Genomic DNA, 144,179 nt, shown 5'->3' with positions numbered 1-144,179 from the left:
TCTCCACATAGGGCTGAGAAAGATTCCAGTCTAAAACCCTGCAGAGCTGCTGCCAATCAGTATAGAGAATATTGATCTAGAGCTCCATCACACCAGGGGTTACCACGTTCCCTACCGCCGCTTCTCCACCCGTGTTTTCCTTCCTCAAGTTACTTTCTCTTTCAAAAGAGGAAGTACAGAAAGAGTACGAGGCCCACTGAGTCCGCTGTTCTAATGGCGCTGCTTCTCCGGCACACAGCAGGAGAGAGCAGTGATTCCGAGTTTAAAAAATATCGGACTTAATGAGGTTTTTTGTTGTTGCACAAGGAAGGCCAGAAGGGGTGTGAGAGGCAGATGACGTCATGTGAGGGACCTGAGCAAACTCCGTGAGTGCCCAGTAACAAGCGTGCAATAAAGCGTTAATCAGATGGAGCTTCTAGACTGACTCGCTATAAGGCAACTTCCTCTCTTTTTAATATATAAATCTTCTAGACATATAAACTTACATGTGCACAGTTTATGCAGACTGGTATCCTCTTTTTTGATGATGCACTTCCTCCTTTTGGGTGATGCATGGGTGGCCACCCTACTCACAACCCATATGTATATTTTAATTAATTTGACCATCTTGTGTTTGTATACATGATCTTTTGGGGTATATGTTCTACAAACAAGAGAACAAATATGAATCAGCCAGTGGCTTTCGTAGTGACACCTGATCCCTAGACACAGACCAATAGGGGCTTCAGCTGCATTCATACATATTGCTTATATCCTTATACCCTTATATCCCTCTTTCATATTTATAGCCACATGATATAAATGCACCTATTATTTCATGTCACTCCTTTCTCCAGGTGGTAGGACATTCCAGGATCAGTTACCTTGTGAGGAGGGAGTGAGTGTTGGAGATTATATTGCCTTTTCTAATAAACTTTCTGTACATTATTTCTTCTGCCATGAAAATGCAGGAAAGCATCAGGCTATTCGCATATGGGAAGTCCTATGGGACTGACCTCAAGAATGCGTGAACCCTAAACCGAGATTGGCAGTAGACTGGAAGCCATTCTAGATCCTTTAGCACAGGCATAATATATGTGCAGGAAGACACCCCAGTCAATAAACTCGTTGCTGCATTGTCCACTATCTTCAATTTCCATACCAGCCCTAAGGGAAGCCCCACATTGAGGACATTGCCATAATCCAATCTCGAAGTAATCAATGTGTGGACCACAGTGACAAGGCTTAAAATAAAAAAGAAAGAAAGAAAACAAATAAAAACCGGTTTTCACAATGTCGACTACTTTGGAAGCCAAATGTGATGGCAGACAGAATTCTTGGGCTCTGCTTCCCTCTGCTACATGATCCTCCAGTGCCAAAAGTGTTATGAAGGAATAAAAGGTGAACACATTTTTATTTTATTTTTTTGGTATTTGCTCAGAGGAATGACCTTTTGATTGTTAGCGTTCAGATACTACAGCGATGAGAGCCACAGAAATGCCCATAAATAAATAAAAAAAGGGAGAAAGGCATAAATAAATGATAAGGTCTGTGGAAAAGCAGGCTTTAACCATCTTTTTTTCCACTTGAAAATGCATAAGTGTTTTCAGCCGGGAGATAAACTACACACCTCTGAAAAAACAAAAACATGGATTGACTCTCCTTCACCCCACTTCAAATTTCTTAGTGTTCCAAACAACATGAAGCTTTAAAATAAAATAAAAAATAAAAAGATGAACTTTCTTGCTGTTGTTATTGCTTTGAAAAATATTCACTTATTATTTTGCAATTTTTTTTATTTTGCTCACAATAGTGCACAAAACTAAAATATAATTAAAAGCAAAAACAGAATATGCCCAACAGAATGATAAACTAAAAACTAACCACCACTTGTCAAAATCTGCCAAATACAACCCCAAATGAAAAGTTTTTTTCCCAATTTTTCTAAATGAGAACAGAGAATAACACTGTTCACATAACCTCCCCACCCTAAACACATATACATGGGGGGAACATAAATCAGTCATTAGGACCATACATATCTGTTCCTCTCACCCCAATATCATGCATTTTGCCAGCCCAACCCTGATGTCCACATTGTCGCATTTTGCTTCTTAAAGATAAGTTTTCACACCCCACCTGCTAAGCAAACCAGGAGTTACTTGTATTAATCAGGTTGTGTGAGAATTACCCAAAGAACCTATACCTGCTCTGTAGATTGGGCATGAATTTGTAGGGACAATAAATATAAATCAGAGAGCTTGAGAGAAGGTCTGTATAAAACTTAGCTAACTAAGAATGATAACAAGAAATGGTATGAGAAGATATATCATATACAACAAAGAGTGTTAGAGTTAACACCCCCAATTCAAAATATTTATTTTAAATACCCAAGGATTCTAAGCTGCATGTCTTTCAGAAATAAAAGAATCTCTCTTTCCAAAATGATTATTCTGAGCTTTCCGAAAGGAGATAAAGATCATCTCAAGATGAGAAGCTTACCTGACCCACGAGCTAGGGAGGTTCTTGTGGAAGAAATAGCCTGCTGTCTAAATTCCCTCTGTTTTATATGTTTGTATTCAGATAAGCTTCCAAGTTCCATATAATAACAAACCTTTAAAGGTGTCTTTGAAAACAATAGCCTAACTATTGACTGTTTGAATTTCAAATGATTAGTTTAGATAATGTTTCATGTTCATTTCAGCATTTCTTAAACAATAGGTTTCCCATGAAGGTTCAAAACACCTGTGATTTTTGGTGGGGAACCTGTGACACAACAGATGTTATTGAACTACAGCTCCCATCATCACTGACCATCGACCATGCTGGCTGGTGCTGATGGGCACTCCAGGCACTCTTGAATGAAACGGATTATCTAGATCCATTTCAATCGGGCTTCAGGCCTGGCTTTGGAACGGAAACTGCCTTGGTCGCCCTGTGGGATGACCTCTGTCGGGAGAGAGACAGGGGGAGTGCGACCCTGTTGGTTCTCCTGGACCTCTCAGCGGCCTTCGATACCATCGACCATGGTATCCTTCTGGATAGGTTGTCTGAGCTGGGAGTTGGAGGTACTGCGTTGCAGTGGTTCCGCTCCTACTTGGATGGCCGATTCCAGAAGGTGGTGCTGGGGGATTATTGCTCTGTGCCGTGGCACCTAAGCCATGGGGTTCCACAGGGCTCTATCTTATCCCCTATGCTGTTTAACATATACATGAAGCCGCTGGGGGAGGTTATCCAGAGATGTGGACTGAGGTGTCATCAATATGCGGATGATACCCAGCTCTACCTTTCCTTTTCATCAAACCCAGGTGAGGCAGTGGCTGTTCTGAACCAGTGTCTGGGCACGGTAATGGACTGGATGAGGGCTAATAAACTGAAACTCAATCCAGACAAGAGGGAGGTACTGTTAGCGGGTGGTTCTTCTGTCCGGCGAGGTGATGTTTGCCCTGTCCTGGATGGGGTTGCACTCCCCCTAAAGGATCGGGTCCGTAGTTTGGGGGTGCTCTTCGATCCAGAACTGTCACTTGAGGCACAGGTGAACTCAGTGGCAAAGAGCACCTTTTATCAGCTCAGGCTGATATACCAGCTGCGCCCTTATCTGGACAGAGATAGCTTAGCTACAGTTATCCATGCTCTGATAACCTCTCGTTTGGATTACTGCAATGCGTTATACGTGGGGCTGCCTTTGAAAACGGTCCGGAAACTTCAACTGGTGCAAAACAGGGCAGCAAGGTTATTAACAGGGACTGGCCGGCGAGATCACATTACGCCAGTCCTTTTACAACTTCATTGGCTGCCAGTCCAGGTCCGGGCCCAATTCAAAGTGCAGGTATTAACATTTAAAGCCCTAAATGGTTTGGGGCCAGGTTATCTGAAGGAACGCCTCCTCCCATATGTACCTACCCGGACCTTAAGATCATCTACAGGGGGCCTTCTCCATGAGCCCCTGCCAAAGGAAGTGAGGCAGGTGGCTACTAGGAGGGCTTTCTCGACTGTGGCACCCCGGTTGTGGAACGAGCTCCCCAGAGAGGTCCGCTTGGCGCCTACACTGTACTGCTTTCGTCGCCAGCTGAAGACCTTTTTATTCACTCAGTATTTTAACACTTAATTTTAACTTAAATTTAAATTTTACTGTTTTAACTCTGTATTTTAATCCTATATCAACTTTGCTGTGTGGTTTTATCCTGGTTGCGCTTTTTATACTGTATTTCGTAATTGTATTTTAAACTGTTGGGTGTTTTACTGTGGTTTTAATTTTTGTGAACCGCCCAGAGAGCTTCGGCTATTGGGCGGTATAAAAATGTAATAAATAAATAAATAAATAAATAAATGGGAACTGGATTCCAACAACATCTGTAGGGGCACAGCTTCCGCACATCCATTCCAGGTCTGAGTTTCCTTCCTTTGACCCCAATGTCGTTGGGCTTGCTTAAATGAGCTTCATTTACTCCAAAGGCTATTCTTTCTCGTTTCCATTTATTTCAACATCATAAGCAAAATGAAACATGAACTATTCAAACTTTAGAAGATAACTAGTTAGCCTTCCAGTTGTTCCATCCTTACCAAAGATATTTTCTTGGCTTCCAAGAAACAGGGAATGCTGCAATGTGGGTGAAGTCTTAGCTGAGATAAACATTTGAGTCAACCACAAGATACCTAAGAACAGGGTAAAAAATAAAATGAAGAAGAGATAAATGGTAATCTGCATTGAATCAAACTAAACTTCAAGTGGACCATTCGAAAGAAAGGAAGAAAGAAAACAAAACATCAGAAAGAACGCATTTCACAAGATTCCTGAAGTTCATAAAATTCCTTCTCTGTCTCCACCCTCTTGATCATTTTTGGTTTCCCTTTTCTGAGGCTTTTCCAGCTCTACAACATCTTTTTCTGAGATGCAGTAACCAGAAATGTACACAATATTTCAGGTGAGGTTGCATCATAGATTTGTATTCAGGTGTTATGACATTGGCAGTTTTATTTTTTATTCCTTTCCTTATATCCAATGGTAATCCTACTTAGAATAGATGCAGGGCATGTCTACATGGGACTTTTATCCTGGGGTTGTCCTTAGGTCATCCCTGTGCATCCACATGATGCACAAGGGATCCTGGGGGCAACCAGGGACAACCCCTCCATTTTCACGGGATAACAGGTTGCCCAGTTATCCCAATTTTGCCTGAGGTCCCAAGATCATCCTGAGACCACAGGAGGTGTGGGTGCCCATCCTGCCTGGTGCCCACTTACTCACAAGTAAGCACGGCACCAGATACAGGCATGGAGCCATGTGGCATGGCTCCATACCCATCAGGGGAAGGGGTGGCAGCAATTTTGCCACCCCTGGGATGGCAGGGAAGGAATTTGGGGGCCAATTTCAGGGGAAAAAGTTTTTCCCCCTTACTTTCTCTTTGGAGTGGGGTCTCGCTCCTGTGCAACCAGCCCTACTGCTTCCCCAAAAAAAATGGTGGCCATGATGTCCTGCTTCCTCGTAGGATGTCACACGCTCAATGTGAATCCAGGGGGAGGTTCTCACGATCAGCATATCATGAGATCCTACCCCTTCCCTCACTGGTTGTAGACATGCCCAACCTAAAATGAATAGTTCTTCAGTTTGAGTAATATTGAATACAACCCCTAATAATTCCCATAGTGGGATTTGCCTTTTTCACAGTGGCCACTCCGTGTCTTCTTTGCTAGCTATGTTCCAACTCCAAAGTGATTGTCTCCAGCCCCCATCCAAGTGTGTGTGGCGTGCCATAGCTAGTAGCCAGCAACCAGCAACACTCATCAATGGAAAGCAGCCATCTTCAGCTAGCTGTAGAAACATCAGCTAGCCATTGGTGCGCATTAGCATTCTATAAAATACTGTTAAAAAGCTATCAACCATTTTAAAGAAAATAAAACCTTGGAACAATAAAAACAAGACTATTAAAAACACTAAAGACATGAAAAGCTGCACATCTTAAGTCTACATTGAAAAGATGGGGGCAAAGTTCTTGAGGGACTGCATTCCATAGTTTGAGGGCAATACAGGAAAAAGCTCTTCAAAGGTGGCCAATAAACAGGTAACGGTGCCCTCCAAAGGACCTCTCCACAGATCTTATTACTGGGCAGCTTCAGAGCAAGCCAGGCAGTCCCATAGGTAGCCTGGTCCTAAGTTGTTCAGGGTTTTAAAGGTTAAGAGCAATACCTGGAAAGCAATTGGCAACCAGTGTAGGTCATTCAGGACAGGTGTGATATGGTTCTAATACTGTGAACTGGTTAGCAGCCTAGCTCCTTCACTTTGCTCCAGTTGATGCTTCTGGCCACTCTTCATGGGTAGCCCCACCCAAGAGCACATTGCAGTAGTCAGACCTATTAAGGACCAAACTAAACATTCATGAACTCACACATACCAGAGCTATGTCTGATTGGATCATTTACTTTAATGTAAGCACATGTGGAACCAACTCGAATCAGGATCATGGTGCTCCAGGAAAAGGTGGGGGGATCTCAGCAGTCTCAGGGCAACATACATTTGAGGCTGACCTTATTTTCTGGCAGTCTGCCTGAAGTGAGCTCTTTCTGGGACCGATGGAAGGAGTATGTTGGTGTCCCCTTTGCCTTGATGTTATAAAATATTTTTGGACAGAAGGCCCATTCTGCCATGCCCAGCAAAGCCTGGGCATGGGGAGGGATTTGTGGGCGGAGCAAGGAGGAGACATGACTATCCTGCATTGGCAGGATTTTGAGCCACCAGGGCTGGGAGGGGTTATGATCCACCTCGGAGGAAATGACCTGGGGTTACTCAAGGGCAAGGCACTGATCTTGCAAGCTATTGCCGATTTCAGGATCATTCGGCAGCGTTGGCCTGAAGTGCGCATAATGTGGTCCTGCATGCTACCCAGGTTTGCTTGGTGATCCGGCGATATTAAGCCAATGGAGAGGGCTCGGCTGCGAGTCAATGGCGAAATCTTCTGCGAACTAAGTAAACATGGGGACCTCAGCATCATGCATCCCACCATAACACTGACCCGGAGGGAGCTTTATCGACAGGATGGCGTGCACCTGTCTGATATTGGAAATGACTTATTTTTAAATGATCTGCAAAGGGCCCTACGTGACTTTTTAGAGAGATGGGGGGGGGGAGCGACTAAGCGAGTGGCTTGCCGCCCCCTGTGGCAGGTAGGGAAGGGCATCCAGAGGGATATAATGGCGAGCTTCCAAGGCACTGTTACAGTGATAGGTGACTCCTGAGGGCTCTCAGTGGTGAGCCTTGTGGCCAGGCTGGGGGATAAGGACCACCTTTGAGGCCGACCCCTCTCACCCACCTTGAGCCCGGGGGGGGCATGGGTTGGGGGTGACAAGGGAAGGTCTCCCACCCCACGTAGGGGATGGCCAGCAGGGCGGCGATATTGTGCGCCACCCACTGGTCACGGAAAGCCCGCCCCGTCGCTTAGTAAGGCCTGGCTGGATGCCCGATGGGAACCCTTTGCAGATCTTGAATAAATGTGGCCCAGTTTAACTCCAGCACTTGTGTCGTCTCTTATTTCTTGCGTCCGTCCCACAAAACGGATTACAATTTGAGGGATGTGGTGAAAGGTGAGATACTTGTTGAGGGGTTCTTGCTCCCATGCCCCTTGTAGGGCCAGCTATATTTAAATGCATGCTACATTGCACCCACTGCCTCATTAGCCATTGCATGTTCAAATGCTAAGTAGAAAATTTACAGTACCATTCTGGACTGATGTTTGTTTCTAATTATTTAAGACTATTAGCAGTCTGTTTCCTCTAAGGTGTTCTTGAAGCCTATGAGCAATGATATCCATCCTCTGACAAATTATTCCATTCTGGCTGCACCGTTGGCCATTTCTTCCAGATGATTAGTTTCAAAATTTGACATTTTTGTTTGTTTTGAGGTCATTATTTTCCGTCATAGCAGCAGGTTTATAAAGCATTTTCCTGTCAATTAATGGCCGCATGGCATAGATGCTACTCAGCAATGAAACAGAATTCTTCAAGGTGAAAATGAAAGGGGGGGAATAGATGACAAAACGCTTTTGCCCTTTAGTGATGATTTATGATACATAAGGATAATCTCTTAGTCATTTTTTAATATATATATATATATATTTTCCTCAGTCCCAGAAGTCAAAATAGCCAGCTTTCTATTTGTTTTGATCTTTGGGGAACTCATTTAGCGATGTTCCATAGAATTTTAATGTTAGTTGTAGCTTTCCCTCCTGAACTGATTATTGATTTTAGATAATTGTGCTTGTGGGAAATCATTTTATTTTGCTCTTCTCTCCATCATCTGTCCACTCCAGATTCACTTACAAATTTATGAAGAAGCTTCCTCTGCCAAATTTAACAAATGTTCTGTCTAAATGTAGTAGCCAAGTATAGGAGTCAGGGACAGAGAGAGTGGCTGTATCACTCAACATCATCTCAAACATATCCCATATGTACCTGCCCGGACCCTAAGGTCATCCTCAGGGGTCCTTCTCCGTGAGGCCCTGCCAAAGGAAGTGAGGCAGGTGGCTACCAGGAGGAGGGCCTTCTCTGCTGTGGCACCCCGGCTGTGGAATGAGCTCCCTAAGGAGGTTCGCTTGGCACCAACACTATATGCTTTTAGACGCCAGGTGAAGACCTTTTTATTCTCCCAGCATTTTAACAGTCTATAAATAAATTTTAACTGGGTGTTTTAAATTTGTAATTTTGCATTGCTGCTGTTTTTATCTGGTTGAGCTTTTATATTGTATTTTATATTATGGTTTTATACTGTTGTTTTATACTTTGAATGGTTTTAATTTTTGTGAACCGCCCAGAGAGCTCCGGCTATTGGGTGGTATAGAATAAAATAAAATAAATAAACACAATGAACCTGTTCACACATTCAGCTGTGAGTCATCAAGCATAGAATTAAAGAAGTGAAGTACATGCATGTGTGAATCAGTGCCACACAATCTGATTTTGCTCCTCACTTTCTCACAATCTCTTTAATGCCACACAATCTGATTTTGCTCCTCACTAGCGACGACAAGGAAAAGTTCCAGCCAACTGCTTGAAACTATTTTTCTTTCGAAAAAGTACTGTAATCCATTTTGGCTGTTAGGAAATCCTGCTCCAATTTCATGCTACAATAGTGTCCATTACGAAAATAAATTCCTGTGAGTAGGGCAGATTTGTGTGCTGCTAATTGAATATTATGACACTTTGGGAGAGTTCAACAGATAGTTACTACCTATACTAAAAATTTGACTTCCTTAAATCCATGTGGATCTCACCCTTCTCTTATAAAAATGTCATATTTTTTAACAATGTATATTATGTTTTAATTCAGTTTTACGTATTTTATCATTTATTGTTGTTCCCCGCCTCGATCAGAATGGAGAGGCTGGTAAGAAATAATTTTATTATTATTATTATTATTATTATTATTATTATTATTATTATTATTTTGTTTTATTTTATTATTCATTCTGGAGGTCCAAGTTCTTTCCTTAATGCAAATCATTGACTAACATGGGCAGCATATCCTGTTTCCATATGGGTGCTTTCAAATAAAGCCTTTAGCTTACAATTGCTCTGCCTCAGTCATGAAATTTTATGGGAATTCTAGACAATCTTGTCTTTCACACATAATGCTGCTACGTTTCCCCACTACTTCTTTCATTCTTTTTCTTTCTACAAAAAGGGTAAAAATACATCCATAAAGGAAGAGAAGATGGAGCAGCTATGCAATATCTTTTGACTGGTAGTGATGTCCACCTAGAAGCACCCTAAGATGTTAGATGTTTTATTGTTGTTTTAAGAGTTCTATCTGCTTGCTCTTTAGCCATGGTAGCAAATTATGGAGATACTTGCTGACATGGCGGTACCTTCAAAGTGCGTCCTAGAGTAGACACATTGGTCAATGAAAAGGAAAAAACTTCAGTAAAGTGATCAAGAAAAAGAAAATTCTGAGGAATTTCACCCCAGTTCTAGTTTCTATAGCAGATTCCAGTAAACCCCTCTTAAGATCTCTAATAGTCGGCTTCCACTCCATCCACAAAGAACCTCAAAATCTGCCCTAAATACAGTGTTATAGCAGGGGGGACATAGCTCAGTGGTAGAGTGCCAGCTATGCTTGCAGAAGGCCCAAAGTTCAATCTCTTCCATCTCTAGGAAAGAATCCTACACGAAACCATAGAGAGCTGCTGCCAGTCAGTGCTGACAATACTGGACTACATGAATAAACAGTCTGACTTCATATAAGAGAGCTTTCTATGTTCTCATGTCCATCACACCAATCCTTGAATCCAATTAAGCTAGGGTGACCATATGAAAAGGAGGACAGGGCTCCTGTAACTTTAACAGTTGTATTGAAAAGGGAATTTCAGCAGGTGTCATTTGTATATATGGAGAACCTGGTGAAATTCCCTCTTCATCGCAACAGTGAAAGCTGCAGGTGCCTTGCCCTCTTTGAAATCTGGTCACTCTAGTATAGCTCCTGCAGCTTTAACTGTTGTGATAAAGAGGTAATTTCACCAGGTTCTCCATATATACAAATGGCACCTGCTGAAATTCCCTTTTCTATGCAACTGTTAAAGATACAGGAGCCCTGTCCTCCTTTTCATAGGGCCACCCTAGTTAAGCAATGACTTTTGCATATTAATAAATGATTAGCATCCCTCTAATTTTTCTCCAGCATGATCAAGATGAGTTAGCAAAAGGTGGATATTTCTTGCACACCCTGGCCCTCTAATAGAATTAAATTAAAACGATTCCCTTGCCAGGATCACTTTTCAATGATCCCATTAATGTGTTTCAAGATTTGTCCTAATGTGAATACAGATTAGTAATAAAAATCAAATAGTCTCATCTCCCCCACTGCCCTTTTTTATTATTTATTCAGAAATATCACTGGGATGAATTTTATTTGTGTAGTTTTGACTGAGTGCCAAGGTTAAATGGACTAAAAACCACAGGCAACACACTTTGTTATAGAGCAGCTAAGCTATGACTGTGAGCCACAGTTGTGGGATCGCCAAGTATCTGGCGCTGGTTCTTATGCTAACAGGGACATGATGACTGTTGATTCCTGACTGTATCCAGGATTATTCTGGCATCATGAAAAAAATCACATGCTGGCAATAGCATAGCCATTTCTTATACCACCATAACCTGCCCTCACCCAGTCTGAAAAGTAACAACCTCATTGGTCCCTCCTATTGAAAGATGGACGAATCTGTCCATTTAGATTCCCCCCAGTTTCTCATTTTTCTAATCCTCAGTTTGTTCTGACCTATTACAACATTTGTGAGGTTGGCTTTTTTTTAATGTTTTCACAAAAAATCATATGCATTTTCATGTGCAGTTCTCTCTATATGCACATTTTATTTATTTATTTATTATTTTAGCATTTTTATCCCGCCCTTTAGCCAAAATGGCTCTCAAATATGCATTTTTGCCTAATATACACATCTGTTAAAATAGAGTGACCATATGAAAAGGAGGACATGGCTCCTATATCTTTAACAGTTGCATAGAAAAGGGAATTTCAGCAGGTGTCATTTATATATATGGGGAACCTGGTGAAATTTCCTCTTCATCACAACAGTTAAAGGTGCAGGAGCTATACTAGAGTGACCAGATTTAAAAGAGGGCAGGGCACCTGCAGCTTTAACTGTTGTGATGAAGAGGAAATTTCACCAGGTTCTCCATATAGACAAATGACACCTGCTGAAATTCCCTTTTCAATACAACTGTTAAAGATACAGGAGCCCTGTCCTCCTTTTCATATGGTCACCCTAGTTAAAAGGCGTTTCCCTCTTACACTAGTGCAAAAAAAGTCCTAATGATAATTACAGGAGTTCCATAGATTTACCATGAATCCAAACTAGTCCTTTCCTAAATATCCAATAGAACTTACATTAACCAGTTCCATGTCTTGTGAAATAAAACGATGACTACCAATGCATAAACTGTATTCCAGTTTAGTAGGGTGACCATATGAAAAGGAGGACAGGGCTCCTGTATCTTTAACAGTTGTATTGAAAACGGAATTTCAGCAGGTGTCATTTGTATACATGGCAAACCTGGTGAAATTTCCTCTTCATCACCACAGTTAAAGCTGCAGGTGCCCTGCCCTCTTTTAAATCTGGTCACTCTAGTATAACTCCTGCAGCTTTAACTGTTGTGATGAAGAGGAAATTTCACCAGGTTCTCCATATATACAAATGACACCTGCTGAAATTCCCTTCTCTATGCAACTGTTAAAGATACAGAAGCCCTGTCCTCCTTTTCATAGGGTCACCCTATAGTTATTGATGCAGGAAGAGCATGTTGGGTAAGTTATTCTCAAAATGCAAACTATATAATACTCCCCTAACCCTGGTCCTTTGTTGATTTGCACTTTGTTATGTTATCAGCTTGGCACAGGCTGAAGAGCAATTGTACTCTAGAAGTGAGGAAGCCTAAGCCAAAGAAACTTGTCCTACCAGCTCCTGAAGAGACCATCCCAAAGGAAGGAGATGTGAGGAGGCTCAGATCCTGAAGAGACTTCTCATCACCTGAGAGAATTCTGTTCAATTCTTTGGTGTCATCTGTTCACTTTAGTGTTTTAAAATTGTGACCTGCTTTGGATGCCTTAGTAGAAAGGAGGCATTAACACTGAATTATTATTATCATCAAACAATATCATCACCACCATCATCATCTACAACAACAATTCTCCTGAAGCATAAGATGTTGTCCTCATTCTATAACAGCGAAATGGCCTTCAACGGAACTTCTAAAAACAATGCCATGTTATTTGAAGCCTTTGGCAAAAACAGTACTGGAAGGGCACAGGACATATTTTCAAAGGCCCACCTGTCAGTGAGATTTCAAATTCCCAGATGAGTGTCAAACTGTTGCCCTTTGTTTGTACTATTGGATCTTTCTTATTCTTTTTACTGCACACACACACAAAATGTAATAAAGCAAAGCCAAAAACCTTATCTGACATGAAATATTCTTATGGAAAGTGGGATAACAGAGCATTCAGCTGTAGGGTTGCACTTTTTATTCCTACTTGATAGGAATAGAAATCATTTAGGTTCTGCCTTTTCCTGCACTGTTGCCTGCTATTGTTGACATATTTTGAACAGACCAAACGAGGAACATTCGCTCAACCCCAGACTATTTATTCTCAAATGGCCCTGGAGTGTTGCCACATGTGCATTTGCTATATACAGTTTTAGGGAAGAATTTGACTCTCTTCCACCAGGGCTTGCCTAGGGTGACCATATAGAAAGGAGGACAGGGTTCCTTTAACAGTTGCCTAGAAAAGGGAATTTCAGCAGGTGTCATTTGTATGCATGCAGCACCTGGTGAAAGTCCCTCTTCATCACAACATTTAAAGCTGGAGTTGCCCTGCCCTCTTCTGTATCTTGTCACTCTAGTATACCAGGGTAGGGCCTTCATTGTGATGAAGAGGGAATTTCACCAGGTGCTGCATGCATACAAATGACACCTGCTGAAATTCCCACTTCTATACAACTATTAAAGATACAGGAGCCCTGTCCTCCTTTTCATAGGGTCACCCTAGGCTTGCCCATAGACAAACAACATTAAAAGTGAGATAGTGAGTGTCTGCTGTCTCTTTCTAATAAAGCACTTTGGTTGTGCTAAGCTAGTACTGAAAACTTGATGTGATGGCGACAGGACTCAACACTAGTCAAGCTGATTTCATATTAAGTGAACATTTGCAGGATGGTTTGGGCTATTTAAAGCATGGCATTGATGGATGGAGTGTGGGAGTTGCTCACATGTTTCTACTGGAAACCACTTCTTAACTGATTTTTCTTAGAGTGTGACTTCCAATCACAAAGCCTGAACAAGGTCTAAGGCTGTGCCCTAGTTTCATTTAGTACCATATTCAGCCACTTGAAATTAGTGTACAGTCAATGTTTGAGAGTACTTGGGAGTAAGTCTCAGTGAAGACAATGGAACTTCTGAGTACACATAAGATACTCAGCGCACTTACTTGGGAGTGAGCCCCATTGAAGACAACAGGACATGCTTCTGACTGAGTACACATTTATTTGTTTATTGCATTTTTATATTGTCCAATAGCTGAAGCCATACACGTATGACCCTCTTCATCACAACAGTTAAAGCTGCAGAAGTATAACTAGAGTGACCAGGTACAAAAGAGAGCAGAGCTCCTGCAGCTTTAACTGTCGTGATGAAGACAGAATTTCACCAGGTGCTGTATGCATACAAACAACACCTGCTGAAATTCCCTTTTCTATACAACTGTTAAAGATACTGGAGCCCTGTCCTCCTTTTCTGTGAACTGCAGATCCAAACATGAAGAAAAAGCATGTAGCATAAAATGAGCTATACTAATTAATATAGTAAATGGTAACTTATCCTAATAAATAAATATTTTTCCGTATCATCTTGTGTGCTTCCAGAATTAATCAAAGATTTTTAATTTCAGTAGAACAATTTTTCAAGTTGTCTCCAAATATAGACACAAAACATGAAATGCTTCTTTTTCACGAGGGAGTCATAAAAAGCTTTTATCTCTGGACACTGGCTATTGAAAAGTTCAAATGAGTATTATCAGAGCATAACTTCTGGGGCTTGTTTATTAATCTGAAAAGTGAGTTCAACACATAATACAAGCTTTGATTTTATATTGGGTGTCAATATGGTGTAACATCCTGGCTGATTCTGGCTTGGTTGTCAGCAGGTTATGATATGCAATATGTTTATTTTATATCAGATATATGGTGTTGGGGGACTAACATAGAGGATTTTCCTTACGTGTTCAGCAGTGTGAGATCAAAGGCAGAGCTGGCACCTAATAGTTTCATGCTTAAGGATTATTTTAATTATTTTTATTTTTATTATTTTAACTAGGCTGACAACTGTTACCCAGAAGACCTTTTCTTCTGTCACCCCTAGACTGTGGAATGGCCTGCTGGAGGAGATTCGTAAATGTAACTCTGTCTCTCTGAATTGAAGACAGCTTTAAAGACTAGACAGCCTCGTGTGGCGCAGAGCGGTAAAGCAGCAGTTTCTGCAGGGGAAACTCTCCTCACGGCCTGAGTTCGATCCCAGTGGAAGCTGGTTTCAGGCAGCTGGCTCGGGTTGACTCAACCTTCCATCCTCCCGAGATCGGTAAAATGAGTACCCAGTTAGCTGGGGGAAAGGTAATAATGGCCGGGGAAGGCAACGGCAAACCACCCCGCTATAAGGCCTGCCAAGAGGACGTCAGCGAAAGCTGACATCCCTCCAAGAGTCAGTAATGACTCAGTGCTTGCACAAGAGATTCCTTTCCTTTCCTTAAAGACTAGACTTTTCCAGCAGGCCTACCCAGATGAATGTGAAAACAAGAATTTTAAGATGTGTTGATTTGTTGTATGAATGTTGTTCCCCGCCTCAATCTAAAGGGAGAGGTGGGTGAGAAATAAAGTTATTATCTATATAAATAAAAATGTAAATGTTCGTTCAAAACAGACGTTATATCTCCGAAAGTTCTTCACCGATTGCTTTGAAATTTTGACACAACGTTGCATTCGAATACGCGAGCGTTGTTATGTAACTATGTTCTATATGGGGTCAAAAGTTTGTCTTAAAATTGAAGAAATAGGCCTCCTAAAAACCAGTCCTGCTGATCGTGACATCGCCAACCAGTAGGCCAATCCACTGCCTCTGCCTCCTCTCCTATTTGCATGTTCTCTCCTATTTGCTCTTATAGGTTATTGTGGCATCGCCAACCAGTAGGCCAATCCACTGCCTCTGTCTTCTCTCCTATTTGCATGTTCTCTCCTATTTGCTCTTATAGGTCATTGTGACATCGCCAACCAGTAGGCCAATCCACTGCCTCTGCCTCCTCTCCTATTTGCATGTTCTCTCACAATTGGCTGAGTGAATATAGATTTCACACCTGTGACAGTTGCACGTTCTGAAGAAAGGTAACTGCCAGGAGTTTCCACTAACCTCCTCACCGTAAAAACATCCTTTTTAAAAAACCAAACAGTAGGCCAATCCACTGCCTCTGCCTCCTCTCCTATTTGCATGTTCTCTCCTATTTGCTCTTATAGGTCATAGAAGCAACAATCTTGACAGGACCTTTCAAAGGTGAAGATGTCCTCATTCCTCACATTCCTATGATTCCAACAGATATGCCATTTCAATTTAAGAGATTGCAATTCCCAATTCGATTGGCGTTTGCAATCACCATCGACAAAGCTCAGGGCCAATCTTTAGAATTGTGCGGTTTAGGTCTAGACACAGATTGCTTCTCACATGGACAATTATATGTTGCGTGTTCTAGAGTCGGCAAACCAGACAATCTCTGTATCTACACAGACAATGGAACAACTAAAAATATTGTATATCCACAAGCACTGGGAAATTAAACATATTAGAAACATCCACTTTGTCTTTTCTTTCTTTTCAATTTAACCAGACTGAGCCACAGCAATGCGTGGCAGGGTACAGCTAGTTGTTAATGATAATAAAATAACAATGAAAACGATTTTTGTCTTCTTCATAACAAATAACATGGGAGGTACAGTGCAACACATCTGGAGAGCACCAGCCTGGAGAAGGTTGGTTTACACTTGAATCCTGTACATAGCTCCTCAGAAGGCAGTGCCAATGAGTTCACTAGGGTTTCCTTCCAACTGGTATAGGACTGCAAGCTAATGTCATCTGAAAGACAGCCAAACTAAACATTTTCTGTTCTTCTGTCACTCTGATGAGGTGATGTATTGTGGAGGGATTGTGGGGAGTGAACAGTATATTTTGTATAAATACATTGGTTCTTTGAAGGGCAGGATATTGACAAAAAATTGAAAGTGCATGACACATGCTCTGGTTCTAGATCTGTAATGAATAGTGCCCCTTTTGTTGTAAATTATGCTGCTATATGCGAGATGTGTGTGAGAGAAAAGTATTGGGCAGACCCTGTGTTTGGTAAGAATATAGAACAGTGTTCCCCATTCTGCTGTTCTCCAGATGTTTGAGATTACAAGACCCAGCATTCCTGACCATGGGACATACTGACTTGCAATGATGGGAGTTGTAGTGATAGGAGAGAGCTCCGGCTATTGGGCGGTATAGAAATGTAATAAATAAATAAATAAATAAAATAGTGCAACACCTTTGGAGGGCACCAGGTTGGGGAAGGGCTGCTCTAAACAAAAAAAGATAAGTAGGTGGCCCTAAGTTGTTCATCATCAGTTTTCCACAACCCCACAGTCACCTCTGCATATCCTATTCTCCATCCTGTCCTCATGGTTTATCTGCTTTGGGAGATTGAGAATTTCACTGGCACTTTCTGCCTCCTTAGGGAGGATGTGGTGTTAAAGGCTTGTGAGCCTTAACTCCCAATTTCCCTGCTTTCTGGTGCTTGGTTGAAAACTGTAGAGCCTTAACATGTTTTTTGGGGGGTGGGGGTAAACTGTAGTTTTTTTTCACTTTACCTTAAACTTCTCCATCTCTTCTCTTTCTCTATTGCATGCCTTCCTCAGAATTAAATGATTTCTACCAGTGGCTAACAATTTTTCTCCTCAGGTAGCTTACAAATGATGCAACTTCATCATATCCTCAAAAGCTACAGGCTCTTCTTTCAGTGCTGCGGAAATAGTTTGGGGAAATTACTTAACGAGATACAGCCCTCATTTAAATGAACATTCTATTTTTTGTAATCTCTGGGGGAGGGGGTTGGAATGTGAGATTTCTTGCCAACATACTGATTATTTTCCTCTTTTGGCTAAGTACTTGCAGTAAATACATACAAAACTTATTCATACTGTCTATGAATATATGTTCTATGACTTTTTTTTTATTTAATGAAGTTTAATGAATTTCCTCCCCCCCTCCCGTTTTTTCCCCCAAGGCTTTCAAGCTTTTTTGTCTCTTTTGGCGGCCTGAGTTTAATTAGTTGATACTCTTCTTTTTCTTTCTAATCCCATCTACAGTTCAGAGGCACGTAAAACCACAAAGCAAGATAATAAGCAATAAATGGAATAATTAATTCAATGTGCTGAAACTAATTTTAATTTATATTTCTCCAAGATTCTCACTAGGGAGTGGAGAACCTGGAGTTTTCTGGTTTGAAGTGCTCTATTTCTTGTTGGGAGTCTGTGCAGGAGGAGAAAAGAGAGCGCTCTTCTAGATTGGAACTTGTGAGAATTTAAATCAGAAGGGAAATTAAACCACTAAAGAGTATAATTTTGAACAGTGATTTGGAAGGGGGAAGTTTGAAAAGTATTTTCATTACACCTTACACTGTGCAAAACTAGATAGCGGAGGCCTGAGTATATAAGCTTCCCAGCAATCTATTCTACAATATTAAGAGAGGCTGTTCTTGTGCCAGTAATGATGCCTGCCAGTGCCAGACCAAGCTGTCTTCAGCAGCTTTCTGTGCCAATTCAGGAATCGGAGCAGTTGTTCTGCCATTACCTGAGCTAATCTCTCTGAGTTCTGCTTTCAGTGCCAAGCTATTTAAGAGCCAACAACATTGGGGTCTTGGAGTGTCAGGAAAACAGCACGAAGGAGCACAAACACAACTGTGAACCAGGTGATACTACAGCATGGAGCACTAGCAGCTTTCTCCCAGCCCCTGTATCCAAAATGGGACTTATTTCAAGTTGGTTTTCAACCTTGTGGTAGTTGAAAACCTACTGAAATGGCAGCCTTGATCAGAAGACTACATCAGATGATAGGTTTCTGATCTGACTTGATTATAAATAAATGAAAAATGAGAACTGTTTCCTCCTCTACAAAAGACAGAAAAAATAAATTTAAAAAAATCATTAATATAGTTCAGATCCTTAATGGGGTTAGGCACAAGTGTTCTTCACATATTAGATAGACAGATATGAATCCATCCTGGATATGACTTTACATCTATCCCAGATGGGTGGTTTAGGGTGCAGTCCTATGTCTGTTAAGACAGAAAAATAAGTCCTGCAACACACAGGAACCCTCCAGCTGGCCATAATGACTGGAGTGTGCTGGGAATTGTAGGACATTTTTAATTTATTTATTTATTGCATTTCTATACTGTCTAATAGCCGAAGCTCTCTGGGCAGTTTACAAATTTTCTATCTAAAGATGTATAGAATTGCAATTTAAATCACTAGGAATGATATCCACCTAAGGAGAGTTTCATTATAATTTGGAAAAAAGGGAAAAAAAGAAAAGACATTTTTATCATGCAGTAGGAAATCTTTGTAATTTTCCTGTGTTTACTTGTTTTTAGAAATATGTACCCAATTTGGTGAATGAGTGAGAACACTATTTTTTTGCCCAGTAGCAGAAACATTGACAAAACTTTGGATCTCATGGTGAAATTTCACTATATAAAATCCATCCTTATTGTGCTCAGCTGTTTCGCATAGCTAATCGAGAATGTGGAATGTTGGAATTTATAGTATAAACCTTTGAAGAGTTTATCCACTGTATACATTTGCATTGATACATTTAAAGAGTTTGTCCATTGCATGCATTTACATTTGTAGGTGTAATTATACATTTAAAACATTTAAAGAGTCCATTTACTTTGAGAAATAAAGCAGTAGAAAAATAAGTAGACCTGTGATTAGAAGGAAATGTTCAACAATGATTGTAAAATGCTGGTTAGAACAGGGATTTTGTTAATCTCCAACTCCCATTATCCCTCACTATAAGATATGCTGTCTTCGGGCTAATGGCAGTTGTAGTCCAGGAACATCACATGTTCCCCATCACTGGATTAGAATTTTAGGGTATCATCAGACGGGGGGAAATCGTGTTTCTTGCTTCCTGCTGCTCTTCCGCTATAGAAACGAGAAGAATCACACAGAAGAGAAAGGGGAAACAAGCTGCAACCACGCGGCCCCTTCAGTGTAGTGGGACAGCGCCCTCTAGTGGGCATTTTATAGTGAAACTTCTCTGCAGTTAGCAGGAACTGGTGACCGATTTCATTTTCACTCAGAAGAGTTGCATTTTGTTTGGACTATTTTACTACGGAAAAAATGGCAGAAGGGTTAGGTGTAGCATGCATATATACTGTTTTAGGGCACAATCCACCTTGGGTACTCGTAAGCCCCTGAATGAAGGGACTTACGAGTATCTTATGCCAGGTGTCTGCAGCATGGAGGGGATCCTCTCCTTTGTGCTCCAATCTCCCTGCTTTTACAACTACTCAGACAATTTTGGCTGTCTAGCTGAGGGCTTTGAAGGGGAGGGGAGTCTGTATGGCACTTAAGAAGCTGTCTAAACCAGCTTCTGCAGACTCCTCCCCTTCCTGAATCTGGGACCACCCCCCTTTTCACCCTCTCTGTACTCAGCTGTCTATGAGCTCAGAGCCAGAAAACTGAAAAATCCTATGTCCCAGATGACGCCTAGGGGACATAGGACTGCTCCGTCCATTGTTCAGATAATTTAATAAATTAACATGCACTTTTCTAGCTTACAATTACTTCTTCTGATGCTACCAGTAGAATGGAATATTTTACAATTAGGATTTTTTTTTTTAGCAATTAGTGACACAGTTATGGCCTGATTCTGTGCCTGTTTACCTGGAAGTAAGCCTAATTGAATTCAATGGAATTTAAGTCTGCATAAAATTGAAGCCTTAGAGATGCATGCCATAATGTTAACTACAATCTTGGCTTGCAATTATTTCCTGAAACAGAGCACATCCATTTTTCTCTGTATCTTTTCCTCCATAATAGAGGATCAAAACATGTAAACAGTGAAACTGTTCAGTTTTATTACTGTATTAATTCATAAGGTACTTTTTTTTTAGTGCTAAGGTCATTTCATGCATTATACAGAGACAAATCTGGCATTGCCACTGAATGTACAGGGAGCTACATCAAATCATAGTTCTTTGATGACTGTGCAGACATGTATTTGTCCCATATACACCTACAAAATGTAATGTGTGAAGTTGCCTCCAGAAATGAGATGATCCTGAAAGAAAGTAGAATACTATTTGTATCATCAGCTTCTAACTAAACAATGGTCACATAAAAAATGTGGATACCAAGTGTGGCATGAACATAAGAAGAGCCATGGTGAATCAGACCAAGGGTCCATCTAGTCCAGTATTCTGTTCACAAAGTGGCCAGCCAGCTGCCCTTAGAAAACTCACAAGCAAGAAGTGAGTGCAACAGCAACCTTCTGCCAACGTTGCCTAGCAACTTGTGCATATAGGCTTACTGTCTCTCATACTGGAGGTAGCATAGAGGTATCACGACTGGTAGCCATTGATACCCTTCTCCTCCAGGAATTTGTCTAACCCCCTTTTAAATGCATCCAAACTGGTGTCTTTAAGTACTTCTAACATAAGATCACTACATCTTCTGTTAGAAGTACTTCCTATTATCCGCCCTGAATCTCCTGCAAATCAGCTTGATGGGATGACTCCAGATTCTAATACTATGAGAAAGGGAGCAACATGTCTCCCTATCTACATTCTTCATACCATGCATATTTTTTTCCACCTCCGCCATGTCTCCTGTTACTTGCCTTTTTCCCAAGTTAAACAATCCCAGTTGTGGACTCTGGACTCTATAAGGAAGTACATTTGCATCTCTGTCTGCTTCTGAGTATCCCACACAGTTCTGAACATGTGAACTGTCTGTGTCAATGGAAGAAAGTGATGTGACTGCCATAGGCACCGATAATATTGATACATTCCCCCATTCTAGGCAATGGTGAACACGATGTTAGGGAGGCAGATTTGCCCTCCATCTCAGTTTCACCTATGCAGTTTCTATGTGAAACAACATTTAAATGCACAGGGGCAAGAAAAAAAATGAGTTTGACAACCCTCCCTTGCCCCAACCTTTCAATCAAGTACAAAAGAGTTACTTGTCCTTGGTTGCAGCCTTTGTTGCAAGCCCTAAGACTTGAGCCAGAAACCTCATGGATTGCTAAATATGGCCATTGTGAAGGTCTCAGAGCTGTCTGGAGGTACAGAAGAAAACAGAGGTGTACAACTTTGGCCCCTGTGATTAGGACATGGGGCCAAATGTATAGTTTGGGGGGAAGTGAGAACGCAGCATAGATGCAATGGAAGTTTCCTGGATCATTGCCTGAGTGAGGGACTCCTGGAGATCAGTGAAAACCACTCTGAGCCTGATAAGTACAATAAACAGAAATGCACTCAATTAAACAAACAACAACACCTTAGTTGAGTAATCATGTGAGTTTTAATTGATGTCAATTAAATCTTCACAAATTTGCATAAGGATGAAACAACTATTTCAAAGGGAAACAGCACTCTTTGTTTTTAATCGACGCAAGTATTTGTCAGTAGGGCTATATTAGAAGAAGCATTCCCTCCTATGGGTGTGTGGAGATGGAGCCTACCACCCACAGCTTTTATTAAAGTAATGGTTATACATATTATAAATACCTTTTACTTGATCAAAGGGTGTTTAATAATAATAATAATAATAATAATAATAATAATAATAATAATAATAAACAAGGTTGCAATCCTATGTCCACTTATCTGGGAATACACTCTACTGAAACTCAATGGAACTTAATGGGACTTTGTAAAATTAAAGTTTAAAGGTATTAGAAATACCTTTTAATTAATCAAAGAGTGTTTTTTAATTAAACCAGTTAATTAACTAAGACTGCAATCCTATAGCCACTTACCTGGGAGTATGTTCCATTAAACTCAGTAGAACTTAATGGGACATATGTCTAAGTAGGGGTAGGAAACAAATTTGCATTGTGATGAAAACCTTTGTAATTTGAGCATGTCTAAACCAGTATATGAACCAGATCACAGTTATCCTTTGCACTTCTCTGAATATTGAGATACAGTCCTCTGATCATACAAATGTGTATATTAGGGGAAAGTGACCACAAATGCACATATTAGTGGAAATATCATATAAAAATGCATTGTATTAGGGGAAATTGCTTGGAAAACCCATTTTTATTAGGAGAAATGTACATAAATGCATATAAAGTTTCATGCAACGTGTTTCAAAAATAAATAAATCCACAAACTGAAGTGGAAATGAAATGGAACAAGTTTAAGACTGTAACAATTCAAAACTGACAGAAACCAAGCTTGATGGATTTGTCCATTCTTATTTCTGAGTAAGAAGGTATAGGATTGCGTTATAAGAGAAAGACCCATTGAAAACAGTGGAACTTCCTTCTCAGAGCCTTGCTAGACCTACCTGTTAATCCGGACAGAAGGAGCAAGACCGCGCTGCAGCTAGCGTGGGCCGTCGCCCTTTTCTACACATAAGACGCGACGGGGTAAGGGAAAGCCCCGTCTTGTCCTCCATTTTTAAAAAAAACTTATAGGGGCCATGTGCCCAGGAGCGTACCAACGATAAGGTAAGTCTTTTTTTTAAAGGGTTCCCCGCTAACCCCTGCCCCGATTTCCCCCCCACAATGTATGATGCCCCCCCGCTCGCCCCCTCTCTCACCTGTCCATCCACTCGCCCCCCTCGCCCCCTCGCTCGCTCGCCCACTCACCCCCCTCACTCGCCCATCCATCTGCTCTCCCCCACTCACCCCCTCGCTCACTCGCCCGTCTGTCTGCCTGCCCCCTTGCTAGCTCGCCCGTCCACCACCCCCACTCGCCATGTCCACACATATACCGCTTGCCATGTCCACCCCCCGCTTGCCATGTCCACCCCCCCACTCACCTGTCCACCCCCTGCTTGCTCGCCCACTCACAATGTCCGATGCCCCCTCTGCCCCCCCATCCATGATCTCCCCCCCAGCCCGATGGGCACAGTGTGGAGCGCTGTGCCCAATGCGTGGCTTCTCCGGCTACTCACGAGTAAGCGAGCAGCCGGAAAAAGCCACGGAAGTAGCTAGACCTTCTGCAGCCCCGGGCTCAGCCCGGGGCTGTGGAAAAGCTGAGCCACAAGCAAATCCCAGGTCAAGGGGGGGTTTAGCCCGGCCTGACCCCAGGATCCCCTGTGCGTTGTCTGCACACACAGCAGGGAGCCTGGGCCTCATACTGAGCTAAACCCTCATCTAGGAAGGCCCTCAGTAAACATGCATACAGCTGCACTGTAAATATTGCAGTGCTCTTTTCTAGGCTTCCTGTGGCTTTACAGGCACCCAAATATGACACCATTGATTTGCTGGTTAAGTATTACTGGGTTGGGGCCTGTTCTTTTTCAACTGATCTCAGTAGAACTTGCTGATGTTCTGTGGCAGGCACTGATAATAAAATTTACAGTCCTTTGCCTTTGCTGAAAACAGATATTGCTAATTATATATATATTCCCCTAGAATAGTTGGTGCTGCTGTAAAAGATAGCAGCAAGAAGATAGTAGACAGAAACCATCCCCCCCCACCACCTTGATTTGGGGGAAGGAAGCAGTTACTTGGCAATTGTAGAACATTGACTATAGGGAGCTCATTACACCTTCACTCTGCAGTCTGCATTGGCTTTTGGCTTCATCCCATGAGCATTCCCAGGTATTGAATTAAATCTATAAAGCCCTACATAGTTTGGGAGGTGGTTGCCTTTGGATTCCCTCTTTCTGTCTGCACTTTTGCAACATTTAAGATCAGCCTGAGAGTTCTTGAGTAAATAAATACAGTGTGGAGGAGTATAGGAAGCAGTGCTGTTCCATCCAGAGAGCTTCGGCTGTTGGGCGGTATAAAAATGCAATAAATAAATAAATAAATCCAGGCTTCTGGGAAAGCTTGTAAAAAAATCTCCTGACCAGGCTACATTCTGACTTACTGTATTTAGTTGTAATAATTCTAATTTTGGTACAGTGAAAGGGGCTTTTGTTTCCATAGAAAACTCTCATTCTGTATAACACCTTTTTGCTCTTGTTTATCCATATAAGCAAAACTGGGATGCAATATAAACAGAAGCAATGGCAATATTTCTGGGATAAATGTATTTTTTCATTCCCCCCCCCTCCAAAAAAAATGTTAAGGCAGTGGACATGAAGGGGTTGTCTACCCATTTCAAAACTTTTGGATCCCCCCAAAAATAAAAATAAAATGTTCAATTACTAGAGAATCTTTCCCAGAGCTTCTTTAACTCCCCACAGCTTCTCTGATGCTCCCTCTAAATATGACACCGTTCTTATTAATTGATTTGATTATTAAAAAATGTAATAAATAAATAATAAATAAATAAATAAATTTGCTTCATAATATTTATGGATACTTGGCTCTCCCCATCCCCCTGGATGTAATCTCTTTTGCCTCAGATCTTTTGAGTCAATTATAATGTGAAGTGTTTGGAAAGAATAATTTAATTTTGGCGTTGCTACCATTTTTATAGCACTAATCCTACCTATAATTGTTAAATGTACATGAGACCATCTTTTAATATTCTTTTTATTTGCCAGATCACTGGAAGTAGATTTAACTGCCGTAGTTTATTTAATTTGTGTGGGATGGGTGGGGGATAGTCTTCTGGCAAAGCTTGTAAAAATCTGCTGATCAGGATACATTCTAACTTAAAGTGTTTAGCTGTTTATATAATTATTTGTAAGCTACATGGAGTAGGGCACAAATAAATAGAAAAGACCTATGAGTTGGTAAAGTGGGCTTTCTCCATGGTGGCCTCCATACTTTAATCCACGGTTGTACTTGGGTTATAACTCTGAATTCCTTCTCCCTCAACAACTGACTGTTCCAGGTTTGGATACCATAGAAAACAACCCATGGACAGGGTATCCCTGGTTTGTTTAGCACTCCAGAAGTAGACAAATGTTTAGGAACCAGCATTCTTGCTTGCTCCTGCAAATTCCAGAACAACCCAGAATTGAAAAATTGTGTGTAAACCAGGTTCATTGTGTGCAAACCAGGTTCATTGTGTGCAAACCAGGTAATTAGGTCTTAAGGTATGAGACACATAGGCCAAAGGAAACTTAAGAAGTTTTGGTTATGACAATGATGGATACAAGAAATACTGTGTAATTAAAAGAAACAAGACATACTGACAAACAAAGATACAATCCTGAGTCAGGCTGTTTGATGAATACAACTTCTGGTGTTGGGCTAGGCAGCCTTCCCCAACCTCATGCAATTCCTATGTTTTGGACTTCCACCTTTCATCAGCCCCAATCCAATGTAGCTAAAGGACTGCTGGGAGCTGTAGTCCAAAATATCTGTGGGGCACCAGGTTGGAGAAAGCTAGAGTAAGAGGATGAGGCACAGTAGAAGCAGTGAAACTCTTTTAGAGTTATGCACATGCCTAATTCTGAAACAAATCTTAGGGCACAAGTTCAGGCAGAAAAAGAAGTCCTACAACTCCCAGCAATCTCCAGACTTGGACAATAATACCACAGTCTGGAGATGCCACCTATGCAGTAAATTTAGATGGATCTAACAATCATTTCCTCATCCTGGGTACTGAAGTTCTGCAAGAGGAGCTAGGGATCTGTAACAGAGAATTCTGAGCAGCCCCACTGAGCTTCAATCCCCATGATGCTTTGGAGGAAGCAATGGCAAATTAATACAAAGTTAATATGTGTTGTAGTGTAGTGCAAAACTGCCCTAAGTGTTCAGATCAATTGTTAATTGCCCAAATCAATTAACAATCTATTAGTTCCAGTTGACTTATAGATTATTTATACTTAAGGGATCAATAACCATATGTTCGAAAGCTGAGATTTTTGTTTGTTTGTGGAAATCGCTTGCAGTGGTGATGTATTCTTGTGTAATATCTCCATAGTTCATGTTTAATTGTTTTTCAAGGGATTAGGCAGACCACTTGATGTTAACCGCTCTCCTACCTTCTGTTCATTGGACCATCATGCACTGGGTCATCATGTTTCGCGCAAACTAAGAGCAGGCCAATAGCTCATACATCATGAAGTTTTTTTCTTTTCATTTCATTTTTTCACTTCAGACACGGAGGCGTAGTGCAACTAAAGGCTTGGAGAGCCAACCTAGAAAATACAGCCTATTACTGCAAGAGCCAAAGGGAAATTGACAAGTTAGCTGAAAGAAAGGCACAGTGGTGATGCATGCCTAAAGTTATATAAAAATGGCCAAAGATCAATTGTAAGTTCTTTGGGATAGAGAACTATTGTTGTCTTCTTCTGCATGCTGCCTAGTAGGAAGAGTCTCTTTCATGGACAAAATTCTTAAGAAGTACAACCAAAATATGTCACCATCTAAGGGTGCCAGAAAGACGTCCTACTGCGCCCAGTGTCCCTCAGCTGGTATAGCAGTCTGGGGAATGCTTGGAGTTGTAGGACCTTTTTTCTGCCTGAACATGCATAGGATTGTGCCCTAAGATTTGTTTTTAGATATATGTGCATAACTCTAGAAGAGTTTCACCTCTTCTACTGTTCCTCATTGGAATGTCATGTGAGGAGGTTGTTTAATGCCATTGGCTCTAACTTTGTTCTCCGTTTAGAATAGGATTGCCAGTTTGACCAGGATTTATTATTCTGACCAACAGTTTTGCATTCTGGTAACATTGGCTTCAAGAAAAGCCAAGAAATGTCAGAGCTAGCCCAATAATTTTTTCCCACCCCTATGGTCCCTATCATAGAACCTCGTGTGGCGCAGAGTGGTAAGCGGCAGTTACTGCAGCCAAAACTCTCCCCACGGCCTGAGTTCGATCCCAGCGGAAGCTGGTTCTCAGGCAGCCGGCTCAGGTCGACTCAGCCTTCCGAGGTCGGTAAAATGAGTACCCAGCTAGCTGCGGAAAGGTAACTGCGACTGGGGAAGACAACGGCAAACCACCCCACTACAAAGTCTGCCAAGAAAATGTTAGCGAAAGCAGGCATCCCTCTAGGAGTCAGCAATGACTCAAGTGCTTGCACGAGAGGTTCCTTTCCTTATGGTCCCTATCTGCACTCCAGAATCTCTCAGGCTCCACCCATTACCTACCAGGTTCTGCCAGGCTACACCTTCTCATGTCAGATGCTGCCCCAGGTTGTGTGTGCATGCGTGTGTGTACTTTAAGATGAAAAGTTGTGAATGGGCTTACTTTTGTTAGTAAAAATCAGTTTATCATTCTTATGACAAAAATAATCACCCTTATTTTGCCGACAGGAATTTGACAGGAACCCTGATGAGTGACCAGGGAAAGTTATTCTCTCGAGATTGCCATTTTACAAAGTGCACACATTAACAAAGCAAAGACCAATCATACATTTTACACTTCTGTGAGCTATGAATTAGCTAGCATTTTCCATTTATCACTGATGCAAACAAGCAATTGATGTAAGTCATGTGCTTAGATCCAACCATTAAGCAAATAGGAACGTGAGCAAGATGGATGAAAAACAATGCGGGTTACTCCGTCATCGGTCTGACTGGGACTGCTTTGGAGGCTGATGGGAATTATTGGCTCCAAAATGAGATTCTGTGATTTTTAATAAGGGATCAGGAAGATCAGGCTTTAAAAAAATAGCCAAGGAGGTTTTATGTGATGTTTGTTTAATCAGGTTATTGACCACTTGACTATATCTAAAAACTCATCACAAAGTCGTTTACAACATATAATGTAAGAACTCAAAAGGTCCATAGTTGAAACATTTAAAAACAGAAAATATAAAACATGTGTTAAAAAACATTTATAACCAAGAGATAAAATCCTCAATTAAAACATACATCCAGAGAACTAGCAGTCCACAAACTGTGTAACAAAAAGAGTCTGGCTCTTCTTACATTCTTATTAGCTTGAAAAAAAAGGAGGCTAAAGGGAGACATGATAGAGGGTAAAATTATGCATGATGAGGAGAATGTGGACAGGGAGACATTTTTCTCCCTCTCCCATAATACTAGAACCCGGGGTCATCCCATGAAGCTGATTGATGGGAGATCCAGGACAGATAAAAGGACGTCCTTCTTCACACAGAATAGTTAAACTACGGAATTCACTACCACAAGATGCAGTGATGTCCACCAATTTGGATGCCTTTAGAAGGGGGTTGGACAAATTCTTGGAGAAGAAGGCTGTCTATAAGTGGCTATTAGTTCTGATAGCTATGTGCTACCTCCTGTATCAGAGGCATGAAGCCTATATACACTAGATGTTGGGGAACATGGGTGGGTGGGTGCTGTAACGCTTATACCTACTTGTAGGTTCCTGGTCAACAGCCGGTTGGCCACTGTGTGAACAGAGTGTTGGACTAGATGGACCCTTGGTCTGATCCAGCAGGGCTTTTCTTAGTCAAGCAAGGCCTGGGTAAATAGTCAGGTCTGTAGCTGGCACCTAAAGCATGCCACAGTTGATGACTCCTGCATATCAAAGGGGAGGGCATTCCACAAAATGGGTGCCACCACAGAGAAAGCCCACAACTGGTTTAATATCAGATGGCAATCTGTAGGGTGCGTTACCTGGCTCAGCAGCTAATAAGCAGCCAGTGCAGTTGCTTCCACAGCAGTGTAAAATGTGCATGGCCTGGCCTCCCAATCAGCAAACTGGCTGCTGCAGCTTCTGGACTACACCCAAGAGTAGCCCCACACAAAACTCATTATAGTAAACTAAATGTGAGGTTACCAATGGATAGACTACAGGACCATCCCTGTCTGAGAAAGGGAACAATGAGCACATCAAGCAAAACTGATCCTCACCATTAAAAGTCGCAGGGACTTCTAATGGCATTGATTAATCCAGGAGCACCCCCAAACGAAGTATCTCTTCTTTCTGAAGGAGTGCAATGTCATCTTGAACAAGCAAACTCCCCTAATCCCATGCCCAGGAACCACCCATTGATAGAGTCTTCATTTTGTTAGGATTCATCCTCAGCTTGTGGATCCTCATCCAGCCCATCACTGCATCCAGGTACTGGTTCAGAACATGCATGACGTCTCCTGATTTAGATGCCACAGAAAAGTAGCACTGGGTGTCATCGGTTTGCTTGTCCTAAATCTCCTAATGATTTCCCCAGAAACTTCAGATGGATGATAAAGACGACACCGTAAACCATGGGTAAGGATTCCATAAACCATTTTGTGGTTAGGCAGCATGGTTTAGCACGTCGTCTGAACGGGGTCTTTTGGGGCAAGATGGCTGCCAGGATGCTGAGGTGCAGTCAGCCAATGCTACTTTCTAGAACCATGGCTGAAGGAAGGAGTGGAACCACTGTTAAACCATGCCTCCAGCTCCCAACATGTGGAGATGATCCAGAAGGATACGATGGCCAATGATATCAAGAGAAGCGACTGAGAGATCAAGCGTGATTAACAGAGTTGCACTCCCTCTGTCTCTCTCTTGCAGAAGGTCATCCATAAGGACAATCAAAGCTGATTCTGAGCATCATCACACAAGGGGAAATTGTGTTTGCTTACTGTCGCTTCTCCGCCCGAGCATTTCTCCCTCTTTACTTTCTCTTTTGCAAGAGGAAGTAAACAACGTGCACATGGCCCATCCAGTGGGCCGTTTTGATCCCACTGCTTCTCCTACACACAGTAGGAGACAGCGGGAACTTCCAACTTTAAAAATAAGTCGGACTTTACTGGGTGGTTGTTGTTTTTTGGTTATGTGAAGAAGGCTAGAAGGGGCGGGAGGTGCACAGGAGGGGGACCCGCAAAAATCTGTGAGTGCCCAGTAATGAGCATGCAATAAATACTCATTTAATGGAGCTCTCTGTCCCAAAACTAGGCTGGAATACAGACACATGTGAGTCTATATTCTCCAAGAATATAGGGAAGTGACTGCTTCGGCATAGCCACCATCCATTCATACACATTGCTCCCAAAGATAGTATTAGTGACCAGGCAGATCCAGAGAGAGTTTTTTTCAGGAATGGATACACAAAGATGCATTCACCACTTCCTGGATCCACCTGGCCAATGCCTCCCAATTGAATAAGCCAGGACAGGCAAAGGACAAGTGCACATGTTGTAGGCTGAACAGGTAGAGTGCCTTAAGTGTTTGCGGATCATGTGGGACAAAGAGAGATGGGATCTTTACAGCTACGCAGAAGTCTTTGTTAAGCAGAATGGAAACTCAGATAAGTTCTCAGCTACACAGACTTCTTGCTTTCTGCTTACCCTAGCAAAAATCTGATCTGATAAAGAGCACATCAGACAACATTCCATATCACTGAATTAACCAGCAGGGAGAATCTTCTAATTATTTTGGCTTCTTGGGTCATTATAAGCATTTGCACCCCCCTGCTGGTTAATGCATTGTTTGATGTGCTAATGTATTTGTGATCAGGACAGAATCTATCTAAACTGACTTGCAGTGCAATGCCATGCAAGTCTACTCAGGAGTAAGCCCCACTGCGTTCAGTCAGGATTACTTCTTAGAAAGTGGATAATAGGATTGCAGCCTTGAAGTATCTGCTCTCTGTGTAGCAGAAGATTCCTTATTTTAAAATGCACATATGGCTAGATGAAAATTAAACAAATTACAAGTTGACAATTTTCATTGGTAAAAGATGCTTTCTCAAATGCCAGATTGAGGCAAGACATACAAGGAACCAGCAATAATTTAGTACCAGTAGTAATTTAGTACCAGCAGTAATTTTCCCTGTGTCTTAGCAAGTTATATTGTGGCTTGTGGTTCTTATATGTGTCGCCAACACGCACAGAGATGCTATCAGCCCTCCACTTGATGATGATTTGGCTAGCCAGCTGAGTTTTTATTACTTGCTTGGCAAAAAAATATAGTTGCAAAGAGATGATATTGATTTAATTAAGGCTAATTGAAACATTGTTAAATCTGATGCATCTTTCAAGTTGTACTGAATTCCCATTTGTTGGTACCATATGGTGGAGTCTGGTTTGGGTGCTAACACATCTCATTAGGAAAAAGAAGGGATGAAAAAGAAATAGCAGATTTCAGAACTTGATTTTTCTAAGGCATTCCTATATTTTTATGATCAGCTTTTTATGTTCCAAAAGAGGATCTCTAGCTCAAACTATGCTCCTCTTTGCCAGTTTCAAAAGGCTTTGTACAACCTAATCTGTTTAAGGTGTTATAAGTATTAATATGCAGATTTTTAAAATTATTGTTTACTACTACTATTACTAATAATAATTCTGAATTTTTCCAGCCCTGTAGCAAAATGTTGCTACAGTATTTTAACACTTAATTTTAACTGAAATTTAAATTTTACTGTTTTAACTCTGTATTTTAATCCTATATCAACTTTGCTGTGTGGTTTTATCCTGGTTGCGCTTTTTATACTGTATTTCGTAATTGTGTTTTAAACTGTTGGGTGTTTTACTGTGGTTTTAATTTTTGTGAACCGCCCAGAGTAGGGTGACCATATGAAAAGGAGGACAGGGCTCCTGTATCTTTAACTGTAATGTAGAAAAGGGATTTTCAGCAGGTGTCAATTGAAGAGGGTGAAATTCTCTCTTCATCAACACAGTTAAAGCTGCAGAAGCCCTGCCCTCTTTTGTATCTGGCCACTCTACTATAGCTAGTGTAGCTTTAAATGTTGTGATGAAGAGGGAATTTCATCCTCTTCAATTGACACCTGCTGCAATTCCCTTTTCTACATTACTGTTAAAGATACAGGAGCCCTGTCCTCCTTTTCATATGGTCACCCTAGCCCAGAGAGCTTCGGCTATTGGGCGGTATAAAAATGTAATAAATAAATAAATAAATAAAATCAAACATGCAGATTTGCATAATGCACAATATGGGTCACATGATTCAGCTTTCCTGGTCATGCTGTTCAGGATACAGGTAGGGGGATTGGGACCTGCCTATTGGGAATTGTTTGATATGATGGTTGTAGAAGGCTTAATTGCTTGTTGAATAATGTGCTTTTTTATTGTTCATTTATTTATTCATCAATTATTTATTTTTTGTTAATACATCATTGCATTAACCTGTTTGATTTGTTATTTCATTAAGAACCTGAAATACATTCAAGTAGTATTCCATAAGCAGCAGGCAGGTGAATTTCTTATGGATCAGCATGATCTATGAACCACATCCCCTCCACAAGAGTGAGGATAGCAGGATCTACACTACTGCTTTAAAACAGTTTATAACAGTAGTGACAACTGTTGAGGCCCAGGACACACGCTTCCTATTCAGTCTTCAAAGCGTTTTCAAAGTGTTATATCCTGCTTAGTGTAGATCTGGCCATTTCTGGAAAGCCTGCAAGGGGAAAGGTGCCAGGGATGTACTGTTTTCACAGATGCTTTCTTAATTTGTGTTAAACCAGTTCTTAGGGCACGGGCAGAGGCAGAGATGATCACATGCGATTCCACTGGGAGTCTGGAATCTGCACATCAACATCAGTTTCCAATTGGATCTTGCACCACCCAGTAAACTTGGATTATTGGATAGTTTAAAAGTACAATCAATCAATCAATTTGACTACAGGTCAATCTGAAGAAATAAACACCCCAGAAAGATGTTATGTAGTGCTCTAGTTACATGTTGTACAAAGAGCCTTTATGGCACCTTAACTCCAAGGGAATCCCCCCTGCCATGCACCTCTCATCTGCATTGCCATGTAGCAATGTCACCCAATGGCTTACCAGAAACGGTTGCAAATTCCAGGCCTAAACGTTTGATATTATTTTCATTCGCTTTAGAGGCAAAGGCCATACCTCAGATTCCTATGCATCCTCAAGTTGGTGACGATATTCTAAAGTACAAGCCTGATTTGATTGCAGAATACACTACAGCAACATAGTGCATCAAAGGATCTCTGCTTTGTAGTCTCTTCCCATTGCTTTCATATACTTAAGTATATCTCTTTCCTTAGAAGTGGTAAACTTCTAATAACAGTGCTGCAACTTTTATCTGAATATCATGGGGGAACAGGAGATAATTTGGATAATTGAAGCTGAGCCGTACACTGAATTGCTTTCCGTTGTAAAATGAGGGCAGCTTCAAATCCAGAGTACTTTATAGATATTAAATTTAATGCTATTCTCCTGTGGTAGCAATCTGTCGAACTGAGGGCAACTACAGATATTCGCTTTCCTCTTTGCACAAGTTATTTCTCTAATATAATAAACAAGAATACCGTATTTCTTCTAGTTCATTAACTTGTGTAATTTTATAGTTCTCTGTATTTTCCCCTTCTTTGTATATCCCTATTTGATGTACATGGAAAATGTTGAGTTTGGGGGACATTTTTTGACCTTTTAAGGGTCATTACAGCTGTAATTGGGAGAGCTGTAATCTCTTGGGAGGAGAGCAATGACAAATCTTGATAAAATAGTTAAGAGCAGAGACACCACACTGACAACAAAGGTCCGCATAGTTAAAGCAATGGTATTCCCCGTAGTAACCTATGGCTGCGAGAGCTGGACCATAAGGAAGGCTGAGCGAAGGAAGATAGATGCTTTTGAACTGTGGTGTTGGAGGAAAATTCTGAGAGTGCCTTGGACTGCAAGAAGATCAAACCAGTCCATACTCCAGGAAATAAAGCTAGACTGCTCACTTGAGAGAATGATATTAAAGGCAATACTGAAGTACTTTGGCCACATAATGAGAAGACAGGATCCTCTGGAGAAGATGCTGATGCTAGGGAAAGTGGAAGGCAAAAGGAAGAGGGGCCGACCAAGGGCAAGATGGATGGATGATATTCTGGAGGTGATGGACTCGACCTTGGGGGAGCTAGGGGTGGCGACGGCCGACAGAAAGCTCTGGCGTGGGCTGGTCCATGAAGTCACGAAGAGTCGGAAGTGACTGAACGAATAAACAACAAACAGCTGTAATTACAGGGTAACTGATGGATTGCTCTCCCCACATGTAACTACTTAAACCTTTTTTGAGGCCCTTCTCCAGTTCCTCATTTAATAACGAAAACAGCACTTTGCTAATGTCATTCCAAATATAGAATGGCCTCCTCAGAGAGGCTTACGTGAACCTAATCTATTGTTTATTCAGTGCTAAGGACTTTTTTTAAAAATCCACACATTTAAGATCTGTTGTAACCTTTCCTATCTGTTTTCGCTTTTATTGTTTGTTCTTTGCTCTTTGACTTTGAGTTTTATGTTGCATTGTATTTATTGTCATGTTTCATCTTATTGTCATTGTTTCTTAACTTGTTTATTTTAAGTTGTTAGCCACCCTGAGAACTCTTTGTTATAGGGTGGCTTAGAAGAATTGAAAATAAATACTTGAAATAAGCAAACACCTATGCCAAGGGCACCCAAACCTTTGAGGACAGTGAGCACATTTGGATTACTGAGAGAGTGTTCCAGGCACTTTCATAAAATGGCTGCCATGGTGGGTGTGGCTAGTCACAAAATACCCATTTATTAAAGGCAAACCGGTGGGACTAAAAGAAAAGTGCCAAGGACTTTTAAAACTGTCATTTTAAATGTTTAAATGTTTTAGTATTGGAACATATTTAATATATTTTTAACTTTTTATATTTCTATTTATAGTTTTAAAGGTATATGTTTAAAATTTTGTAATGCCGCCTTGAGGCCCAGCATTGGACAAAAGGCAGGATATAAATAAATATAAAAGTAATAATTAATAATAATAAAAGTAACTTACCCAAAAAACCAAGTCCAATGCAGTGGTGGGGTTTGAGCTCCAAAACACAAAAGCTTTCCTTTCAACCCACAGTTTCCTTTCCAACTCTCATTTCACAGAAGGCAAACTTGGAATCCCAGAGGCATTCTTGGAAAAAGAGAAAATGCTGGGGGCTGACATTTTGCTTTCAAGCATGCCAGCCTCCCGTATGGTTTTTAATTTAAAAAAAAATCTTTTAAAATAAAACGCTGACCAGGAGGGGCAGCCTGATGGTTTCAAAAAAGTGGTATCTCTTTGCACATAGGACACCCCAGAACTGTGCCAATAAGAACTGAAATGAATTTGCAGCTATAAAGATCCCTTCTTTGCAAATTTGAATGTTGAGTACAAGTCTGGCATTTATTATCCAATATTTAACATTGGTATATTTGATGATATTTGGCATTTTACAGCCAGTGCTAGATTTCAGGCTTCCCAAGGTATGTAATAGTTGGCTCTCAATATTTAACAGGCTCTATGGGCCTTGCTAGATGATGGGTTAGCCTGGTGCGAGGCCCGGTATCATCCCTGTGCATCCAGATGACGCACAGGGGATCCCGGGCTCAGGCAGGGGTCAAACCTCCCTGGCCCCGGGGAAACCGGCATCACTTGTGGCCCGGTATTTTCCCGCGGTCTCGGGCTGAGCCCCAGACCGCGGGCGTGTAGCCCGTTCCGCTGCTTTCCCCAGCTACCGCATTTACTTGCGAGTAGCCTAGAAAAGTGGTAGACGGCGCTGTGGCTATCAGGGCGGGGGGGGGGGGAGATGGGGGGGAATCGGAGCCAGGAGGGGATGGAGGGAATTGGAGCCAGGAGGGATGGGGGGGAATCGAAGATTGTGGTTGGAGGGGAATCGGAGATCGCAGTTGAGGGGGAATCAGAGATCGTGGTTGTGGGGGTGAAATCAGAGATCACGGGCATGGGGGGTGGAATTGGAGATCGCGGGCATGGAGGGTGGAATCGGAGATCGCGGTGCTGGGAGTTGTAGTCCTTTTTTATGTCAAAACATGCATAGGATTGTACCTTTAAACACTGATCCAGTCGCCTCAGATCAGCAACCTCCAGGTCCTGAGAATCAACTGGGGACAAGGCTCTACCTGTTTTTAAAGGTGATTCGGAGCAGATGATGATGATGATGATCATGATGATTAATTACATTTATATACCGCCCCATAGCCAAAGCTCTCTGGGCAGAGAGCCAGCTGTATCCATTGTCAGAGAATGGATACAGTTTTCAGGGCTGGCGTCAGACTATATTGCGCCCAAGGCAGGTGCGTTCTGAAGCCTCCGCCCCACTCCCGGCTTTGAAGTCAGGACGCTGGGGTTGGGGGGTGGGGCGGAGGCTTCGAAGCGGCATGCCTGGAAGTGGCTTCTGGGCGCGGTGTTCTGAAGCCGCCACCCCCCAACCCCAGCGTCCTGGCTTCGAAGCCAGGAGTGGCTTCCGGCCGGGCACTGGCTTCGAGGCCAGGACGCTGGCGTTGGGGGGCAGCAGGGTTGGGGGGCGGCTTTGGAACAGCGCGCCCAAAAGCCGCTCTAGGAAATAGTTTGCTTTGCGCTCTAGGCCGCCGCCTGAGTTGCCTCTATGGCAGCACCGGCCCTGGCAGTTTTCCATAAATGCAATGACAATGTGCAGCGTGTCATGTTAGCAATCCGCTGCGACCCATGAAAGCAAGCACACTCTAAATTTATTTTTCATTCTGTCCAAGTCTATTAGATGGTGAGCTTGTAGGCAGGGATTGTCTTATCTGTCAATATAAGTACCATGCTTAGAAACCTGCATGTGTTTTATCAATATTAATCAATAAGTGACCGATATGGAATGACCCATTAAATCAGAGATTCACCAGCTATGACCCAGCAGAGGCCCAACTGTGTCCTGACACACCCACAAACATCAAATCCCACCCTGCCCCAATTTCCCCACTGCTTGTTCACTCCATTCCCATATAGAGGTCCTCCAACAAGTCATTCTTTTCTCACCACTGCTAGCAGTAAGGAAGTGATCTGTATTTTTGTGCGTGCATGTTTGTGTGTGCACGCGCACACACACACACACACACACACAGAGCCCTAATGCCCAGACAGCATGTCCCTGTGGCCCTTTTGTCCGTTGTATATCTCTGCCTGAAATTGTTGCCAATAAGCTTCTAGTCAAAAACAAAACAAAACAAAAAAACAAAAAAACTCCACTACCTTCACAAAGACCTATAAACTTCTGAGAAAAAAATAATAATATCCAAAATGTCCAGTAAAATCATAGCAAAAACAGCTAAAAATTAGTAGCAGATTAGAGGTGGGTTTTCTCTTATAAATGGCGTGGAGAAAATGGATAGGGAAACAGAGGGTGCTGACTTGGACCCTTATTTCTTAAGGCCTAGGAGTGTCCCGTAAGGGCCAAGAGCCACCTGGTTCAGGCTGTGGTGGACTTACGGGATGGTGGCAGCCTGCTTTGGTAATTCTTTGTCTCTGCTGACATTGTGGGGAGTTAGGGCGACCCCCTCCCTCTCTTCACACACCAGTTGCTGTTGCACTTCACTTATATCCTAATTGTGGGTTTCCCAGAGGCAGCTGGCTGGCCAATGTGAACAGAATGCTGGATGAGATGGACCCTTTCTCTGATCCAGCATGGTCCTTCTCATGCTTTTATGTTCTGTACGTTTGTTGGGTTTTCTCTGACATTGTTAACTTTAGATACTATCGTGATCCTTCTAGGTTATTTAAAATTTAGATTACTAATCTGTAATTGTGTTTTAAATTGCCTCTCAGGAGCAAACATATTGGTAGCAGAATACTGGCAGAATGTCAACAATCTTTGTCATCTCAAGAGGAGGATCTATTATTTTTGCAACCAGCACAAAGGACTGCTATGTAAAATATATAAAATACTCTCAGGTATCAATTCTGATAGGACCTTGGCTTTTCAGAATAAATAGGAAAATAATTTAGGGCGACCACTACCAGAAGACACCGGGCAGTGGTTAGGAGAGTATGTAGGGGAAAATACTGATTGCAATTAATTTAAAAGAGAGCTTTTTAAAGACATTGGATCAATGGTACCTAACTCCCTATAAATTAAAATTGATTTGTACTTTGTTACATGACACTTGTTGGTGCTGTGGTCAATCACAAGCCAATTGTGGAGACAATCTAATTCCCTGCCCTTTCTTTTGAATATGTAATTGGTGGAATTCCATGTTGGTTAACTGGGATATGCATGCACAGCCTTAACTGCTGGTTGGAAAACCACCACCTTTTTTTCATGGGATTCCCTGTCTATATGGGCAGATGTGCACAGTGATATGTGTGTGGAAGCCTTCCTTACCAAACAGTTGATTGGTGAGAATCCCAGCATCTTTTATTGGAATGCACGTGCATAATTCTGGCTGCAATGCAGAGTCAACTGGATCAGGGGGCAATTACAAGTGAGAATATATCCCAGCAAAGAAACATTAGCCTACTACAGTTGTTGATTAGAGAAAGAGAGTACAATCTCTTTCCAAAATATCACCAAGGGGTCCACATGCAGACCTACCCAGTGGTTTTTGCCACCTCCATGAGGTCCCACCACCAATGCCACCAGTGCCACACTACCAGAATCCCAGTGGTTCAGCTGGGAAGCAAGGTACATGGAAAGTGCATGCTCAGTAGAACCAGCTCTTCAAAAAGCAACACAGTTCTGTTCTGAAGCAAGGTGTGTGCTTCCTGTATGCCCTATTTCCTAGGAGAATATTTCTCACCAGGACTGTGCTTCCCCTGGCCACACAACACAGCCCACCAAATGGGAGAGCATAATTCTGCTGGGAAACAAATTGTGTGCTACACACATGCCTTGTTTTCTAGCAAGATTGCTGAGGTTCCACTGCTAGAGTGACTTCCTGTGCTGGGGGAGAGGTATTTCCCCTGGAGGAATCCAGGGGAGCAAAAATGGCCCCTGAATAAGTCAGGTGTGCCTCATCACACTCTTTCTGTCACTTGAGGCACAGGTGACCTCAGTGGCAAAGAGCACCTTTTATCAGCTTAGGCTGATATACCAACTGCACCTTTATCTAGATGGAGATAGCCTAGCTACAGTTATCCATGATCCAATAACCTCTCGTTTGGATTACTGCAATGCATTATACATGGGGCTGCCTTTGAAAACGGTCCAGAAACTTCAGCTGGTACAAAACAGGGCAGCCCGCCTACTAACAGGGACTGGCCGGCGAGATCACATTATGCCAGTCCTTTTACAACTTCATTGGCTGTCAGTCCAGGTCCGGGCCCGATTCAAAGTGCTGGTATTGACATTCAAAGCCCTAAACGGTTTGGGGCCAGGTTATCTGAAGGAACGCCTCCTCCCATATGTACCTGCCCGGATCTTAAGATCATCTACAGGGGCCCTTCTCTGTGAGCTCCTGCCAAAGGAAGTGAGGCAGGTGGCTACTAGGAGGAGGGCTTTCTCCACTGTGGCACCCTGGTTGTGGAATGAGCTCCCCAGAGAGGTCTGCCTGGTGCCTACACTGTACTCCTTTCGTTGCCAGCTGAAGACCTTTTTATTTTCTTAGTATTTTAACACTTAATTTTAACTTAAATTTAAATTTTACTGTTCTAACTCTGTATTTTAATCTTATTTAAATTTTTGCTGCATAGTTTTATCCTGGTTGTATTTTGTATTTGTGTTTTTAACCTGTTGGTTGTTTTATTATGGTTTTAATTTTTGTGAACTGCCCAGAGAGCTTTGGCTATTGGATGGTATAAAAATGTAATAAAATAAATAAATAAATAAATAAATAAATAAATAAATAAATAAATAAGATTGGGGCAGTCATTTTTGTTTGGAAGAATGAAATGTGTTCTTCCTATTGCAGTAGTTTTCAAACTGTGCTCTGGGGAAACGCTGGGTTCATGGCAAATATTATCAGAGCCTGCCTCTAAGAGAAAATCCGTAATGTCAGACCATCTTCCTTGAAGCTTATGCCCCTTAATCATCCACTGCCACGTGAAGCAACATATAGTAATAGATGTGTTTTAGGTTCACTCTTAATTTATGTGGAGTGATAATGAGCCCATCATCTCACACAAATAGAGTGTGCATCATAGAATATTCCTCAGAATCCTCTAAAATACTCAGTGGAGGTAATGGGGGGCATTGTCAGCAAATTGGTGTGAAAAGGGTTTCCTGAAGTTAGGAAGTTTGATATACATTAGGTTCTAAAGTATATCATTTGCTGATAAAAACATAACTTCTTTGGCGACAACCCACCCACTATAAGGGATATACAAGAAGGAGTCTTGTGGCAAATTAAAGACTAACAGATGTATTAGCCTTGAGATCCCAATTACATATGTTGGGATACTGTCATGCAGGGGCCTGCCTTGCATGTAGAATCAATATAATTGAACTAAGAATGTATTCTCTTATTAAGAGTTTGAGTTGCATAGTCTTAGGATTTTCTCCTTATCATTCCTTTTAATGAACCTTTCTCTACTCAGTCTGCTGTTTCTTCACTGTTAGTAATGATTGCTTCACTTCTTGACCCTCTGCTTTTCCTTGATATAGACAGGACATAGAGCATCATCAGGCAGGGGGGAAATCACGTTTCCTTGCCATTGCTTCCTCCCCCACTGCTTCTATACCATGATTCTTCCTCTTTCTTCACACAGGGGAAGAAAGAGGAAGTAAAAATGACCATGTGGCCCATTCTGTGGCCATTTTTATCTTGTGACACAGAGCCTCGTGTGGCGCAGAGTGGTAAGTGGCAGTTACCGCAGCCAAAACTCTCCCCACGGCCTGAGTTCGATCCCAGCGGAAGCTGGTTCTCAGGCAGCCGGCTCAGGTTGACTCAGCCTTCCATCCTACCAAGGTCGGTAAAATGAGTACTCAGCTAGCTGGAGGAAAGGTAACTGCGACTGGGGAAGGCAATGGCAAACCACCCCGCTACAAAGTCTGCCAAGAAAACGTCAGCGAAAGCAGGCGTCCCTCTAGGAGTCAGCAATGACTCAAGTGCTTGCACGAGAGGTTCCTCTCCTTTCTTTCCTGCACACAGCAGGAAATGGCGTCATGTTCCTTTTTTTAAAAAAAGGATTTGAAGGGGTCTGTTTTGTGATGGAAATAAGGCAAGAAGGAGCAGGAGATGCACGGGAGGCAGATATTGTCGTCAAAAGGAGTCGTGGACATCTGTAACTGTGGAGTAACAAGCGTGCGATAAAACGTTCATCTGATGACGCTCATAGTGAACTTTAAACCTTCTATTGAGATGTAACTAATGTAATAGGAAACAAGAAAAGATGTATGTAAACACAACCCTGAATTGTAAATATCCTGGATGTACTGATGTTTTAAAAAATGGAAATGTCAATGGATAACATCACTAGAAAGAGGGGGAAGGAAGCAAAGGCAGCAACCTAACGTAAAATGCCCTGGCTTCAGTGGGAGACAGGTGCGAAAGAAAGTTAATGGCTTTGAGATTCTAGGAAGGGAAGATGGAGGGAGGGTATTAAAGCATGAGCCAGGAACTCCAAGTTCTCTGACACAGCAAGATGGAGATGGGTCTGCAAAAGGGGTGACAGCACCAGATGTTTCAATAACAAAGAACAACTACTTTATGGCCATGGAAACAGCCTTGAGGAGTGCTGGGGAGTCAGGAGAAGCAATTTATGCTGGAACTAGAAATGATATATTATCAACAAAGAGCACTTCAAACACCCCCGTTGATGCCATAGAGCCCAACGAGACACAAAGTGTATAAAACTTCTTGGGCTGCCAGCATTCAGGAGGGGCATGGTGTTCAGATGGTCATATGCACATGACAGTACCCTCCATCCAACGGGACATGCAGTCTGGTTTTCCGGCCAAATACTGGGTGCATGAATGTATGTTTTGGGTGGATCTCGTGGGTGGGATTCATCGTCCAAGGCATTGATAGGGAGCACTGCCTTTGCTTTGTCATACCTCATGTGTTGGTTTTCAGTTTATACAGACAACTGAAGAGCAAGGGAAGGTGTCTCATTGGCATGACTGCACTTGCCACTGGGCAAGTGCAATCCAAGGAGCTCTGTTTCCCAAGACTCGGTTGGTAGGAATTGATCCAACAGAGGCTAACTGTATATTTTAGTCAGTTAAAACACCACAGTTGGGTAATTTAAGCTTGCAACTAGGAGGCAAGCACCCTCCTAAGAGAAGTAAGAAATATTGTTTTCAGAGAGCATGCAACTCTTCGAGAATATTTGTAACACTGGGAATATTTGTAATGTTGGGAATTCTACTTTAATTTTTGTGAACCACTCAGAGAGCTTCAGCTATTGGGCGGTATAAAAATGTAATAAATAAAGTAAGTAAGTAAGTAAGTAAGAAAGAAAGAAAGAAAGAAAGAAAGAAAGAAAGAAAGAAAGTCTGTAGCCCAGATAGTGTGTGCAGCTCTTCAAGGATATTTGTAAATGTCTTCTCTGTTTTATTATATTCATTACTATTTCCATTCACATATTCCCTAAATAAATCCTTTGCTTACTTTACAGCCTGGTTGAGTTTCCAAGCCATCCCAGACTGGGAGTCTTAGGGGTTATTTAAATCCTCTTTTCACAATACAAACGTTTTAATAAATAAATAAATATAATAAATAAATAAATTATAGCATAAGCTTTCAGGGACTACTGCCGACTTCATCAGATGCACAACAAATGTCCTTACAGAGCCCTTTTACACAATACTTATATTGCACAATCAAGTTTGTGCTAAAGTTGATTGGATCATGCCCTATTATAGTAACTGTTACAATTTTGAAGTGCGCGGCGGGGTGGACCAATGCAAAACAGGACAAGACAAAACAATGTGCTACAGACATTTTTTGACCTTTAGAATCAATTAATTTACAAGCATACATTACAAAATAACATTTGCTAGAAAAGAATTTTCTCCACTTCAACAGTTTTCCCCAACCATTATTCTTTTATTTAATTATTTCCTTTAAAATTGCTTTACATTTATCCAAATAAAATCAGCAGCTGCTTAGTGCTAAACATAGACACCAGACTTGGGGATAATCCCAGAGCATGAAGCATATTCAGACTTTCTGGTTCCTTTAGTAAAATGGAAGATAACGGAGTTTAAATTGTAAATTTTATCTTAATTCAACTAATTTGGATCTTCTTAATCCAATCTAGTTTAGAATACCTTAACCCAGTCCATTTTAATTAAAGCTTATGTTAATCCTATTCTTCTGGTATCTTTCTTATATATATGGATATGAACAGTCTCATTTTTCACAAAATCTTGTACATTTCTGAGCTACTAGAACCATTCTCTTTGAACTGGCATTTGGTAGCCAAGAAAGTGTTTGTCTTTTATTAGGTCATGATCCATTCTTACTCATGTTTATTTATTTATTTATTTATTTATTTATTTATTACATTTTTATACCGCCCAATAGCCGAAGCTCTCTGGGCGGTTCACAAAAATTATGTTTAGAAGGATCACCATGATTATATTATTTATTTATTATTGTGTTTTAGAAAATACAACATTCTACAGTATAATACTTAGAACGTAAGTATTACATTCCTCCCTCTCTCTCTACCCACCCCTAGATCGAGTTGCAAAGTAAGAGAATACAAAATCCCTTTGGAGACATATTCAACTTTTGAAAATCAACAATATCAGAACATTTACAACAACTGTCATGATTTATAACATTCAGTTACTGTCCAACCATGTTCTGCCATATTAGTATATTCAATTAATGATAACCATACATCTGCAAAGGAATCAGAACGATCACCATGATAGTGCCCCTTTTCACCCTCTTCTCAGTGTAGGAATGTACAAATTTAGTTAAATTCATGTTGATCCATCTGCAGATTGTCAAGTGTATTTTGTCCCCTTGTCCTCTCAAAGTTGAAATGATTTGCAAACAGGAATGGAATTCTGGTACATCCCTGGGCTTATGTAGTCATAGGCAAAAAGGCAGGGTTTGCAGATGGATCAACATACAGAAGATATAGTTAAGAAGCAAAGAAATAAGATGGCTAAAACTTCTAGCAATGTTAACTCTAACCCTGGGGTCATTTAGAGGGTAGTACAACTCTGTGTTTGTGTGTGTGTGTGTGTGTGTGTGTGTGTGTGTGTGACAGACAAGGATAGACTTAGATCAAATCCACCACCTTGTCTCTCTGAGGTTAACTGCAACTTCCCAATGGAGAGGTCCCAACTCTCAGTGAGGTGTGCTCACTCCCCTTCCCTTCTATGATACTACCATGCAGAAGACAGACATTCCTCAGACCCAGATTCAAACATGCCCATAAAAATCCAAACTGTCACCAAAACATTGTAGTTCTCAGCTGCTACCATAGCAGCTCTTCTAGTACCTGGGGATATTTTAATAAATCAGTGGTAGGCTAGGCAACCTAGTGCCCTCCAGATGTTTTGGACTAGAATTCTCTTCATTCCTGATTAGATCTCTGGGTGGGGTTTATGGGAGTTGTGCTCCAAAACATCTGGAAGGCACAAGGTTTCCTAACCCTGGTTCATTTTCTCTTATAAAAACCCTAAATGTATCTGTTTGCCAGTGGCAATGAGCACAACAAAGCATTTCAGCATGTTGGTTTAAAATTCATAGGCACAGAGAATCATAGAATAGTGGAGCTGGAAGGGGTGTATAAGACCATCGAAACCAACCCCAAATAGAAAAATAGATATTGTTAGGAAATGGAAGCCAGCATACTATTCATACATTGAAGGGGGGGCGGGGAAGTGTATTAAAATTCTAGCTTAAAAGTAGACTTCCTATGTTTAAGAATGTTGTTGTTGTTGTTGTTGTTATTTCTTACATGCCTTCCTAAATAAAATGAAAATTAAGACATGCAAAATTTTAAACAGATAATAACAGATAGCCACTAAAATATCGTCATCCCATAAAATAACTAAAACATCAGTGACAACCAAAATAATTCAACTGATACATTAAAGAGACCATCATATGCCATCAAATGTCTAGGAAGTGAAGAAAGTATTCATTTGGCAGCAAAAAGATGACAATATAGATGTTAGATGTTAATTGCTGGGGAAAGGATTCCACAATCAGTGTGCCACCACTGAAAAGGACCTCTTCCTTGTTGCCATCCTCCAAACTTCTGCCATCCTCCAAACACTCAGTCAAGTACTGCATTTATGAAATGCTTAAGAAACAAAGCTCATACTTGTATGGTTATATAAGATACTCAGAGTAATTTTCTGGTTCCTAGAAGAGTAGCCACTCTCTTCCATTAGACTCAAGCACGTGCTTTCCCAGAGACAAGGAGCTTATGATGTGACAAGGAGATTCCAGCTGATGTTAAATTGAAAATCTCTCTCTGAATTCCCCAGGTCCTTCCCATTAGTAAGGAAAAGTTTTCAGATTAGCCAGAAATGTTGACATGGTCCAGTGTACAAAGATGGCTGGAAGCCAGAATTGTGAGAAGCCAATTAGGACTGGCCTGAATCTGAGTGGGGAACCTGTGCAGGAAGAGAGCAGGTAGTAACATTTCAAATGGGGGTGGTGGTGGTGGATTTCATGATATAAGGTATAAGGTAGAAAAGCAGATGGCCATAGTAAACATCTTATTTATCAGTTTGCAAAAATTAAAAACAGTAAACATTAAAAAGTATACAAAATTTAAAAATCATCAGAAACATAAAAAACAACAGTATAAAAACAACAGTATCCATTTTAAAAGAACAGTTCCGGGGGTCCGTTAAAAAACAAACTTAACGTTGTTAAATGCTGTTAAATGCCTGAGAGAAGAGAAAAGTCTTGACCTGGGGCCTGAAAGATAACAGTGTTGGCGCTAAGCGAGCCTCATCCCTGAGAAGAGTTGGTCAGGGAAACAGGTTTTCAGACAAAGAAATGGGAACGTGCACTCATATGTGATGTGGAACTACTAGACTCCAAAATAGTGTTTGAGTCTTGTTGTATTTCTAAGCTAGCTACACATTAGAAATACAATATAGGTCCAATTCATGACAGAGAATATAGGGTAAGAACTCTGTCCCTTCTGCAGACATGCTCAGCTAATCCCTGACTGCTAATGGAAGACATAAAACAGTGGTCTTGAAGAATAGATTGAACCTCATACTAGCTCCCTGGTGCATTGTTATTTCACTTCTATTTTCCTAAAATGAGAAGCACAGTAGGGTGTAATGCATCTGGAGGTCATTAAAATGAAACTTTGTAATTTCTGAGCACAGAGATGGTAACAAGATTGACTTTGTTATGTGCAGAGTGTGCCATGTAATTGCCCAGTTACTATAGATGGATTTCCAGGAAGTCAAAAGTGTTTTAGCCTTTGTGCAGCAACGGAAGATGGAAGATGCGTGCTGAACAATCTAACATCCATAAATGGTGATTGCAAAGCGTGGTATCGCTGTCTCTCCTGAAACTCAGAGTACTCACATGATATGTAGCATTGTTAGCAAATCTTTGTGTTCGCTCCTTGCCTGAGACACTGGTGCCCAATGGATAGCGTTGGGCCACTACCTGGGAAAGTTGCATTCACTTCTCTGCTCAGCTATAAAGTTCAGTTTATTAACTGTTAGAGATGATTCACAGGTAATTCCACATATTATACAAGGAAACCCCAAGTTTACCCACAAGTCTCTACTCAATGGGAAGCTGCAGCTGGTCATAGCTTTCTGACTCCTGTGCCTGTGTGATCTCTGTTTTGGAATATGTGTTCATTTATCCTTGCATTCACACCTCAAATTTTAAGGAGTCTATTCTTGCATTCACACTTTAGATGTTAGGAGTATATTAAAAACGTAATGTGTGAGGAAAGCCATGATCCATGAAACAAGTGTGCCTGTCATGTGTACACCAGCATCTCCATGATGTAGAAATTCGCTAGTGTGCTGTTGACAAATGGTTTAGGATTCGGACACGGAGCACTGTTTTCATTCTGATAATACCAGCATTCTTCTTTGTGAAGAATGTCTTAGCTCTTCTCCCAAACCATAATGATCTCGGTAAACTGGGAGATTGGGAAGATAGCAACAACATTTAATTCAACAATTAAACGTAAGAAGAGACAGTGTAAAAATATTACACACTGGAAAGAAGAACCAAATGCATTGAGATGAAAATTGTTTGGGCTTTTGAGGGCTGTGGCACAGTGGTAGAGCCACAGATCCCAGTCTCAGCACCTGACATCCTCAGATAGGGCTGGAAAGATTCCTGTCTGAAATTCTGGGAAGTGCAGCTGGATGGACCAATGGTTTAATTTGATATAAGGTAGCTTTCAATCTTCCATATTTATTTGAACATAACATGGCTGTATGTATACTGCCAGCATCAAACTTTATCTTGTACACATGGTAGAAGGCACATGCATGTCCCACTATTGCACAACATGTACACAATCACTTTATTGGTTGATGAGATGATGAATGGGCTCTAAGACCAAAAGAACATGTCATGCCTGCTATGGGTATTCCACCCCAAAAGGCATTGCTATGCTGAGTTCTTCCCCGGCTTACCCTAATGCAGAAGTATTCACTGTGTGTTGCCCTGTTAACACATTATGAGTTTACCACCAGCATCAGCCAACTTAGAAGTGCTGATGACATGGTCCTGGATCAGCAAATCATGCCATGGTGTTTCTTTGCTCTCATCACACACCGGTTGCCACTGATGAAAAGAAAAAATCTGGAAGATAGCCTGGTCTCACTGGTAACCTCAAGTTTGGTCTTTTGTAATGCTCTTTCTATTGGGCTGCCCTTGTGATTGGTTTGGAAGTTGCAGTTAGTGAAGAATGCCGTAGCTTCTTAGTGGAACTTCCTACTATACACATTCTCGGGATGTCTACACTGGGGAGAGAAGTGGGGAGGATCTCGCAATATGCTGATTGTGAGATCCTCCCCTTTGTCCACATGCAGCATGCGACGTGCAGGGAGGAAGGAGGACGTCGCGGCCACAATTTTTTTTTTAAACTGAAGGTGAGTGCACAAGTGCCCCAATGGAAAGGTCAGTTAAAAAAAACGCTCCTTGGAGAGGTTGTGGGGAAAAAGGAACGTATTTACATATGTGGTGGCAATGCAAATATGTACAAAGATTATGGAAGATGGTGTTTTCAGAAATTGAAGAAATAGTGGGAATGAAAATAGAACAAACACCAAAGATTGCATTGCTGTCACTATTTGAAGATATAAAGTGTGGAAAAGGAACTATAGAGCTGATATCGAGTTTGTTGGTTGCAGCGCGATTGATGGTAGCTAGGAACTGGAAGATTCAAGGGGAATATTTTATTGAAGAATGGTACAAAGAAGTATGGGATATAGCCATTAATGATAAATTGACATGTAATATTAAGTGGAGAAAAGGCGTAACTAAAATAAATGAGTTTGAAGGAATCTGGAAACAGTTCCTAATATTTGTGTTTACTAAGGGAAGTGGGAAACCGCCAGCAGAGGAAACGATTAGATTTTGGACTCAGGAATGATCCCGAGGTGGGGGGTGCACTTTTATGTTAAGAATGATTATGTTGTAGTATGATAATGTATAGGTAATAGTTATTCAACATATATGTACTCAACATTTATTCAATATGTATGTAGCAGTTGTTTAATGTTTTTCTTTTGTTATTATTATTACTATTGTAATGTTTTATGTATGTTTATATAGTGTAGAAAACAAATAAAAACTATATATATATAAAAAAAAAACGCTCCTGCTCTCCCCACCCCCAGTGGGCATAGAGCGCCTGAAGAGTTCCATGCCCCATGCCCGGCTCCTCACATTTACTTACGAGGAGCCGGGATGAAGCCAGGACAGCCACCCACAACTCCCACGTTCTTGGGGTGATCCTGAGACTGTGGGAAAAATTGGGCTAAAAGCCATCCTGGTTATCCCAGGGAAATGGAGGGATCTTCCCTCCCTGCCCCCGGGATCCCCTGTGCGTCAAGGCATGGTGTAGACATGCCCCATGACGACTGTGCAGAAAGCTCTGCACTTGCTGCCAGTTAGCTAATAAACCACGTTCACGGTGTTACCGCTGCTTTATAAGGCCCAAACAGCCCAAGAGATCATTAACTGAGAGACTGCCTTTTCCCATGTAAGTCGCCCCGATCTCTATATTCTGAAGGGAAGACCTTTCCCACTGACCACAATCTATGGATGTTCAATTGGCCATCATGTAGAGGACAGCCTTCTCCACTGTGATGCCCACCATGTGGAATGGTCACCCCACTGAGATCAGTTGTTCCACTGACAACTTAAGACACTTTTCTTTTTTTTTTGCCCAGGGATTTCCTGACTGCTGGCATTGCCAGCTCCTCCTGGTTATTTCAATGAGATGTTATTGTTTTATCAATGTTTTATTGTTGGTTTTTATGTTATTTTATCAGTTGTTTTTATCTTGTGAACCGCTTTGGGATTTAAAAAATAAAAGGAGTATAGAAATTATCTGAAATAAAAATAAATAAAAATAAATGATCCCTTGTCACATGGTTAGTACCTCCAGATGGTATAGCTGGAAAGAAAATAGCTCCACAGCAAGATTACATACCCCTCCAATGGAACCTAATCCTTTCCTGTATGGAACTACTGTCCTATAAATATATGTTTCGGAACAAAAGTACTATCAAAATCAACATATTAAGGGTGCAATCATATGCATAGCCATATGGGGGAAGTCCAAAATGAGACTTCTAAATAGGATTGTGCTGTAAATGAATTTATTTTAATTTGTTTAGGGCCTTGCTAGACCTACCAGGTGTTCCGTCGTTGAGGAGCGGTGAAAGCGGATTTTCCCGTTCATCCGTGACACCTCATGATCCACACCTGCCTTCGATTTGTGGCGGAAGTTTGCGCCGGTTGTGCTGCTGCCGCCGCGAGCACGGTTGCGCAGCCACACCGGCCTGATTGCCGCGGCTTTTTTTTCGCTCGCTGCACGGTTTGCGCACGTCCGAAAGACAGCAAACTTGCGCAGCCGTCAGCGATGCCGCCGCCGGCCCTGGCGGCGGCAGCGGCGGCAGTGCCAGTGCCAGCTGAAGTGCTGCTGGTGCTGTTGAGGGTCAACATTGATGCGCTCACTTCCTGATGGGGGTCGTGGCGGGTGTCATATGACCCGAGGTCAATCGTCTGCATGGCCACTCTGTGCCTACATCTCCCATCATGCCTCTGAGGTGTCGGCGGCGATGACCGCCTCTGTGCCCTGTGCCCCATCCCAAGGAGCCAACCCACATCTGGCCGTAGCCATGGCAGCAGCCCACAAACAGCTCTGCCCTCTGCCAGCCTGGTACCCACACTAACAGGCAGCGTACAGCACCGCCATTATGCGGCCACGGTAGCTGCCCACCGCAAGGAGTCACCAGCCACTTTTCCGGTCCTCCGGTCCTGCGCAAACTGTCACTGGGGAAATAAAAAACCCCCCACTAGAACAGGCGCACATCCCCCACCCATCCCCTACACACCCCAGCAGCACACTAGCCACTTTTCCGTTCCTCCGTTACTGCGCAAACTGTCACTGGGGGAGTAAAAAAAAAAAAGCCGCTCCGCCGCGCTGCCCCAGCTGGCGGACTGCGCGCAAATGGCGGAGGCAGCTTGACCGAAGCCGCTGACCACTCCCCCTTAGCACGCCTTTTCCTGCCCAGTGCGGACCGCAGTGACCTCACATCCTCCCACACGTACTCCGAATTACCGCGGGACGGCAGGAAAAGGCGCCCTAAAACTCACTTTTTTAAAGTCGGGAGAAAGAGGCTTCACCGCAGGATAACGGCGGATCCTCGTGAACGTCATCTGGAAGCCTCGACGTGACTTCGGAAGGTAACGCGCGCTAGAGCCTCGTCTAGTAACGCCCTTAGTCTACACAATATAGCTCTTTCACAGAGTCTGAGCTTTATTGTATGAAATTCTATATATTTTATGTTTCTGTGAATAAAAAAATAGTCACAATTCCATTGTACTTGAGTGAACTTAAATGAATTAAATGTATATATGAAACATAATGTAGTTTGCTGATGGTGAACTTTCCACATAGAACTGTCCTTGTCATGAAATTATTTTCTCTGATTTGAGAGAAAACATTATCCCTGAAGAAATGAAAGTCTCAGTGAAACTGTGTCCATCGATTTAAGTAACTGCAGGGCACGATCTTAAAGGCAATTTATTGGAAGTATATCCACGTTCTCCTTTGTCTTTGAGGTGTGAAAGCTAAGCTGACAACTTCTGGCTTAAACAAGAGTCTGGCAGAAAGGAATTTCTTTCCTTTTGGCAGTTTTTATTCTCTAGCAAGATATGAAAATATGTTTACACATAGAGCAAAGAAGGGATGTCAAAGGGAAAATCAAAACTGTGGTCACTAAGCCCATTGTACTATTATGCGATTTTTTTTTGCTTTTTTATATGCATCCAAGGATTTGGAGGGATTAATTTCATGCACCTCTGAAGTTCCAAATCATTGTTTCTTCAGGGAAAAAGAAATCCCAGTGTTGCATAGTATCTTTATGGCTGTGTACATTTCTGAAAAACCAAAGAAACAGAAGGAGCAAATTGTCCATGAGTCGCAATAGTGGTAAAAATTCCTGGAAGTTCTGAAATCCGTGGAATTTTTACCACTACTGTGAATCATGGACAATTTGCAGACACTCCCCTGCTATATGAGACCTTGGACTACATGGAAACACCTGGAAAAGCCCAGAAAAAATGGGCTAAGAATATAAGAATGAATTTGAGGAGTACTCTTTCAGGCCTTAGCTAGATAGTCCACGACAGAGGAGGGAACCTCTCGCATTGTGATTAATGCGAGATCCCTCCTCCGTTTACACGTGAGGCGTGATGACCTCAGGAGGAGAGGCGTTGCGCCTGCCATTTTTTTATTTTTTAAAGACACAGGAGCGCATGAACACTCATGCGCTAAAGGTAAAGTTTTTTTGTTAATTTTAAGTACTTTTCCGGCTTCCCCCACCATACCCCTGATGGACGCAGTGCTCCTGAGGAGCGCTGTGACCTGTGCGCGGCTCCCGGCTCTGCGCAAGGAATCGTGTGGAGCAGGGTCAAACCACGGCAATGGGCTACACGTTCCACGATGTCAGGCTGAGCCTGAGACCATGGAAAAAGCTGGCCCAAAGGGGAGGGCGAGATCCTGGAGGAAGGGAGGGATGATCCTTCCCTGATCCTGGGATCCCCTGTGCATCATGTGGACACATAGGGACAATTCCGGGATTCGCCCCAGAATTTCACCCTGTCTACCTAAGGTCCCAGTCACCACAGCTTGCTACAGGAGACAATCTTTTTGCTAGAGGAAATTCTGCAGATACTTCCTTCTAATATGTAGACTTGTATATTATACTTTTTTAATAGGCCAGATTTATTTTATATGGTAATGTATATACATAGGCCTTGGTGGCACTCTGTCATGTTTAAAAGTGTTTTGTTTTTTTAAAAAATGCCAACATATATGTATAGGCCCCTGTGGCAATGTGCTTAATAAACTTATTAGCAAACATGTGTTTTAATATTACATATTGTCTCATTGTACTTTATTTTATTATTATTGTTATAGCCCCCTGAGGAAGGCCTTAGAATAAAGGGCAGGCCGAAACATGCCAGACTTCCTGAAAATAAACATTTCACATCCTGAGAACGTGTTTCTCTTCTTTCTGACCTGTGTACATTTCTGGCCAAGAAAAAAGATGCAACTGGGCTAAGAATTAAGCAGCAAGAGAAGACCATTTTCAGGCCCGATAGGTTTTTTGAAAGCATTCTGTGGCGTTACCTCACAATTGATTATCGTATATGTGTCTGTATTAGTATTTCTGGTAAGTAGGGAATATTAGAACTGAATGGGTGTGGTTTATGATTCAATAAACAAAAAACCTATGGTTTACAAAACAACGTTAAGGACGTACACTTTTCCACCAAGCACCAAAAAGCGGGGAAATTGGGAGTTAAGGCTCACAAGCCTTAACGCCACATCCTCCCTAAGGAGGCAGAAAGTACCAGTGAAATTCTCATTCTCCCAAAGCAGATAAACCATGAGGACAGGGTGGAGAATAGGATATGCAGAGGTGACTGTGGGGTTGTGGAAAACTGATGACGAACAACTTAGAGCCACCTACTTCTCTTTTTTTGTTTAGAGCAGCCCTTCCCCAACCTCGTGCCCTCCAAAGGTGTTGGACTACAACTCCCATCATTGCAAGTCAGTATGTCCCATGGTCAGGAATGCTGCAACTCAGACTCTCAAACATCTGGAGGGAAGCAGGCTATCATATGCAGAGCTGACTGTGGGGTTGTGGAAAAGTTATTGGGGAATGCTGTTCTAGAGCAAGGACAGGCAGAATGTAGATCACAAGATGTTTTGAAATTCAAATCATAAAAGTCCCTGTAAGCATGGACAGTGATCAGGAATGCTGCAAATGCTGTGACCACAGAGGATTTTTCTTACATGTTCAGCATTGTGAGATCAAAGACAGAGCTAACACCTAATAGATTCATGTGTAAGGATTACTTTAAAACTATTGAAGAAAATGTTTTTTGTCCTCACCATTACATTACTCTCTCACATCTGGAGAGCACCAGGCTGGAGAAGGTTGGTGTACACTTTGATCCTATACATACCTTCTCAGAACTCAGTGCTGCTGAGTTTACTAGAGTTTCCTCCCAAGTGGTATAGGATTGCAAACTATTTTCATTTGAAAGGAGTTCAAGACAACCAAATTAACCCTTTCCGTTCCTCTGTCACTCAGATGAGATGATGTATTGTGAAGGGATTGTGGGGAGTGAACAGTATATTTTGTATGAACACATTTTAACAGTGGGGGAAAAAACATTGGTTCTTTGAAAGGCAGGGTATTGACCAAAAGTTGAAAATGCCAGCCCTTGCTCTGGTTCTACATCTCCAACAAATAGTGCCTCTTCAGTTATCAATCGTGCTGCTCTATGCAAGATGTGTGTGAGAGAAAAAATATTGTGCAGCACTATATTTGGAAAGGAAATAGAACAGCATTCCCTATCCTACTGTCCCAGCTTTCCTGACCATGGGACATACTGACTTGCAATGATGGGAGTTGTAGTCCAACACCTTTGGAGGGCACGAGGTTGGGGAAGGGCTGCTCTAAACAAAAAAAGAGAAGTAGGTGGCTCTAAGTTGTTCATCATCAGTTTTCCACAATCCCACAGTCACCTCTGCATATCCTATTCTCCATCCTGTCCTCATGGTTTATCTGCTTTAGGAGAATGAGAATTTCACTGGTACTTTCTGCCTCCTTAGGGAGGATGTGGCGTTAAGGCTTGTGAGCCTTAACTCCCAATTTCCTCGCTTTTTGTTGCTTGGTGGAAAAGCGTACGTCCTTAACGTTGTTTTGTAAACCATAGGTTTTTTGTTTATTGAATTTCATGGCTTTGTGTAACGGATGACCACACAGGAAAGAAGCCATATAAATGTATTGAATGTAGGAAAAGCTTCAGCCATAGTGGGACCTTGAGTAGACATCAAAGTACCCACACAGGGGAGAAACTATACAAATATGTAGAGTGTGGAAAAGCTTTAAAAGTATGTTCACCCTTACTTTACATCAAAGAATTCACCAACGTGAAAAAACATTTCTATGTACTGAGTGTGGCAAAAGCTACAATCCCCTACACACTTTCCAGGGAATAAGACCATTACATTCAATGGGACGTACTTCTGAGAAGACACTGACAGTATTTGCTAGAGGAGGCAGCCATTTTCTCTCAATGTTCCAATAAAGCTGAGGGAGGGGGAGGAGGCACTACTGAGCATGCTTACAAATCAAGATGGCCACCCTATATATTATATTCAATAAACAAAAAACCTATGGTTTACAAAACAACGTTGAGGCTCTAGGGCAATTTTTTTTTTTTAAAAAAAAAGAAAAGTAATTCCACCAACTACAATGAAGGAGGAAGAAGACACCACCACTGGATTAACAAGTAAGAGGCTCATTCTGTCAATTTTCATGGTTCACATGACACTCTAAGCCATAATGTTTAGCTCAAAATGCTTAACCACTGTGGTTTAGCATGCCATCTGAACAGGGTCAGTATGTTATAAAGGACACACAGAAATAAAAGCCACACAAAACTACTCCTTTGGACCTGCATTCTCCCATTCCACAAAGAATAAAATGAGTTTGAGATGATGAGTGGGAGCAAAGGATCCACATAGCCAAAATAATGATAATAATTAAAATAAGTTGTAATAGTCTGAAAGCCACAACAAAAAGCAGGCTTTGGAATATAGGAACAAGTTCCCACCCCTGTCTATAGAAATAAAATAAAATTTACATCTGCTGCCCTGATGCTGAACATGTTTACTTCCAGATTAGCATTTTCATTATATAGATGGGTATATAAATTCACATCTGTGCCTTGTGGAAAATCAAGTTGAGGTTTTTTGGGGTGGGTGGGTTGTTTATTAAAATTACTTTCTTCATATAGTAACTACACCCGAACGTGAAAGTCCGTGACAAAAAATGCAACAAACTCAGCTTTTACGCTAGCTAATACATTTGTTTTCTAACTAACTTACCACTAATACACTCATGAATCTAACACTAAAATTTATTATTTTTACTATATTGACATTAAAGAATCCACTTAAACCAAGGGCAGATCAGAGTATCTAGCATTTTTCATACAACTGCTTGATAAGCCACATATCACATAACTTCCAGATGAAAGGCATCACCAAATGTTGCTTCCTTGGTCGTATTTTCTTGCTATGTCAATAACTGGAGATCATTCTTAACAACACATTTAGGTAGGAATCCAGCTTCTAAAGAGATTCAATTAAATGGTCTGTGTGGTTCAATTCAATGTTTCAAAACATGGTATTTGTTGCTGTTAAACAGAAAACCATCAACTTTCTCTTTCAGACAGGCATCCTCTCTCTCTGGCTGGATCTACACTAAGCAAGATATTGCACTATGAAAGCTGTCTATAAGAGGCAGGAGTCACACTACTGCTTTATAGCGATATTGAAGTGCACTGACTACAGTTTGGCCCCATTGACACATACCATATACTGCTTTCATAACACTATATCCTGCTTGGTGTGGCTCCTGCCTCTTATATACCACTTTCATAGTGCTATACATTGCTTGATGTAGATCTGCCCTCTCTCTCCTTGGCACATGCATATACAGGCAGGCATTCTCTCTTTCTCTCTCGCTGGCATATGCACACTGATTGCCAACAAGCCACTGTGTGTACAGAGGGAGGGAAGATTGTTGTCCAGACCATAACATCCAGTGTTTCTGTCAAAAATGGAGAACCAGTGTAGTGTTGAAACCCACTGGGTGACTTTGGACCAGTCACAAACTCTCAGCCCAACCTACCTCACAGAGTTGTTGTTGTGAGGATAAAATGGAGAGGATCTATCCTCAGATAGAAATATTATCAGTTGAGAGCTGTATTTCAGAAACTCATAATTTGTTAAAAATATTATTATTCTAATTAAAGTCTCCTTCTTCTACATGCATCTACAACTTCTGCCTAGAATCGTTCCTAGTCTGACTCTGTCAATATTTCTTTCCATAAAGCTTATACTTTAAGAGGCTTGGGTCTGGAGCTGATACCCCATAGGAAATTTGCCATCACAGAAGTAAAAAACTCTGTTGTGAAATGTATTCTTAAGTTTAAATTAAGGATGTACCACAGTTTCCCACTGATAAGTAAAATTAAAACGTAGGATGGGGAGGGGGAAAAAAGGAATGAACAAAGGTAATTGAAAAATCCATACAGGTGGGATGGGGGAATATTCTCTCCACACACACCCTTCGTCTTTTTTTGCAAACCTAGAAATAGCACTTCAAAGACACACACACGCCCTCTCTCAAAAAGGCTACCTGAGCCAGACAGCTTTTCTTTTTCCACGGAGGCCAGGGAAAGGGCCCTGCTTGAAGCAAGGCAGATAGTTTCTCTCTCCCTCCCTGGTCCACAGCATTTCAGGGAAGGAGCCTCAAGGCCCTGGGAGTCTCCCTCACATTGTGCAAATGGATCCTGGGACACGGCTTTGTGAGAATGGAGCAGGAAATGGTGGACAAAGACCAGGAAGTGCCAGGCAATCCATATGCATCCCACTTCACACATAAATATGCATTGAAACTGTGTCTGTATGTAATGTAAGCTTTATTACCATGCCGTAATCAAACTGAGTTTAAGCACACGTCTCCTTAAAAAGGTAACTTAAGCTACAGTCCTACACATACTTACCTGGGAGTAGGCCTCTTTAAAATCTATTAGACTTACTTCTGAGTAAACATGTATATGATTTCACTCTAAGGGTGCAATCCTATAAATACTTGGCTGGGAAGCTTCTTTAAAATCAGTGGGGCTTAGTTCTGAGTAGACAAGTATAGATTTACATTCTAAGACTACAATCATATGCACATTAAGTCCCATTGAACTCAGCAGAACTTACTTCTGAGTAAACATGCATAGGATTGCACTGTTAGGACATAACCTTATGCATGACTACTCAGAAATACCCCCCCCCCCCGAGTTCAATGGCACACACAGCCAGGTAAATGATTATAGGAGTGCAGTCTCAAGTGATTTTGGATATATGCTTTTACTCTTACAAGGTACTGCATTGGAAACAATTGAGTTCTCATTAACTTATATATACACTTAGGGAATAACACAGCAATTATACTCTTCCAAATCTCATTGACAACTTGCAGCCACAGGACAGTAGCGACCAGATAGCCAAAGCTTAATGTTTACAGAAATATAATAATGCATAAAGGAAGCATCAGTCTAATACCCTATACGAATTGTAGCTGAAACACTGGGAATAAAGTTTAATACATGCACGCAGTTGTTAATTTCTGGATGTAGTAGCAAAAATGCAAGACCCCAATCACCCGTAAGCTTTTCTTTTTAGAAAACTTTTACTTTAGTTTAATTTGCTATCTGAAGGCCTGGGCACTCACTCCCCCCCCCCAACAAAACTTACCCAGGGGGTGGGGTGAGAGAAGAGAAATAAGCTGCTGACCTGGCCAAGCCTTCACAGAAGCTCCGGCGCTTGGTCCAGGAGAGCAGAGCAGAGGGGAAGGGGCCAGAGGGGAAGGGGCCAGCTGGGAAGGCGGCCTCCTGCCCCGCTTTTCCCCTTCCCAGGCCTGGGCACACATTCCCACCCCAACAAAACTTACCCAGGTGCAGGGAGGAGGGGGGGGGAAGAGAAATAAGCCGCAGACCCGGCCAAGCTGCTGCGGCGGCAGCGGCCCTTCCTCCTCCTCTTCCCTCGGAGGAGAAGGAAACCTTCCCAAGCCCCAGTAGCTTCTGCGGGGCGGCTGCTGCCTTCCACCGAGGAGGGAGAAGAAAAATAAGCCGCAGACCTGGCCAAGCTGCGGCAGCGGCCCTTCCTCCTCTTCCCTCGGAGAAGGAAACCTTCCTGAGCCCCAATAACTTCTGCGGGGCGGCGGCGCCTCCTTCACCCACCTGCCTAGATTCTGCCTTCCGCCTCCTCCTGCAGCCAGGATCCCGCTTGGGGCTAGTCCAGGGCAGGGGCTTGGTCCGCCACTGCTCCCACTACCACCACCACCACCACCACCACAGTGGGGGCGGGGGGTGGGGTGGTTTGCGACTGCTGCCTGCCGAAAGGGCCGCCCCCTGTTGCGGCGGCTGAGACGGCGGACGACTGGCGGCGGCTGAGACGATTATTTGAGGGACATGGCCAACTCTGAAGGAAACGGGCAGGCAGACGAGCGGGTGAGCTCGTCGCCGCTGCTGCGGCTGGTTCTTCCTCCAGGTCCCCCTCACCACCACCACCTCTCAGAAGTGAGGGAAGGTGGAGGAGACAAGGCCGGGCCAGCTGCTGGCCGCCACCAGGGAGAGAGAGAGCCAGGCTAGGCGAGAGAAGCAGCAGAGGGATCAAGGCAGGGCCCGGACCGGCTTGGTTCAGCCTGATGGGCGCTAAGCTTCAGGAGCTGCCCCCTGCCCGCACGCTGCTTCTCTGGCCAAGAGCCGAGGCATGGCTAAACCAGCGGAGCCCCCAAGGGCGCTCGCTTCTTCCTCTGGCAGCTCATCTCGAGACAGAGGGGGGAGCGATGCTACTGTGCATGCGATGTGCTATGAGGCCTTCATTGACTTTGATGGGGTAAAGAAATAATTAATAAAAAATCAATGGAAGAGGATTTTGCAAAAAGAAAGGACAGTGGATCATGATCTCATCAATGGATTGGAAGGTAAGGGTCCCAATTTGGAGCTTTTATGCGCAAAAAAAGCGTTGCCAACCCGGAAATGCCAAAAGTTCATTTTGAGTCACAGAGGTTTTTCCCTTCTTTAATACTTTGAACTCCCATACTGCCCTCAATATTTCACCAATCTTCTTGAAACGCGCAGGGTATGTAAAACCAGCATTTCTTTCTGGCAGGTCTCCGTTTCAGAAAGTTTGGTGAAATATTTTTCATTTTAGGCTGCTAGGTTGACCCACCCCCCAGTAACTCCATTTAACATGGTGGAATGTTCGTTTTACTGACCGTCCTTAACTACACTGCGCACAACTGTGCGCAGTGTAATGTAATAAGTAGGGGGAGAAAGAGGACTATATAAGCTGGGTGCTTTTAGGATTTGGAGGTCTGGTGGGTTTTTTTATTTGTGGAGTAAGAAGAGTTGGGAGTCTAGGGACTTAGGATTGGTGTAAAGAGAGAGAGGTGGTTGGTGTGTAGAGAGTTTAGATTAGGCAGGATTGAAAGTATTATGTTTTTATTTAAAGTTTTTAAATAACAATAAACTTTTTATTATTTTGTTAGCTACCAAATACCACATGTCAGCTTGGCATTATTTACCTGCCTCAAAGTTTTTAAATGCCCACCCCATATTATACCCATAGTATATTTAGAGCAGATCCTGTATAAAACCTGTTTCCCTCATAGCTAGGGGAAAGGTTTTAATCAACCCTTCCTCACTCAGTTTTTCAAGTGGTGGTGTTTCACCTGAGAATGGTTTAGGCGACGGGCCTAGTGTAAGGTTTTGTTACACCATACATTCCACCATGTTAACTGATGATTAGGGGTTGTTCTAACCTTTATAAAACAGAAACGGTTTGATCAATTTTTCTGAACTTTTCAGATATCAAAAAGAAGCATTCAATGTAGATACTCAGAAAATTTCAGAATGATTGGTGAACTCTGAGGAAGAAAGAGCACTTTAGACAAAGAACAAAAAACCCTCTCTTTTTGTCCAAAGTGACATTGTTGACAACCATTTCCTTGTCACAATTTCTGAAGAGACCAGAGGGGTTTTACCTGAAGCAGTGATGGATTTCTATTTCTTCTTGAATTGGAGTTGGTGGAAAACTATTATTTTAAGTTCCATATCATCAAGGCCGGATCTACACCAAGCAGGATATGACACTTGGAAAACGGTGTCTATGGAGTGTGTCCTGGGGCCCAACAGTTGTCACTACTGTAACAAACCATTTAAAGCAGTAGTGTAGATCCTGCCTTAGTCTTTAAGTGTTTTATTTTTTACATGTAATGGTAGTCAAAGTGACTAACCAAAAGCCCAGGCATGCTCATTAGTGATCGCTCCCTCCTTCACCACAACTAATTTAGAGCCCTTTTACATGGCACTTGTGTCATGCAATCAAGTTTGGCTGTTCATGGACATTTGCGGATCCTTTACGCAACCTCCTCAACCTCCAGGGCCCCTCTCACAGTTTATGACCTTTATCCCACTTCCCAAAAGATTGGCGATAATGCCCATTATTCCAATCAATCAGCTGTGTGAAATGCCAGTGTTGCACTCTAATTCAGCCGCTAAATGGTGCCATACAATGGAAAAGGAAGTTTTTGATTCAGCTCAAATCATGTGTCCACTGTGTAAAGATGCCCATTGTAATCCTGAAAAGAAGGTGGAATCAGAAAGCCACGGTAAGCATGCAGGATTTAAGCCTTGTGTGATGAAGCCCTTAGAATGGGGGTGGGGGGAAGACTGCCATTTACCTCATATTATTAGTGGTTGAGAAGCAGAAAGAAAAGATGACTATGTTTGGTGAGTTGGTGGGGGGCTGAATCTCTTGGGAAAGGGGAAGTGGACAGAATGCCTCCCCCTCAAAATTATGCTGGGAAACTTACACATGAGGAGGACTGACTCAGACTCTTGATTTACCAGCATATTCAATCCACCCTTCCAACACTCCATCAAACAGAACTTGATAAGAGCTGGGAGGATGTCTTGTTCTACTGAAGGGTCTAACACACAGTGGTTGTAGCAATAGTTTTGTGTGAGCATTGAGTTATGGGAAGTGATTAGGGATGGACGGACTCACCTGGTCTGGAATGGTGGGCACTCTTGGCCTTGCCGCTGCTGCTCACCAACATGAGCTGAGCCGTGCAACCCTTTGGATTGCTCGGCATGTGGTCTGCAATTACCTGCAGCCGCCAGTTTCTCCCTGTGACCCAGCTGTGACCCGGCATTTTCCATAAAAGCTGGGCTGCCAAAAGTGTGCAGATCTGACCTTTTGCACAATGGCTGCTGTAAGTGACCATACACACAATTTATGTGCACAATTTTGCACAATTTAAGTGACCATTTATGTTTGGGGCAGAGCAGGTGGAGTCCCTAATAGAAGTAAACATCATCAGCCCCATTGATGCTGCTTGGCCAATGAAAAAAGCTTGCTCCCCGCCCCTCTTCATGCTCCTCTGCACAGGTGATGAACAATAAAATCCAAATTAAAAACAAAGTCTTAATTTTAGTGAAAATGACAAATAAAATAAAACACAATAAAGAAATAAACACCACAAACCAATTAAAAGCCCCTTCAGCCACAACCAGCTTATGCCAAGGCCTGTCTTAATAAAAACACATTTGCCTGGTTGAAGAAGTGCAACAGAGACAGAGAAAAATGTTCAAGGGCCAGAGATGGGCCACTGAGAAGTTCCTCTCTTGCATCCCCAACAAACATGGCCGTGGTACTGATAGAGGGACCTCCTCTGAAGATCTTAAAACACAGGTATGCTCACGTGGGAAAAGGCAGTATTTCAGGTAGCTTGGTCCTAACCTGTAAATAAATAAATCAGAAGCCCTCACTTGGCATGGGGGTACATTCTCAACTAGGGTGCTGGTAACACTTCCTTTGATTCCTAGTTCCTGGTGGTAGATAGTTGAGTTACTGGCAATGCCAAAGGTGTATGCAAGTCTTGCCCCAGGTTTGAGATGTTCTAACTGCCGCTATGGGCTATGGAAGATCTCAGAAGACATAGTCCAAGTCTAGAAATGGCTGCAAAAGTAGTAAGTTGTTAGCCCCTCAAAGGGGAGAGTTTCCTCACCTGGGGTGTCATTACTGTCTTTTTCAGCTTCTGCCTTCCAATGGCAGAGGTAAGAAGAAGCAAAAGTATTAAAAAGCCTGTCCCTATTTCTCAGATGTTCCAATTGCTTACGCCTGGAACGCTCTTCCAGAACATTTGAGAACTACAAGTTCAACCGCAGCTTTTAAAGCTCAGCTAAAAACTTTTCTTTTTCCTAAAGCTTTTAAAACTTGATGTTGTGCAGACTTCTACTGTTACTTTCTACTGTTAGTTTTACCCTACCCTGTGCCTGCTTACCCTACCCTGTACCTGTTTGCATTCTCTTCCCCTCCTTATTGTTTTACTATGATTTTATTAGATTGTAAGCCTATGCGGCAGGGTCTTGCTATTTACTGTTTTACTCTGTACAGCACCATGTACACTGATGGTGCTATATAAATTAATAATAATAATAATAATAATAATAATAATAATAATAATCTGTAGCTTAAACTCTGGACCACAGCAGATCTCAGGGGAACTAACCCTAGCCTAGGAACAGCTGCTTTCATCACCCATTGAGCGCTAAAGCATCCCAAATGTGTATGAATCTGGTTTACAGAATGAGCGGAACTGGTTTCCATCTGTAATTATTTCTTTGGGCTGTGATGAATTTGGCTTTCCTTGCTGCAGAATTTTTAATGCTCTAAACTATTCTTTTTGTTTAATGTGTGACTTCCTGAAGATCACAAAGCTCCTTGAACTCCCTGGGAAGATGTAGAATAAAATAGCTGGCACGGTCATTTCAAGGTAAAAGGACCCGGGAGCACACACATGGCAATAAATGTAACTGACAACCAGCAGAAGTAGAAGATTTTCATTTGGGTTGACTACTAAACTGTGAAAATGGTGTGCAGCTAATGCAGAACTGCTGATTTAAGACAGATGAAGTGTCAAACCAACTGGCCTTTAGTTGCCTGGGAGTGTCAGTGCTGGGCCCCAAAAACATGATAACAAGATGGCATGTTCCACAGGCAGTGTCTGTTCTGTGCTGGAGAGCAGCCTGGGAGGAAGAGAAGTAAAGCAGAAGAAGGTTCTACCAGGGAATAAATCACAGCTGAGAATGGCAGTAGAGAAGCTGAAAGAGGGTCAGAGAAAAAGACCAAATATGAAAGTGTCATGTTGGTTTCAGAGGTTTTATTCTTGAAAAGGCATCACATTGAAAGAAGCCTGCCTGTAGCTAAAGTGGTTCTCAACCCTCAAAGCAGCTTTTGCTGGGATGTACCATTTCTAGCTCCAGGTGGAAGACTGCATGTTTAAATATGCTTCCTCATGGGTGTGTGTGTGTGTGTGTGTGTGTGTGTGTGTGTGTGTGAGTGAGAGAGATCTTGCCGCACGTTAGAAATGGCCTGGGGAAGGCTAGTCTAAATCCTTCTGCCTGACATACCAGATCTATATTAAGGATTTTATTTATTTTTTAAGAGGAGGAAAAATGGGTCAAATTGTGATTTCCCCCAGCTGCAGCCTGAAGTGTACATGCCAGGAAAAGGACTACTTAGTCCTAATGGAAGTATAAACCAGGTCTTCCTCATGATGAAACACTTGCTGGATTGTGCCTGACGAGTCTAGCAAATTCAGTAACCATGTCCAAATTCCCAAGTACTATCATTAATGCATTGATTAAATACATATGTGATAAAATAAGCCCCCAGACTATTGCTTTGAATCATGGTCATCTTCAGCTAATTGTCAGTAGCTAAGAAGAACATCAGCAAAGCTGTTGAACTGAATAGCCATACCTGGAGGCCTTCATGTGCTATGAAAGAGAATGAAAGGTTCTGTGGCAAGTATTCCTCGCCCTGACTGTATCAATGCTGATTTGCTCGCTGCTTTTAAACATGCATGACCAGAATGTACCCAGTTCACACCTCCCAGAACAAGACGTGGACCTGAGCCCAATCTACAGTGCGAAGTAAATTTCTGAGCTTGGTATGCGAGTCGTTCAGCAACAACCAAACATGTTCGAAAAATGCGTGGATTTGAAAAATGCCTTCACAATTTGAAAATCGTGGATGGAAAAAAAAAGATACTTCTAAAAAAGTGCACAAACTTTAATCAATGGGAGGAAAATCTGTACATTTCTGAAATGTGCAGAATCGATGCAATCAATTGGAAAAATGTGCATGGAAAGATGCACAATTTTTGATACAGACAGAAAGAAAAAAAAGCTCAGACTATGATACAGACACAAGTCAGAATCAACTTTGAGGGAGAATTTGGAGAAACTGAGAATTCACAGAGCTTTTACCAGCTTGAATTTTGATGATTCACACATCCCTATTACAGGTGTGCACTCCGCCCCGGAATTATCTGGTAACTGCGAACATCCGCAGAGCATTCAATCTTCGAGAGCGGAGATTGGCCACTTCCAAACCCATCAATTAATATCAGAGTGGAGCATCTCTGTAATTATTCAACCCTGTGTGTGTGTGAATTGAATATCTCCATATTTGGAAGATGCTGAGTGGGGTGAGGGGTAGCTTTGATAATGACATTGTGGCTAACCAATTAGGAATTGCCACAGTGCTGTCTGTAACCATGTTCTGTACTCCTCCAATCGCAGTGTTCGGGGGAGGGAATTTTCTCGTGGCCCTTGATTCCATGCTCTAGTTGCTGTTCTTGGTCTTGCGGCATTCGTTGGGATCACAGAGAGAGAGAGAGAGAGAGAGAGAGAGAGAGAGAGAGAGAGAGAGAGAGAGAGAGAGAGAGAGAGAGAGATTCTTTTCTCTTTGCACACACAATGAAGAGTGAGATGGGGGGCATTTGTTTGCAAACTGAGATTTAGAGGAGGAGAGAGAGGGGGAGGGGGGAAAGAGGGGAGAGAGAAATCTATGAGATCTTGAGACGATTGTTTCTTTGCAGAGAGAGAAGGAGAAAGAGAGGGACCTGTTTCACCTGTTGCACCTCCAACATGGGCACATGTGCCTGCCTGTTTTATTAAAGCTTTTTTTTCTCTTCAATGTGCCTGCTCTGCCTTGCAAGGGTGGGTTGCATCATCATCATCATCATCATCATCATCATCATCATCATCATCATCATTTTCCCTTAATGGTTTGAAGTGCTGTAGCTCTCTCCTTCCAATTGGCTGGCTGAGCTTCCAGTGTAGGCAGTGTGTGTGTGTGTGTGTCATTGTTGACATCCTCCTCCTCCTCCTCCTCCTGTGTAGGGAAGCTGTTGTTGTTGCCTTGACTCACTCGACAGTGGGGGAAGGGTGCCTCCTCCTGAAAGCCTCCTGTCCTCTCTGAAGTTGGTCAAGCTATGTGCTGCTGTTGTGGCATTTATTAATATATTTACTTTTTTATTATTGTACTAAGCACTTTCCCTCTGCTTCGTTTCCCTCTCTCCTGCGAGAGGTGCCTGAGAGAGGACATTTGAGTTCAGATTCTAAAAAATTCCCGATACATCACTGAATACATGGAACTGCTGTAAGCATTTCTGTTAATACTGGTTACCCGAATACTGAACGGTTCTTCGGTGGGTAATTTGACGAAGCAGAGAGAGGGACCTGCCCTGGAAATCAAGGTAGAGAAACACCTCTACGGAGCTCCGGATCAAATTTCAAGGCAGAGAAGACCCACTTTGCACACACCTAATCCCTAGTTTTTACTTGACTCTTTGAGATTCTGTGTCTTCTCTAGGATTCTTGCAGAAAGCTCATTTTATACCTTTAATTTCTGTATTGGGTAAATCCAAAAAGCAGTGCTGAATGAAACAATTGTTGTCCCTTATTTCAATGAAAGCAATTTTTGTCCCTTATTGCAATGGAAACTCCTCCTTCCTTCCCCCCCTCAAAGTGTATTTTTACATAGCACAGCATTAGTCTTAATTTTGTCATACATATGCACAGAAGCAGAACGTTAATATATTTAGAACTCTGGATTGGTTACTTAGCATTTACAGTGGCATAAAACATTAATACTGCTGCCCATGCATGAAGATTCCAAATTAACAGAAATAAACACCATATTCAGCCAGCTGCCGTAAGAAACTGAAGCAACGCAGTACAACATGCTATAGCACAGCCACACTACTTCTGACAGCCTTCATATGTGATAGGCCAAAGAATTAATCCACTTGTCTTTTCTGTTTCTTATCACAGCCTACATTGTCACATTTGTCGCTTTCTCATTAACTGAAAGGAGGAAGGGGGATACCCTGTGTAGCATTAATCTTATCATCGTCATCGTCACCCTGCAAAAACAATATGAAAGTTTTATAATAATTCATTTCTCTTCGTTTGTAATGTTTGTTCTTCCATGGAAACAGTGAGCTTGTTAAGCTGATTCCATATGAATAAAATCTAATCAAACACAAATTGCATCAGAAATTAAATAGGCTTCATCTCCATGGACAAAATGATTTATTCTTGTATTACATTTGTATTCAACTATGGAGTTCATTTGTATTCAGCTATGGAGCTCAGGGCAGCATGAGGCCGAGCACTGGACAAAATGTGGGATATAAATAATAATAATAATAATAATAATAATAATAATAATAATGATGTATGGGTTTATGCCTGGCTCAGAGATGATGACTGCTAGCCTAAGGTCACCCAGTGAGTTTCATGGCTAAGTGGGAATTTGAATCCAGGATTCTAATGGTTAATGGGCTCATCTACACCAAACAGGATATTGCACCAAGAGAGTAGTATGAAAGCGGTATATAAAAGGCAGGAGCCACACTACTGCTTTATAGCAGTATTAAAAAGCACTGAGAACTGTTGTGGCCCATTGACACATTTATTTATTTATTTATTTATTATTTTATTACATTTATATACCACCCCACAGCCGAAGCTCTCTGGGCGGTTTACAACAATTAAAAATGATAAACATTAAAAATATACAATTTAAAAACCATCAAAAAAATAAAAAAACAGTATCCATTTAAAAACAACAATTCTGGGGTCCATTAAAAACAAACTTAACGTTGTTAAATGCTGTTAAAATGCCTGGGAGAAGAGAAAAGTCTTGACCTGGCGCCGAAAAGATAACATGCCATATGCCGCTTTCATAGTGGAATATCCTGCTTGGTGTAGATGTGTCAATGGGTCCCAACAGTTGTCAGTGCACTTCAGTACAACTATAAAGTAGTAGTGTGGCTCCTGTCTTTTATATACCACTTTCATACTGCTTTCATAGTGGAATATCCTGCTTGATGTAGATGAGCCCAATGTCAGTCTAAAAGGGAACTTTTACCCCTCCAGATGTTGTTTGACTCCAATGCCCATTAGCCCCAGGTAACATGGCCAATTATCAGGGATGATGGGAGAGATGGCCCAACAATATTTGGAAGGCAACAGGTTCCCCACTCCTGGTTTAAGCCAAACACTTCATCCAATGAACCAGCAGAAGCCAACTTCTTCACCCGAGGAAGGTTGCCTCTCTCCAGCCATGTGAGCCCCTCATGGTGTCGTCATGCCCCTCCAGAAGCAGTTTGCTCAAAGTAAATGAACTAGAAGATGCCTCTCTCATTAAGGGAAAAAAGAGGTTTCAGGGAATAGTGACGCACACCTTCAAACTGATATGGAAAGGGACTATATGAATGGGCAGTGTTAGCCTGTGGGCAGCTTGTGGACAAGATGGGGTCCAGAAACTGTCCACATGCTAACACTACCCATGATGTCTCTCTGCTCCATTAGCTCTGTTGGCTTGTTTCGCTACTTCCCATCTTGCCCTGTAGGAAAGTGACTAGAGAGGCCACAAAGCAACTTGTTATTGCCCTGGAGTACACCCAGAAAAGGCCTTCAGTCCTCTCGGAGAGAAGGCACTAATGAAAATTAGCATTCCAAAAGGATCTCCCGCAGCTGTCATCATAAAAAGAAACTGATTAGTGGTTTGGACGGTGCTAACTCTGTAAATTATCAAACAAAATTCTGCCGAAGCATCCATTTGCGTATATGAAAATTACAATTTGAACATCACACTTAGAGCACATTAATCAACTTCATTCTTTGTTTTTATGGGTAATGAGGCTTTGCGGAAAGGTAAACAGCTTTCTAAATAAAGTTGCTTTGGCAAAATGAATTAAATGCATTCACATTGCTTTCTTCTGGTTTTTGTTTTTTTTAAAAAATATATAATTCAGTGACAGGTGGCTGAGCCCACAGCACAGCTACGTCGCAGCTTCATGAAATGCAACATCAATAAGGACAGGACTAAATCTAGTCCATGTTAGTTCCCTTGCCTACTTTTCATTGATTTTTAACTCATTCACAGTGACACTGGCTTGTAATTGTGTAAGCATGAGACGCTGCAGACTTCCTAATGGCTGCATATTGCCACCTTTTTTTCTTCGCGATCCTCTTTTATAGTATTGATTGTCAAAAGGACATCCTTCTGCTGACTTCCACTGTGAGGTGTTTGTGTGAATAGCAGCCACTTATTTCTCTGCTCAGGGACTATCCTTAAACATTCTGGAGACCTGGGCTTCAGAATTCACCTTAGTTACATTGCTAGAAATAAAGAGAGAAACTGCATTTTAAGGCACTGATTTCATTGACAGTTTGTCTTGATTATTTGGTTAGTGTTTCAAGTATTCTCCGATTTGTCTTGGGTTGGTTGTGAATCTCTGCCTTTTTAAGTTAAGGCTATTACTAGAAAAGAGAATGGAAATGGAGCAGGAAGACTGAAAGATGATGATGATGATGATGATGATGATGATGATGGTGATTATTATTATTATTATTAATTTATTTATATAGCACCAACAATGTACTTGGTGCTGTATAAAATATACAAATAAAACAGTGATACCCTGCCTAGAGGCTTACAATCTAAAATCACATTAAAACATATGAAGGGGGGGAAGGGGTTCACAAAGTAGAAATAAGAGAATAATCATAGTAATAAGAACAGTAAATCAAGCTAAAATACCAAAAGCTATTGAAAACAAATGAGTTTTCAAACGCGTTTTAAAATCTACAATGGAACTCGTGGTACGTAGTTGCTCTGGAAGAGCATTCCAAGCAAACGGGGCAGCCAGAGAGAATGGGCGAAGCCGGGCAAGAGAGCTAGAGACTCTTGGGCAGGAAAGCAACATAACATTTGAAGAACGGAGGGTACGAGGGGGATGGTAGAGTGAAATGAGAGAGGAGAGATAAGGAGGTGCAAGACCATGACACGCTTTGAATGTCAGCAAAAGCAGCTTATACTGAATTCTATATGGGATCGGAAGCCAGTGAAGAGATTTCATCAAAGGAGAAACATGGTCCAGACGACGAGCCAAGAAAATAATCTTGGCTGCAGAATGGTGAAGAGAGACCAAAGAGGAGAGATGAGCATAAGGAAGACCAGTCAAAAGAAGTTCTTCTAATTTTTTTTTTCAAATTAGAAGAACTGATCTTGAAAGTTGTTTGTATCTTTTATTCTGTTCATTTAGCATCATCAGTGTACCTGATAATTTACAGGATAAAATAAGCAAACAAGTTAGGTCCCTGCTACAAGCAGCTTACAACCAATGTTTTGGCAATGTGGGTTGACGGACCGCAGAAGAAGGGAACAGAAGGGAAGGGTGTGGGAACTTGTGATCAGCATGTGTGACTGCAGTTGCATGTCTTTAGCTTTGTTGCAAAGGCTTCACAGAAAAGATAAGGTCCTTCCAGGGCAAGAGCTACACTACTGCTTTACAACAGTATTGAAGTGCACTGACAACTGTTGGGGCACATGACACATTCCATATACTGTTTTCAAACGATTATCATAATGTTCTATCGTGCTTGGTGTAGATTTGGCCCAGATGGATGGCTCGTAGCATTCCTAAACAAAAGGCATTGTATGGCAATTCCATCTTTTCTTCCCTACCAGATTTTCCACAGTAGGAAAAAAGCCAAAAAAGTGGTGGGTTATGAGTGGGAGGCATTCTCATCTAGATACCCCCACCCTAAAATTTCTTCAATAAGGGAGAGAGTGGAGTGACAAAAAAACTTGTCTGAAACATACATACATACACTTACAAAATGACAGGCCACTCATGGAAGTTTGTGGGTCATTTTGAAAATGTTGTGAGTATCCTGCACATCTCCTGCTCCTTTTCCCAGTTAATCTGTTTAAAAATAAATCTTAGAAAACCCGATTCTTTTGAAACATGTCAGGATTTCCTGCCATGTGCAGTCAAAGCTGCACGATAAAACACCCACTAGAGGGCCCTGCCCTGTTAAGCTATATGGGCTGGGAGGTTTTAAATTACAGGCCCCATGATGGCGGTTTCCTTCTTCCATAATTCAGCTCATTTCAAATGTGGAAGAGAAGTTGGAGGCAGAGTGAAATTAAGGAAAGGTGATTTCCTCCTGTCTGGAAGCATTCATAGGTTTTGAGGAGGAATTGGAGTAAGAGAGAAATATAGTCATTCTACATAAGTATTCTAGAAAGGAGTTCCAAGCATAAGGGAATGAAATGGCAATAGGGAGAATCAGATAAGCAACCCGAAGATTTTTTGATAGCTGGGTTTTGGATAGTTGGAGGAAGGTCATGGATCGGGTTCTAAGGGCAGAGAAATAAGTCAGGAGCAAAGCTGTGCAAAGTATTTTTAAAAAGGGAAGGATAAGGAGTTTGTCCCAATGCAGAAAAAGGTGGGGGAACCAGTGCAAAGATGTGAAGAAGCATGTCCTGTAGCATAGATTACGACAGATGTGAATAATTGATTGCAACACAGAGACAATTTGGAATGGACTACACATTTTTATCTGGCAGACAGTCGGAGAATCAAGAGGTTTGCTTGACTCTATATTAAAAGTTGATCCAATAAAATGTCTTACCTATTTTATATGATTGTGATTGACATGGCAACAATTACAGAAACTTTGAGTGATTTCCAATGTTGCAAGAGGAGAAGGCAGCTCACCGATCAGATCTTTCTCTTCCCCTCATCCATTTGAAGCCCCCTCTGCCTCCCCTAAATCTTTCTCTGGAGCTTTAGGGGCACCAAGTGAACATTGTGGGCTGTGTCTTATGGAGCTGCAGTGGGAGGGTTAATCACCCCCTATCAGGTGGAGGAATCTTGTTCTGTTTGCTCAAAGTCCCTGATTTTAGAGGAATTGTGGCATAAATGCGGAGTACCCTGTGATAATATTTGGAGAAGCATGAAATCTAGGAGGTAGCTGAGGTTCAATATGAACATTAGTTTGAGAAGTGTGGTTCATGGTTCTTTCATATAAGAGCTGATGTCCGCAAGCATCCCTAATTCTATGGCTTTCCCAAAAATGTTCATCTTGGCCTGTAGGCTAGAAGTTTGGCCTATGTACAGGATAAATAGCACCCTGGGCAAAGAATGCCTTTAGTCACCCCCTTCCATGATCAGCTTTGCAGGGCCACCAAGAGGATTTATGGGGGGTGGTGCAGGTGTGATGTTGGGGGCCCTGCTGATGTACCCTACAGGGATCCATGCATATGTGTACAAAGCTGAGGGCCACATTCAAGAATTATTACATGCATGGACTCATCTGAGAATTCTTGCCTTTAGCTTCTCCTTGCCCTGGGATCAAGCAGAATGATAGATGTGCTTCACTTTTTCTTACAGAGGGAAAGGGGAATAGGGATTGGGTTTTGCTTCTCCTAAGTATCTCCTTGAAATTCTGACAGAGCTTCTTTCTGCTTCCTGGGCTCAGCCTCACAGGTGTTCTGGTTGTGTCCTGCTGCTGGCCTCTTCACTACTCAGGAAGGGAGGATTCCTCCCTTAAGACCTTTCCAGCCACAGAAAATTATTCCACAGTGGCACCTTGCTCAGGAATCTCAGGAAGAATCCACTCATTCGCTCGCCCCTTGAACTCTTTCCCCTGGAGTTCTTCCTGTGACCAAAGCAGGCCACCTGCTCTGCCACAGAATCTCTCCTGAAAGCTTTCCCTGTATCAGGATTGGCTAAAGGCTCCCTGGTTTTCTTTCTGACTCTGATTCAGATTCAGAGGAAAACCTAGAAGAAGCACAGCCAGGATAAGGGGTGGGGGAGGAAATTCCCCAAGACTCTCCAGGAGTGAAGAGCCTTCCCAGGGGCTTATCAAGCAGGAGGACCAGGCACAGATATTCTTCCCCCCTTCCCATGGAAACATGGCCTCTTTTGGAAGGGGAGGAAGCCTCAGAATTGACAGATGCAAGAGCCCGCCACCAAGTTAAGCTGGTAAAGCTTAGAGGAGGTGGGAAGCATTCCATGGGATTGACTATCAATCAGAAATTGGGTTGGGAGTCCAGAAAAAGCCTGTGGAGCACCAGGAAACCCATTCATTAGTTGAAAGGCAACTGCCCTGCTTTAAATAACTCCCTTTAACAAAAGCTCTATTGAGCTAATTAAGCCCAGAAAATAGCTCCCAACACTACAGGTGTGAAGAGGTGCTATTAACTGAATAAAAGAGTTTGGGGATTTCACAGTGGCTGAGTTCGAATGACACACTAATCAACTGTGGGGAGTGTAATAGGAACAGAATGAGAAATAACCATTGATTAGCATGTCATCCGAACTCAGCTAGTGACTCTCTGTTGACTAACTATGCAGCAAGAGGGCTTAGAATGCCTGTCCCTTTTTGCCTTACCATAAACTCTGCAGCCAGGTCTACTTGACCTTTACCTAGCTGAAATGACATCAAAGTGGAAACTGAAAAAGAAACATACTTTAAAGCTAATTGAAGGGAGGTCATTTTTGCGGTTAGCACATTTTTTGTAATATGTATTTACCTTGAAAAAATGGTTACAGACATTTGCTTTTTGCCACCCTAAGTCACTGCAGACGATACATTTAAGAAAAACAGTCACTGAGCTCAGGTTGGTGTCGCCCTTCAGCTTACTTGGCACCCCACTTAGCTCAGCTTGGTGCCTCCTCTCAGTTCAGCTGGCAACCCCTCAGCTTGGTGCCCTGGGTGATGACCCCACTCGCCCACCCCTAAAGCTGGCCCTGCCCAGGTATATAGAAAGTTGTACTTTATTGTCGGCGTTTTGCTCTTTGAACTTCCTTGTTCTATAGTTCCATGACCATCACAGCTGATGCCTTCTGGAGCTAACAGTGAGCCCATCTGAAGATTTCCAACTCTGAGTCACTGTGAATGTGACTGCCACCTGGCTCACTCACCCATGGGCTTCCAGTGATGCAAGGAAGGGGCTCAGCTTCAGCCAAAGGGCCCTGGCAGCCCTGGCATGCCCTGAACACTGACATGTATGCCTAACCTTTATTGGGATTAAGTGCAACTTATGCACAGTCTTGCATGTGGTTTCTTAGATCAGATTCCTGAATGCTATGATGGTTTCATTTTGTTGCACACCCTCTATGTTGCATTATGTAAAGTATGTTTTCATGCTCCCCATGTCCCCAAACAGTGAGTAGATCCAGGGTAGTTTTAGGATCAGATTGTGTGGGGCGGGGGGGGGGAGGGCGTTACATCCAGGGCATGGGCAGCAGGGAGCTAGGCTGGGCCTAGCTCATGTTCACCTGCAAGGGGAGTGAGGCAGAAGGGAACACTACACTGAAGCGGGATCAAGAAGGGTACAGCTTTATTGACTGTCACTAGTGTGTGCCAGAGCCAGAGGCCCCCTCCCGTAGCATGCAAGAGTTCAGAGGCAGTCCAAGGGTCAGGAACCAATAAGGCATGGCAGGGGGCAAGGCAAAGTCCAAAAGCAGTCCAGACGTCAGGAATCAACAAGACATGGCAGAGGCATAGCAAAGTCCAAAGGTAGTCCAGAAGTCAGGAACCAAAAAGGCATAGCAGAGGCAAAGCAAAGTCCAAAAGTCAGGCGCCAACACAATCAGGAATGGGTGTCGAGGTTTGCGGGAAGCAGCACAAGAACAGTGATGCTATGGCAAGGGTAGAGAGAGAAGTGCAGTGCTACCCTGGCCCCACACAGTTGGACTCCAATCACACACCCTGCGAGTAGTTAGTCAGGGGCCTGAAGCTTGCAAACACCAGAGCAGGAGAGATCCTGACCGAAGACCTGGGTCCTGCAAGCACTCAGTACAGCATAGACCTGGGTCCTGCAAGCACTCAGAACAGCATAGATCCTGACAGAGAGGGAGGGGGCAGGAGGAAGAAGGAAGTACTAGAGAGTATTGTTTTGTAAATTCTGTTTTATATATGTGCAATTGAGTGCATATTATAGGGGCACAGAAGGAAGTACAGGTTATACCAGTTGCTAAGCAACACATAGGCCCTGAAACACTCCCCCGCAAAAGCTTTTTCAACTAGACAGATCCCTTTCAGCCAGCTCCCAAGCTCAAAAACTTTCCCCTTTTCCAAATCCTCCGATTACACAGCAAACTCAAATTACTAGTTTTGTGGTCTCCAACCACCTACTTGCAGGTGAACATGAGCTGACATCAAAGTGTCTTATCGCTTGCCCGTTCATTCACATTCATTGTCTATGGCCAAGTCATGACAAAGCTTTCAATAATAGGAGTGTGCGACTCATAACAATGCAAACTAATTTGTCCTGAGAACATTCATGACTTCATCGAGGCCTGGCCTGTCATATGCCCACTCGACGTCTTGTGTAAAGCATGACTAGCCTAGGTCCTAACCTATTCTTTCACTAATCATATTTTCATACCACAGGTAACCTCCCCTGGCCTCTTTCTCTGTTTTCCAGTTCATTAATCTCTATTATAAACTGGTTTCCATGGCACTGATGCATTATGCACAGCCTTATAAATACTGTCTGATACCTTTAACCCATGGATAATGATGTTACTGTATAAACAACATATATTTGTAGAATTCATCTCTCTTTCTTTTCCCCTTTCTTTTGCATATTCCGCTGTATTTCCTCCAGAGCTTCCAAGGAAGTGTTTCTGGGGAATTCCACTTTACCTCACAACATTAAAAGGTACATTCAGCTGAGAGCCTTGAAGGTTGTCCAGGTCTACCCCATGATTTTTGAGGCTGTGCAACAATTTGAATCCAGATCTTCCAAAGTCCAACCCCCGAAAACATTATCAACTTTGGGTTAACTTTTTTATATATATAGAAGTTGGCTGCAGAAAAAAGGACAGATTACTCCCAGCATAACCCAGCCGGTTGTCGGCCTTTCTTCTGTCTAAACTTGCATAGGATTGCATCCGTAATGTAGGGTGACCATATGAAAAGGAGGACAGGGCTCCTGTATCTTTAACAGTTGTATTGAAAAGGGAATTTCAGCAGGTGTCATTTGGATATATGGGGAACCTGGTGAAATGTCCTCTTCATCACCACAGTTAAAGCTGCAGGTGCCCTGCCCTCTTTTAAATCTGGTTACTCTAGTATAGCTCCTGCAGCTTTAACTGTTGTGATGAAGAGGGAATTCCACCATGTTCTCCATATATACAAATGACAACTGCTGAAATTTCCTTTTCTATGCAACTGTTAAAGATACAGGAGCCCTGTCCTCCTTTTCATATGGTCACCCTACGTAATGTATAATTTCTAGTGTTTCTGGGATTCCAAAAGCTTGCAATACATAAAAAGAATATCTGTGTCTACCAAAGAAGTAACCAAAAGTGATAAAAAGCAAAAGAGTAGCCAGGCAATTTTACTGTGGAATCCTATACATGTGTACTCAGACATAATTCCCATTGAGTTCATCACATCTAGAGTGACCATATGAAAAGGAGGACAGGCCCTGCATCTTTAACAGTTGTCGTTTGTATGCAAGCAGCACCTGGAGAAATTCCCTCTTCATTACAAAGCTGGAGTTGCCATGCCCTTTGGTATCTGGTCACTCTAACTATACTCAATACTCATGGGTGTGTATCCATTCAGATTTTTTCGTTAACGATTTTCCTCAGTAGAATTTTCAACCTATATCTTAGAAACTTTGGCCCTTTCTACACCTAAGGATTATCCCAGGAAAATGGAGGGATCATCCCTGCCTGCTCCCGAGATCCCCTGTGTGAAATTTGGATGCACAGGGATGATCCTGGGACGATCCCGGAGAAAAAGGCAGGTATAGAAATGGCATTTGTGGTGTCTTTTCTTTGTAGGTTCTCTCGCATCGCCAACCCCTGCACAACTGATACATGAAACCTAGGCTGGTTTGGCTGGTTTGGTGGAAGTAGCTGCAAAAATAAATAAAAATAAATAAAAATTCTAGCTGATGGCAGTGGAAAAGGCCACAGGAAGGGAAGCACAATAAGGCACGGGCCAAGAAACTTTCTGGAACCCATATATTATAATTGTAAGTAGATTTTACATTTTTAATTATGGTAAAGTTGCTGGAATCCATTTCAATTAAAGGTGGGATAGAAACATGTTAACAAATGAATAAATATAAAATTACAGAAACCAACCAACCAACCAATATATGATGCTAGTGTAGATACATCCTTAGTCCTGACATATTTCCTGCCTACTGATTTTGTGAGAAGGGAACCTCCATTTCCACTGTTTAAAGGTCAAGTGAGTGGACTGATTTTGTATCCCACTCCATGTTACTGAGAAATGGAAAGAAACTTTGGGAATTGAATTGAAGGCTGATCTTTGGGTTGCCATCTGGAGGCCAGTTTTAATGTTGTTTATGAAGTGAGCTCCCCAAGCTATTTATTCATCTCTTCCACAGACAGTATACTGATCTAATTCCCTCTGTTAAAAACAAACAAGCCCAACTTTTTTTTTATGTATTTATTGCACAGTATCAATGAGGCTTAACAGCATAGTAAAATACTATCTTGAAGAAGGCAAATCAATATGTTTGCTCAGCCAAATTTTTATGGAATTCAACCATTCTGGAAATAATATTTTACAAGGCAACTAAGAAACTGGAACCCTGGATAACATGATGCGTTTTTATCTTTGCACAGCACATAGATCATTTATAGACATTTGTGGTGGAATCCTATTCTTAGCTACTTGGATGTAAGTCCCAGGTATAGGATTGTAGCCTTAATAATGACACTTATATTAATAATAGGAAAACACTTTTTGGAAACTCTGCAGAATTATATCCATATCTCATCTATCTATCTTGTCTTAAGATTCTGACACACATTAGCACAGGTATTGATAGATTACAACTTCCATTATCCCTGGTCTTTGGCCATTCTAGCTGGGGCTGATGGAAATATGAGGGCCAGAGTTTTCACAGCCTTGCTCTAGCATGGCCAAGGGACAAACTGCACATTTGTGGAAGATCCCAGATTGGTACTTCCAACATGTGTCCTAACAGATTAGGTATAAATGGTTAAACAACCTCCCTAAGCCCGTGCTACTGCTTTGATGAAATTTGAAGTCCCCCAGAACAGCCTTAAAATTGAATTGAAATTTCCCCCCAAGAAATTCAATAGGGACATAGAAACATAGGAGTCAGGCCAATGGTCCATCTAGCCCAGAATTAGTAGGTTGTTGTTTTTTATTTTTTAAAAAATGATTATTCTGGTGTCAGTTCAACAGTTCAAATCCTGAGGATCAGGTTGCTAAGTGGGTGGTTTGGTCCCCTTTTCCTAACCTGTCAGTGGATAATTTGTGCATGCTTTGACACTGACAGCTCAGGAAGAGGGGACCAGATAGCTCACTTAGCAATCTGATCCTGAAGGACTGAAGTGTTGAACTGACGTGTGTGTGTGTGTGGGGGTGGTGGGTTACCCTGCTTTTACTACACACTTGCCCAAGTCTCAAACAAGTGCTTTTTTATTTAGCTGTTTTAGCCCTTCACCTCCTTTCCCAGCTCCATTTGCAGTAACCGTGGCAGCACTTTCCAAGTGAAGGTGGTGGTGGGATTGACACGTTCTTTGACAAGCATGGAATATTGCTCTGCTGGGCTAAATGAAGTAATGTGTAGAGAGGATGAAACTGACAAGGATATTGACAAGAGGGAAAGTTCTTGTGAATCACAGAGCCTCAATGCTTTCCTCATTTCCTTCCTGGAAAAGGTGAGCAACATTTCCTGAAGCAGCCCTTCAGAAGCCTTCAGGGACATTCATTGGTGTGTGAAGTACATTTCATTAGGGTGTGCACCCAGGGATTTTTTTTTTAAAAAGGCAATCATTGATCATAGAATCATAGAATAGTAGAATTGGACATGGCCCATAAGGCCATCAAGTCCAACCCCCTGCTCAATGCAGGAATCCACCCTAAAGCATACCTGACAGATGCTTGTCCAGCTGCCTCTTGAATGCCTCTAGTGTGGGAGAGCCCACAACCTCCCTAACTGGTTCCATTCTCATACTGCTCTAATAGTCAGGAAGTATTTCCTGATGTCCAGCCAGAACCTGACTTCCTGTAACTCCAGTTATTCCATTTCCTGCACTCTGGGAGGATCAACAAGAGATCCTGGCCCTCCTCTGTGTGACAACCTTTCAAGTATTTGAAGAGTGCTCTCATGTCTCCCCTCAATCTTCTCTTCTCCAGGCTAAACATGCCCAGTTGTTTCAGTCTCTCTTCATAGGGCTTTGTTCCCAGACCCCTGATCATCCTGGTTGCCCTCCTCTGGACATGCTCCAGCTTGTCTGCATCCTTCTTGAAGTGTGGTGCCCAGAACTGGATGCAATATGCAATCATAATGGACATTTTTATTCATTTAGTTATTAAACACTGTAAGCACTGATGCTCTACTCCATGCTTGGCTTGCTTGACCTCAGAAGGGCCATTGCAGGAGGGGCGGGGAGAATGAGGAGACACTTTGTGGACTTATGAGGCAATATTAGCCTTCGGGTTACTCCTCCTGTCCTCTTTGAAGCCCCTAAGAAGAGCTGTGATTTGGAAACTGAAGCTTCAACTTAAAATAAAACAAACATGTCCTCTAAATTTGCTGTTATTTTAGGGAAGAAGCCTGTCCCAGTGTTCCTCTTCCTTTCCCACATGTGTTACTTAGTGTACAGGAGTCTAATGGCTGCTGTTGACATTTTTTTTAAAAAAAAGTTGGATTAAAAAGGGGTGTATGTTGTGAGGAAAAATGAGTGGAAGGAGCGTGAGGAGGACGGGAGGCAGATGTCATCGTCTAAAGGACGCACGCACATCCGTAAGTAGTGAGTAGTGAGCATGTGATAAAATGCTTGTCTGATGAGTCTCTCTCCCTCTCCCTCTCCCTCTCCCTCCCCTCCCCTCCCCTCCTCCACCTTGATTGGGGCTCATTGCATTCGATTCCTCTCTACTTGTTGAAAAAAGAGCTGTTCTTACTTCGCAGAAATGATATGCAGCAATGGGGCAATGCACTGGCTTCCTCTGCAGTGCTGAGGAGGAGGCAGGTCAAGGAGAGTGGGTGGGAGTTGGGGAGAGACCTGGCAGGCCAGATGGGGAAGGCAGACAGGCCAAATCTGTTCCATGGTCCAAAAGTTCCCCAACCCAATGTAAAGTTTAGCATGAGACAAATCCATGAAGGCTAAAGCTCTCAAAGGCTATGAGTGAGTTCAGAGAGGTAGTAGACATGTGATTACTAGATGCTGAAGGACAGGCAATAGGGGATGGTTGCCTCTGGCTCTTTCTTCACCTAAGGATTATCCCAGGGAAATGGAGGGATCGTCCCTGCCTGCTCCCGGGATCCCCCGTGTGTCATTTGGATGCACAGGGATGATCCTGGGATGATCCAGGGGGGAAAGGCAGGTGTAGAACCAGCCTCAGTCTCACTCTTTAAGTTTCCCATCTTGGATGGACATCGTTAGTGTGCTCAATGAGACAGACTCTTCCATTCCTATTAAGTGAATACATCAAGCTACTATTGATTTAGTATTGTTTGCATTATTGTTACTTGAGAAAATCACTTTTGATGCTTGTGACTTGAGTAATTATTTTCCTGCCCTAAAGAGATTTACAACTCAGATTGATAACTTTGTGGTACTGATGTGCAAACGAGTACACAATACTTTCCAAATGTATTTGTCACTGTCATTTTATCCCTCCCTTTCTATACCCAATTGCTTCAGTCTGTGTGCCAGGTTATTTCTATGCAAGTTTTTGAATATGCCAAATTAAGAAATCAAACCTTTTCAAGCTCTCTGAGTAAATTTCTGCAATTCAGAATGCAAAGCAGTAATGGGCTCTTACAATGCCGCACATTCTTGTAGCCTCAAAACCAAAGGAAATGAATGGTTAAAAATCAGTGCATGGTTTCAAGAGCTCTCTTTCTTCATTTTTGTTCAGTCCTTCATCAATTGCTCTTCATGCTACCCTCTTTGGGAGACAAGCAAGCTGAACCAGAATATAATAAAGTTGAGCACACAATGGTCTAATACAGCCTTCCTCAACCTGGAGCGCTCCAGATGTGTTGGACTGCACCTCCCTGGGAGTTGTAGTCCAACACATCTGGAGCACCCAAGATTGAGGAAGGCTGGTCTAATAGATGGTGAGAGGGGCGGGGGCAGGGGGAGAAATTCCAAGCATAAGCACGGGTTGGCAATGGTCGGGCTGGCACTACGTCCATCTTCTTTCATTCCTGTTTGTTGTGTGCCTCCTATCAAAAGAGCCAGTTGTGTAAATAGGTGAGCAGTTACACAGCAGTGTAATTACGCAGTAGTTATTTGTCTAGAGGGCACACTGAGAGACAATGAACTGTAGGATTTGACAGCAGCATTCAATAAAGAACCCTTAAAGAACCCTTCACTCATGCAGACTCTTGTGACAATATGAATGTGATGAACATGTCTATGAAATTGCATGTAGTGGTGTAATGTAGTCAAGGCTCTCAGGGACACAACACCAAACACTTTTTGATTAGCAGGAATGCTGACATTATCTGCCATCACCACCCCAGTATAAAATCTGCTGTTCCCTTTGTGCTGAACTGCAATCCTCATGGTATTATTATTATTATTATTATTATTATTATTATTATTATTATTATTATTTCTTACCCGCCTCTCCATTTTGATCAAGGCTGGGAACAACAGTAAATATAAAATACATAAAACTGAATTAAGAGCATAATATACATTGTTTAAACATCCTAAAAAAACACCCTAAATTTCCCCTGGATAGGCCTGGGTGTACATGAATTTTCTTAGCAGCAATACATTGTTCCGTGGTGTAAGGCAAAGTATTTTGGAGTGACTTGGTCTTGAATAGGCAACTAAGGCTGTAGCTAGACCTAAGTTTTATCCCAGGATCATCCTGGGTTCGTCCCTGCCTGAGCACTGGATGCCCTGTGTGGCACTTAGATGAACAGGTTTGACCCCAGGACAATCCTGGGATAAACATTAGATCTAGCTATGGTCTAAGATCCATTAGCTTTACCAAAAACCAAAAAGATCAGGAACAAAAACAAAACAAACAAACAAATGTGCTCCTGATGGAGATGAAATCTTCTAGTACTAGTTTGTTGATTTGAATCAGCATAGCTGCTTGCATGGTTGGACTCTCCTTGGGCTCATGGCTCTGGGACCTGTTAGGATGAATACCTCAACTTCAGACTGTTCCACTGCATTCCTTCAACATTTGCCACTACATTACCTATCGGATTCATTACAAAACAGAAATAAGGAGTTACAAGGCATGCATTTCATTGGTTGTTTATCTTAAAACCCCACCCCCCACAAAGGGTCAACTTTGGACTTATAAGCCTTTGGACCTATAAAAATGATCTGCCATAGGCAATGCTTTAAAATATTGAAATGTAAAACATTACGAAGTACATGAAGACATGTCAGCTAACAAGGGCTGCAAAAAAACCCCACACCACCTTAATTCGGTATTCACCAAGTAATTAGCACGTTCTGCATGGCCGAACTAATCTCCAAGAATGCTCACCTCACCAAACATTCCTCTTGTTTCAGGGATCATTGGCACCCTCTTGCGTTATTTCATCCCCTTCCCTATTCTCATCCTCTTTTTAACTGCACTGCCATGGAACTGGATTGGTTGTGGTGACTACATGATTTTGTTTGCAGTCCTTCATGAAACCATCATGTCAGATATGGTATTGGCATCCACCAATCACATGGGGTCACACCATGGCCAATCAGCTTTGAAAGGATTGAGGACTAAGGAGACTGAGGAGAGCCAGGGCAAAGGAGAAGGAAAATGACCCTGAGGGAAGAAAGCAGAGAGGGTGACAAAAGGATGTTGAACGAATTGAAATGATATGAATATATTTGCAACAGTAGTCCAAAAATGCCCCCCCCCACTCCATGAAAGGTGGTTTTTGACACAGATGAAAATGAGCCCCTCAAATTAAAACTCCAGCAACCTTCATGGCAAAGCAGCAGAGATGAGCTTTCAGCAATGTGTAATGGGGAGAAAGATTGAGAGCTCAGGCTGGGATTGTTGCTATCTAAAAAGAATGGAAAGTATGGGGTTCTTGTTGAGATGAGAATGGTGATAGGAGCTGTGGCAGGGAATCTTAGCCATCCTTCTCACGTGGGGTGAGACATGTGTAGGCCAGTCTAGGGCCATAGCTAGACCTAACGTTTATCCCTGGATTGTCCAGGGGTCAAACCTCTTCAACTAGGTGACACACAGGGCATCCAGTGCTCAGGCAGGGGCGAACCCTGGATGATCCCAGGATAAACCTTCGGTCTAGCTGTGGCCTTAGTCTTTACTGTCGACTCTGCAAAATATGTGCTGAGGAGAACTTGTGGAATTTCCCCTTCTGGGTTAAAGGAGACCAGTAAGAGTCCTGGCACACTCAAACCTCTGCTAAAAGGGGGAAATGCACAAGTGGTGCAAGGCCTGCAGCAAGCAGTTTGCCACATGCCCCCAGGAAAAATAATACAAGCACTGGCAGTAGTGTAGACAGGGCAAGTCTGCCTGCAAGTCTGCTCTTTGACCTTCTGAGAGGTCAAGGAGCACAGCTAAAGCTCAGCTGGAGTTCTCTGATGGGTCTGGCACCCACCAAGGAAGCATCTCTGAGGACAACTGACCCATGTGCTGAGAGACATCCTGTTTCCTGGCCCTCTCCTGATCACTTGCTTCTTGAGCTTCTTCTTAAAGCACACTCAGGACTGCCACTCACAGATCTCACTGGTCATTTTAACAATGCTGGGTTCCTCCTGTGTGACTCCCGCTCGTCTCCCACTCCTTCTAGTATTTTTTTATTATAAAACAATCTTCATGAAACGCGACTCTTCCGAACTATAACGCAATTTTCTGTCATGTGCAGGAGAGGTTTCGGTATAAAATGGCCACTAGAGGGTGCTGTCCCACTAAACTGAATGGGCCATGGGTGGAAGAGATGCAGCTTCAGAGCCAACTGTAAGGGAACACGATTTCCCCTCCATCTTAAGGAACTCCTTGACTCTCCTGTTGCTCATCCCTGCAAGAAGAGAACCTGTTCAGGCAGTGGCTCCTGCACATTCCTCCCAGTCTTTCTGCTGTGGCTGCCTTTCAGTCAAACCAACGTTTGCCACTGCGTTTCCTTTGCATTTCATACAGCTGTGTGGCAGCAGCACTGTGTTCCAGATGGTGGAGTGAATTACTAGGTAAAGAGGATCAGCAAGTCCCTACCATTCTGGCCTGGTGAAACATTCTTTCCACTACAACCTAGTACATTGGAATAGAAATACTACTCTGCTATTTATTATTGATGATTACATTTACAATTCATCTTAACTCCGAGGAGCTCAAGGCAGTATGTATACATGGTTCCCCTAACCCCCATTTTACCCTCACAACTCAGTGATGTAGGTCAGGCTGAGAGATAATAACTGGCTTGTAGTAGCAGCAGTAGCAGCAGTAGTATACTGTATCCCCAGTTATGCTATATCCCTTATTATTACTGTTACTACTACTGTTACTACTACTACTACTGTGTTCCATATTATTATTATTATTATTATTATTATTATTATTATTATTATTCTACTACTACTACTACTACTAGTAGTAGTAGAATAATATGTAGAATCTAAATATGTTGGGAACTGTGTTGATTGGCAAGCAAAACTATGCCGTGAATCTCCTTTAAAAAAGCTTTGAGGCAATGTACACTTGGGTGTGTGTGTGTGTTTAATGATACAAGACTGCAGACTATTACAAGTCTGAGACATCACTCACAATTAACACATTCTCATTAGAACTTGGTGATTGCTCCCTTTGGGTGGGCAGACAGGCAGGGAAGCAGGCAAGTGGCTGTCTTTAAAACTAATGACAAAGCTGCTTTGTTAATTAGCCGGCAGGGGGTGGCCAATTTCCTATCTGCCTATAAACCAGGCTCTGAGTGCATCATTTCTGTGAAGCGTGCATCTTCTGATGCATCGGACATTTTAAGAGCCATGGTTTCTCAGATTGGGGACTTTCTTCCAGTAATCTAAGGCGCTACTGTGGTTGCATTTGCAAATGATTTCCCTCCTATTAAATCCCTAGTAAAAGGGCAAAGGGTATTATTAGGGTCACATCAATGCCAGATGCTCCATGAAGCCATTTATTCTTTTCCTAGTACAATGTGTCTTCATCTTTGCAGAAGTTAGTGAACACAGAAAAATATTAGTATACAGGGCTGAGCCTTCTCTCCCCACCTTTTTTCTTTTCTTTTCTTTTTCTGAAGAAAAAGCTAACACACTTACAGAACTAAAAAAGAATTTTATCTAGATACTCCAATTTCCTTTCACCTGCAGTACATGCAATCAGTTCTTTAGCTCTTTTGTACTTGGGTGCTATTTTTCCACCATTATAAAAAGGACTCTAAAGAGAACCTGAAATAATTGCACATCACATTTAAAGGTGGCAGGGGGTAGGGGAGGAATGCTACACGGAAAATGACCAATCAGAAGGCCCAAAAAGAGATGCCTTGTCCAATTTGTGAGCTGCATTCCTTTCAGTTCTGAGTAAGCATCTTTTCTGAAAAGAAAGGTCATCATTAAAGCCAAAGCATAAACCATTTGGGTGGAGAAGAGAGGGGGGAGCAAGCTGCTTAGCGATTTGGCTTTATCTCAGCTGAAAAGAGACTGATGGCCAGAGGATCCAGGCATTCTTCACCTGGTGTTGACCATCTGTGTCCATGAGATCTCCAGCAGAGAAGCTACTCATTTGGGAAAGAGGAGCAGAAGGGCGCAGCCCCCTCTACAACAGAGGGGGAAGCCCACCAAAAGCCACACTAAATGCCAGCAGTTAAAATTCATTAGTCCAGGAGGAGCTGCCCGCTAGAGTGTTGAGTGTGCACAGATGCTGCTATTACAAGCGTAACACCCGTAATTAGGCAGCGAAAGGAGGAGGACTTCACAGCCGATCAGATATAATCTCTCTTTACTTGCACGAGCTTTGCTGTAACTTAACTTATGGTAGGTTTCAGCTGCTTTGATGACAAGCAGGGCTCTGCTGAGACTTCTTACCGCATGTCATTTTGGTTGGCGTGTACATCAAAAAGCGGGTCATTTTTTCAGCATTCCTTGCCACCACGTTTGTCTTATTTCAGTGCTCATCTTTTCTGCAGCATTTTCCTTCTACTTTACTCCCATTGTCTTCATCCTCATTTGTCCATACTGCCATTTGGTCCTAGTAGCTATGGTGAGCCAGGTGATTGTTTGAAGGACCATGAATATATGCCTGACATGGCGATGTCATAACCGGGCATCTAATTAATGATGTCACTGATGCTCATAAACCAAATCAGAAGTGGCCCCATTTAGCTAATATGATTAAATAGCAGGGTGGACAAATGTGGCTGAAGACACTGGAAACAAAGGGAAAGAGTAGGAAAATTCATGGAACAGAAATAATTGGAGGAAGAAAAGGCTGCAGAACAGCATAAAAACAACGTGAGTGTTTCGCCCCCTCCAAGTAATTTATTTGACTCAGGCCTTAGCTAGACCTAAGGTTTATCCCGAGGTCGTCCCTGCCTGCTCCCAGGATATCCTGTGTGTCATTTACATGAACAGGGATGAACCCGGGATGATCCCAGGATAAACCTTAGGTCTAGCTAAGGCCTCCATCAAATGTACTATTTCCAAAGCAAATAACCAAACAAGAGAGTTATGTGGTGCAGCCAAAACCCAAAGAATACTCCCTGCCTTGCTTAACAAGTGTGAGGCTTGCTGCTTCCTAATTAGGTTTAAGGCACATTTTTAAAAAAAATATCAATGAGATTACTGCATGGGAAGAAAAGTGCCAGGCTATTATAAGTGCATTTAGTTATGATAGATGTCAATACTTAGTCAAGAAAAAAATATTAAAACCCAATTTATTCTTATGCATTTTCATGTGGCCTGTCATAGCTGACAGATTACTTGTCTTTCGAAGTACATCTGCAATGTTAGAGATTGCTATCCACAGGCAAGTTGCTGTCTCCAGGAAAATGCTTTGCAGGAGAAAGGGACTGAAGAAATCGACACCGATAGCTGTGATTACATAGGCTTCAGCTCAGTCAAGGAATGTGGCAATAGCACATTAGCTATCAAGACCCATATGGATGGTGTGGATACAGCATTATCAATTTTCCTGTTAGTTCCTGTTCATTTTCCTGAGATATGACCCCTTGGCACAACTCAGCTGGCTCTTTATTTATTATATAAATTTTGTATTTTGTTTCCCAGTACCGTCATGGGCTGGTCCATGAAGTCACAAAGAGTCGGAAGCGACTGAACGAATAAACAACAACAGTCATTAAAGAGCGTTGCAGTACTTCACCTTAACACACACCTGAAGAATAGCTATAGTGGCTAAATCACTTGGCCAGAATCTATTCCAATACTTGATAAATGGTATACAACTTTTTGGGAAAGTCTGGATAGTATGCATTCTTCCCTCCCATAGCAACTTAATTGTTATTTTATTCATTACCATGGCAGTCTAAATCTTCTTCTTTCCATTGTACCAGAGACAATATGCATGTTTTTGCTAAGAGGATCCCTGCAGCTATCAACACATAACTCACCATTACTACTAAATCTCTAAGGATCTTATTTTTAATATAACCCATGAGTATAGATGTTGGGGTTAACTGCAACTCATGCCTATAATTTTTCAGGTGCTGTTTATTATCTCCCACCCCCGCCAATATTCTTTAACAGGATTATAATGCTGCCACATATGGCCAAATGTTTCTCTACCATTACACCTCTAGCACCTATGGGAACATCCTAGATATCGTGACTGGTTTATAATGCCCCATATATATATATGATTTTATAGAAGTTTTCTCTAGAAGTCGCATATAGTACATATCTACAAATCTTTGTACAGGCATAATCCCATTGCTCCTCCCAGACTGTTATATTAAATTCTCTTTCCCACTTGTGTTTAGTTACCTCTGTTCCATTATCCTATATATCTATTAATATTTTATATACTTTGGACAATAATCCCTCCTGTATGTTCAAGCTCAATAACTTCTTGAAAGAAGTATGAGGTCTAGCTATGCCTATTCCCCTAGTAGTTTCTTGAGTATAACTTCTAATTTTTAAGTACTGGAAAAAAGGGAAGGCACACAGATTAACATTTCTATCTGCCTCTTGGGCAGATGAAACAATAACTCCTTGGGAAATGCAAGCTTTGCATTTTTCCAGCCCATTCGCCAACTACACAGATTACAACCCAGTTGTCTTCCTGCCTTAAACCCAAAACAATTAGAATTAGGGCAAGGGGGGGGTACTTGGTACCAAACTATGGCCTAATCTACACCAAGCAGGATATTGCACTATGAAAGTGGTATGAAAGCAGTGTATAAAACTCAGGAGCCACACTACTGCATTATAGCGGTATTGAAGCACACTGACAACTGTTGGGGCCCATTGACACAGACCATATTCCGCTTTCTTTGTGCAATATCCTGCTTGGTGTGGCTCTTGCCTTTTATATGCTGCTTTCATAGTGCAATATCCTGCTTGGTGTAGATTAGGCCATGTCTCGTTTCTCCCAAAATTTTGAGGATGATGTTTCTGATTATATGTGTCTGTATCCTCCCTTTCTCCTGTCATGTATACCACATCTATTCTCCTAAGGGAGAATCAAACTGCGTTGCAATCTATCTGTTCCCAAAGTGACACAGCTTTTTCCTTTGGGTTCGTCTGCAAACCCTACTATTTGCTCTCGCTTTGTGAATGTCCTGCCATTGCTTTGTCAGTCAAACTAATGTTTCCAGGCACCTTCCCATAGTCCTCCTGCCACTGGTATTTCCCCCACTCCTGCCGGGTATGTTGCTCTTTCTGCCAAAATGCTGTGATAAAAGAACAAAACAAGTAATTAACAAAATAGCCACATGTACTCAATTAACAGATCACAGTTAAAGCCCAACCCAAAAGGACGCACACCCTGGGGGATGTGAAAAACATGCCAGCCCAATGGGAAAATAGGCTTAATTATTCAAGTCTGAAAATAAAAGATTGCATTATGTGATACAGCGAATGGTGGCTTTGTGCTATCCGAAAGCATTTTTGCTCATTCAAGTTGGTGCTAAGGATGGGTGAGGAATTAGATGGGTTTGCATTTTAATGCAAGAATACCCAATTGGCAGCTCCCAAGTCTAAACACAGAATGGAATGCAACTTGCTGATGAAATATGTGCATTTCTAAGGGTTCTGGCATGTTTCAGGGGGAAACGATGTGTGCCAAAAATATTTTTACATATTTGGAATGGGCGAACAAAGACTGCATCCATTTGAAGAAGAAGAAAAAAGCACACAAAAATGCTTTTCTCAATGGAAGAAAATGCATATTTAAAAATGCATTTAAGAAATGCATGCCAGTAATGTGTACATTTTGAAAACATGCACTGAAATGCACATACATTTCACTGTAGTGGGGGGGGGGGGGAAGGCTTTGCAATCTAATGCAGACCTGAGTCAAGACCAGCTTGGCAGTGGTAAAAATGAGAACCTCAATGAGATCAAGCTTGACAAATTCTCCACTCCCTAGTTGGGACACCCAATTTTCATGGATGACCCTGACAACCTGCAGCCCACACCCATGCCCCCTAAAACTCTGCCCTTGCAGGTTAGGGGTTTCTTCCTAACCTGTGGGAGTATGGGTAAGCCTGCTGAATGAGTTATGGCACAGAAATTGGGGGGGGGGGGATCAGCCTTGCCTTTCAATACTGAAAAGCCACCATTGGGGACATGTCATGTTACATGATATGTCTCCTGTCCTGGTTGCATCCAAGTCAGGTGCCGTATTTCTCCGTACATTTCTTATGCTACTGGAGAGTATGTCATTCCTTCTTGGTTAAGTTATTGCAGAACAAATGCTTTCCATAGAGAGCAGGGCAGTGAGGGCCTGACACACATTTTTTTTGATGTATTTAGTTCTAGTGGGGAAGAATTCTTAGCTGAGCTACCTTTAAAAGATAAGAAACAATTCTCTTCAAAATTACACTTTGATTGAAGTGCAAAAGTTCAAAGCCAAAACGAGCTAAATATATAGTAGAGAAAATAGCACACATTCCTTAGTAATGAAAAGTATAGCAATTTATCACATCCTACATCCGTCTAGTTTGACTTTCATTTTTTTTCATAAAACTAAGAAGTGGGGGGGAGTATGTTTCATTGAAGCATAAAGAACTCCTGGAGGCTGGTTGCAAACTCTGGCCCTGCATATCAAATGAAACAGAAGAGGCAATGGATTTAAGAAACTGGAGACAATTGGTACTGTAAATAATTGAAAATGCAAGATATCAATTAAGTTAATTGCAAGTAGCCCCAGGTACCTTATCTCCACCCATATTGAAATGCAAAGCAATTATTGCAAAGAAGTTGTGATAAGAAATGTACACAATGAAATTCTGAATCTGGCCAGAGACAGGATAACTTTCTTGGGACAGAGCGCAAGTTAAACCTATAGGGCCCAATCCACTGGGAAATTGGGCTGTTCAGGTCCCATTGCAATGAATGGAACTTTCAGTTTCAATTTCCAGGGCATCCGAGAGACATTAAATTATTTCCTTTAAAAATTCAATAGTTAATGGTTTTAAGGATTAATGTATTTTTCTTACTCTTAGAAGAGAAGATAGGCTTTATCCTATGGCCAAACAAGATTGATTATGCCCATATTATTGTTATATGGGAGACAGGCTCATTGCCTGTTCTGGATGGGGCTGCACTCCCTCTGAAAGAAAAGGTTCGTAGTTTGGGGCTACTCTTAGATCCATCTCTGTCACTTGAGACTCAAGTGGCCATGGTGGCTTGGAGTGCCTTTTACCAGCTTCGGCTGGTTCACCAGCTATGGCCTCTTCTGGACAGGGATAGCTTGTCCATGGTGGTACAGGCATTGGTAATCTCAAGATTGGATTACTGCAATGCACTCTATGTGGGGCTGCCCTTGAAGCTGCTCTGGTAGCTGGAGCTAGTGCAGAATGCTGCAGCTCAGCTGCTGTCTGAAGCTGCCCCTTTCCAGCATGTAACTCCTCTGCTGAGGGAACTGCACTGGCTGCCTATTCGCTACCGGGCCAGGTTTAAGGTTCTTGTACTTGTGTACAAAGTCCTAAACAACTTGGGACCAGGATACCTGAGAGAGCGCCTTCTCCCTTACCAACCTGCCCAGTCACTGAGGTCATCCGAGGGCCTGCTCCTGGTGGTTCCACACACATAGACCCATCCTTTGATTGGAGTCCACCAGGAAAAGAGCCTTCGGTGTGGTGGTCCCCCTCCTATGGAATTCCTTGCCAATGGAGGTCAGGCAGGTGCCAGCTTTGCATTCCTTTCAGCACCTCCTGAAAACGTCATTATTTCAGGAAGCCTTTCCTTAATGACTCGCCATGGTTTGCATCTTTTAAAATCTATTTTAAAGTGTTTTATTTTGTTTTTATTTTATTTCATCTTGTACACGGCTCCAAAATTTTCGATGAGTGGTATATAAATATTGTAAATAAATAAATAAATTATTGATGATGATAGGCATATAGGTGTGGCTGGGTGATTTTTGTTGTGTCTGTTGCATGTAGGGAATGGAGGTTTTAACTCTTTCCCTTCCCAATGCCACACAGACAAATAATCTTTCGGAAGCCATTATGAGCCCTGGAAGGACAGCTGCTGCTGTTCACATCAAAGTGAAAGAAAGAGTTAAACTTGCCTTCTCTACCTGCAGCAGACCCAATGAAAATCACACACACGCACACACACACTGCTGTGCCTGCTGTTAATTTAAATTAAAAGAAACCTTAGCACCACATCTAGTTTGACCTTAAATAATAGTTCTGTAACTTTTGGGAAGTGGCAATAAAGGTGGTCGCAGTAAGATGCAAATAGGTTTTTCCTCTCTTTCTTTCATTCTTTCTTATTTCTTCAAGTGCCCGTATTCATTGGCATGAATTATTAAATCTTGCTAGGACACATTAACCTGGTTAGCCGATTATGTTGTGGTGTGGCTGGATTGCTTTTTCTACCTCCCCCTTCTTTTAATTTCTTTGTTTTAGTTATGTGACATTGTTTAATTTATTTGACTCCTTCAATTTGTGTTTAACTTTCTGAGTATGCATGAGCTGTTTTGTGCACCATATGGCTGAAAGGCGTGATAGAAATGGTCATGATAAATAAATGGGGGAAAAAAGAATGTTCTCAGATTAAATATACTGGAAATATCATGTGTCAACAGATTTTGGCTCAAGTTATTGCTTCACTTTAGGTTTGACTTAAATTGGTTCAGAACTTATCCATTTCTTGTGATGTCCTTGGAATTCTAGAATGAGGAGGAAATGATGGATCTTAGACAAAATTCTCAGCATTCTCACCCTTTGGTGGGTGGGGAATGTCAGTTGAAGATGAAAAGGATAGATAAATATATTTTAACTGCATAAAGGTTAATGGGGGATTAAGCTTGCAGTGTTTTGGATTGATACTAAACTAAAAGTTCCAGTCCATAGACATTTAGGACACAATCCTATCCAAGACAGAGCAGGAAGAGTGGCAGAAGCAATCTTCAACTCCATGCTCCTCCCACTCTGCATTTTGGTTTTACAAGCTTTTTCACCTGTCTAGCTGGGGTTCTGCAGAGTAGGAGGAAAGAAGGCTTGCAAGGCCCAAGGATACATGGTAGGCTAGCCTCCCCAGTCCGCTACCCCCCACCCATGGCATGCCCCCTTTCCCTCCTCTCTGAGGTTGCCTTTGCAAGCCAGCACAGTTCTCTCCATGCTGGCTGTGAAGGGGAGGGAGAGAGTGTGGGGAGCTCAGATTCCTGGTTCTGAGGTTAGAGCACTGACTCTGACCTTGGAACCAAGAACACAAACTATTCTTTGCTCCCCACCCCTAGTTAAGATGAAGAGGAACAGGCTGCTGAACATGACTATCTTTCTATGGCCTGGTTCAGACAACACACTAAACCATGTTGCTTAACCACAAAGTGGTTAAGGGAATACACTAACCTTAATGCATTCCATTAACAATTTTGTGGTTAAGCATCATGGTTTAGCATGTTGTCTGAACCAGGCCTATGTATCAGTCATTTCAAAAGCAAACTACTAGATAGAGATGGCTTAGAAATTTATTTCAGTTTGTTTATGAACAATATTTATCCACTTTGCACTTCCTGGAACAGAATGTGGACCCCAGCACAATCTGCATTTGGAAAACTGTACATTTCCAAACTTGTGATGTATTTCGTTCAACAAAAAAGCATTTGAAAAATGGATACATCTGGAAAATGCTCATGCACAAATGTGTACATTCTAAAAATTTACATGAGCTTACTTTAATCAATAGGACAAAATGCAGACCTTTCAAAAATACACAGCAAAATATGCACACATTTTCATGTGAGAAAAACAAAGTTCGCAATCTGATACGGACCTGAGTCAGAACAAACTTTCAGATGGAAATCAGAAAACCTCAACAAGCTCAGATTTTGGTGATTTGCACATCCCTAATATTAAATAGCTTAAATCCTACTACCATGCTGTAATAGATGCCTGGTGACAACACTTTCACTTGTAAGTTCCACTGTTTGCAGTGCTCCCCACACACACTTAGCTATCCAATCAGTGAGCTGAAGAGAATTCCTCCTTTTCTCCTGTCCCACTTTGATGCCATATTCCTCTTGCCTATCTCTTTCCCCTCCTCCCACCTCCTTTGTACCACCTCCCTGATGTATTCACCATTTGTTGTAGCAAGGCGCAAGGAAAGATTGTACAACTGACGCTTCCACAACAACAACAATAACAAGCATTACAGGAGACAAATGGCTGGTGTCAATAGCTTCGGCTATTGGGCAGTATAGAAATGCAATAATAATAATAATAATAATAATAATAATAATAATAATAATAATAATAATAATAATAATAATAATAATATTTAAGGTCATTTAAGGAGGGCACTGAATGGTTTGAGAGCATCTGATGCTCTAGAACTTGACCCAGGTCCCTAACTCCTTGCACCACTAGACTTTTGCAAGCAGTGAGAACTGCCAGTCAAACTCTGTGCCAACCACTGCACAGGGTGGTAGGTAGAAATGGGGGGAAATTCTATTTGATCAGCATTTCTAAATGAACCAACCTAATTTGCACTTTCTGGCCTAATGTACAGATTGGAACATGGTTATCCTTTGGACTGCACATTCCTTTGAATTTTATGGTGCAGTGCTCAGCTCAAAAATTACATACAAAATAGGTATATAAAGGAAATGCATACAATCTACTAACTACTCATCTGGATTACTGCAATCTTTATTTGTGGGACTGCTTTGACAATGGCCCAGAAACATCAGCTGGTCTAAAGCAGGGCAGAAAGTTTGTTAAAGGGGACTGGCCGGAGCTATAATCTCTTCCCATATATACCTGCCCAGATGCTAAGATCATCATCAATGGTCCATCTCCAGGAGGCCCAACCAAAGGAAGTGAGGTGGGTGGCCATCAAGAAGAGGGCCTTTTCTGCTATGGCACCCTAGTTATTATTATTAATTTTTTTTTGTGGGATGAATATTTCTAGAGAGGCCTAGTGCCTACATTGTACTATTTCCAGGTAAAGACTCCCCCCCCCCCAGGCATTTTAGTCTTTTAGTTCTGTTGTTTTAAATCTATTACTATATTTTAAATCTTTGTGCTGCTGCTAGGTTTTATTCTGGTTTTTTTTTTCTTTTGTTTTACACTGTACTTTAAAACTTCTATTTTTTTTATAATGTATTTTGTGTTGTATTAAATGGCTTTAGTTGTTGTGAACCATCCACAGAGCTTCCGCTATCGGGCAGTATAAAAATGTCATCAATAAATGAGTTTGCATACAAAAAAAATGAGCAAATTAGGGAAGGTTGTGTGTGGAAATAAATGCATTTGGGGTGCTTAAAATAGAAAAGAAAATTCACAGCCTGATGCACAAATTGGAAGGAATGAAGCGATTGAATGTGTGTGAATCTTGCTGATTCACCTATCCTAGCTCTAGGGTGTGCTAAAGGTTTCAGCCCAGATGGAATTCAATGGGATCCCATCTGCCCATATAAAACTGTAAAGACTGGGCTTTCTCCTGTGACTGAGCAACTCTTTGCCATGTGCGGACAGAGCTCTTCACAGCCTGCCCTCCCCACCTGCATCTTCTGCCTGCAGAGAAGCTGTTGCTTAACAAGGCCTTCTTGGTTTATCTTAGGCCTTTGCTAGACCTACCTGAAAGTCCGGTCAGGAGGAGGGGCAAGCCTGCGGTACAAGTAGTGTGGGCTGTCGCCCCAGTCTATACGTCAGTCGCGGCAGGCTTAAGGAAAGCCCCGTCGTGTCCGCCATTTTTTCATTTTTAAAGGGCTGGGCGCGCAGGAGCGCACGATCGACAAAGGTGAGTTGTTTTTTTAAAAAAGGTTTCCCCACTCCCCACACCCTGCCCCCGTTGGGCGCAGCACTCCTGGGGAACGCTGTGGACCGTGCGCGGCTTCTCCTGCCTACGCGCGAGTATGTGCGCATAGGCGGGGAAAGCGGCAGAACGGTCTACACCTTCTGCGGTCCCAGGCTCAGCCCGGGACTGCAGAAATACCGGGCTACAAGTGGAACCCATTACCCTTGCCTAAACCCGGGATCCCCTGTGCATCATCTAGATGCACAGGGGCAATCCTGGGTATCAGCCCGAGCTAACCCCTTGTCTAGCAAAGCCCTTAAAGTTCATTGTGAATTGTAGTGGTAGAGTTTATGTTTACCCAGACTCTTTAGGGCTTTTATGGATCATCCCAAGCAACTTGAATTAAGCTCATAATACTAGAGGAAACTGGTGCAGTCACTGAAGCATTGCGATTATGCACTGCCATTGACCCACCCATAGCCTAAGGTGGGCTGAAGTGTTTTGCAAACGAAAACCAGAAAGGAAGCACCAAAACAGGAGAGAATGCAAAAAGAGAACACATCCTCAAACATGCCAGTGATCTATGATTATAAATCTCAAAGTGTTTCATCGTAAAGAGCCCCTTCTTCAGGAGCAATCTTACAAACCCAAATTCTAGGAGCAGGCTAAGCTATTTCTTTACACCATCAAGGTGATCCCCCTTTGTTCTGAAATGTGTTGGGTTCATTAATACTTTTTAAAAAAATATCACTGACTGATTGATTGCATTTCTATACTAGCCAAGGAGGTTTTCAAAAATCCAGAAAACAAAACTCATAAACAAATGAAGACATAGTACAACATTAAAGCAACCTTTTAAGCTATAACACCTAAAAAAGGCAAATTAACAAGGTGGGTCTTGACTGAATGCAGAGTGAGTGAGGGCAAACACTCCAGAGGGGAGAGTGTTTCAGAGTTTGCATTTTCCCACTGGCACCTTCTCTTTTTGCGTTATGCCCCTCTGATTCTGTGTTTTATTATTGCACTGTCATTGTTACAATAATTTTGTTTGCCCTTGTCTAATGTAAAGCATGATGTTCCTTAATTGGTCTATTATGGCTGCTGTTGTTAGGGTTGGAGGGGTTCAATCCCTGATGGAATTAGACTACAAACTGGGTAGATAATGTACCATGTAGGTGACTTTGCACATATTACATAGTACTTAAAACTTAAATTTATTGCCTGCTGCAAAAGAGAAATGTAGAACAATTGTTTCTCCCATGATCATTTAAAGAGAAGAGGAATCAGTAGGTAAATATGCAATTATAGCCACCTATTATGAGCTGGAGTGGTGTAAACAATTGATCTTCCTTATTTTGAAAGGTTTGTTCCAGCATTTTTTCATCCAGGTTCCTTTTTGCTGTATTATAGGTTCAGCAATTCATTGCAAAGTTCAATGAGCTTCATTAGCTTATCTAAAGAAAATGGGACTGGTACTTTTGAGGTGGCATCTCTATGACTTTTCTAATTAAATTCCTTCCATCAGACGACAATATGCCCTTTTTGCTTGACAAATATTTGTTCTAATTTGGCCTTGGAAGGATTTTGCAGTCCTTTAACTAGCCGTCCATACACACACACACACACACACACACACACACATGACTCCATCACATCAAACAGCATCTGTTAGTCAGAGGAATCTCAAAAGATGACATTTACCCTCAACATGCTTTCTTATTAAAATACTTCAATGCTAGATAAATTTATCAGCTTTGTTCTATCCATGACAAAATTTGTTTCCCCTCCCTCCACCAAGATAAATGTCTAAAGTTTCACTGCAAAACTTTTAATATATGTATTATAGTGAATATCTGAAATTTAACTAATGTTGACATTCACAAAGAAATGTTGACTAACCCAGATTGTAAATGTCTGAAGAATCAGAAATAATCTGGAGTATATTAATAAATCACCTAACTGATTCATTGCATTCATTGATTTATATTCCAGGGTGGGAAGATGATAGATAGATAGATAGATAGATAGATAGATAGATAGATAGATAGATATAGATAGATAGATAGACAGACAGCCATTTTTGACATTCTCAAAATTCTGACAGAAAGAATATTGAGACCTGTGGTTACCATCAGCATTTCTCATACGTTGTGAACTTGTTTCCCTTCTAAATTTACATCAAGGAACCCCTTCAGACTTTCACAGCCATGTGGGATGAGATTCTCACCCACTGCAGCATGCAGTTTGCTGCTGTGTGTGAGCATTCTGTGGAACAGAAAGAATAAATATATTTTTTTTAATTTAAGGATTTTTATGCCACCATTCAGCCAAAAAAGGCTCTCACGGCGGCTTACAAAAGTATTTCTTGACAGTCCCTGCCCACAGGCTTACAATCTAAAAGACATGACACAAAAGGAAAGGGGATTGGGAGGGAGGAGGAGGAGGGGGAAAAGGAAAGCAAATTCAGGCACTACAATCTTAGTTGCGAAGTTCAGCAGTTACAGCTGACAGCAGGAGGGAGGGGGCTCTCAGCTGGAGCTGGACCCAGGCACGGTGGAGAGGTGCCTGGCTGCTGCTTCCTCCCTCACTGGTGGCCTCTGCAGCAACAGTTGGAAGCAGCAGGGAGGGGGCTCTCAGCTGGAGCTGGACCCAGTCACGGTGGAGAGGTGCCTGGCTGCTGCTACCTCCCTCACTGGTGGCCTCTGCAGAGACAGTTGGTAGCAGGAGGGAGGGGGCTCTCAGCTGGAGCTGGACCCAGGCACGGTGGAGAGGTGCCTGGCTGCTGCTTCCTCCCTCACTGGTGGCCTCTGCAGAGACAGTTGGTAGCAGGAGGGAGGGGGCTCTCAGCTGGAGCTGGACCCAGGCACGGTGGAGAGGTGCCTGGCTGCTGCTTCCTCCCTCACTGGTGGCCTCTGCAGCAACAGTTGGAAGCAGGAGGGAGGGGGCTCTCAGCTGGAGCTGGATCCAGGCACGGTGGAGAGGTGCCTGGCTGCTGCTTCCTCCCTCACTGGTGGCCTCTCCAGAGACAGTTGGTAGCAGGAGGGAGGGGGCTCTCAGCTGGATCTGGATCCAGGCACGGTGGAGAGGTGCCTGGCTGCTGCTTCCTCCCTCACTGGTGGCCTCTGCAGAGACAGTTGGTAGCAGGAGGGATGGGGCTCTCAGCTGGAGCTGGACCCAGGCACGGTGGAGAGGTGCCTGGCTGCTGCTTCCTCCCTCACTGGTGGCCTCTGCAGCAACAGTTGGTAGCAGGAGGGAGGGGGCTCTCAGCTGGAGCTGGAGCCAGGCACGGTGGAGAGGTGCCTGGCTGCTGCTTCCTCCCTCACTGGTGGCCTCTCCAGAGACAGTTGGTAGCAGGAGGGAGGGGGCTCTCAGCTGGAGCTGGACCCAGGCACGGTGGAGAGGTGCCCGGCTGCTGCTTCCTCCCTCACTGGTGGCCTCTCTAAATAGATTCCTTACAGCTATCCGTTCTTCTAGTCCTTCCCCCAACCAGATGGTTCCTGGCGGCCATATCAGCTTGCTCTCGGGTCTGGTGGTGCTGCTGCTGAATGCCAGGTCAGTCCAAAATAAAATCTCTCTCATCCATGATCTGATTGTGGATGAGGGGGCTGACCTGGTATGCATCTCTGAGACCTGGGTGGGTGAACTGGGGGGGGGTTTCTCTCACCCAGCTCTGCCCTCCTGGGTACTCGGTGCAGCACCAGCACAGACTCGAGGGCCGGGGAGGGGGGGTTGCCGTGGTCTATAGGAATACAATCTCCCTCTCTAGGCTTCCTGTTCAGTCGAGTGCTGATCTTGAGTGTTTGTACTGTGTGTTGGGTACTCGAGACAGATTAGGGATTCTGCTGGTGTACCGTCCATCCCGCTGCCCCATAGTCTCCCTGCCTGAACTGACGGAGGTTGTCTCAGACCTGGTGTTGAGGACCCCCAGGATGGTGGTTCTGGGGGATCTCAACTTCCATGCCGAGGCTGCTGTATCCGGAGCGGCTCAGGACTTCATGGCTGCCATGACAACCATGGGGCTGTCTCAACATGTCATCGGCCCAACACACGCAAAGGGACACACGCTTGATCTGGTTTTCTCGACTGGGCAGGAGGATGGTGATCTTGAAGTGGGGGAACTAACATCTACCCCCTTGTCATGGTCGGATCACTTCCTACTGAGGTTTAGACTCTCGGCAGCCTTTCCCCTCTGCAAGGGTGCGGGGCCTATTAAAATGGTCCGCCCCCGGAGGCTAATGGACTCCGATGGATTCCAGAGGGCTCTGGGGGATTTTCCTGCTGATATGGCCGGTGCTCCTGTTGAAGCCCAGGTCGCTCTGTGGAATGCAGAGATGACTCGGGCGGTTGACACGATCGTGCCCAAGCGTCCTCTCCCTCTGAGCAGAGCCCGGTCAGCTCCTTGGTATACATCTGAGCTGAGGGCGATGAAGCAAGAGGGGAGACGGCTAGAACGCAGGTGGAGGAAAACTCGTGCTGGGTCTGATCGAACACGGGTTAGAGCTCACTATCTAGCCTACTCTGTGGCGGTGAGGGTGGCAAAGAGGCAGTTCTTTTCCACCAGCATTGCGTCTTCTCAGTGTCGTCCGGCGGAGCTTTTCCGGGTGGTTCGTGGCCTGTTACACTCTGGGCCAGGGCGAGAGATGGTGGAACCCTCGGTAGCACGCTGTGACGAGTTTGCATGGCACTTTGAAGATAAAGTCGCTCAGATTCGTCATGAATTGGACACCACACTTAATGCAGCTCCACTAGTAGAGGCGTTCAGAGCGCCGTCCGGTTCAGTTTTATTGGATGAGTTTCAGTTATTGAGGCCCAAGGATGTGGACAAGGTGCTTGGCCAAGTCCGGTCGACCACCTGTGTGCTTGACCCTTGCCCCTCGTGGCTCATTACATCAAATAAGGAGGGGATCGCCGGCTGGGTCCAGGAGGTTGTAAATGCCTCCTTGAGAGAGGGAGTGGTGCCGGCCTCTTTAAAAGAGGCGGTAATTAGACCACTCCTGAAGAAGCCTAATCTGGACCCAGAGGATGTTAACAACTACAGGCCAGTGGCTAATATCCCTTTCCTGGGCAAGGTGTTTGAGTGGGTGGTTGCAGGACAACTCCAGGCACTCTTGAATGAAACGGATTATCTAGATCCATTTCAATCAGGTTTCAGGCCTGGTTTTGGAATGGAAACTGCCTTGGTCGCCCTGTGGGATGACCTCTGTCGGGAGAGAGACAGGGGGAGTGCGACCCTGTTGATTCTCCTGGACCTCTCAACGGCCTTCGATACCATCGACCATGGTATCCTTCTGGATAGGTTGTCTGAGCTGGGAGTTGGAGGTACTGCGTTGCAGTGGTTCCGCTCCTACTTGGATGGCCAATTCCAGAAGGTGGTGCTGGGGGATTATTGCTCTGTGCCATGGCTCCTAAGCCATGGGGTTCCACAGGGCTCTATCTTATCCTCTATGCTGTTTAACATATACATGAAGCCGCTGGGGGAGGTTATCCGGAGATGTGGACTGAGGTGTTATCAATATGCGGATGATACCCAGCTCTACCTTTCCTTTTCATCAAACCCAGGTGAGGCAGTGACTGTTCTGAACCAGTGCCTGAGCACAGTAATGGACTGGATGAGGGCTAACAAACTGAGACTCGATCCAGACAAGATGGAGGTACTGTTAGCGGGTGGTTCATCTGTCCGGCGAGGTGATGTTTGCCCTGTCCTGGACGGGGTTGCACTCTCCCTAAAGGATCGGGTCCATAGTTTGGGGGTGCTCTTGGATCCAGAACTGTCACTTGAGGCACAGGTGAACTCAGTGGCAAAGAGCACCTTTTATCAGCTTAGGTTGATATACCAACTACGCCCTTATCTGGACAGAGATAGCCTAGCTACAGTTATCCATGCTCTGATAACCTCTCCCTTGGACTACTGCAATGCGTTATACGTGGGGCTGCCTTTGAAAACGGTCCGGAAGCTTCAGCTGGTACAAAACAGGGCAGCCTGTTTACTAACAGGGACTGGCCGACGAGATCACATTACGCCAGTCCTTTTCCAGCTTCATTGGCTGCCAGTCCAGGTCCGGGCCCAATTCAAAGTGCTGGTATTGACATTTAAAGCCCTAAACGGTTTGGGGCCAGGTTATCTGAAGGAACGCCTCCTCCCATATGTACCTACCCGGACCTTAAGATCATCTACAGGGGCCCTTCTCCGTGAGCCCCTGCCAAATGAAGTGAGGCAGGTGGCTACTAGGAGGAGGGCTTTCTCCGCTGTGGCACCCCGGTTGTGGAACGAGCTCCCCAGAGAGGTCCGCCTGGCGCCTACACTGTACTGCTTTCGTCGCCAGCTGAAGACCTTTTTATTCACTCAGTATTTTAACACTTAATTTTAACTTAAATTTAAATTTTACTGTTTTAACTCTGTATTTTAATCTTATAATCAACTTTGCTGTGTGGTTTTATCCTGGTTGTGCTTTTTATGCTGTATTTCATAATTGTGTTTTTAACCTGTTGGATGTTTTTTGTGGTTTTAATTTTTGTGAACCGCCCAGAGAGCTTCGGCTATTGGGCGGTATAAAAATGTAATAAATAAATAAATAATAAATAAATAAAAAATATTACTTCAGCAATGATGTGGGCAACCCAGTGGCTGCGAACTGCATAGGGCCCTCGGCTATTGCAAGCAGAGAGTGGAATACTAGAAGTAAAACACAGACACCCGAGCTTTGGGTAAAATTAGGGCCTCTTTATTTATTCACGGATATGCTACCCTCCATGGGTCTGAGCGTGAACATGCGGGAATCCATTTGTTTAGCTGCAGGCTCTAGCCTGCCCCCTCAGGGCGAGCTACTCCGCTGGAAACAGGGGTCAGGTTTCCCAGCCCCCTTTCCAGCACACTTGAGCATTTGGTGAGACTGACCCGTGACATCCCCACTCTGTCTGCATAGTCGAGTAGATGAGACGAGAAGGTCCCCAAAGGCAAACCATATCCTGAGACAAAAGCTGCAAAGCCCTCGAGGAGCAGGACCTCTGACTTGCCCTTCGCCATAAAGGTTCCAGAGTGTTCACCGTCCCTACTCTTACTTCTCCCAATTACCGCACAACCCTGCCTCTAAAGATTAACTTGTTTATCCTCCATTTCTAAGAATCAAGTCCAGTATGGAGCAGGCGAAAACCTGAGCATCACTAGATGACAGGGAAAATTCCTACTCAGCCCCTTGAAAACAAGGGGACTGAGTTTTAATTCCCATACTAGAATATAGGGACGAAGGGAGGGTGGGGCCGAAATCGAAAGAGGCCTGAAGAACGCCAGGGGCGAGCCTTTATACCTTTGCTCTGCTTCTGGCTCACTCGGCAGTCCAAGTGCCTGGACTGCCTAATTGTTTCCTTCCTGGCTCCACTCTGTTGCAACAGACAGCTCCCTCCCAAAATGTTTTAGATGGGTGTGGATCGGTTCTCTCTGGCTGAGTTTGGACGACACACTAATCAGTGGTAGTTTCCCATTCAGTTCCTATTACCCACCCACCCCTGTTGATTAGTGGGTCGTCCAAACTCAGCCTCTGTGTGGTACACTGAGCCCCAGGATGCCTCATTCACTCTCCCTTGCCAGCCAACAGATTTGACACCAGCGAGGTAATGGAGAACAGATTGAGGTTTCCTTACTGTGATTACCAGCAGGGAAACAGTGATCTACATTAGCACTGCCAGGGTTGGAGGAGAGGTTGAACCCAACCCTCCCCAGCAATCCTGAGTGGATCTCCCTGCTGCTATTAGCAGTTGGGGGAAACAATAATCTTGAGTGGGATTGCTGTGGGTGGGAGAAGCTTTAACCTCAACTCCTGCCCCAGTGTTCCTCATCAAGTTTGCTCAGGGAAACACTGATCTTTGTCAGGATCACTGGGGGTGAGGATAATTAGCTGCAGGGTTAATTAGCCTCAAGTTTTGTCAGGATGACTGGGGGATTAGGTTAATTAGCAGTGGGGTGAGGTTAATTAGGAGCAAGAGCACTGTGGGGGATAAAGCTATTAGCAGTGGGGAAAACAGCTATCTTGATCATGATCTCTGGGTGGGGGAAGGAAGTGTGTGTGAGTGAGAGAGAGAGAGAGAAAGAGAGAGAGAGAGAGAGAGAGAGAGAGAGGCTGAGAGGGAATCTACACGTCGTACTGAAGGCGCATGCATGCGCCCCCAGTACGCCCCCAAAACAATGGTGTAGATTCTGCCTACCTGCAGCCCAGAAGAGACGGAGGAGGAGGCGGCTGGGGAATCCGGCCACATCCTTGCCGCCGCCTCCCCGCCAGCCTCCTGCTGCCGGCGAAAGAGCCACCCGTGTCGGAGAGCTCGGCGGAAGCGGAAGCTGAGCTCTCCGACCCGGGTCGCTCTTACCCCGGCAGCAGGAGGCCGGCGGGGAGGCGGCGAGGAGGCGGCTGCGGATTCCCCAGCCTCCTCCTCCTCCGTCTCTTCTGGGCTGCAGGTAGGCAGAATCTACACCATTGTTTGGGGGACGTACTGGGGGCGCATGCATGCGCCTTCAGTACGACGTGTAGATTCCCTCCATATAAGGCTGAATTCAGACGACACACCAATCAACGGTTGTTTCCCATTCTGTTCCTGTTACCCAACCCCAGTTGATTAGTGTGTAGTCCGAACTCAGCCAGAGAGTGATTGAGAAAGAATGTGTATGTTGGTGCATGAGTGTGTACTTGTGTCCTAGTGCCATTGATTAATGCCCCACTCACCATCACCCCAGTCCACTCATGTGACTCCCAAATGACCAATGCAGATCCCAGCCACAAAAGGGTTACCCACCTCTGTTTTCACAGGTGCACACCCTAACCAGATTCTTGTCATCCCAACTGCCCACATCCTCTTGTTGAAAAAAACGGTTCACCCCACAGCTCTTAGTATTGACCCAAATGGCAGAAAATGAGGAGCTTCGTGTACTGTTTGCAGCATCCCTGCTTGTGGTTGTGGACTTAAGACAGGAGGAAAGAGACTCATGGCTGCTGTTTGTTTTCTATTAGCACTGGATCCAGAGTTCCAGCTCTTGCGATCCCCTCCTCCAGGTGTTTGTAATACTTCCTCCGGAGGGAGGGTGTCTGATGCATATACGGCTTGGGTTCATGTTATCTGAAAGACCGTATTCTCCCTTACAAGCCAGCCTCTGCTTTGAGATCTTTAGGGGTGGCCCTTCTCTCAGTCCCACCACCACCACAGGCATGCCTGGTGGGAACACGGGAGAGGGCCTTCTGAGTGGCTGCTCCAGGGCTCTGGAAGTCCCTTCCTGGGGAAACTAGAATGCCTCCCTCCTAGTTGTGCTTCCAGAGGCAGCAAAAACATTTTGGTTCTCATATACAAATCTATGGTGCGACCACACTTAGAATATTGTGTACAATTCTGGTCGCCATACCTAAAAAGGGATAGTATAGAGCTGGGAAAAGTGCAGAAAAGGGCAACTTAAATGATTAAGGGGCTGGAGCATCTCCCCGATGAGGGAAGGTTACATCAACTGGGATTGTTTAGCTTGGAAAAAAGTAGGCTAAGGGGAGACATGATAGCGGTGTACAAAATTATGCATGGTGTGGAGAATGTGGATAGGGAGACATTTTTCTCACACACTCAAACTACTAGAACCCAGGAAGATCCAGGACAAATAAGAGGAAGTACTTCTTCACACAGCGCATAGTTAAATTATGGAACTCACTACCACAAGATGTAGTGATGGCCACCAATTTGGATGGCTTTAAAAGGGGGTTGGATAAATTCCTGGAGGTGAAGGCTATCAATGGCTACTAGCCCTGATGGTTGTGTGCTATCTCCAGTATTCGAGGCAGTAAGCCTGTGTGCACCAGTTGCTGGGGAACATGGGTGGGAGGGTGCTGTTGCATCATGTCCCACTTGTTCATCCCTGGCCGATGGCTGGTTGGCCACTGTGTGAACGGAGTGCTGGAATACATGGACCCTTGGTCTGATCCAGCATCAGGGCACTTCTTATGTTCTTATGTTCTGGCAGGCCTTTAGAGAATAATTGGGACCTCTGTTTATGCATTGGCCTTTTTAAATAATAATAATACTTGCATTTTAAATGTTTTAAATATTTTAATATGGAACTACATTTAATTATATTTTTAACTTTTGTATATTTCTCTTTATATGTTTTAATTGTATATATTTTAATTTTGTAAAGCTGCCTTGAGGCCCAGTATTGGGGAATAGGCGGGATATAGAAATAATAATAATAATAATAATAATAATAATAATAAGATGATGATGAGGTCCTATGTTTCTAATCTCAGATGCCACTGTGGAGCTGAAGATCTCTATGCAATTAGGGCATTCTTGCATTTGTGTTAACTTTCAGAAGAAGCTTTGAAAAGATTTTGCTGCTCACTATATTGGATTTTTTTGTCTGTTTCCGAATTCTTCTTCTTCTTCTTCTTCTTCTTCTTCTTCTTCTTCTTCTTCTTCTTCTTCTTCTTCTTCTTCTCAATCCAGAGGGAGGTAAAATTATTATTATTATTATTATTATATTATTATTATTATTCCATTGCCATGATTTTTCCTTTTTTTCTAACCACACTTTTTTTTAAAAAAAAAAGGCAAGCATTTCTTTTCTTTTTCTTTTTGCATGTGCTCCATCCTGTTTCCATAACTCCAAATAGAGTTCAGTTGGTAAGCACAACTCTCATTTAGATTAGAGGCCCTTGCAGCTAACTGCAAGACCTTCAGATGTTATTGGAGTGCATTTTTCCATGTGGCTCTGTTTAAAATGATGTTTCTTTAGGGACCGCTGGGTGAAATATGAAGTTATCTGGGAGAGTAAATCTGAGATGTTGGACAGATGGTGAAGCATCATTGCATCCACAGAAATGCATTTCATTTTTATACGGGGGATGCTTTTGCTCCATTTCAGCCACAAACCAAAAGAAATACAGTTGCTTGCTGTACATCATCATCATCATCATTATTTTTACAGATCAATAGCTTAGTCAATATATCCATAATAGATTTAGAGCAAATTCATTAAGAATCTGATTTGGTGAAAATCAGACAAAGCAAAAGAGCGATAAAAACTATTGGAATGGAACAAAGGTTGCTATGGTGAGGTTATGATAATCTCAGCTTAATTAAAAAATAATTGTGGAGTGCAGTCTTAGGGTTGTTTCCCGCATTACTTTTTTTTTTTTTTTGGAGTTACACACCTACATACTTTATTCACATACTGGGTTCACACAGCACACTAACCCACACTCAGTGGTTGACTGTGGGTTGTTTGTTGAACCATGGATTGGCATGTTGCCTGAACCCAGGATATTTTTCACAATGTGGCTTGTTAACCATGTAGTGTCCCTTATTTTTCTCAAATAAGCCACCTTGAGAACCTATAGTTTGTTGTTGGGTTGTTCAGGGTGGTTAACAACCCACACTGCATGGCTAAAAAGCCACCCTGAGGAAAATGTTCTGGGTACAGACAACATGCAAACCCATGGTTCAACAAACAAATCTTCAGCCAACCACCGTTAACTACTGAGTATGGCTTAGCAGGTTGTGTGAATAGCCCCCATCTAATAAGCTAACATATAATAGAAAGTATGTGTCTCATACAAATATACTCATGAGGAAGAAGGATTAACGATTAACTGTGTGTTCCTGTTGAGTACAGTTTCAGTAATGTGTGAAAAGGACCTCATTTCCCCCCGATTCAGACTGATTCACATACCTTTTAAGTCAAAGTATATTGGTATTCACAAATAAGAAAAAAGGAAGGCATGTGTCAACTTTTGTCCTGATCTTCCAAAGTTCTAAAGTTTAGAGACAACCCCCCCCCCCATTTTGGCACCTGGGATTTTCACCTTTAAACTCATAGCAGTTATTGCAGTAGATGGTTTTTGTTGTCCCCCATACCATGGTAATGCTAATTTGCTCTGTTGCTATATCACAGTTGCTCATTTAAAGCAATAGGAGATACTGCAATTGCCAGCTCAGCCCACCCGCTTAGTGTGGTAGCACTAATTCACTCTGTCCCTATATCACAGTTGCACATTTAAAGGGCTACTGCAGTATTGCCTATGGGTTTAAATGAGCAACGGATATATTACAAAACAGCAAATTAGTGCAACTGTGGTATGGTGGATAGCTGAAACTGGCTACTGCAATATTGTCTATGGGTTTAAAGGCAAAAATCCAAGCGCACCAAAAAGGGGGGGGGCATCTTTCCAAGATCAGGACAAAACTTGACAGGCAGCTTCCTCACAGCACAGTGAAGCTCATCCACTCTTACACACAGAATATCTTCAAAGAGCAGAGCAGCGGCAGTGATCTGAACCACCCCTGCCGTGCAACTCTGTAGGTGACCAAAATAACCCACAGTGACCAACAGAAGACATGGTAATCCATGATAGGTTAAATAACCCCTACTGCAGTTCACTGGTTATCACCCTATTTTGAACAAAGTAGCCATAGTGGATTTAAAAATTCTCAACAGATGACATGATAACCCACAATGGATTAAATAAACCGTTTGTGGCTTGTTTTACCCATTGTGGACTATCGTGTGATCTGAACCCAGTAATGGATTGATAGGTCATCAATAGATGAAGTCAGCTTTATTTCTCCTTCCCATCTGAGATAAGTATATTCTTATTGTAGCTGAATGACTTCATGAACTCAGCAATGGGCAAAATGGGGAATACACTAAAATTCAATCCAGACCAAGACAGATATGTTTTTTGATGCATGACCATGGAGGTGGGTTGCTTCTCTTGGATGGCACCACATTTCCCCTAGAAAGGGGCTGCTTTTGAATCCAGGTGTCTTTTTCAGGCATTGAGTTCCAAAAGGATGTCTCTAAATTGGTGAACGGGCAACAAAATGGCGAACTAGATTCAATTTAAGTGTATAGTTACGTAGATTGGGAGAAAACATCCCACCATCACATATACACTGAAGAGGTCTGAACTGGTGACTAACCAGGTAAGAGATCTATCTTGCTGTTCTAGTGAAGGCATCAATGAAAATTTCAAGCCAATGTGTCGTGATGGCGGAGAAAGGTGCATTCCATGCCAGGGATGATTAGGAAAAGGTTTCAAAAAAGCAATATCATCATGCCTTTATAGAAAATGACAGTGCAGCCACATTTGGAATACTGTGAACCATACTTGATGCTCTATAACAAAATGGATAGCATAGAACTAGAAAAGTAGCAGAAAGGGGCAAACGAAACACCTTCTCCATAAGGAATGCCTGAGCATTTGGGACTTTAGTTGAGGAAAACATATGACATAATGGAGCATTGTTGTTGGACTTCAGCTCCCATAGGCATCAGTCACTATGACCAGTGGTCAGGGCTGATGTGAGTTAGAATCCATCAACATTTAGAATGCCACAGGTTCTCCAATCCTGTGACAGACATTTATAACATTAGGCATGGTTTGGAGAAAGTGGATGGTGCCATGACACAGACTCTGAACAACAGACCCGGCCACGGCTACTCCCTGCTCAAGCCAAGCACCACCGCTTGATACGCCTGAGACAAGGGACAAACACCGCCTTCCTCCAAACTATGTGGAGAAAGGGGTTAAATGGAGAAGGATTTCAATAATAAAATAATGTACTGTGAGTTATGTGTGCTGAGGTGAGTTATTGTCAGAGTGGGTGCTAAATGTATAAACTTCAGATGATAAATGCCAAAAAGACACTTGGGATTTTTGTGGTAGTTAAAACAAAATAATTAAAATTTATTTTAAAAGTTCACAAGCTTTGTTTCAAAATAAAACATTTTAAACCCTTTTTGAAACCTTTCATCAAATCCTTTCACCCATTCACATACACGCTTTCCTTTCTCTCACACAATCGCTCTTGAGCTTTCTTTATTATCAGTACTAGCTGTACCCAGCCACGCGTTGCTGTGGCTCAGTCTGGTTAAATTGAAAAGAAAGAAAAGACAAAGCGGATGTTTCTAATATGTTTAATTACACAATGCTTGTGGATATACAATATTTTTAGTTGTTCCATTGTCTGTGTAGATATAGAGATTGTCTGGTTTGCCGACTCTAGAACACGCAACATATAATTGTCCATGTGAGAAGCAATCTGTGTCTAGATCTAAACCGCACAATTCTAAAGATTGCTTTGTTGATGGTGATTGCAAACGCCAATCGAATTGGGAATTGCAATCTCTTAAATTGAAATGGCATATCGGTTGGAATCATAGGAATGCGAGGAATGAGGACATCTTCACCTTTGAAAGGTCCTGTCAAGATTGTTGCTTCTATGACCCCCCAGAGAGGTCCGCCTGGCGCCTACACTGTACTCCTTTCGTCGCCAGTTGAAGACCTTTTTATTCACTCAGTATTTAAACACTTAATTTTAACTTAAATTTAAATTATACTGTTTTAACTCTGTATTTTAACCTTATATCAATTTTGCTGCATGGTTTTATCCTGGTTGTGCTTTTTATATTGTATTTTGTATTTGTATTTTTAACTTGTTGGTTGTTTTATGATGGTTTTAATTTTTGTGAACCGCCCAGAGAGCTTCGGCTATTGGGCGGTATAAAAATGTAATAAATAAAATAAATAAAAATAAAATAAATAAAAGCAAATAGGGGAGAACATGCAAATAGGAGAGGAGGTAGAGGCAGTGGATTGCCCTACTGTTTGGTTTTTTTAAAAGGATGTTTTTACGGTGAGGACGTTAGTGGAAATTCCTGGCAGTTACCTTTCTTCAGAACATGTAACTGTCACAGGTGTGACATCTATATTCACTCAGCCAATTGTGAGAGAACATGCAAATAGGAGAGGAGGCAGAGGCAGTGGATTGGCCTACTGGTTGGCGATGTCACAATGACCTATAAGAGCAAATAGGAGAGAACATGCAAATAGGAGAGGAGGCAGAGGCAGTGGATTGGCCTACTGTTTGGTTTTTTTAAAAAGGATGTTTTTACGGTGAGGAGGTTAGTGGAAACTCCTGGCAGTTACCTTTCTTCAGAACATGTAACTGTCACAGGTGTGACATCTATATTCACTCAGCCAATTGTGAGAGAACATGCAAATAGGAGAGGAGGCAGAGGCAGTGGATTGGCCTACTGTTTGGTTTTTTAAAAAGGATGTTTTTACGGTGAGGAGGTTAGTGGAAACTCCTGGCAGTTACCTTTCTTCAGAACATGTAACTGTCACAGGTGTGACATCTATATTCACTCAGCCAATTGCGAGAGTACATGCAAATAGGAGAGGAGGCAGAGGCAGCAGATTGGCCTACTGGTTGGTGATGTTACAATGATCAGCAGGACTGGTTTTGAGGAGGCCTATTTCTTCGATTTTAAGACAAACCTTTGACCCCATAGAGAACATAGTTACATAACAACGCTCGCGTATTCGAACGCAACGCTGTGTCAAAATTTCAAAGCAATCGGTGAAGAACTTTCGGAGATATAAAAGCATGTTTTTACGGTGAGGACGTTAGTGGAAACTCCTGGCAGTTACCTTTCTTCAGAACGTGTAACTGTCACAGGTGTGACATCTATATTCACTCAGCCAATTGCGAGAGTACATGCAAATAGGAGAGGAGGCAGAGGCAGCGGATTGGCCTACTGGTTGGTGATGTCACAATGATCAGCAGGACTGGTTTTGAGGAGGCCTATTTCTTCGATTTTAAGACAAACCTTTGACCCCATAGAGAACATAGTTACATAACAACGCTCGCGTATTTGAACGCAACGCTGTGTCAAAATTTCAAAGCAATCGGTGAAGAACTTTCGGAGATATAACGACAGTAACGAACGGTCTTTTTCATTTTTATTTATATAGATTGTTTAATATACATCAGCTATGTGCACACCACACTCCAAAGACACCACTCTCTACCCTGAACCTCAAATTCTCCAGACCCAAGTACTCTAAACCCCAAGAGCTAACACACAGAGAACCCTAAGAGTACCCAAAGGTCTCTCACAATCCCCTCAGTCATTCCCTTATATATATCACTCCTCCCTGTCCCCAGACATTCTAACTCCGCCCACTCAGGCCAACATTCTAAAAACCACAGACTTACAAACTTCAGACATACATTTGGGAACTGACTTGTATGGTGTAACGCCAAAGATGGCAATAATCTTTTCTTCCTCTCACATTGTACTTGAGCTTGAGGTCATCCAATGAAAATGATGGGCCGTATATTCAGGAGAGATACTACTTTCTATCTTCTTGACACAACATACCATTAATGTACAGATTCCACCTCTGCAAGACATGATGACAGCAGCTGGCTTAGTTGGTTTTAAAAGTGGATTAGACAAAGGGCTACTATTAGCTATTCACCAGGATGGCTGGGCGGAACCTCAGAGATTCTGTGCCACTCCCAGTTCCTGGAAGTCAGCAAGATGGGAGGGTGGTTGCCTTTTCCCCCTGCTTGTGGGCTTCCTGAAGGCAGCTCTGTGGCCAGTGTGGAAAACAGGATGTTGGATTGGATGGAGTGTTGGTGTCAGCAATGTAAGGGGAGGTAACTGGAAATGGATGGGCAGGAGTGTCAAAATATTCAAATACTATTTTGAAGCCTGGCCCAGAATTGCTTGGATCTGGTCTGACACTAAATCACTTGCAACGTTTTAGGGTGTTTCTCCCCACACTATTGCTTAGGCACTCATCAGTGGTGTCCGGTTCCAAGAAAAGGGCCCTGGAAGAGTTCTCTTTAGGGATGCATGGGAAATTCATTTCTGATCAGGATTTACCCAATTCACAGCTTCTGGATCAAACATGGACACAATATGCAGTCAAAAGTCTGTACATTTCTGAACTTGCAATGTGATTGCATACCCCCAAAGCTGTGCAGCATGTGTACATTTGAAAAATGTGCATTAAAAAAATGCATGCTTTTGAAAAATGTGCACAAATGCACTTTAATCAATGTGAGAAGAATGCGTACATTTTAAAGATGTACACCCTTGATGCATACATTTGGAAAAATATGCACAAACATTTGCATAGATTTTCATGGTAGAGGAAAAAAGAAAGAACGCTCACGGTTTGATATAGATTTGAGTTGGAATGAGCTTTGAGATGGAAATCAGAGAACCTTGACAAGCTCAGGTTTTGCTGATTTGCATATACCTGTCTCTCTCGTGGAAGTTCAGCCAGTGCTCAGAGAACATTCGGACAGTACTTCTCCTATCTATGATGGTGAAGCAGTTGTGGAGGAGAAGGGGCAAAACATGATTCTATATGATTTTTAAAGAAATGCTTGCATTTGGCATTAATGATACGCTGTTTATGTCAGTGAGTCACCTTGTGCCACAGACCAAAAAGCACACCAATCAATCAATCAATCAACCCAATGGCATGCTGATGATGTCACAGCCCCGTGATTGTCTGGCATGATGATGTCACAAACACTCCTCAATAAAATAATGCAGGTTGCCTCAGCCAACTGAAATTAGTGCAGGCCTTGTGTCCGTCATCACACACTGAACATTTAAAACAATCCATAGATTCTACTTCATCTTCTGTGTGCAGGGGTGAGAGCCTTTGCCCATGTAGCAATGGCACTCAGAGACAATTGCTTCTTGCTTCGGTGACTGAAGGGTTCTTCTCGTTCTAGCAAGGCTGACAACAACAAAAAGCAAAACACACCAAATATTTCCCATAGTCCAAGATACTGTTGGAAGTCATTACAGCCTAATGCAGAAGCTTTCATGGGTTTCTCACTTGAACTGATCACCAGTCTGACAATAACAGCAGGACAAACAAACCGATTGTCAGAACAATGCCAGGCCCAAAGGGTATTAGCCTGTTAATTGAATGGCAGCACTTCTTCTGACAAAGGAGTTGGATTTTTTTTTTTCCTGTGATGAAAACATTTGCTGGCTTGGAACTTCTGTAATTCCTCTGACTTGTTTTAAAAACAACACCAACACCAACAATAACAACAGGAAAGCAAGAAAAAAACAAAACAAAAAAATCCCTGCAAGCTACAACAACTAGATTTGTACACATTTAGTAAGACAATGTCTTCCTGAAGTGTCGTTATTAGCCAAACCTCCAATCACTTCTTGCCAATGGCACTTATGTTCATAACAGGAAAATGTTCTTTCTTGGCAAATGAAGGAGGAAAGGAAAGGAAAGGAAAGAACGTTTTACCTGCAGCCGTATTTGCAATACGTACATTGGTACATCCTTGAACAGCCATCTACATGCAGCTGGAACCTCTAGTTGGAGGCAGCTACCACAATGAGATTAACGTTCTCAGCCAGGGAATTATGAACTTTTAGCAAGTTCATTAACAGAAAAACATATTTACACCCAGCCCTACCACTAGGTGGAGCGAGGCAGTTGTCTCAGGCAGTAAATTTTATTTATTTATTTTATTTTATTTTATTTTATTTTATTTTATTACATTTATATACCGCTCCACAGCTGAAGCTCTTTGGGCAGTTGACAACAATTAAAAATAGTAAACATTAAAAGTATACAAAATTTAAAAACCGTAAAAAACATAAAAAACAGTATAAAAACAACAGTATCCATTTAACAACAACAATTCTGGGGTCCATTAAAAACAAACTTAACATTGTTAAATGCTGTTAAAATGCCTGGGAGAAGAGAAAAGTCTTGACCTGGTGCTGAAAAGATAACAATGTTGGTGCCAGGCGAGCCTCATCGGGAAGACCATTCCACAGTCGGGGGGCCACCACTGAAAAGGCCCTCTCCCTTGTTGCCATCCTCCGAGCTTCCCTCGGAGTAGGCACTTGGAGGAGGACCTTAGATGTTGAGCGCAGTGTACGGGTAGGTTCATGTTGGGAGAGGCGTTCCATCCGGTATTGTGGTCCCAAGCCATGTAGGGCTTTATAGGTTAAAACCAGCACCTTGAATTGGGCTCGGAAACATATAGGCAGCCAATGCAAGTGGGCCAGAATCGGTGTTATATGCTCAAACCTCCCTGTTCCAGCTATCAATCTGGCCGCTGCATTTTGCACCAGCTGCAGCTTCCAGACCGTCTTCAAAGGCTGCCCCATGTAGAGGGCATTGCAGTAATCTAATTTGGAAGTTACCAGAGTATGGACAACTGAAGCTAGGTTATCCCTGTCCAGATAGGGGCGTAGCTGGGCCACCAACCGAAGCACTCCGTGCCACTGAGGCCACCTGAGCCTCAAGTGACAAAGATGGTTCTAGGAGAGCCCCCAAGCTACGAACCTGCTCCTTCAGGGGGAGTGCAACCCCATCCAGAACCGGTTGAACACCCCCCATCCAATCAGAGGAACCACCCACCAGCAGCATCTCAGTCTTGTCTTGATTGAGTTTCAGTTTATTAGCCCTCATCCAGTCCATTGTCGCAGCCAAGCACCAGTTCAGCACATCCACAACCAAATGCTGGAAGGTGTCAGCAACGTTGTGTAGGAGCAAACTGTGTGTTACATGGCCTGCCCTGTGTTTCCTTATGGATCCTGTTTCAGTGTTGAAGAAAGATTTAACTGCCAGTCTATTTGGCTTTTGTACATGGGAAGGCAGAGAGGGATCCTATCTTATTCTGTGCCTCAGGCAGCAAGACGTCTTGGGCCGGCCCTGGCACCCACATGTACACATGTCAGAAAGCCAAGGCCTAAACAGGGTTTCCTGTTTGCAGACAAGGATGTACCCATGCATTTGGAACAAACAGTTGGGGCTAAAATGTAGAGCTCTGCTGTCATTGTAATAAAGTTACATTCGCTCCCACCTTACTTGCGAGGTAGATCAGGCTGAGAGACATTTCCCTCATGGATAAACAACCTTTGGCACCAGCACATTAATTATTCTAAATCTGGACATGTGGAGTCCAGACCTATAGTATTCTTGAAGGGAGGGGGAGAGACCTTACAGCGTCCTTTAAGTAACCAGGTAGTTTTAGGCACAAGGGTTCGTGATTAAGACTGTTCAAGCTCATTACTCAATCTGAGACTTCTAATTTAACTTTTTTATTAAAGGATTCAGGTTAAAGGAGTAGGAGAAAGCAGCAATTGCATGAAACAAAACAGGGTGGGTTTTTTTTACAGTTATGGTTACAATTTCTAAGTGAATTTAGAACTTTCATGAAGAAGAGCATATTTTACATCACGTATGGACATTGTAAAAAATGATTATTTTCTCTTCATGCTTATTTCCAATATACAAAGGCCACTCTGGGAGCCTTCTTGACTGAAGAGTGGGGTTGAAAAATGCTGTACATAAACAAGTGGGGCATATAATTCCAGGCCTCCTCTCCAATGCAGGAGCTCAGTTCAGGAGGAAAATGGAGACAATGAATTGAATATCATCCTGGTTGGTGTGAGGAGAAAGATTCCTTATCTTGTCTGTGCCTAGTGGCTGAGCTTGGTTTGGACTAACAGGAATGATGCAGTTTAGAAATGTAGGCCTGGCAATGACCCTGCCAGTAGCCCTGCTGATAGATGGAGGGGAAGAATTTGGCACACATGTAAGCACACACATGCACCATCTCCTTGTCCATCCTATTCAACAGTCAGATCTGGAACGTAGGTCCATCTCTCTGCCAAGGTGGTGGTGAAGTTGGAACTAACTGCAGCACAGAATACCATGACATGCATTTTGCCTAAATAGCAGATCTGTTAAGGGTGAGGCCTTTAACCACTGCAATTTCCAACCATTTTGGAGTTTGAGTGACCATGGAAAGCCCTTAACACAACATGTTAATCCAAAAGAGGTGTGTTGGTGTGTGGGTATTAATTGAATATAAACTAAAGATGCTACAAGGAAATAGATCTGTTCTGTAAGCTGCAAATACCACCTTCTTCGTTATATCCAGTACATCCAGTACAACTTTTGTGAACGCCCAGAGAGCTTCGGCTATTGGGCGGTATAAAAATGTAATAAATAAATAAATGAATAAATTAAAACAGAAGCATTTTGTTCATCAGTGAATGTCTGTATCTTTTCCACAAGCGAACTCAGGAGAGAAGAGGATATTCTGTACGCCACCCTGAGTTTCTAGCGATATAGGACGGAATACAAATGTTTTAAACACATACCCCACCTCCAGCAATGCAACCATTCAGTGGTATGTCTAACAAAGCTGATAGGATTTTTGATAGGATAACCTCCCTTGTGGACTGTGGGAATGCTGTGGATGTCATATATCTTGACTTCAGCAAAGCTTTTGACAAAGTACCACATGACATTCTGATTAACAAACTAGCTAAAAGTGGGCTAGATGGAACAACTATTAGGTGGATCCACAGTTGGCTACAGAATCGGACTCAAAGAGTACTTATCAATGGAACCTTCTCAAACTGGGGAGAGGCAACGAGTGGGGTACCGCAGGGCTCAGTCCTGGGCCCAGTGCTCTTCAACATTTTTATTAATGATTTGGATGAGGAGGTGCAGGGAACGCTGATCAAATTTGCAGATGACACAAAATTGGGTGGGATAGCTAATACCCTGGAAGGCAGAAACAAACTTCAAAGTGATCTTGATAGGCTGGAGTGCTGGGCTGAAAACAACAGAATGAAATTTAATAGGAATAAAGGCCAAGTTCTACATTTAGGGAATAGAAACCAAATGCACAGTTACAAGATGGGGGACACTTGGCTCAGCAATACTACAAACGAGAAAGATCTTGGAATTGTTGTAGATCACAAGCTGAATAGGAGCCAACAGTGCGATATGGCTGCAAGAAAGGCAAATGCTATTTTGGGCTGCATTAATAGAAGTATAGCTTCCAAATCATGTGAGGTACTGGTTCCTCTCTGTCCGGCCCTGGTTAGGCCTCATCTAGAGTATTGTGTCCAGTTCTGGGCTCCACAATTCAAGAAGGACGCAGACAAGCTGGAGCGTGTTCAGAAGAGGGCAACCAGGATGATCAGAGGTCTAGAAACAAAGCCCTATGAAGAGAGACTGAAAGAACTGGGCATGTTTAGCCTGGAGAAGAGAAGATTGAGGGGAGACATGATAGCACTCTTCAAATACTTAAAAGGTTGTCACACAGAGGAGGGCCAGGATCTCTTCTCGATCCTCCCAGAGTGCAGGACACGGAATAACGGGCTCAAGTTAAAGGAAGCCAGATTCCGGCTGGACATCAGGAAAAACTTCCTGACTGTTAGAGCAGTGCGACGGTGGAATCAGCTACCTAGGGAGGTTGTGGGCTCTCCCACACTAGAGGCATTCAAGAGGCAGCTGGACAACCATCTGTCAGGGATGCTTTAGGGTGGATTCCTGCATTGAGCAGGGGGTTGGACTCGATGGCCTTGTAGGCCCCTTCCAACTCTGCTATTCTATGATTCTATGATTCTAAGCCCATCTCAGTTCTGGACTGCAGCCCAACAAACAAACTTACAAACAGCAGTTGGTGGGAAGCTATTTCAAGCCCTGGGAGGCAGGAAAAATGATGGGGCTTAATATCTGAAGGATGGCTGTTCATATAGTTTCATTCCTGCTAGATGTAGCCTGACATCAAATAATGAAAAGAGAAGAATGCCAAGAAAGCATTGCTTTATAACAAGTTTTATATAGGCTATTTACAAGGTCACCTTAGGTTTCACTACACATCTGCTGAGTTTTCCTACTCCGTCAAGATACTGCTGCAGCTCTGACTCAAAAAGCGGATTTCCACAAAGCAGGCCTTTCTGGTACGATTCACACCAGAGATTGCCATGTTTAATATTGATGCTGATTTCATCTCTTCATTTTTTTATTAGCTTGTGCTATTCTTAATTAGCAATATTCAATCTCTGTCAAGGTAAGCAATTTGATATAACTTAATAAAGCAAAAGGTTCAGCTGGGAAAAGAGCAAAATTTATTCTGTTTTAATGTGACCTAAAAGTAGTCCTGCTATTTGCGTATGCTTCACCAAGCCATCTTGTTCTTAGCTGTACATGAGTGGGGTACGACATCGACATGTGTTACAGGGATAATACATAAATATGACTTTATTACATGGCAATGGTGTAGTCCATTCTCCCCCAACCTGAGCATTGGCTGGGGCTGATGGAAGCTACAGCCCGAAACATTTAGTAGTTGGGAATGTTGGTGTAGTCATTCTGATTACCCAGAATTAGGGTGACCATATGAAAAGGAGGACTGGGCTCCTGTATCTTTAACAGTTGCCTAGAAAAGGGAATTTCAGGAGGTGTCATTTGTATATATGGAGAACCTGGTGAAATTTCCTCTTCATCACAACAGTTAAAGCTGCAGGAGCCCTGCCCTCTTTTAAATCTGGTCACTCTAGTATAGCTCCTGCAGCTTTAACTGCTGTGATGAAGAGGGAATTTCACCAGGTTCTCCATATATACAAATGACACCTGCTGAAATTCCCTTTTCAATACAACTGTTAAAGATATGGGAGCCCTGTCCTCCTTTTCATATACTCACCCTACCCAGAATGACCATCTTGCCTGCGAACATACACTGGGTGGAGAAAAAATGTGGTTGCACATTTAAAAAGTGGCTATATATTTTACCTCCTACCTCATTCTTCCAGGATACCTGACCATTGGCCAGTCCGGCTGAAGATGATGGGATTTGAAATCTCAGTCATCGGGAGGGCACAAGGTTGGGAAAGGCTGTATTAGAGACCCACTTTTTTTTCATGAAAACTGGGCATCTGGTAATTATGAATTATCCAGGGGAGCAACTGCGTTCCTTGTTTTTCCCACGTACACCCATTCTTTTAGTGCTTTTAGAGCTTCACGTGATTTTAATTTGCTTCCCATTTTAGTTTAGTTGTATGTGCTGCATTGTCTTTAACTCTTGCTGCTGGTTTTATTTTGATTTTATTATGCATGGTTTCTGTCATTGTTTTATAGTTTTCTATTCTATGTTTTTAATTTACCTGTATACTGCCCAGAGAATGTCTCTTATTGGGTGGGTCCAAAAGTATAATAAACGAATGAATGAATGTAGCCAAGTAAAGCAGCAAGTTACAGAGACAATGAATGAATACGACATCAGGCTGAGGCAATTAGCAATGAACTGTGTGATTAGAAACACTGATAAAGAGATAAAGCCACATATCATACAGCCTTGCAGTTTGCCCCAATTGAGAAAGTGAGGGCTCATTGATTGTGGAATCACACCGGCAGGACTGTTAGATTTTGCATGCTCTATGGAAACAGTTGAAGGGCACGGGCCGGCACTGAAAAGTCTGATCAATCCCTAGGAGAAAAGATCAATAGGCTGTGGACTTGAAAAGGGAGTAAAACAAGAATATCTAGAAGCTGGGCTAAGACAAAAGCAGAATCAGTTATCAGAAAAAGTGCCTGCTTCCTGTGACTGCAGTTGGAAAGGAAAGGAACCTCTCGTGCAAGCACTGAGTCATTCCTGACTCTTGGAGGGACGCCAGCTTTTGCTGACGTTTTCTTGGCAGGCCTTATAGCGGGGTGGTTTGCCGTTGCCTTCCCCAGCCGTTATTACCTTTCCCCCAGCTAACTGGGTACTCATTTTACCAACCTCAGGAGGATGGAAGGCTGAGTTGGCTGCCTAAGAACCAGCTTCTGCTGGGATCGAACTCAGGCCGTGGGGAGAGTTTCAGCTGCAGAAACTGCTGCTTTACCACTCTGCGCCACACGAGGTTCATGACTGCAGTTATCCCAGTTAAAATGTTATGTCCTGACAAGGACTGTGGTCATGTGGAGGGAAGAATCAGTTTGCTAAAGTATGCAGACTGAGGCCGTTTCTACACATGCCTCTTTCCAGGGATCATCCCGGGATTTATTCATTTTATTTATTTAATTACATTTATATACCGCCCCACAGCCGAAGCTCTCTGGGCGGTTTACAACATCATCCCTGTGAATGCAAATAACACACAGGGGTTCCCAGGAGCAGGCAAGGATGATCCCTCCATTTTCCTGGGATAATCCTTAGGTGTAGAAAAGGCTTGAATCAAACGCCACAAAACAGGAGTGGGGACAAACAAGCCAAAGCTAGTTTGAACTAGATAGTTGAACCCTCGGTAGCACGCTGTGATGAGTTTGCACAGCACTTTGAAGATAAAGTCGCTCAGATTCGTCATGAATTGGACACCACACTTAATGAAGCTCCACTAGTAGAGGTGTTCAGAGCGCCGTCCGGCTCAGTTTTATTGGATGAGTTTCAGTTATTGAGGCCCGAGGATGTGGACAAGGTGCTTGGCCAAGTCCGGTCGACCACCAGTGTGCTTGACCCTTGCCCTTCGTGGCTCATTACATCAAATAAGGAGGGGATCGCCGGCTGGGTCCAGGAGGTTGTAAATGCCTCCTTGAGAGAGGGAGTGGTGCCGGCCTTTTTAAAAGAGGTGGTAATTAGACCACTCCTGAAGAAGCCTAATCTGGACCCGGAAGATGTTAACAACTACAGGCCGGTGGCAAATATCCCTTTCCTGGGCAAGGTGCTTGAGCGGGTGGTTGCAGGACAACTCCAGGCACTCTTGAATGAAACGGATTATCTAGATCCATTTCAATTGGGTTTCAGGACTGGTTTTGGAACGGAAACTGCCTTGGTCGCCCTGTGGGATGACCTCTGTCGGGAGAGAGACAGGGGGAGTGCGACCCTGTTGGTTCTCCTGGACCTCTCAGCGGCCTTCGATACCATCGACCATGGTATCCTTCTGGATAGGTTGTCTGAGCTGGGAGTTGGAGGTACTGCGTTGCAGTGGTTCTGCTCCTACTTGGATGGCCGATTCCAGAAGGTGGTGCTGGGGGATTATTACTCTGTGCCATGGCTCTTAAGCCATGGGGTTCCACAGGGCTCTATCTTATCCCCTATGCTGTTTGACATATACATGAAGCCGCTGGGGGAGGTTATCCGGAGATGTGGACTGAGGTGTCATCAATATGCGGATGATACCCAGCTCTATCTTTCCTTTTCATCAAACCCAGGTGAGGCAGTGACTGTTCTGAACCAGCGCTTGGGCACGGTAATGGACTGGATGAGGGCTAACAAACTGAGACTCAATCCAGACAAGACGGAGGTACTGTTAGCGGGTGGTTCATCTGTCCGGCGAGGTGATGTTTGCCCTGTCCTGGACGGGGTTGCACTCTCCCTAAAGGATCGGGTCTGTAGTTTGGGGGTGCTCTTGGATCCAGAACTGTCACTTGAGGCACAGGTGAACTCAGTGGCAAAGAGCACCTTTTATCAGCTTAGGCTGATATACCAACTACGCCCTTATCTGGACAGAGATAGCCTAGCTACAGTTATCCATGCTCTGATAACCTCTCGCTTGGATTACTGCAATGCGTTATACGTGGGGCTGCCTTTGAAAACGGTCCGGAAGCTTCAGCTGCTACAAAACAGGGCAGCCCGTTTACTAACAGGGACTGGCCGGCAAGATCACATTACGCCAGTCCTTTTCCAGCTTCATTGGCTGCCAGTCCAGGTCTGGGCCCGATTCAAAGTGCTGGTATTGACATTTAAAGCCCTAAATGGTTTGGGGCCAGGTTATTTGAAGGAACGCCTCCTCCCATATGTACCTGCCCGGACCTTAAGATCATCTACAGGAGCCCTTCACTGCGAGCCCCTGCCAAAGGAAGTGAGGCAGGTGGCTACTAGAAGGAGGGCTTTCTCCGCTGTGGCACCCCGGTTGTGGAATGAGCTCCTCAGAGAGGTCCGCTTGGCGCCTACACTGTACTCCTTTCGTCGCCAGCTGAAGACCTTTTTATTCTCTCAGTATTTTAACTTAAATTTAAATTTTACTGTTCTAACTCTGTATTTTAATCTTATATCAATTTTGTTGCGTGGTTTTATCCTGGTTGTGCTTTTTATACTGTATTTTGTAATTGTGCTTTTAACATGTTGGTTGTTTTATTATGGTTTTAATTTTTGTGAACCGCCCAGAGAGCTTCAGCTATTGGGCGGTATAGAAATGTAATAAATAAAATAAATAAATAAATAAATAAAGCTGAAAGTTAATTAACTAAGCCAAAATCTAGGAAAGAAAACAAAACAAATCAGGGATGGTCTTTTTTGGAATAAAAGCTAGCAGTGGGCTGAATGTTTTTTTTTCTGGAGAATCTTTTCTCCCCCTAAAATGAGGGGGCTGAATAGAATGTGGGGGGAAGTAGACTCGGGGGGTGGGCGACAGGAAGAAATTCTGAATTTTCATAGTGAAGGAGGCTCAGGAGGTAGCAGCAGCTTTCTTTCATGTCAAAAATTGTTTTTTGAGTTGTCTGGTTCCAAGGTGTGGATTACGATTTGGACACCACAGAGTCCAGCAACCCTGTGCATTGCCCTGACACTGGCATGCTCCACCCGGAAAGCTACAGCAGGACTTCCAGAACTGGTGGACATTGAGGGAAGCCCTGGGCAGCTCCCCTGAAGACAAAAGACCCCCTGAAGAGTCTGAGGAGCAGGCCATGTACAGTATCTGCCCAGCCCCAGAGCGCGCCAGTGCCAGAAGGTGAAGGCACATGACACTACCCAGAGATGAAGCTAGGGTGACCATATGAAAAGGAGGACAGGGCTCCTGTATCTTTAACAGTTGCATAGAAAAGGGAATTTCAGCAGGTGTCATTTGCATATATGGAGAACCTGGTGAAGTTCCCTCTTCATCACAACAGTTAAAGCTGCAGGAGCTACACTAGACTGACCAGATTTAAAAGAGGGCAGGGCACCTGCAGCTTTAACTGTGGTGATGAAGAGGACATTTCACCAGGTTCCCCATATATACAAATGACACCTGCTGAAACCACTAATGCTGGACCATCAAGGGTGAGCTACTCCACCTGCTCCCCTCCCCCACCCCACCTGGAGATATTAAAGCAAGGCTGGAGCTGAAGGCTGTTTTTTTGCCTTACCTGGTTTGTTTTGATGTACACGTGTATTTAGTATATTTTGAATATTATTGTGATATTGTTGATTTGTACATTGTTAAATATTGTTGTAGTTTTTAATTTTTATAAACCACCCAGAGAGCTTCGGCTATTGGGCAGTATAAAAATGCAATTAATGAAATGAAATGAAATGAAATGAAATGAAATTCCCTTTTCAATACAACTGTTGAAGATTTAGGAGCCCTGTCCTTCTTTTCATATGGTCACCCTAATGAAGCTAACCTTTCAAGAACCACAGCAACTGGGACCCTCATGAGTAAAGGACTCCTCATGAGTAGGACCCTCCTCATGAAGAGGGCTTCTTTACAGAAGCCTGTGATGAACTTCAGCTGAGCTCCAGGTGGGGCTCTGGCGATATCAGCTCCCACTGCACATGCCAGTTGTAGTTCCCTAATTACTCTCACTGGTGCAGCTTGCTGTGTCATCTAAACCCAGGCAGCATGGCTTGTTTGGGGGTGGCAGCAACCCCCAAATAACCCAACAGCAGGACATGGATTATTTGAAGGTCGCTGCCCCTGGTAACCCGCAGCAACAGGTGTGGTGGAGTTAAAAGCCACCATGGCTTGTTAACTCTGCTGTGATCTTGCAAACTTGGTCACAGTCTCAGTGAAGGAAGGAAACTAATCTACTCCTTCCTATGCATCTTTTGATAGTAATAGGCATTAAAGGATCCACGATCCTTATAACTGCTCTGACAGCCTTTTTTGGCTGAGGTAAAAATACTATAAATAAATAATAATGGATCACAACACAGAAATGATAGTAGGCAGCCATATTCTGTTCTTTCAACATGTATGTGAGTGAAGGTACTGGGTAATATCTGAACCTCTCTAGAGTTTGTGTGAACTATACACAAATTATGAATTGTCTATGAGAAATATTTGCCTCTGTTGTCTGGATATGTTCCAGCTGTTATGAATAGGGGTGTGCACGGACCCCCCACTCCGCTTCACTTCCAGATCCGTGATTTTTGGATTGGCCCGCTTCGCTCCGCCCCCGCTCCGCCTATGTCCACTCCGCTCTGCTCGGAGCTCTGGATCCGGATCAGAGCTCCGTTTCCCCCCCCCCCCCGCCATAGGCTTGCATTAAGCTAAAAAAGTATACAACTTTTTTCTGTTAAAGTTAGAAACCTCAAGTTTGGCACCATGACACCTCATGGAGGTATACATACGCACGCCAAGACTCAAGGCAATCCCATCATCACCTGATTTTTGAGGAATTTATGAAAATCGGACACCCCATTCACACCCCTTTCCATAGCTCTGTCAATTTGCACGTTAAAAATCTCAAACTCGCCACCATGATAGCTTGTCCAGGGATACATACGCATGCCAAGACTCAAGGCAATCCCATCATCCCCTGATTTTTGAGGAATTTATGAAAATCGGGCACCCCATTCACACCCCTTTCCATAGCTCTGTCAATTTGCACGTTAAAAATCTCAAACTCGCCACCATGATAGCTTGTCCAGGGGTGCACACGCACACTGAGACTCAAGGCAGTCCCATCATCCCCTGATTTTTGAGGAATTTCTGAAAATCGGGCACTCCATTCACACCCCTTTCCATAGCTCCGTCAATTTGCACTTTAGAAACCTCAAACTCGCCACCATGATAGCTTGTCCAGGGATACATACGCACGCCAAGACTCAAGGCAGTTCCAGCGGCAGAGCCCGGTAAAGGACCAAGGGAGAGGGGGACCTTACCTGCCTCCGTCCGTGGTCCATCGCCATCTTCAATTGAGCCCGCGGTTCCACCAGGAAGTCTGGGCCGCAAGCGGCCCAGGCTTCCTGGTGGAACCGCAGGCTCAATTGAAAACGCCAACGGACCGCAGACAGAGGCAGGTAAGGGAGAGGAGGGCGGGGAGGGGGGTTACCAGGCCCTGCCACCGTCGCCGCATGGGCGACAGCAACAGCGGCAGGGCCCGGTAAACCCCACTTACCTTTCCGGCGGAGCTCCGGATCGAGGTGAAGGATCCACCTTCACCTCGATCCTCTTCGCCACACTCCGCCGGCCCCCCAATCCTCTTCACCTCCGCCTTAAGAGCAGGCAAAGCCCCCCTGCTCTGCTCCTGTTTCTCCGGTCCGATTAGAAGCGGAGCACATCCCTAGTTATGAGTATGGGTGAAATTACTATTAAAGGCAGTAGGGAATATTTAGTAGCTCTGATGGTGTTGTATTTCACACATACTAGGAACAAATATTGTGGCACATTTTTGAAAACATGGTTGTAAAGCTTGCGTCAGTTCACAGTAATTGTCATGAATTATACAGTGAAGGCCCTGAAAGATGCTCAGCACATCGTTTCTTTGTTTGTGAAATGATTGACTGCAAATGATCGCATGCTTGCAAATATGTGTACAGCCAAAGATATGCTGGGATCTTCAAATATTCATTAGCACTACATAATTGACAAATTTGCTTCACAAACTTCACTGTATTAATCATGTGGTATTTTGCTGGTATATTTAATCAAAGTCATGATTGCAGACAAAGCACACATGCACACGCCCCGTATTGGTGGTGCTCAATTCCATATCTTAGCTGCCTTCCCAAAAGGTGGTATGAAATCCCTTCTTATTATTTACCGAAACATATGTACAGCCATGTGTCTGTCTTAATATATTGAGAATGTAATCCTGTGGTCCCTGGGAGAGTGTCATAGGACTGCTGATAAAATCTCTCTGAGGTTGGACACAGTGCCTTGCCCTCAAAAGGGGGAGTGAGAGATTCAGCCCCTCTCCTGATCACTGGCAGCCAGCATGGAGAGAACCATGACAGCTGCCTCTCCAAAGTCAGTGTCTTCTTGTTGGAAAGACCAGAGAGGCCAGGATATGAGTTATCCTGAGCCCCTTCCAGGTTCCTTCCTTCCTCCTCCAAAATACTCTTGCTGGACAGGCTGAAAAGCCTGTCTAGCAAAATCTGTAGAGCAGGATGTTGGGGAGATAAAGATCATTTCCACTGCTCCTCCTGCTCTGCATGGATGATCAGACCTCTCCGAGTTTGAGGTGCAACCTAAATGAAGTATAAGAGCCACTTTTTCTTGTGTTCATACTTCAGTGATTTGCTCGGGAACTTGGTAGATTACTTGGAAATTCAAATTCAACAGTTCTGCCTTGTTTCTCCCAAAATTGTCCTTTACCTCCAGTTTACTGTGGATTATAGAATTAGAGAGGTGGGGAGATAAAGCACATGAGCCTTTGAGTAACCAGAAAATGCCATGTATGCTATCTATCTCATTGGGCAAACAATATATAAATCATATCAATATATTACAAAGGAATAGGAATTAAGTATGGCCATCCATGTTGGAATACATGTCCTGAGCAAAGAAGTTACCCTTTTGAAGGTTCATAACAAGATTAATCATCCAGTTTTAGGAATGTAGACTTAACAGTGATTAACTGATTTATCTGGGGTAAAAGAAAAGTTTTTCTTAGAGCTTGGAATGGGAATTAGACCTAAATCCTCCAATGAATGCTACAAACAGTACATTATCCTGCCTAGCACATACTCTCCTCTGGAATGGAGTTTTGGAGTTAGGTTGGTTAGATAGAAGAAGTTGAATTAGAAGAACACAGGCCCTCAAAGGTGATATGAGGACATGGTTATCAATCTACCATAATCCAGATTAGTATAATGTCTCACATGCACAAAACTAGAACTATATGAGCTAATAACTCAAACATGCAATCTCATCCGTAGACTATATATCAAGTCAGAAAACATACAACACACATATATGTAAAATATTATTTAGCAATTAAGCATTTGTAAATGGTATAATTTTTCCTTCAAAGACAGGCTAGAAGCTTTTTCTCGTTTTACCGTTGGGGTACACTAACAAGATTATATAATCAAATATTTCATTCTTTTCTGTTAATCTAGCACAAGTAAAAGTTTAAATGCTGAAACCCCAAGATAAAGGCTGGGCCTTTAAAGCAACCAAGAATCCAGGCATACTGCCCTAGAGCTTCTCTGAATTCCACCCTTGGGCAAGGGTCACCCAGGAAGCCTTGTGCCAGAGCAAAGAATTGGACTCTGGTGTCTCCAGGACCAGATCTACACCAAGCAGGATATAACACTATGAAAGTGGTATGAAAGCTGTATACGGTATGTGTCATGGTCCCCAACAGTTGTCAATGCACTTCAATACCACTAAAAAGCAGTAGTGTGGCTCCTGCCTCTTATATATGACTTTCATACTGCTTTCATAGTGCCATATCCTGCTTGGTGTAGATCTGGCCTAGCACTCTAACCACCACATCACATATATAAGTCCCTCAGTTTTGAAAATGCTGTGTCATAATGCAAAGTGCCCTACTTGTCAGAGGACATTCCTCTATTTTAAGAGCGGCCAGAGGATAGTCCTCTATTTGATGGGCTGCCCAGATCAAGTCTTGTGTGAAGTTGAGGAATCATCAGAAGGGAGAACGCCCTATAGGTGATGCATGAATAGTCACTCCACATGATGCATAAGGAGAGGACAAAGACTCTTTCAGAAACAGTAGTCCAGTTCTCTTTGAAACCTGAGCTGCACCAAGAGAGAACTTTTCCAAAGTCTCTATTGCTCTTCACACAGCAAGGTTAATGGGCCCTTTATCTGTATCTTGCCTTATGGTGTGAAAAGTTGCTGGCCTTTCCACTGTTGCTCTATTCAAAATATGGCTCCACTTTAAAATAGGGATGACAGGAGGAATCTGGTTGGAGTGGTGGAGCTCAATGAGCTTTCATAGTTTTTGCCCCCTGGACTTTATCTCATCTTTTGCTCTCTCTCCCGAGTCTAGCTAGAGGGTTTTCTGTTTGCTTGTTGTTTAAGTTTTTTGTAGAAATAGGCATTTGCACAAATTGTGCTTACAGTTTGTGTAATTTGCACAAATTTCAGCCATGATCTGCACAAATTATGCAAGTTGCTGTCATGATTTGCTCAAAAATCACAATTGGCAGCCAAAATTTGCACAAATTGCAGCCAAAATTTGTACAAATTATTTCCGGAAATTGTTCTGTAATAAAATAATTTATTACAGAAAAAGTTCTGGGAAACTCCAGCAGGCCCCCAAAGCACCAGATTTCCCAGTGATGGACATCCCTTGTTTTAAATGAGGTAGGGCCTCTGGGTCTTAGGAATGTCAAGAACTGCCTTAGCGCTACTTGGATCATTGGCCCTGCTAGTTCAGTATTGCCTACAGGGACTGGCAGCAGTTCTGCAGCTTTTCAGATAGTAGTTTTTTCCTCAGCCTCACCTGGCGATTCTGGGAATTGAACCTGGGATTATGCAAAGCATGTGCTCTACCACTGAGTGACAACCTTTCCTCTTGTTTGAGCATGGCCTTATAGCCCCCGCTAGAATATGGCCTTGATTCTTGTCAGCATTTCTCTTGTGTAAACAAACTATGCAGAACTGTATTGACAACCTTCACATGTCAAAGTGGTGAAACTTGCCACAGATGTGGGGTGAAGATTTTCTGAGTTATGGTGCTCACAAAAACAGATATACACACATCAAGAAATTCATTGCACCATCTGGGGGAAGTTTCAGTGTCCTAGAATGCAAGCACTTTACTTATATAAGGTCATATACATGGCAGTTATTTTCACAGATCATCTGATATATATGACACCTCTCCCCCATATCCTTAGACATCTGAATAAGTTTTGGGTTCATAAAGACTTCCACAATCTTTTATGCACTGAAATGAAAGGGAGGTTTGCCGCTGAATTAATATCAGCAGGAGAAAGCCATTAAATGAGCTCGACTTCACTTTACTAGATGCTTTTGAAACAAACCAAAAGACCAGATCTTGTTCTCTGTTGGAAATGACAATATCACACTTTTAAAACGATGTGTTTTTTGGGGTTTTTTTTTGTATTGAGTCAAATAAGAAGTAAGAATTGTCAAGGACTGCAGGGATACAAATTTGCACACATGGATACAAGAATATAAGGGCAAAAGACCCTGTGGAACACTTATAAATTCTAGGCTTAGAAATTCAGAAGTGTTTAAAGGTGTACTGTAGGAAACTGCTTTTGACTTTCTGGTAAAAGTCTCTGCCATCTTTTTTACAGTAATAATACAAGTGATTTTTACTGGTGCTGATACTGACTAGCTTACCTGGGACTAGAGCTGTCCACAAATGACATCTCAGAATTCCCCACGCTATTTGGGCAATGAAATTAGAGGAGCAATTTCATTGAATTTTCCTGTATGGAAATTCTTCAATAGCGGTGTTGCTCACTATTAGCTATGACAATCATTTTTAGCTCTCCTGGCTAACAGCCATTTCATATCTTCTATGAATTTGTCTAATACTTTTTTGAACCCATCAAAATGCTACTCTTTCAATATGTGAATTTCATATGTTAATGTGGGGGGAAAAAAACAATTTTCCTCCTCCAAAAGTTGTTGGACTGGGAAGATGAAAACAATATCTTTCATCAGGAACAAGCTGAGTTTCGGAAAGTCCACAGTACGATGGACCAGGTCTTTGTTTTGCACCATTTAATTTATAAATATATGACTGGTACCTCCAAAAGACTCTTTGATGCTTTCATTGACTTCTCTTCAGCACTCAATTCGATTAATAGGACTCGATTGTGGGACAAGCTTGCAGGGACCAATATTGATAAGAGACTGCTGTTCCTGATTTGGGAACTTTATACAAATGCAACTTTGAGGGTAAGGGTCAGCACAGATGGGTGTCTGTCAAAAGAAATCTGTACAACCAAAGGAGTCAAACAAGGCTGTTTGCTAGCACCCATTCGGTTTAATTTTTACATTAACAATATTGTTAATGAGTTAAATTGCCCAGAGCACCTCCTTCCCAAAGTAGGCAACCATAAAGTTGCAATATTAACCTATGCAGAGTACTTGGTACTGCTATCGTAAAGGAAATTGGGCTGAAGAGAAGTCTGAACAAACTTTATGATTTCTGCCAAATGGAACAGTTCAGAATTAACTCTGCTAAATCCAAGGTGTTGGTCTTTGGTAAGCTTTCCCAAAGCTTAGCATGAGAGAATAAATGAAGAAGGGTGGCTGGGCTAAATCATGCCAAGAGTTGCTAACTTCCAAAAACCTTCTACCATACATTTTTACCACAACAGGAGCCAAAAGCAAATTGAGAGACTACATATATGGAATAGATAATAGGATTTAAATTTAATCAAAGCTTCAAACTTTTCTCAATGGTACTCCCTATATAAAACACATCATGAAAGAGCTCAGTACCTACAAACCCTTACTTTTGCTTCTTTGAGAACCTAATTTACAGAACTATGCTTCCAAACCATGCCCACAGCATTCTTGGATCACAGATATAGACATGTTCCAAGAAACGTTTGGTTCTGTATCTTTGGAATGGGAGAGGTAGAAGATATCTCACACTATTTACTGCATTGTCACCGATATGCCTTACTTCCACGCCCGGCACAGCCTGGGCGTGGGGAAGCTATTGTGGGTGGGGGTGGGAGATGAGGTGTGGAGGCCGGCCATTTGTGGCCTCCAAGTGGCACCACTAGAGGGGGAGGGGGAATCCGAGCCCGTAAATTGGCTCTTGCTCCTCTTCTCCTCCTTGAAGCCAAGCTGCCGAGGGCCTTGAACGTGCTCCGATTGCATTCGAAGAGAAGGGCGAGGCTGAGGCAGCGGCGGCACCACCCCTATCCTCATCTCCCAGCAAGAGTCCTGTACTTGATTGATGGCTTCCGAGCATTGGAGATGTGCTCAGGCAGCCAGCAGAACATGCTGAGGAGAGGAGGAGCCACAGCAATGGCAGCGGCAGCTTCCTCATGCAGCCTCCCATCTCCTCTCAGGCAGAAGTGGACGGAGAGGGGGTGAGGCTGCAGAGACTGGGCAGCTACAGCTGAAAACCCTTGTCTTCGGCCATACAGGCTGCAGGTTTGCTGGGAGGACCAGTCCTTTGTGCCCAGCTGCTGGTCCTTGCTGCGCCCTCCACCCGCATTCCTTGTCCAAAGCCCAAACAGCTGCCTTTAGGGCAATTATCCTGTGCAATTGGAGCTTATAGGGGTAGTGGAGATTGAGATCCCATAGCTCAAAGTAACAGAGCACTTGTTTTGCATGCAGTGGGATGCGGTGGGTCACAGGTTCAAACCCCTCTCCTTCTGCATCTCTTGGCAGTGGTGGGAAGGAATCATGCCTGAAACCCTGGACAGTTGATGACAGGTAGTGTTGACAGTACTGGGCTCACAAGACTAATAGCAAGGAACCAATTCCTTAGGGAAATGGTGGGTTCCCCCACACTAGAGGCCTTCAAGAGGAAGCTGGACAGCCATCTGTCAGGGATGCTTTAAGGTGGATTCCTGCATTGAGCAGGGGGTTGGACTCGATGGCCTTGGAGGCCCCTTCAAACTCTACCATTCTATGTTTCTATGAAATCAGTATTAGGCAGCTACCTTTATTCCTTACACCAGTGTAAGTAGGAGTAGATGAGGTTGCCAATGGGTCAGGTAACAACCCACCCAGACTATTCAGGACAAGCAGTGGCATCTAAACTTACCCAGGGATGAAGAAAGAAGTTGGTGAGAAGCTGGCAGAGCTTCCCATATTCACGTATGCAGTGGACTGTGCAGGTGATTCACTAATTTGATTTCTGTTATTGTACGGTGATATTCTGTTATTGTATGGTCTATCAAGCTGTTGTCTTTGTAATGGCTATTAGTCAACTATAATAAAATTATTTATTTATTTATTTATTTATTTATTTATTTATTTATTTATTTATTAAATTTATATACCGCCCCATAGCCGAAGCTCTCTGGGCAGTTTACAAAAGTTAAAAACAGTGAACATTAAAAAGTATACAAAATTTAAAACCATCAAAAATATAAAAACAACAGTATAAAACAAGAGTAGCCATTTAAACCACAACAGTTCTGAGGAGGAGGAAGAGGATGGTGATGATGAAGAAGAACTATTTTCTCTTTTTATTTTAGAACCTGTTGCCCACCCATTTCATAGACAGACCCCATGTTCTAGTATTGTGAGAGTGTGGGGATTCCCCTCTAATCATTCTCGAATAGCTCTATGATTTCCTCCATTTGCCATTCTCCCCACAGCTCTCAAAATCAAGAGCCCTAAATGCTGAAGTTGTTTTCCAGGATTGGCAGTGGGTGGTCCAAGATGGTCAATGCTATTGGCCTTGATAGCACCACCTATCTGTCAGGGGAGATGCAGCCTGGGGGGAACATAGGAAAGGAAAAAGGAAAGGAACCTCTCGTGCAAGTACTTGAGTCATTACTGACTCCTAGAGGGATGCCTGCTTTCGCTGACGTTTTCTTGGCAGACTTTGAAGCGGGGTGGTTTGCCATTGCCTTCCCCAGTCACAGTTACCTTTCCCCCAGCTAGCTGGGTACTCATTTTACCGACCTCGGAAGGATGGAAGGTTTGTCAACCTGAGCCGGTTGCCTGAGAACCAGCTTCCGCTGGGATCGAACTCAGGCCGTGGGGAGAGTTTCGGCTGCAATAACTGCCACTTACCACTCTGTGCCACACGAGGCTCTGTGCCACACGAGGCTCGGGGGGAACATAAGAACATGATAAATCCCATGCTGAATCAGACCGAGGGTCCATCTAGTCTAGTTCATACAGTGGCCAACCAGCTGTCGACCAGGGGCCAACAAAGCAGGACGTGGTGCAACAGCACCCTCCCACCCATGTTCCCCAGCAACTGGTTCACACAGGCTTACTGCCTCAGATACTGGAGGAAGAATCCATAAACCTTCCTCTGACAGAAAGGTAAAGGAGAGAAATGAGCTGGGTTCATTTCCTGCTGCAAACAAAACAGGTGATCAGTATTATATACACTGTTAAGAACATTACGTAAAAAGGCCTATGTTGGATCAGACCAAGGGTCTACCTAGCTGAGCCCTGTGTCTTCAACAGTGTCCAAACAGCTGTCCACCACCAGAGTAAGATGGAAATAATAATCCCTTGCTCCCAATTTACGTTGAGAATTACACGTGTAGGGTGCTTCCAGATGAGGCTTTTCCTGTACCATTGGTCTGCCACATGGACAGAATTTTACAGAAGGTTCAGATGATTTCTCCGACTTGTAACCTTTCCATGTTTTCCCACCACTTCTTCCATTTTTTGTCTAACTAGAAAATATTCATTGTGGAGGTCAAGGTAGAATAGCTTCGCAATGTGAATCACATTGCAAGCTCAGAAATGTATGGACTGTATGCATAAACTGTAGATTGCATTCAGTTCTGGGAGATGCAAACTGGGCAAATTCTGGTCAAAACCAATCTGAAACATATTTGTCATGCGTTCCTACTCTCAGGCAAGCAATTCATCTCAGACAAATTGACCCTGGTACACTATGGCTGTTGTCTCAACTCTGCAGCTGTATGTCAAATTCTTCAGACATCACTGTAACCTGAAACTCGTATGTCATAGTGAGGTTGTATGCCTGACCCCATGATCCTATACCTATTTACCTGGGAGTAAATCCCATTGAGCTCAATGAGTAGATATGTATAAATTGTGTGTTGTTAATCACTCTGAGATTCCCTAGCCATGCAGACAAGGTTTAATGATGGCATGCTAACCACTGCTTCCTTTTGAGAAATATCAGTTCCTTCTAGAAACTCTTCTATCTTCCTTCAGAGTTCTGCAGACTTTGCCTGAGCTTAAAATTTCTATTTAGGTGACATCCAGTAACATGCTAGGGAAGTAGAACAACCATCTAAGTCATATTTAAACTCACTTAGCTTCCTTTAAAGTTCCTTCAACGATTAGCCCAAACAGGAATCTCCGGCAGAAATTCACTCTAGCAGAAATTCAGTGCCAATTCTAAACGGAATCAACTTTGCACATCCCACAGTGTTGACAACTCTTGCATGTTGACAGCATGCATCATTTGTCAATTGCCAACTGGCCTCCTCATTACAAGGCTAATTTCTAGGAGTAGGCGTGAATCCATTTGCTGGGTTTCCTGTGTTAAAGTTCTGCATTCTACCTTGCATCTGACACTATAAAGTGCTTCTCTGGACTGCAGAAAATGAATGCCTTTGCTTTGGTGCTTGCTGGTTGCCTGCTCAGTCTGCTAATTTGAAGACGTGAGTTACCCGTTTCATTGAAAATGATGCCATCAAAGATCTGCTATTCTTGCTTTCATGGCATCGAACAGCTGGCGCCTTCCACAAAAAAAGAAAAGGGGGGGAAAGTGGAGTTTCAGTTTAGCTGTATTTTATGTAAAGGCTCAAGCTGTTAGTGCTGCAATGCCCATATTCAAAAAGATGTTTTTAAACCCCAAAAATACATTCTTCCTTTAATACACCAAGTGATGTACCTCACCTATCCATGGAGAGAAGACATAGTGCAGAGCCCAAACAGACTGGGCTGGCCAAAAAGAAATCCCTATGGATAGCTGTTCCTGAAGAAGTTCGAAATATATGGTTTTCTCTATGAACTAAAAGGGGGAAAGGTTTCAAAGAATTCTGGAGCTTCAGAAAACTAGCTCAGTTTAGGTGTAAAAGTGGAATTGCCCTCATGTAAGTTAGCTGGATATCTTATCTATCCATCCATCTATCTCAGACTTCCCCAACCTGGTGCTCTCCACTTGTTTTGGACTCCAAATGCCAGCAGCCCATTCCAGCATGCCCAATGATTAGGAATTCTGTCAATTGTGGTCCCAAACACCTGGAGGGCAGGCACTATATTGAGGAAGGCCAATCTATCTATTATTTTGTTTGAATTTTCTTGAATTTATATACTGCTTTCCCAAACATAAAATGCAATGCCATCAAAACAATAATAAAATTGAAGAGTAAAATAAAAATGTTAATCAGCAGTAAAACTGCCTACTCTATTGTCTGCAACAGTGCAAAGCCACACTTCAGGGAAAGCCTGTGTGAAGAGATGGGTCTCGAGGAGACGTCTAAATGTCAGAACTGTGGGGACCTGTCTAATGACAGTTGGGCTAGATCTATGATAGTGCTTTTATTAGGACTGTGCATGGACCCCCTGATCTGCACCGAACCCAATCCGCAAATTCCGGATCGGGCCCGCTCCACCCCGCGTCGATCCACCTATGCTCCGCTCCGCTCTGCTGCAGAGCTCCGGCTCTGAATCAGAGCTCCACAGCGGCAGCGGCGCCAGGTAAGGCCCCCTCCCTCCTCCCCCCTTACCTGCATCCATCGCAGTCCAGTGGCTGCTTCACCTGAGCCCGAGGACTCAAACCAGAAGACCAGGTTTGTGTCCTCGGGCTCAGGTGAAGCCACTGCTGGAATGCGTCAGACTCAGGTAAGACCCTGCCCCCCTGCCCCCTTACCTGGCTCTGCCGCTGTCACCGCATGGACTGCGGTGGGGGCGGCGCTGCCAGGTAAAGCCCCCTCCCTCCTCCCCCTTACCTCCATCTGTCACATTCTGGCAGTGGCTTCACCTGAGCCTGAGGCCCAAAGCAGATGGGCAGGCCCCTCCCCTCTGCCCCCTTACCTGGCTCCGCCACCATCACCACATGGACTGTGGCAGCGCCAGGTAAGCCCCCAGTTACCTTTTTTTCAGAGCTCCGGATCGAGGCGAAGGATCTGCTTGTTCTCAATCCTCTTCACCTCGATCTGCAGCCTCCCGAACCACTTCGTCTCCACCTTTGTCGAAGGAGAATCATTCCGCTTCTACGCTCTGAAGTGAAGTGGAGCACAGCCCTAGCTTTTATTTTATTTATTTATTTATTTATTTATTTATTTATTTATTGCATTTATATAGCTGAAGCTCTCTGGGCGGTTCACATAAGATAAGACATTTTTAAACAATATACTTTTCCTCAGTATTGAAGTGCACTGATAACTAGGGCTGTGCAGGTACCCCCCAATCCACCTTGGAGCCTGATCCGGAGCCCCTGAAGCAGCCCTGATCCACCTCGGAGCTGCCTCGGGGGTTCCCGATCTGCCTCAGCCCTGAAGCCGAGGTGAAATTCGAACCCTCCAAGGTGACTCGGGAGTTTTCTGGGTGTCGGCTGCGCAGCCGGGCTGTGCAGCTGGTACCCAGAAAACTGTCCCCACTTACCTGCTGCCTCCGCTGTCCGCTGCTGCAGATGGCGGAGGCACCAGATAAGCCCCTTCCCCCTTATCTCCTCCACCGTCCACTGCCACTGTCTTTGCATATGGCAGCTTCCACTGCCACCGACACATAAGACAGGAAGTAGGCCGCAGCCTACTTCCTATCTTATGCATCGGTGGCAGTGGAAGCCACAAAATGCAAAGATGATGACGGCGGCAGAGCAGATAAGCCCCCTCCCCCTCCCTCCCTTATCTGCTCCTCTGCTGCTGCCGTCTTTGCATCCGGCAGCTGCCACTGCCACCGATACATAAGACGGGAAGTAGGCCATGTGGCCTACTTCCTGTCTTATGCATCACAGCAGTGGAAGCTGTCAGACACAAGGGTGGTGACAGCGGATGGTGGAGGCAAGTAAGGAGACTGTTGGGGGGCTGGGAGGGACCACCTCCAAAGCGCCAAGGCAGCCTGAAGCTTTGGAGCCAATTGGCTTCGGGCTGCCTTGGACTTCACCCGAACCAGTTCAAATCCGGTTCAGGAGGGTCCAAATCACCCTGATCCACTTTGTATTCGGTGTTCAGACCCGAGGCGGTGCACAGTCCTACTGATAACTCTTGGGGCACATTATGCATTCCATGTTCTGTTTTTCTGGTGCTGTTCCTTGCTTTTTACTCCATATTGCCCAAAAATTCCACAACAGATGTGATTGTCTGTGGTACGAGGTACAAATGCGCAAGAGGGATATAGCATCACCATAATGGGATTGTATCGATATGACATGAGTGTAGATCTGGCCCAAGAGGGAGGTCACAGCTGACATATCGACAAAAGTTAGAAATCCATCATCTCCCCTTCCCCTAATATCCATTTCAACATATACCCTTCTCACTAGGGCTGTGCACCCCCCACCCCAATTTGCCTCAGAGGCTAATTTGGAGCTTCTGAATTTGCTCAGATTCTACTTGGTACACCTCGGAACCACCCCAGCGCACTTTGAATTCAGCTGCTGTGGTTTCTGGAAATGGCCTTTTCCAGCTGCTATAGTTTGCAACAATAGATCTATGACAGGCCAGAGCCGCCATCTTCTTTAAAGATGGCAGCTTTTCTGGAAGACAGGCATCTCGCTCATAGGCGTGCGCAGCACATTTCATTAGGGGGTTCAGCCAGGGGTTGTTTTTTTTAAGGTAAACATTGATTGAATATTCGGATCAGAATTCTGGCTATGATCTTCTGCCCTCAGTGACTCCAGGGTGCAAGGGCACATGCAGGGCACTCACAAGCACAACTCCATTCACCTGTCTACATTCCCCCAACATTTATGAAGGAAAATGGCTACGCCAGCAGCAAACAGAGGAAATGACGAGGAGATTGTTAAGAATGTAAGAAGAGCCCTGCTAAAGACCCCAGCTAGTCATATCCGTGATCTTCCTCCCACTGTAGCCAATGGTGCCTCTGGGAAACCCACAAGCTGGACATGGAGGCACCACCCTCCTTCCGCTGTGGCCTGATCCCCAGGAACTGGTATTTGACAGCCTTTGGATTGCCTTTGAACATGGAGGCTCTGCATAGCCACCCTGACTAGTAGCTATCCATAGAATTCTTCTCCATTAAATTAAACAAACCGCACCAGGAAACTACTTCCATGAGATATTCAGAGATATTATGACTAACTTTAAAAATAGGCACATACACTTAAATCCAAACATTATATTCTTGCATCTTGGATATTATAATTGCAAATTTTTTTGCTCTCACTCATACAATGTGGTTTTTCAACTTAGAAATAAAGCCCAATGAGTTGAATGGAGCTGACTAGTGTGCGCATAATTCTGACCAGAATTTCACACTTACAGTGCAAGTCTAAGCATGTTTATTCAAATAATCCCCATTTAGTTCAATGCTTAGGATCACACCTTAAACCTGCAATCCAAATTAAATATGCATAGAATGGGATGGAGCTGCAAGACTCACACAAGCTATATTTAAGATTGAAGCCTTAACTACAGCTTTAAATAGTGAAGCTCAAAAATGTGAAAGTGCGTCCTCTTTCTTTCAGGTGGTCCAAAGAAAGTCAAACGGTGTTAATAGGGATATTCCTCCTACAATTATTATTATTATTATTATTATTATTATTATTATTATTATTATTTATATATATATATAGCACCATCAATGTACATGGTGCTGTACAAGCTCAAAGTAGATCACCTTGTGATCTGGGAAGATTTATATCATGGTGGGGTGGGGGTGAGGGCCCTACGCACGATTCCCTCCACCAGGGAGAAAAAAGTTTCTCATAAAAGGGGCCGGAGATGGAGAGGAGCAAGAGGGTCGGCCAAACAAGAAGTGGGATGGAACAAGGATGGGAAAGAGCCCAGGGCGAGGAGAGGCAGTGTTAGCAACCACCAAAGATATATTTTGGGGGGTGGGGGACTAAAGCAGCAGGGAAGGGGGGAATTTGGTGCAGAGGAGGCTACTAGGATCTGGGAAGGGAAGAAATTTGTGGTCGGGGAAGAGACCAAGCTTTAAAGCAAGGGCGAGTCTCGAAATTATCGACCTGGGTGGGGAAGGAAGAAGGCGAGTGGTCGGATGGGGAGGGAATGTGGGCAGGGAGGAAAAGCACGAACAAGCGGGAGGGAGCAGAGAAATCTGGGGGCGCATCAGGAAATGGAGAGCAGCACCCCACGGACAGGAGAGCGGCGCCCAGCCCGGCCCGGCCGGCAGCCCCCTCGCTTACCCAGAGCTCCGTGCCCCAGTCCATGCTGGCTGCGCCCTCGCCGCACGCTCTGGCTTCCTCCCCACAGGCCCACCAGAAGTCCGGTTCGCCGCTGCTGCCGCCGCGGTCCCGAGGAGTCCCACTCACTCCACTGTCCACACAACCTCCAGCGCCTGCCCGGGACACTCCCCGCTCTGCCCCTGACTGCGCTCCTTAAAGGCGCAGGCAGCCCGGGAAGAGTGGGCATGCCCCGGGCCTGGCGTGGGGGCGCCTGCCTCGCCTCGCCTTGCGCGCGCTCTTCCCGCTTCTTTCCCTCTCGGCTTCCAAGCGTTTATGGATGCAAATGCGGGCGGGGGCGCCCTGGTTTCCTCCCGGGATTAGCAGGTGGAGGGCGCCGGCCTGCAGGAACCAAACGCCGCTGCCGCCACCCTCCTCCTCCTCCTCCTTCCAGAGCGCAACTTCCTAACTTCCACTCCTCTCCACCACCAAGCTGCCCTGCCAGGCGCGCCTCCTTGGGAGCAAGCCCAACGGAGCGGGACTTTCTGAGAAGAAACTGCCATAGGGGATGTGACGGGGGGGGGGGAAACATGGCGGCGGCAGCACATTAGGGGGTTCAGCGGAACCCTCTGAACCCCCTGTGCGCACGCCAATGATCTCGCTGGCATGAGCAGAAGCTTCAGGTAAGTACCAGGGCTGGGCAGGGAGCAATGGCTGACCATTGGGCAAAATTGGTCTGAAGCATTTTGGTTGCTTTGGGTCAAGGGGAATTGGGCAGGTTCAGGTCAAGGTGGGCTGTATCAGCCCACTTTGGCTTGGATTCAGGGTTTGGGACCAAGGCAGTGCACATCCCTACTTCTCACTACCAGGAGTATCTGATTCTACCACACAATATAGACTTCTCCAAGCAACTCATCATTGATAATGAACTTCGTCTGAAAATAAATGGGCAGGGGAGAAGCCATTGCTCTGTTGTGGCTTTGCCTGGAGATGATTTCAGGTTTGATTTCTGGCATCTCCAGTTAAACAAGGATCCTCTAGCAGCTGATGGGAAAGAGCCCTGACTTAAATTCCAGAAAGCCACTGCCATTCTGTATAGATAATACTGAGCTAGATTGACAAATAGACCTGGTATAAGGAGCTTCCGATGTTCCTAAGAAATATGGGACTGTATGCGTTATTTGTGGATCATATCTTCCTTTTAGCGGCAGTGGCATTTACCAAACAGCACTCTTGAAAATATGTCATTAAAGGGCTGCATAAGGAAAATTGGAAAGTGCTTCTTAGATAGTTTTGGCAATTTTGCATAGAAATTGCCTCAATAACGGGGCCTTTCGCTTCATGGTCACTTGTACTCAGTTCATTTTCAAAGGTTCAAAAAGCAAAAATAAATGTGATGGGATTTATTTGCAGCTCTATCTATATCCAGGTAATGTGAAGCATCTGAATTGATTCAGAGTCCTGTCCACAGAGTTAAGATCATTTTAAGTACTCCGAGTTAACAGAGGTAGGAAAGGAAAAGGTAGGGAAACTATATGTGGGCTATACGACTTCAGAATGCAGGTGGGAACTGGTATGATTGAATATTTCCTACAAAAATATCTGCTGCACATTGAAAAGCAGTTGTCAGTGAGTCAGCTAGGCTAGAACTCTTCTGACTGACATCTAATTTTCTATGTGCAGGGAGTTTTTTGTGTGGAGGACCATTCAGTCATAATTCTCACCTGGAGCCATAAGTGGTACAGTCCAGTGTACTACCTCGGTGAGAACTAGGTTCCTTCTTCTTAAGGCTACCACATATGTCATTCTAGGTGTTGGAAGGGGGGTTACAGAGGCTAGCCACACCTCTGACGTCACTGCACATTTGAACCCATAGAACGGGGGTGCAAAACCCATGGTCTGGGGGCCACATGCAGCCTCCGGTGCCTTAAGTGCAGCCGCCCATGAATGCTCTTTCCCCCCCTTGTCACATGCTGAATTCCTCCCCCTGATTATTTTTTCTCCCTCTCATATAGATCATTCTTTGCCCACCTCTGCTACCAGTGAAGAAAGACTTACCTGTATCACACTTTCTAGAGAATGGAATGAAGAGAAGGCTCTTCATTCCCTCCCCAGCAACCCTGATACAGATCATTCTTAACTCGTTGCTGAGAGCAATGAGGAAAAAGCAACCCATATCAGGATTGTTGGGATGTGTGCATGCGTGTATACATGTGTGTATGTGCACATGCATGTAGGCACCAACTTCTAAGTCAGCATCACATGTGGCCCTCGACCAACAAGACTGTGCGTCCCTGCCACAGAAGATGATGAATGAGAAGGACTAGTATTTTGAAAATGAACAGAAGTTACTTAAAATGTGCTTCATCCCATGGTTGACATTTGGGCATCCATCTTTAGACCTGGATCTAAAAGCATTGCCAGATTGCAGGCCTGATCCTTTAAGGCACGGGATCCAACCTGCAAGCCCAAACTGAGCCACCTGGGGTCCCTATCCAGTCCTCCAAGGGTCTCAAGACAGCTATGTCCCCTTGGCTTGGTTCCACCCCTTTCTCCCAACTGCCAATCATTTCCCAGCCTTTGGAAAGTCCCGTCCCCCCCGCAAACTTAAAAGGCTGAGATACCTCTTCCAAGGGTTAATTACTGGCAGTAAGATCTAATGTTGGTCTTTTTCATATTTCTGGTATTTTTGGTCCTGTCCTTTTCTGCCTTCAGCCACACCCACCACTGGAATCTGACTCCCAAGAACTTCTCTGGAGTTTGACCCTCAGACTGAAAAAGGTTCTGTTTTTCCCTCCCATCTCTCTCTCTCTCTCTCTCTCTCTCTCTCTCTCTCTCTCTCTCTCTCTCTCTGTGTGTGTGTGTGTGTGTGTGTGTGTGTGTGTGTGAGAGAGAGAGAGAGAGAGAGAGAGATCCATCCCTCTCTCTTTCTGTGCAAACCCAGCCTGTAGGGTGACCATATGAAAAGGAAGACAAGGCTGCTGTATCTTTAACAGTTGCATAGAAAAGGGGATTTCATCAATTGTCATTTGTATGCATGCAGCACCTGGTAAAATTCCCTCTTCATCACAACAGTTAAAACTGCAGGAGCCTTGCCCTCTTTACCAGATACAAATGAGGGCAGGGCTCCTGCAATTTTAACTGTTGTGGTGAAGAGGGAATTTCATCAGATGCTGCATGCATGCAAATGACACCTGCTGAAATTCCCTTTTCTATGCAACTGTTAAAGATACAGGAGTCCTATCCTTCTTTTCATATGGTCACTCTGAAACCGACATGAATTAGGCCAAGAACATCAGAGTTGCCACCCCATCTTTATGGGAAATGTAACCCCAGTAGTTTCCAAATTCTTAGTCAATGACAGCACCATCCAGATGCACCTCAGTCTTATTTGATTGTTTCAGTTTATTAGATGCCATCTAGCCCATTAGTGACTCCAGTCTTGTATTAATTTAGGGACAGTGAGGGCCAATTCTCCCCCCTCGTATTTTAGATATGTTACTCCTTTTACGAAGGCATTAAAAAGTAACCACATCAAATGATCTTAAACCACACTGGTTCATGCATGTAAATCCCATTGAGTTTGGTAGGACTTGCTTCCAGATAAGTGGTCACAGGATGGTTATGTTATGAAGTATTGGTTACATTGCATGCCACCAGTCCACCAAAAGGAGTGCAGCCTTAAACATGAATATATTTGTTTAGGCCTTTGCCCATTGGTTTGAATCTTGCCTTCCCCACAACCGAACTTTGAGATGAAAACTCTAAACATGGGTTGTCAGCTGGGGGCAGATTTTACCCTTCACAAAGCCAGATTTGGCTCAGAGGTGACTAGTTGCAAGTAGGCATGTGCTCCGCTCCGATTAGAAGCGCAGAAGCAGGAGCGAATTGGCCTGCTCCGCCTTGCCCAGAGGCGGAGTAGAAGTGGACCGCGGACCCCTAGAAGCAAGGCGAAGAGAAGCGCCCATTTTCGGAGCACTTCTCTTTCCGCGGAGCGCTCCGATCGCCATCTTGAAAACATTTCGCCCATAGATAACTGGGTTGTTTTTGAAGCTATCGTTCTGAAAATTCTTGTGCTTAGACAGTCATTAATGGGGGTCATTTTGAGACTACTCTCACCTCTCTGCGTCGTGCGGGTCACGTGCTATATTTTTTTAAAAATCGGGTAAACGAACATTACAAACAGGGACAGCGCGGGTCAAACGGCGGTTTTCGCCGATAAGATTGCATTGCAGAAAAGAATCGGGGATAACTGGGTTGTTTTTTAAGCTATCGTTCTGAAAATTCTTGTGTTCAGAGAGTCGTGGATGGGGGTCATTTTGAGACTACTCTCAGCTCTCTGTGTGGTGCGGGTCACGTGCTAGAATTTTTTAAAAAGTAGGGTAAAGGCGGGAAAAAGATTACCTTTTTGATTGCTGAGGGGCAGAGTCAACTCCCGGTCATGATCACATCATCCCAAAGTTGGAGGAGGGGATAGGCAAAATGGGTAACTTGGGATTCTGGGAAACTTCTCTTTCTTAATCTGAACGGACTTTTCCCAGTGTTTTTTAAAACAGTAGCCACACCAAATGCACAAACACAACCTGAAATCATATACTAAGCCAATAATAAGAGAGCACTGCTACCCACCCTAACTTTGGGGAACAACTGAAAAGATGTGGTGCAAGGGGATGAGCTCATTGTGGATGTGCCCCCACTCTCTCCTGTACTTGGAAGGCCATCAGAGCCTTCCAAAGAGAGTAACCCGGTGGAGCAATGCCTATCATGAGTTGAAGTGACAGTTCTACTTCTCTTAGTGGTGGAGCGATGCCTATCATGAGTTGAAGTGAGCGTTTTACTTCTTAGTGGTGGAGCAATGTCTTTCATGAGTTGAACGGATAGCGTTGCTTCTTAAAAGACTGGTCACTACTAGGACCAGTCAAATTGGCAGCTGCTTCCCCCTCCCCCGGGCACGTCCCCCTATTACTGGTAAAAGACAGATATAACCTTTTTAAAAAAGTTCTTCTTGTTGTTTATTCAGCAACACTGCTGCTTTTAATTCCACCCCTCCTTCGTTTATTTATTTATTTATTTATTCCATTTTATATGCATTACTGGCTTATCCTTGGCTCACTTCTTTATGCCCCCAGAAATGTCTGCTGCCTGCCTGCCTGCCTGCCTTCCCTCTCTCCTCCCCTGCCCGCCTTGCAGGGATGTTGTGTGTGTCTGGCTTTGACTCAGGGGAGAAGTCCTTCCTGCACTCACTTGGAGTTTTTGAAGTTCCAAATCCATTTTTCAAGTGTGGAAGAAGATTCACACTCCCCAATTCATGGCATGTTGGGATTTCCTTTGAAATGGCCCCATTGAGATGTCTGCAGGTTTAAGCCCCGCCAAAAAACAGGGGATGATGGGACTGCCTTGAGTCTCAGTGTGCGGCGTATGTATCCCTGCATAAGCTGTCATGGTGGTGAGTTTGAGGGGTTTTTTTAACGTGCAAATTGACGGAGCTATTGGAAAGGGGTGTGAATGGGTGTTGGATTTTCATAAATTCCCCAAAAATCAGGGGATGATGGGACTGCCTTGAGTCTTGGCGTGCGTATGTATCCCT

This window comes from Elgaria multicarinata, chromosome 5 (genome assembly GCF_023053635.1).
Source record: "Elgaria multicarinata webbii isolate HBS135686 ecotype San Diego chromosome 5, rElgMul1.1.pri, whole genome shotgun sequence".
Classification (NCBI taxonomy): Eukaryota; Metazoa; Chordata; class Lepidosauria; order Squamata; family Anguidae; genus Elgaria; species Elgaria multicarinata.
Note: the sequence above shows the minus strand (reverse complement) of the source record.